General features: G+C 39.5%; 1 protein-coding gene across 1 annotated transcript; it reads right to left on the bottom strand.

Moving 5' to 3' along the window:
- Positions 1-9,466: 9,466 nt before the first annotated feature.
- Positions 9,467-118,403, bottom strand: KPNA3 (karyopherin subunit alpha 3). Its single transcript, XM_039473250.2, has 17 exons — positions 118,078-118,403; positions 67,453-67,497; positions 43,002-43,091; positions 42,475-42,504; positions 42,335-42,387; positions 42,101-42,196; positions 35,625-35,710; positions 32,665-32,751; positions 32,135-32,304; positions 30,099-30,143; positions 19,537-19,668; positions 18,195-18,323; positions 15,704-15,808; positions 15,535-15,606; positions 15,025-15,187; positions 11,232-11,326; positions 9,467-10,474 (listed from the first exon to the last, which is right to left on the bottom strand). Exons 1-17 carry the CDS (start codon positions 118,144-118,146, stop codon positions 10,376-10,378), a joined length of 1,566 nt encoding a protein of 521 aa, XP_039329184.1. The 5' UTR covers positions 118,147-118,403; the 3' UTR covers positions 9,467-10,375.
- Positions 118,404-124,928: the final 6,525 nt, after the last annotated feature.

Raw genomic sequence — 124,928 nt, 5'->3', positions numbered from 1 at the left:
CAGTGGCGCGATCTCGGCTCACCGCAACCTCCGCCTCCTGGGTTCAGGCAATTCTCCTGCCTCAGCCTCCAGAGTAGCTGGGATTACAGGCACGCGCCACCATGCCCAGCTGATTCTTTGTATTTTTAGTAGAGATGGGGTTTCACCATGTTGACCAGGATGGTCTCGATCTCTTGACCTCATGATCCACCCGCCTCAGCCTCCCAAAGTGCTGGGATTACAGGCTTGAGCCACTGCGCCCGGCCTCCATTTCTTAAAAATCCAGAAAAGTAGCAAAAGTGTGGGTGAGAGGAAGGGTAAATCCTATTGGCTTGGCGCTAGATGCTTTTAATCTGTGGCAGGCCAGGTCTCACTAACGCAGGCCTCCATCACAACTGTTTCAGTTAACTGATTTGTTAACTTAATTTTCAGTTACTGATTGGTTAACTTAAATATTAAAAGCTAAAAGAGCCAGTGCCCATATACAAAGGCTGGATTGTAATAAAAGCCCACTGAGAGTTTTGCCTAGGCCTTCCTGGGCCTTGAAGCATGAGAAGATAATGAAGGAATTCTTAATAGGACCTGTTTAGGATTAAACGAGTTTTACTGGGGGTCTGAAGAAACTCCTCAAACCTCCATGATTTAGCAGGAGACAAGATAAGGATCATAATCCCAACACCTGGACCCATTTAGATTAAGTAAGTTTACTGAGGCTCCAGAGGAAGGTCTTAAGGACTCAGATCTTACAGATTAGAAATTGTTAATCAGTTATGGCTTCAGATGAATGCACACTTATATGTAGACATATAGTTTAGAATATGCTCTGGAAAAACCTGGTAATTTTGAGTTGGTCTGGCGATAATTTCCAGGCCTTCTCTCTGTAATCAGTTTTAGAAATAAAAACTTCTAGCCGGGCGCGGTGGCTCAAGCCTGTAATCCCAGCACTTTGGGAGGCTGAGGCGGGTGGATCATGAGGTCAAGAGATTGAGACCATCCTGGTCAACATGGTGAAACCCCGTCTCTACTAAAAATACAAAAAATTAGCTGGGCATGGTGGCGTGTGCCTGTAATCCCAGCTACTCAGGAGGCTGAGGCAGGAGAATTGCCTGAACCCAGGAGGCGGAGGTTGTGGTGAGCCGAGATTGCGCCATTGCACTCCAGCCTGGGTAACAAGAGCGAAACTCCGTCTCAAAAAAAAAAAAAAAAAAAAAAAAGATTCCACTTACAGGAAATGTCTAATCAATTTGCAGAAACAAAATAGAATGGTGGCTATCGGGGCGGGGGCATGGGAGGGGTAAGAGGGGGAAAGTGGAGTGTTATTTATTGAGATAGTTTCAGATTTGCAAGATGAATTTCTGGAGATTGGTTGCACAACAATATGAATATATTTTACTGAGCTGTACATTTAAAAATGGGTAAGATGGCAATTTTTATGTGTATTTTACATTTATAAAAATATTGCTGGCTGGGTGGAGTGGCTCACACCTGTAATCCCAGCACTTTGGGAGGCTGAGGCGGGTGAATCACAAGGTCAGGAGATTGAGACCCTCTTGGCCAACATAGTGAAACCCCGTTTCTACTAAAAATATGAAAATTAGCTGGGTGTGGTGGTGCGTGCCTGTAATCCCAGCTGCTTGGGAGGCTGAGGCAGGAGAATCGCTTGAACCCGGGAGGTGGAGGTTGCAGTGAGCCAAGATGGCACCACTGCACTCCTGCCTGGCAACAGAGTGAGATTCTGTCTCAAAAAAAAGAAAAGAAACAAGAAAAAAAAATTGCTGGCACTGAACACAAGTTTAAGATTTTACCCCCTACTTACTTCCTATACCATTTTTTAAAGCAGTTAAACCAGATAGAGTGGTCTTTATGCACTTATTGCTAGTCTCTTGCTACTAACAAGGCCAGGGGCTGTGACTAGCTTTTTTTACTGCTGTATCCCTGGCATCTATTACAGTTTCTCACATAGTAGCTGCTCAGTTAAATAACTGGTGTCTGAGTATGGCCAATCTAGCCACCTATGCTCTGTATTGTCCTGTAAGTAACTAGCCACCCATTAGGGAATATCCTGCCCACCTCCCCTTGGGAGCGAAATAGAAACTTAATGAAAAAACCGACCAGATCCCTGTCATGTCTTGACCCTGCTCCTAGTTCCTGCCTTATCACACTGATACAGCTCTCACTAAGGTGACTACTGGCTTCCACATCACTGAAGCCAAAGAGCAGTTCCTTTTCTTAAGTTTACTTCTCAGCAGCATCACTGAGCACTGAAATATTTTTCCTTTGGTTTTCTGAGAGCAGTCTCCTCGGCCATTCTGTTTCCTTTGCAAGTGCATCTTCCACTACAAAATGCCAGTGAACAACACAGTCCAGGCCCTGTTCCCATTCCCAGATCCAGGCAATCTCATCCTTACCCTCTGCTTTAATGAGCAGCAAAACTGGTAGAGAACTCAAATCTTTAGCCTGGTCCTCTTCTCTGGACTCCAGTATTTTATTTTTATTTTTTATTATTATTATTATTTTTTAAAGATGGGGTTTCACCATGATGGCCAGGCTGGTCTTGAACTCCTGACCTCAGGTGATCCACCCACCTCAGCCTCCCAAAGTGCTAGGATTACAGGCGTGAGCCACCGCGCCCGGCTGGACTCCAGGATTCTCAACTGCCCTACTGGACAATCATTTGGATGTCTCAACACAACCCAAACTGAGCTCATCACTTTCCACCCCATGTCTGATTTTCTATCTCATATTACTTCCACTCATCAATTACTACAACTCAGAAACCTAGAAATCATCCCCAGTACTTCTCTCTCCCCAAATTTTGTATCTAAGGCATCACCAACTCGTTTCAGCAGCCAAGAATCTCTTGATTCCATGCATTTCGTTGACCAATTTATTCACCGTCTCGTCTCTGTGTTTCATTCACTAACGTGATGTGACCAGCAACTTCTATGTCACTAAATCAGAAAGACATTTCCTGTCCTTAGCTTTACCAACTAGTAATCCTTATTAATCTATCATCCCTTTTGCTTAATGATTTTCCATACAGAATACCAAAATCCTTTTCATGGCTTACTAGACTGTGAGGTCTGGCCCCTCCTTATCTCTTTAGCCCTTTCCCATTCCCCTATTAATCTTCTCCCATTATAATCTTTGATCTAGCTACACTTGCCTTCTTTCACTTCCTCAAATGTCCCATGGTGCTTCCCACAAGGCTTTGTCTAGACTCTTAGCACCGCTGGAAAGCTTTTCCAGTCAATCTGCTCCCATTAACTCCTGCCTTTTCACCACGACCAGTGAAATTTTGGCTGGCACTTTTTTTTTTTTTTTTTTGAGATGGAGTTTCGCTCTTGTTACCCAGGCTGGAGTGCAATGGCACGATCTCGGCTCACCGCAACCTCCGCCTCCTGGGATCAGGCAATTCTCCTGCCTCTGCCTCCTGAGTAGCTGGGATTACAGGCACGAGCCACCATGCCCAGCTAATTTTTTGTATTTTTAGTAGAGACGGGGTTTCACCATGTTGACCAGGATGGTCTCGATCTCTCGACCTCGTGATCCACCCGCCTCGGCCTCCCAAAGTGCTGGGATTACAGGCTTGAGCCACCACGCCCGGCCTTGGCTGGCACTTTTTAAGGGCTCAACATTAGCCTGGCTATCACCTTCCTCAGTAGCCAATTTCCTCTACTATGTATTTTATATCATTTTGTACCTTTTTTTCTAACATTTGTCAAAACTTGTCCTCTTTGATTCCTGTTATTTTTACAAGTATCCTGTGCCATAGCACAGTACCTGGCATGCAATAGAGTACTCAGTATTCAAAATGTTCTGAAGAGTTAGTCAGAATTCTTATGTAAACAAGACTGAAGACATCAAAAGGATACATATGTAGATTGTGATCTCATTATGAGTAAAACTGGGCTGAAGTAATATGAAATTTATTGAGAGTTAAGAAGGGTAGATGCCTAATGATTTGGGTTAAAGAGGGCTGATGATAAAGAGAGCTGAGGCTGTGACTTGATCACAAATCTAATTATGACGAAGCTGGTAAAAAAAAAAAAAAAAAAAAACAATGAAATTATCCCCCCACATTAATAGAATGAAGTGTCCAGATAATGAAATGCTCCCGTTCATTCCAGAGTACCCAGAAATCAGTCGCACCACACTCCTTATTGTTGGAATCCTTGGAGTACATCAAGCTGACAGGAACCAGGTCCAACAATGACTTTATAATGAGAATGGATGAAATGCAAGGGGTGTATGGTAGAAGAGAGCTGATTTAAAAAATGGATGAGTCTCCTCTGCTATCTGGAAATAACAAAGTCTACTCCCAATCAAAAATAGTTAATTTATGATGGACACCTAAGAAAATATCTTTTTCTTTTGAGACAGGGCCTCACTCTGTGGCCCAGGCTGAAGTTCAGTGGCATGGTCTCAGCTCACTGCAGCCTCTTGCCTCCTGGGCTTAAGCAATCCTCCCGACTCAGCCTCCAGAGTACCTGGGATTACAGTCATGTGCCACCAGGCCCTGCTAATTTTTTAAATATTTTGTAGAGATGAGGTCTTACCATACTGCCCAGGCTGGTGTTGAACTCCTGGGCTCAAGCGATCCGCCCACATTGGCTTCCCAAAGTGCTGGGATTACAGGTGCAGGGTACTGCACCTAGGTTAAGAAAAGATCTTGTAGCAAGCAAAGCTAGCCAATAAAGTAATATAAGCGCCCTTGGAATGAGTACGTTGTTTTTCAAGCTCTTCTGACTTACTCCTTGAGGAATGTTTCCATAAAATTCCCTGCCTCAAAAATCTGATTTTATATTGAAAACACTATGTAAAATGTATACTTTATAACACCTGAGCTTGTATTACCAAAAAACTTTTACTTACCACCTAGGAAAGTCACTGTCCCATGAAGATGTTCTTTACCTTATGGCTTCTTATATTATTTGGCACAAGGCCCCACACATCTTTGGGTACCACAGTTTAAGAGAATTCGTCAAGAAGGTGTATGGCAATTTGCTAGGGTAGGGAAGGGGGATGCTGTAGAAGAAATTCCCTGCAGAGAGTACTTTCTTTATGGCATGGCTCAGCCATAGTTTCTCTGTTTTTAATCATTTAATAAATGATTATAAATATTTTGATGGGGCCAATCTCTCAACAATGCTTTAAGAAGTGGTCTTCAAACTATGCCATGATTTTCTAGTCCAACTCGTTTTCCCTAGATAACTTAAAGATTTTCAACTACAAATGTCTGAAAAACACTGTGATTGGGTGTTGAGATTTGGGCAATTAACACATTTGATTTTTTACAACACTGTTTTATAGCCACAGGAGAAATTTAAGAGGCAACTAGTTGCTCCATACTTCTTTCTCTTTCCCAAGTCCTTTGCCAAGTTCAGTACTACTTGGAGTTCCCTACAGATGATTTGGGAAATTAGTTAAGGCCTGCCTCCAATTTTTCCTAAAACTCAGAATGAATACAAGGCATATTTTTGTCTCCTCTGTTCATCTTATGCATCTGAGGAAAGCCTGGGACTGTTCACACAACAAAAAAAGTCATGATTTAGGCTGTCTCATTTGAGTGGAGTTTTCTTTAGGAATCGATTTACGACAGTAGTTTACAATCAAGGATGGCTTTGGGCCCCCAGGATGGCAATTTCTGTAGTTGTCTTGACTTGGGGAGAGGAGAAAGGTGCTACTGCTATCTCTCCTCTCATCCCTTTAGCCCAGGGATGCCACTGAACATCCTACAGTGCACAGGGCAGACAACACATAACATGGAATTACGCAGCCTAAAATGTTAATAGTACAGGGTTAAAAAAAAACAAATTAGGCCTAAGTTAGTTGAGGGATTTTATGGGCAAACAGTGGCATTAAGTTGCATTCCCACATCCCTTTTCCCACACATTATATATCATACTTTTGAAGAATAATTCTATCACTGTTTTTCAGCTATCTAAACAAGTACAACATTTATACTCACAGGTTCATATATAGAAATTATACTTCCATTCCCCCAAAAGATTTAAGTGAACTTCCCCAGTTTAGGGTTTAAAAAATTCAATATCACTGTAAAACAACAGACATTCATGAATGTCAGTTACTCTTGTTTACCTGTTTATCCTCATTAACTAATCCCCTAAAATGGGTGACCCTTCTTTAAGAATGTTTTTCATGTAAAAGTAGAGTTTTTTAAAAAGATGGGGTCTTGCTGTGTTGCCCAGGCTGCTCTCAAACTCCTGGGCTCAAGTTACCCTCCTGCCTCAGCCTCCCAAGTCACAGGCTCTACAGGTTATCTGCCACCACACCCTTCAGGATGACCCTTCTGAAAGAAATGATGGCAAAATTGTATGAGTACTATCACATTTATTTACTTATACACCAACCTCATTAAAAAATAATTTGAAGTGGCATTATACAAAAGTAAGCATTTCTATACTCAGAAGTTTGTCTGCTCCTTTGTTCTTTTAATTAATTCAAGATTTCGTTTAGTGACATAACCTTTACCTAACTGGTTAAAACTTTTAGGCTTGCTCTGATTACTAGTTTCCATAGTTACTTGTTTTCAGGGGTTAGCCAGGTCTTTTTAAGTTTGATTTTCTGTTTCATGAAAGTCATAATCATATCATCTCAAATAAATGGCCTTTTGCTAAGTGATAGTATTTAAACCTGAGACACTAGGGAGAATGCCATGTCATGACAGAGGCAGAGACTGGAGTGATGCAGCTGCAAGCCAAGGATTGCCAGGAACCACCAGAAGCTAGGAAGAGGCAAGGATGGATCGTCACCATGAAAGCCCCCAGAGAGGGCCTGGCTCAGCCATCACCTCTATTTCAGACTTCTGGCCTCCAGAACTGGATGATAATATATTTCTATTGTCTGAAACCACCTGGTTTGTGGTACTTTGTAATGGCAGCTTAGGAAACTAATACAGATTTTGGCAATTCTTATTTGTCACAGAATAGTCCCAAACCCAGCAGTTATTGATCATCCTGGTTTGTTAGAGTTGAGATGGAGCAGGAACCCCTCTTAAGGGCCTGCCAGGTGCCCCCCAAGCATGGAAATAAAGGAAAACCTTGAGTTCATTTAAGGAAAATTCCAGGCACCTAGCTAGCCCTATGACTTCAATGAGCAACTTAATAAGCAAGAGGGTTATAGTAGCCTAAAACAATAGCCGAGGAAGTCACAGGATGTTTGGTTCCTTACAGAAACTAAAGGTAACATCTTAACACATGTCCCTGAGTTGTTCTTCAGAAACCTGGACGCCCCACCAAATGGATCCACTGGCCAGGGAAGGGGGACTGAGGACTGAGCTCTGACTGCCATTCTCTGTTCTAAATGTCTTCCTGAGGGGCCTATAGGAAGTCATGCCCATGGGGCAGGCCTAGCATTCTTTTCTGCTGACCTCGAATTTTTTGACAAAGATTTGATCCCTTAAGCAACTGCAAATAAGAACATCTTTGAATTCACCTATGATGTATAAGTCACCCCCTGCCACCCTCGGCTTCAAGACAGCCTACCTTTTTAGGCCAAATCACTGTGTAACCTCCGTGTATTGATTTACAATTTTTCCTGTAGCCTCTGCTTTCCTGAAATTCACCCCTGCCTTTAAAAACATTTGCTTGCAAAACCATGAGGGAGGTTGGGTCTTAAGTGTGAGCTGCCTCATTTTTCTTGCTTGGTGCCCTGCCTGCAAATAAATGTCCCCCTTTTTCCTGCTGCAAAACCTTGGTGTGAATGTTTGGCCTAACTGTGCCAGGTGAGCAGACTCCAGTTTAGTTCAGTAACAGTGTGAAGTAGATATTAAAATACAATGAAAGAGTAATTCATGATTCATCTCCATTGTGATTTTTGAAAAATAATTCCAAATTTAAATTTAACCATACAGAAAACAAACAAGTTATTTTCAGAAATAAGTGTTCAATGTTTTATCATATTTGATAGCAGCTTTTTTTATTGGTTACAAAACCTAAGCCCATATACAAAATTAGGAACACATTTAGATGCCTCTTTTGAAAGAACGTTTTAGTCTTTTTAAACTGAGTTTAAAAAAAAATAAAAACAACGCAATTTTTAAACACTGTTTTGAAAACTTAAAAGTGCAGCAATATACTTAGTTTCCTTTATCTACGAAATGGTGCAATTCCAATTCAAAACCGGTAAGGTCACAACAAATTGAATCAAGGAAATGCATACAAATGTCTGCACTACTTGATGCTAATGTTCACTTAAATGTTAGTTTGCACTTTAAAACATGAAATAGGAATCATCACAGTAGAGGCCCAATTTTAATCATAATGTGTGCAAAATTTAAAAGGTAACTGTCAGTTAAGTAAGGAAAGTCCAGAAGAAACTAAACTGGAAGGGGTACAATTCACAATATCAAGAAGATTTGGACTTTAAGGGTTTCACCGAAGTCTGTGACCTTAATTAGCTGTTACATTGTTATTCCTACTTTTAGTGAACACCACGCAGTTTCAAAAATTTAGACTATAGTGTCCAAACAGGATGCAGTTACCATATGAAGCTTTAACTCAAAATTTGGATAAAGAAAAAAAGGCACAATGAACTTCAACTCAATTTTATGTGCACAAGAGTTGAAAAATCTGAGCCACCTTAAAGAGAAATTGATTTTAAAATTTATAAAACCTATAAATAATCAGAGGCCAAACCACTATATTAAAACAGATTCTCTAGCAAGTAAAAATCTTGCAGTTTAAACATACGCTTGTATCTACTTTAGATACAAGACAAAACTCACTCTTTAAAGTGGCTCCACCTTGGCAGATACATATATTTGTAATGAATGCACACCTGCTATGTGTTGTTTATCAGTGAAAACACCCCAGCTGATTCACAAAGCTCTGATGGCATCTGTCTCATCTTCATCACAGTAAATACACCCCCCATGGATAACTAAATTAGTTTAGATTTTCTATCCCTTCACATCAATGCATTGGGAAATTATACCCAGTAAACAAGAGCAACAATACCATTTCTGTGACGGCACGAATTATTTAGTTTAAAAATTTTCAAATCCATATTCTTTCATTAATAACAGGGTCAGACAATTTACCAAAAGCAATGACTTGACATAGTAATACCGGATTTTGCAGAATTATTTAAGAGATCACTGCAAATCAGGTTTATGTTAAATAACTGCAAATCACTCCTCTACACAGATCCCTGTCTGAATCTTTTAATATGTGAAGATGATTTTAGAGTAGGATCTGAATTAACTTTCCCAATACTCAAAGAATGAAGTCTTATGACACTTCTAAATAGTAGTTGCTGGTTTGTTGCCAACCACATTATGAAAAGCACTGGTTACTAAGTAAAAAATATTTTAAGACTAAATTACAGTAAACATGAAAGCTCCACAGTTTAAACCCAATATAAATCAACCATATCCAATTATCAAATGAAAACAAAGAATATTAACTCCTGAAAGCTGAAAGCAAGATTTTTTAAAAAACAATACCAATGGGTATTTTAGACTTTTGCAGGTTTTTTTTTTGTTTTTTGTTTTGCTGTTTTTCCTTTATAGTCAGGGACTCTTGCTTTCAACTTAAACAGAAGTTCAAGTCCATAACAGGTTGCAGCTCAGGTAAAATACCATGCACAGCATTTGATTACTTCAAAACAGCAGGAACACACAGGCTGAAGAGAGTGGTCAAATAGGGCTTGCTGTTCTCAAAAATTAGGTATAATGGCAAAAGCATTAACATCCATATCTAAAGTTCTTCCTCCAACCCTGGCTTCTGAGGCAGATAATAAACACATCAATTACTGGTAGGTGAAGTACAGTTTTTTTTTAAAACTTATATCTGTTTATTCAATAACCAAGTTTCTTGTTTTTAAGTTACTTTTTTTGTGTCAGTTCCACCAATGAAAATCATTTGGCTTGTACTTTAAAATCTATTCTTCCACATAAAGAATATGAAAATATGTTTGTGGAGGACAATGATGGAGGCTCAGATCACACTGCACCTCTTTAGTCTTCCAACTTGTATATGCATCATACCAAAGTGTCTTGATCCACAGCGCACCATTTTCCAAAGGAGTAACAGTGGGCAGCTGACATGTCACCACTATGGAATATTTATTCTAAACTGGAGACTGCAGTTGTCAGCCTGTGGCACCAGGGAACAGGGAAAAATAGGGTAGTTGAGATTGTTAAGGAGAGTTCTAAAACAGTTTAGGAAATCATGCATATGCATTTACAGTCCATGTGATAGTGACTTTTGGCAACTGCAAAGTGACTGAGACATGGCTTGCTTTAGAAGCATCAAAACAAAGAGGCATGTGTGTTTCAGAGCCTTTTGTTGCTGTTGTTGTTCTTATCATTTGGTAGCCATCTGGTGGTGCTTCATATTGAATGTGGGAAAGATGCTGCACTCAACTGAACTTAAAAATTAAATTCTTTTGTTTGAAGGTTGGCTGTTGGATCAAAATTGTAAGTACCTCCTTGTGTTGCTTCAGGAATGAGGCAGGGATCTTCATCAATCTATAAAAAACAAACAAACAAAAATCCTTATCAAGTTATGATACTATACATTATGATGTAAGTGGAATTGACTTTTTAGCTCCTAGCAAATAATTCTATGTGAATGCTTTAATCACCTAAAAATATTTGGGTAAATCAATAATAATTTGATTAAGAAATTTAAAAATTTTAAATTAACACATTTAAAAACTGCCCCCTTCAGTTTCTGTATCTGTAGATTTATTTAACCTATCTGAACATATATCATTTATATAACTTCTATTTTTTCCTAGTTAATAGATTACAAACAAGAACTGTTTTTACAACTCTACCTTATAACGAAGTTTCAAAGTATTTAAGAGAAGTGACTGATGGAATGTCTAACAGAAATGTCTTCCTACTGATACAAGGAAAACTCTTAGTAAATTTACATGGTGTAAGAACAGAAAACCAAACACCGCATGTTTTCGCTCATAGGTGGGTGATGAACAATGAGAACACTTGGGCACAGGAAAGAGAACACATGCTGGGCTAGTTGGGCTATGCAGCAGAGGGGAAGGATGGGGGTGGTGGGAGGGATAACACAGGGAGAAAAGCCTGATGCGGTGGGGGATGGAGACAGCAAACCACCATAGCATGTATGTACCTATGCAAAAAGCCTGCAGGATGCAGGATGTACACATGTACCCCAGAGCGCAAAGTACAATTTAAAAAAAATTTACATTGTGTGTAGGTTTTCATTTACATGCAGACACACACTGTTTTAATGTCTACTTACATCATCACCAGAGAAATACTGATCTATGATTTCAAAAGCTAATTTATATATGTCTTCATTTTCATGTTGCTGTAAAACTTCAATTTTCTCCAAACCTGGTAAGAATAAATTAATCAAAATAACTGGTTAATTGATAAGGAGATACTAATCAAAAGCATGCTCATTTTAATCATGGAGAAATCCTAAGGAACCCAAAACACCCTGCTCCCCCATCTAAGATGGTGGTTGGAGCTGCTTCTGGTTGAAAAACCAGCATCCCACTAATTTTTTTCCTTCTTGGAAGCCCTTGAAGTACCCGCTCCCTGAAACAGGCAGTCTAAAGAACACACAAACAATCCATTTGACAGAGGGAAACTGTGGCATTGATACGTAAGGAAATTTATTTCAAGTTACAGGTTAAAGTTGTGACAATACTAGAACTGACTCCCCCAGACTGCTTTAATGTAATCTTACTAATCTTATTGTCTCATAAAGTTATTTTTAACTCTTTGTTTTCCAAATGTTATTTTTATATAAACACAAAATAAATTTTTAGAATGTTATAATTAATATAAATAAAAGGTAATTTAAATTTTGAAAAACTTATTTAAAAAATGAATAGAGGTCTTATGTCCTATAGCCACAAGCAACCTGAGAGAAAATATTTCCAGAACAGATATCAGAGAATGCCTTTATTCATATTTCCAATATATTTACTCCATACACCACATACACAAGTTTATTAATTTCAAACCTTAATATTCTTCCTTGAAATGTCTTTTTGAAAGTTATTTTAGGCCGGAGGCAGTGGCTAACGCCTGTAATCCCAGCACTTTGGGAGGCTGAGGCAGGCGGATCGAACCTGAGGTCAGGAGTTCGAGACCAGCATGGTCAACATGGAGAAACCCCATCTCTACTAAAAATAAAAAAAAAAATCAATTGGGCGTTGTAGTGGTCGCCTGTAATACCAGCTACTCGGGAGGCCGGGCAAGAGAACAGCTTAAACCTGGGAGTTTGAGTTCGCAGTGAGCTGAGATTGCACCAATGCACTCCAACCTGGGTGACAGAGCGGAACTCCGTCTTAAAAAAAAAAGTTATTCTAAGATAGCTGCATTTTTTTCCTTATACACGAATAAACCAGAAGAATGGGGAAACCACTGCCAAAGAGAATGGATGTAAAGTGCTTTACACAATTATAAAATATTAATATGTATCCTAATTATTACTCCTATAGACAGAAGTAACTATACTGATAAAAAGCTGATAATTCTCCAAGTTACTCAAAATTACTGGGTTAAGTTATGAACCTGACTACAATGGTAAATTTTAATTATTTTAAAATATTGTAAAAGCAGAATGAGCAGTGAATTAATAGTAAGGAGATCTGGATTTTAATTTTGCTTCTATCACAACCTACTTCTATGACCTTGGACAAGACTCTTTAAAATCTCTGGAATAATTTCTTCTTAAGAAAACCTCCTGGCTGGGCATGGTGGCTCACACCTGTAATCCCAATACTTTGGGAGGCTGAGGCAGGCAAATCATCTGAGGTCAGGAGTTCAAGACCAGCTGACCAACATGGAGGAACCCTGTCTATACTAAAAATATAAAAAATTAGCCAGACGTGGTGGTGTATGTCTAATCACAGCTACTCAGGAGGCTAAGGTAGGAAAATCGCTTGAACCTGGGAGGTGGAGGTTGCAGTGAGCCAAGATCGAGCCATTGTACTCCAGCCTGGGCAACAAGAGTGAAACTTGTCTCAAAAAAAAAGAAAGAAAAGAAAAAAATCCTCTCAGCCTAAGTATTCTAAGATCTTACTGCATTTGTTTTTAAACAGTAGAATATTCATAGAAAGTAGTCAATGGGCCGGGCGCGGTGGCTCAAGCCTGTAATCCCAGCACTTTGGGAGGCCGAGGCGGGTGGATCACGAGGTCAAGAGATCAAGACCATCCTGGTCAACATGGTGAAACCCCGTCTCTACTAAAAATACAAAACAATAGCTGGGCATGGTGGCGCATGCCTGTAATCCCAGCTACTCAGGAGGCTGAGGCAGGAGAATTGCCTGAACCCAGGAGGTGGAGGTTGCAGTGAGCCGAGATTGCGCCATTGCACTCCAGCCTGGGTAACAAGAGCGAAACTCCGTCTCAAAAAAAAAAAAGTAGTCAATGAAATGTAAAATCTAAAACATGACACTATGATAAACTAATTTAAGGTTTAGACATGTTAGTACATGTTAAACATGTACATTTAGAAAATAGAATTTAAACATATTTCACATGTCATTGCTATAGAAAGTATAATACAGTACTTCAAATCATAATTCTTTCTCATTAAAATTTCAAAGTAACGGCTGGGTGCAGTGGCTCAAGCCTGTAATCCCAGCACTTTGGGAGGCCAAGGTGGGCGGATCAGAAGGTCAGAAGATAGAGACCATCCTGGCCAACATGGTGAAACCCCATCTCTACTTAAAATACAAAAAAATTAGCTGGGTGTGGTGGCCCACACCTGCAGTCCCAGCTACTCACGAGGCTGAGGCAGGAGAATTGCTTGAACCCAGGAGGCGGAAACCGCAGTGAGCTGAGATCACAGCACTGCACTACAGCCTGGGTGACAGTATGAGACTCCATCTCAAAAAGAAAAAGAAGAAAAAAATTTCGAAGTAACTGCCACAGCAGTAACTTCGGCATGTAGTTGTGGCAATGATAAGAACCATTACAAGACTGAAACGACATATCTAGGTGACTCAGAAGTCAGTAACCTTTTCCAACTATATGAAATAGTATTTCCTAAAGTATCGTCCACAAAATAACATGGTAATAACACACAAAAAAAGTGTTTCACTGTTAAGGAGTTTGAGAAATGCTGGATTAAATAAGCCTTTAAAATTTATGTAGTGGTTGTAAGGGTTCTTGATTTGCTCTCATGCACTGTGACTTCAAGAGAAGTATTAGTGTTTCCTAAAAAGCAATGTCAGACTGGGCATGATGGCCTATGCCTGTAATCCCAGCACTTTGGGAGGCCGAGGCAGGCAGATCACTTGAGGTCAGGAGTTCAAGACCAGCCTGGCCAGCATAGTGAAACCCTGTCTCTACTAAAAACACAAAAATTGCTGGGCGCGGTGGCTCAAGCCTGTAATCTCAGCACTTTGGGAGGCCGAGGCAGGTGGACCACGAGGTCAAGAGATCGAGACCATCCTGGTCAACATGGTGAAACCCCGTCTCTACTAAAAAATACAAAAAATTAGCTGGGCATGGTGGCGCGTGCCTGTAATCCCAGCTACTCAGGAGGCTGAGGCAGGAGAATTGCCTAAACCCAGGAGGTGGAGGTTGCAGTGAGCCGAGATCGTGCCATTGCACTACAGCCTGGGTAACAAAAGTGAAACTCAGTCTCAAAAAAAAAAAAAAAATCAGCTGGATGTGGTGGTGTGCACCGGTAATTCCAGCTAACTGGGAGGCTGAAGTGTGAGAATCGCTTGAACTCAGGAGGCGGAGGTTGCAGTGAGCTGAGACTGTGCCACTGCACTCCAGCCTAGGCGACAGAGCAAGATTTTTGTCTCAAAAAAGAAGGTAATGTCAATCTCGAGAAGGTTATACAGTGACCTTCACAACCAGTTTTTGCAAAGTATGGACTACTGTCTTCTGGAAAATCCTCTTGGAATGCTAACATAGGGAATAAAGTAAAGCAACATAGTGTGATCATTTAAAAAAAACATATCCTAGTAATTTTCTAATACACTGACTTTAAAGAAGTCATATTTCAGAGTTCCAGTGCTCAAATACTTTCAAAGACTTTTCTTCAATCAATCCACTCTTACCTCCACATTCCTCTATTATTTCAGCTATTGTGCTTGCTTCATCACCAGCCATTATCAGAATGTTTTTTAGACCATCTAGAACCACCTGAACCACTTGAGAATCTTTCACTGATAGTAAATTACAGAATGGTGGTATTACATTCTGTTGTACAAGGTACTCAACCTAGACAACAAAAGAGAAGACATATTTTTATTTACATAATTATCTATTCCCCAGCAGGGTGTGTGGTAGTGTGCACCTGTAGTTCCAGCTGCATGGAAGACTGAGACAGGAGAATATTTTGAGCCCAGGAGTTGGAGGCTGTAGTGCGTTATGGTCATGCCTGTGAATAGCAACTGCACTCTAGCTAGGCAACATAGCTAGACTTCATCTCTTAAAATAATAGTTATGTTTTCCCCCAAAAGAACATGATACAAAGCTTAAAAACAGTCAGCAACTACTAAATATCAGAGAGTAGAGTGCTTTCCAACATATTAACAATCATGACAGTTACAGGTTTTCAGACTCACCTGATCTTTTCTGCCACTTATTGTTAAGTTGCTGATTGCCCAAGCAGCTTCTTTTTGTGTTCCAAAGTCCCCCTGAAGGTTAAAAATGAGATCATAAAATGGATTCTTTATCCAAAAAGTCTTGGTTATAACAGATTAATAGACATGATGAACTCATAATATGACCAACCTTAGCAAGTTGATGAATAATCATAGGAATTAATCCAGCATCTATTACAGCCTGAACTTGTTGTTGGTTGCCTGCTGTTATGTTGGAAAGGAACCACACTGCTTCCTACAATTGAACAAAATATAGGGCACCTTTATTTGAAAAATGATCCCTTTAATGCCTTTCCATTTTAATATATTTTATGTAGACCATAACAAAATCACCTAAATTATGTTAAAGAAACTGAATCTAAAAAGTTATCACGTATACAAAAACTCCCATTTTAAACAACTTACAAGGAAATTTCCATCAATTATATTTGGAACCCAATAACCTAGCATTTATTCATTCATTAATATATAGGCCTACTATAAGCTAAGCATTATTCTAGGCAATGGTGATACAAAAATGAGTGAAACAGATAGAAATCTTTCCTCTTGGAGCTTATATTTCTGTGCATTAGCTTCCTCTAAAAGACAGAAATAAATATGCAACTGAATTTCTAAAACTACTTAAAAACTACTTCTAATAAAGGTGAATTTTTTTATTTTAAAAACATTTCGACACAAGATACAGTCGTTCAACTATTGCACAGAAATTAACCGTCTAACTAATCTAGAATGGGTCTATATAACATAAATATTCTAAAACTACAGAATTTATGTCATAAACAAAGACGTTTAGAGAGCTGTTTACAGGTTAGTATCACATGTGTATCTTCCCTTCCACAACTGAATTTATTTTGCTACCCAACTACGGTAAGATGTTAATAACTGGTGAATCTGTGTTTAGAGTGCATGGGTGTTCACTATACTATTCTTGCACATTTCTTGTAGATTTTTAAAGAGTTTCTAACAAAAATCCTGAGGGAAGAAAATCAAGTTGGTAACTTGTACTTCCAGGGTCCCACAATGGTCTCAAGATCCAAGAAACAAATTTTCAAGGCAAAAAATTTTTGAAGTAACTAATTGCTTACTGAAGCTAAGAAAGCATTTCTATGAACCTTTCTCTACTCCACGATACCCTCACTTAAAAGCATATTGCATCACAGGCCAGAACCTTTCTCTGCTGACTTCTGCCCAGCTTCCTCACTTCTCAGTTGTTTCCAATTATAAAACACATTCAATTAGCTAAAAAAAAAAAGAAAGAAAAAGAAAAAGAAAAAAAAATCACCTATATTGTTAAAAATTCTATAGTAAAAATAACTGGCCCAGAGTCTGATAGTCTTTGGCTTCTTTCTCTTCACTGGAACAAATGTATCTATAAATTGTGATTTTTGACAACATATTTTTCTATAAGAACCCAACAGTCAAGCAACTATATAAACACAGTTATGACAAAGAAAAAGAAATGATCAGTTCTGCTGTGTTTAGGTGACAGTAGTATTTTAGGCAGATGAAACTTCAGTAAACTAAGGCCGGGCGTGGTGGCTCACGCCTGTAATCCCAGCACTTTGGGAGGCTGAGGCAGGTGGATCACTTGAGGTCAGAAGTTCAAGACCAGCCTGACCAACATGGTGAAACCCTGTCTCAAAAAAAAAAAAACTTCAGTAAACTAAATGTAAATTTAAACCACAACAAGACACCACTTCACATCTACCCGGATGTCACTAATAATTTTTTTAAATAGAAAATAGTAAGTGTTAGCTAGGATGCAGAGAAATTAGAATTCTTATAACATTGCTGTGGGAATGTAAAATAGTGTAGCTACTATGGAAAACGTTTCGGTGGTTTCTCAAAAAGCTAAACACAGAATTACCATATGATCGAGCAATTCTACTCTCAGTTACATATCCAAAGAAATTGAAAGCAGGAACTCAAATAGATATTTGTATGCCATTGTTCATTGCAGCATTATTCATAATAGTGAAAAGGTGGAAACAAGTGTCCATCAACAGTAGAATAGGTAAACAATATGTGATGTATACATACAATGGAATATTTATTCAGCCACAGAAAGAAGTTCTGACACATGCTGCAAAATGGATGAACCTTGAAACATGCTAGATAAGCCATAAAGACTTATTACATACTAATAAGCACATATTACACAATTAATAATAAACTTGTCTATCAAGCTTGAAATCTTAAAGAGTAATTTTTTATGATCCTTGAATTTAGGCACTTTGTCTTTGGGTCCAATCTAATTTTGCTGGGAGATCAAATTATGATCTGTTTAAAAAAAAATACCAGCCCATTCAAATGGCAGATTTTGTCTGCACTTTCACTTAGTGGCTACTAACTTAATGATTGCTGCTATGCTCAGTCTATTTACATAAAAACATAGGCAGTCTAAAAATGTTTTTTACTCTGTGATGATTGGGGCAGCACCCACCAGAAGCCATTAAAAGTTGAAACAAAACAACTGCAGAGGTGATTTAAAATAAATTTCATCTTCACTGCAGTGGTTTTTAAGAAAAACATAAACAAGTAGCAATAGAAACAAGGAGACAGTTAAAAATGAGATACAGAAAAAGAAAGAAATAGCATGATGAGGGCATTATATGCCTTACCTTATTTATCTTCTCTTTTGGGTGCGATAAGAGATTTGGGAAGTGTGACAGGACATCACAATTGAGAACAACCTGGGTCTGCTCGTCAGTGCCAGTCACTATGTTGCCAACTGCTCTGAGGGCTGCTGTCTAGATTGGGGATAAAATGTTTTCTACACATTTATTTGTTTATGATAAGACTGATTCTATATTTTTCATAATCCTGAGAAAGTAAAAATGCAAGGGTGAATGATTAAGTTATTTCATACTTTTACAAAGCACCAAGCAGTCTGACACCAATTCTGAATTTTAAATAGTCTCTTCTGAAAAACTGAAACTTTATGGAAAAACAAAAGTGTGAAAATTGTTTGAAAAAAGATTAAAAAATAAAAGGAAATTAAAATTTTATAAGTCAAATTTCTTAAGGCTGGGCATGGTGGCTCATGCTTGCAATCCCCACACTTTGGGAGGCCAAGGTGGGCAGATCACCTGAGGTCAGGAGTTTAAGACAAGCCTGGGCAACATGGTGAAACTCCATCTCTACTAAAAATACAAAAATTAGCTGGGTGTGACCATGCATGCCTATAATCTTAGCTACTCGAAAGTCTGAGGCAGGAGAATCACTTGAATCTGAGAGGCAGAAGCTGCAGTGAGAAGAGATAATACCACTGTAATCTAGCTTGGGAAACAGAGCAAGACTCCATCTCAAAAAAAAAAAAAAAGGAAAGAAAGAAAAGAAAAAAAGTATTTTAATAAAGGCCTGGAATGGGCACACATTTCCATCCAGAAAGTCACTTTGGTATAAGTAGGATAAACAGATCTATCAAGTGCCTACCCCTAATTAGAGTGGGAGTGAGAAAGAGAAGTGCAATTAAGAGGCTATTCCAATTATTTGGGAGAAAGATAATGAGTCTTGAACTAAATCAGTGGTTCTAGATAGATAGAGAGAGACAGATTTGAAGCTATCTAACAATAATTGAAATGATTTTGTAATGAAATGGGAATTATAAGGAGGAATCAAAATTTCTAGCTTAAGCCATGCTGTTCACTAAAAGCAGACAAGGAAGAAGAGCAGATTGGGGGGAAATGATCATTTCCTTTCTGTCTAGTTTATCATGGAAAGTTTTAAGGAGTTCTTAGATGATATGTATAAAGGGTCAAGAACAATTGGCTATGCAGGTCAGGAACTCAGCAAAGAATCTGGGTGAGATAAAGATTTGGAAATCAACAAAATTAGGCTCAGGGGATTAGCACAAGAAATCGAAGATAAGCACTTGTAACAGAGTTAAAGCCTAGTTGTACAAGTTAACTGGTTCTAACAAACACAATTCTATACAAATAAGAAACATTTAAAAATACTTACTTGAACTTTGACTTCCTGATGACTCAGAAGGGGCACAAGAAATGGCACAACCCCTGAATCGATAACCATCTGTATCTGCTCATTACCTCCATCTGTCAAGTATGACAGAGCCCAAACAGTGTCCACAAGAATCTACAGGAAACACAAAAGAAAAAGTAGTTTACATATTTGTTTGAATGCTTTAAATGTATAAGACACTTCGGTAGCAGTGACAGAAAAAGTAATCAAATTTCACGTTTTAGCTTAGTGGCAAAAATATCTGCTTAACTGATTAATCTATTAAGTAGCAAGTACCTTCTCTTTCTCTCAATGCCTACCTCTGATCATTCTGCACAAAAAATGAGACACAGAAGTCTGGGAAAACTTCCATCCCAGCTTCTGCATTTATGTATCAGATAGATGAATTTAAAAACAGGCATAAAAGTAATCCTCTCTGCCCTCACAAATTAGCTACCTGATAATCACACAGAAAAACACTATATATAAGAATGAGGCCAATACACCATGCTGTTTCAAGTTCAGAAGAGAACAGAAAGGTCATCTATCTACTCTACTGGTTTTCCAACATTAGCAATACAATTTTTCGGACTACTAAAGTAAACTAACAAAAGAAATGGCTTGGCACTTTAACTTCATCTGGGGAAAAAATTGTTTGAAAATATCCTGAAATGTGTCCCCAACTGAAAAGCCTGGAGTATAAGCCATGCCCTATCCCCATCCTAACTTTGCAAATACATAAAAGAAAATAGGCTCAGAGATCTGGTGATTCATTCGAGTCAAAGATCTTGTATGTGGTTTTGCTTGGTGTTGTCACAGAGGAATAGAAGCACTGGTTGTAGCTTATGTGAAATCAAGATGTTTCTCATTGGGCCACATCTTTTTGCCCTAAAAAGAAAGGAGGCACGTGAATTCACATACCCTTTAAAAAAGCATATAAATGAATAAGAATAAAATAAAACAGGGCCAGGTGCAGTGGCTCACGCCTATAATCCTAGCACTTTGGGAGGCCAAGGCAGAAGGATCACCTGAGGTCAGGAGTTCCAGACCAGCCTGACCAACAGGAAAAACCCTGTCTCTACAAAAATACAAAAAAAAAAAACATTAGCTGGGCTTGGTGGCGCATGCCTGTAATCCCAGCTACTCAGGAGGCTGAAGCAAGAAAATCACTTGAACCTGGGAGGCAGAAGTTGCAGTGAGCCGAGATCCACTCCAGCCTAGGCAATAAGAGCGAAACTCTGTCTTAAAAAATAAAATAAAACCACACATATAATCCACACCCCTTTAGCATTACTAAGAGTCAGAGAACACTAAGAATTTCCATTACCTGTAGGAAGAGAAAAAATTAAATTCTAACTTTTGTGTGGACATCTTGAGGCAAGATACTGTATAAACGAGACCAGAGAAGGGGAGAGGGCAGTCCACTTATATGGCCTGCAAAGCCTGAAATAATTCTCTGAACCTTTACGGAAAATTTTGCGGATCCCTTAACTAGAGCATAAGCTTCATTCAACAGATGACTAGGGAAGCTTCAGCAACAGGACTGATAAACGAGCATTTAATATATTTAAGTGTACATCAAGGACAAATACAGCAATAGAAAGAATGAAGTTCTGATGATGCACGCTGCAAAATGGATGTACCCTGGAAACAGGCTAAGCCATACATAAATACATATTATATACTAATAAGTACATATCACATGATTAATAATAAACTTGTCTATCAAGCTTGAAATCCTAAAGAGTAATTTTACATGATCCTTGAATTTAGGTACTTCATCTTTGGGTCCAATCTAACTTTGCTGGGAAACTACCAAATCTTCAAAGATCAGATAGATTTGATGCTATATAAATCATTCCAGAGTATAGAAAATGAAGGAAGCATAACATTAACACCTAAACTTTAATAAAACAATAAAAGTATGAATTAATACCTAACAAATTATGATTATAGTGCCATTATTTATACTATAATTAAAATTAATAAAAGAACAAAAGCTAAACTGCAAAACAGTATCACTTATGTAAATGCGAATGCAAAAACCTGAAATTATTATTAAACAGAATCACATACTATAATGAGAAACTAATATATAATGATCAAGAGAGACTATTCAAAGAATGGAAGGATAGTTCAATTAAAAACATCATTAATACAAGTTTTATTAATAATTTTAAGGAGAAAAATAATAGAATTTTCTCCATATCACCCTGAAAAATTCATCACATCATTTTTTGAGTGTTCTTGATTTTTTAAAAAGAGGAATTTATAGATATTTCTCAAAATATCTATAGATCAGACAAAATGTAGATCCAATTTTAAAAAGATAGATGAATTTGATTATAAACAAAAAGTTCACCTGGCAAAACATCACAGTCAAAGACAAAAGACAAACTAGGGAAGTATTTAAAATATGGAAAAGCTAATATACTTAACATATAAATAACTCTTGCTGGGTGTAGTGGCTTATGTCTGTAATCCCAGCACTTTGGGAGGCCGAGGCAGACAGATCACCTGAGGTCAGGAGTTTGAGACCAACCTGGACAACATGGTGAAACCCCCTCTCTACTAAAAATACAAAAATTAGCCAGGCGTGGTGGCAGGCACCTGTAATCCCAGCTACTCAGGAGGCTAAGACATGAGAATAGCTTGAATCCTGGAGGTGGAGGTTGCAGTAAGCTGATATTGTGTCACTGCACTCAAGCCTGGGGGACAGAGCAAGACTCCATCTCAAAAAAGACAAACAAAACAAAACCAAAAAAACATTAACTCTTAAAACCTAAGAAAAAGACTAAAAATCCTATAGAAAAAGTTAAGTATGACCAGTCTGTTCACAAAGATACAAATTAAAATGGCCCTTAAACAAATGAAATAATGTTAAACTTGATTCATAAAAAGTGAAATGCATATTAAAAGATACTATTTCCCACCTTTCAGATGAGCAAAATTTTAAATGTGGCAACACACTCTATTGGCAAGGATACTGAAAAAGTTACTTTCATTTTTGAATTGCATACAGTAAGCCATGTATGACTGCATATGTAACAGATAAAGGAGTCAAAAAATGCCATTTAAAAGTGTCAAAACAGTAAAAAAGAAAAGATGTAAGAATAAAGGTAACCATTAGAACAAGAATACAAACCTTCCTAAATACCAAGGCAAAATCCTTAAGCAGGGAATTTGGCAGTATGCAACAAAATTACAAATACATTCACTCTTTGACCCAGCAATACTACTTCGAAGAATACACCCTGAAGATATACCTCCAATAATATAACACACAATGGTCATTGGTATAATACTTTCACGTTTGCAAAATTCAGGCAATAGCCTAAGTGCCTAACCTTAATAGTGTGTTTAAATAAACTATGTTCACAAAACAGAATCCTGTGCAAAACGACATGATTCCCTAAGATGTTTCTCCATTACATGGTCCCTACTATTAGCAGGAAGTCATTTTTTTTCTAAGATAATAATGAAATTGTAGACTGAGATTAATTAATGGTTTTCAGTAGGGTCTCCATGACAATAGCTCAAAGGCTGGGAGAAAGTAAGCTACTGCTGGGCCTTAGGCACCCTGAAACTGCAAACATTTGCAGTCTTTAATTTTTTATTTTTAGAGATGGGGTCCCAGTGCGTTGCCTAGGCTGGACATGAACTCCTGGGCTCAAGTGATTTTCTTGCCTCAGCCTTCTGAGCAGCTTGGACTACAGATACTGCCTGGCTTAATTTTGTTTTTAAATATATTGGGCCTTCATAGAAATTTTCACTTAAAAAAGAAAAAAAGCTTTAAAATTTGAAATCCACAGCACAGGATTATTGGGCCATTCCAGCTTCTTCTAAATTTGCTTTCCTTATCTCCATCATCAGGCTAACACTGCTCAGTGTCTTTGATGCTTGTAATTTTACCTGTTGCTATCTTTTCTCACCTGAGCTGCTTCTGCTATTTTATACTTTCTTCTGCTACTATTCATTTTTCTTTGTTTTCCCTATTTCTTGATTTCTATGCTAAAGTTCCTGGCTTTTATGGCCACTAATAGTCAATGAGAATGTTCTTTTCCTTCTAGTTAATAATCTGATTAAAATCATGTGCCAACAAGGTCTTCGGTAATCAGGGTCTACTTTGTGTCTGCTTTTCACTGCTAGAAAGCTTTACGACTTGTAACCTCAGCAATATTTCACACTTGAAGACTGCTAGAAAACTGCTTTCTAGACACATGCACACACGTATGCTCTAGACTGACAACTCTATAGGGTCCTTTTTTGGGGGGGTGGGGAGATAGAGTCTTGCTCTGTCACACAGGCCAGAGTGCAGTGGCACAAACTCGGCTCACTGCAACCTCCGCCTGCCAGGTTCAAGGGATTCTCCTGCCTCAGTCTCTGAGTAGCTGGGAATATAGGTGTACACTGTCACGCCCGCTTAATTTTTTGTATTTTAGTAGAGACGGGGTTTCAGCACATTGCCCAGGCTGGTCTGCAACTCCTGAGTTCAGGCAATCTGCCTACCTTGGCCTCCCAAAGTGCTAGGCTTACAGGCGTGAGCCACCATGCCTGGCCTATAAGGTCAATGTTTTAAACTAACTATCTTGAAAACTTGTATTATGTGAGCCAAAGAAAAATCTTGAGCAAACAAAAGTCTTAAAATAAGTATATGGGCAGCTACACAAGCTTCAGTGATTATTGTCACCTCCAGTAAATATGCTAACAAATTATGTCCTGTTAGGCAACATTACTGGAAACTACTACTAAGTACAGTACTTCCTAGAAGAGGAGATGTCTACAGAAAGTCCATGGAGTGTTAACTTTGCACAGGCTTCAAAGAGATAATTAGAGGTGAACTAAGTTACAATTACATACTTACACTTAGTCCTGTTATTCAGTAAAAGGTAACTTGGTGGGCACAGAGTGCTCAAATCTTGCACATTCCAAGGAACTGCCAGATAATGTGTGAACCCTCAGAATATCCTGACTGATAATAATACCTGTGTATACCTGACACCTTGGCAGCACCCAGTATAATTTAAAATGGCAAACACCTCTTTTTGTTTTCCTGTGCCCTGGGTCATGCTTTATCAATTTTACCCCTGAGAAGACCATCTAAGGCCAGTCACGTGAGCAGTCCATGCCATGTGACTGATCCTCTACAAAACCTGTGCAAAGTTCAGGAGCTCACCTGGTTGACAATACTTTATATATGTTGTTACACATTACTGCTGGGAGAATTAAGTGCTGTCCATACAACTCCACTGGGAGAGGACAACTAGAAGCTTGCACTTGGTTTCTCCTGAACTCCACCCTATCTGCCTCTAGTCTTTGTTGATTTTAACCTGTATCCTTTTGCTGTAATGACATGAATACAACAGCTTTTCTGAATTCTGTGAGACTCAGCAAATAAACCCAAAGGTGGTCTTAGGGACTCTTGTCACCATCTGCTACCAACAATCAAGTGTCAGCACATAATCAATCTGCTACAACAGATTAATTTCATTTGTGCTACCAGTAAAATAAGCTAGATTTATATCAGCTTGATAATCAAAATTGTCTATGCATTGCAAGTAATTGATGAACAACTTCAAAAAGGGCTAGAAAATCAAATCCTACAGAATGACTGCAACTACAAATTATCTTTAAGCAGCCCAACAACTAGAAAACCATGAACACAAACTGACCCAATCAGCCCAGATTTCTCCTCTAGTCCTCTGAGTTAATATTTACTTTTGCTTCTAATGTCACACAGGCATATTAAAGTCCAAAACCCATCTAACTGTCTCCAGAATTATTCTCCAACATGCCAATCCAGCTTTCTCACTAGTCATCAGCTCATACATCTCATATATATATTTTTTTTTTTAGACGGAATCTTGCTCTGTTGCCAGGCTGGAGTGCAGCGGCACAATCTCAGCTCACTGCAACCTCCGCCTCCTGGGTTCAAGCAATTCTTTCGCCTCAGCCTCCCAAGTAGCTGGGACCACAGGCATGTGCCACCATGCCAGGCTAATTTTTGTATTTTTAGTAGAGACGGGGTTTCTTTTTTTTTTTTTTTTTTTTTTTTTTTGAGACGGAGTTTCGCTCTTGTTACCCAGGCTGGAGTGCAATGGTGCGATCTCGGCTCACCGCAACCTCCGCCTCCTGGGTTCAGGCAATTCTCCTGCCTCAGCCTCCTGAATAGCTGAGATCACAAGCACGCGCCACCATGCCCAGCTAATTTTTTGTGTTTTTAGTAGAGACGGGGTTTCACTATGTTGACCAGGATGGTCTCGATCTCTTGACCTAGTGATCCATCCGCCTTGGCCTCCCAAAGTGCTGGGATTACAGGCGTGAGCCACCACGCCCACGATCTCTATCTCTTGACCTCATCATCTACCCACCTCAGCCTCCCAAAGTGCTGGGATTACAGGTGTGAGCCACCGCGCCCAGCCAGCTCATACATTCTTAACTCATTCCTGTTCCTTTATATCTCTCCCTGCTGCTATTCTTATTTTCTGCTGTCTACTACCCTAAAACACCAGTTACAAAGCTAGGTATTATCCTTGACTCTTTTCTATCACCACCCACAGCAAACTCAGCAAATTTATCATCCAAGCATTTCTCAAGTTTCTCCTTGACTTTTCATTCCTTATGCTTCAGCTTTAGTATTGGTCCTAATTTGCTCTCACCACAAAAACACCACCAATCTGCCTTCCCAACTCCAGTCTCCCATAAAATCTACACTTGATCCAATTAGTTTGAGCTATCAATCCAAAATAAAAATTTGACCATTTATTATTTGGCTCCTTATCTGCTACATAAAAAGGATACGTAAGTCTTAATGTTGTATAATCTATTAAATCTCTGCCTTATTTTTACCCTGCTCTTTGTTCTATAGTTTATGCTTCTATTATACTACTTTTCTTTTCTTTTCTTTCCTTTATTTTTTTGACACAGCATTTCGCTCTGTTGCGCAGGCTGGAGTACAATGGCGTGATCTCGGCTCACTGCAACCTCCACCTCCCCAGCTCAAGTGATTCTCTTGCCTCAGCATTCTGAGTATCTGGGATTACAGGCATGCATCATGATGCCCAGCTAATTTTTGTATTTTTAGTAGAGTCGGGGTTTTGCTAAAACCTGTTGGCCAGGCTGGTCTAGAACTCCAGACTTCAAGTGATCAGCCCACCTCAGCCTTCCAAAGTGCAAGGATTACAGGCGTGAGCCACTGTGCCCAGACATCATCACACTACTTTTAAAAACTCCTTTGTTGGTTCTTCTTCCCTTGCTGCCATTGCTCAAATGCTGCGAATTCCTCAGAGTTACATTTTTAGCCCTTATTCTGAAATACGGCCTCCCCTAGGCAATCTCTTTCAATGCCCATGTTTTCATCAATCCCTTAAATACTGACAAATCCAAAATCTGTATTGTCTTTTGCTTTTGGAAAATACTGCCACTGAGGAACAACAAATTCCAAGTTCTACTCACTTTACTTCCTAACACTCTAAGTTTTTTCTCCCTTAACCATTCCTATTATTGCAATTTAATAATAGTTCATGCCTTCATCAACTTCCTTAAACCTATTATGATAGCAAAATACATCTACCTACATTCAAACATTTCCCAATCCAGGCTTTCTATACCTTTTCTGCGTTGTCTGTTACAGGTAATTTTATTTGTATATAACAGAAATACCATTTCTCAATTTAAAAAATCTGCAATGACTTTGCACTCATTACAAGATAAACCTAAACCTCTTTAATACAGAATCAAAAACTCATACAAAAAATTAGCCAGGCGTGGTGGCATGCACTGTAATCCCAGCTACTAGAGAGGCTGAGGCAGGAAAATCCCTTGAACCCAGTAGGTGGAGGTTGCAGTGAGCCTAGATCATGCCACTGCACTCCAGCCAGGGTGACAGAGCAAGACTCCATCTTCAAAACAAAACAAAACAAACAAACAAAGGAAAAAGGGAAAAAGAAAGACTGCAAATTAACTCCTTGGCAAATGTATTAGGTTATTATCTACCTGTATTCTCCTAAACTTCCATGTATTCTTGAGTCCTTAATATCTTCCCCATGTTCTTGAAATGACTTTCTCTCAACCTGTCAAAATCCTACTTATCTTAGTTGTAAGACATCAGAAAAATTACTTAAGTACCTCTGCTTCTTTTACAACATTTATAGATGATAGAGATAATGAAAGTACCAATCTCACAAAACTTTTGTAATAATTAAATGGGTCAATATATTAAAAGTGCTTATAACAATGTGTGGCACATTTTAAACTCAATAAATACTAACTATGAACACCATTATCTCTGACTCCATCCCCACTTCCTTCTCCTTATAATGCTCATCTCAAATGTTACTTCAATGAAGCTTTTTGCTTTGCCATACAAAATTATCTGTGCTTCCATGATACAGCACACTTTGATCAATCTCTATTGTATTTTTGTTTTCTTGTTGGCTTTCATACCATCTTTCATGTTTATGTGCTCATGGTATGATTTTTTTTCTTCACTGTAAGTTTGTGGATCATACTGAATATGTGATCATGATATGAAAAAGTACAGGCCTTGGACCTAGCTTCAATTCTCAGGTATGGCTCCCATTCATTGTATGATCTTAAAAGGTTATTCAACTTTACTGGGTTTCAATCTCTGTATTGCAAAATAGGAGAATAAAACTTATCTTACAAGGGTACTGGGGTAAGATACAAAGAGACTACAGTAAGAGATCCAGCACCGCAATTTCTTGACATAAGTTCATTCATTTTACTCTTTTTACATTTTTAACGTTAAGGTCTTAGAGGGCATTGTCTCTTTATGTGTTATCGTTGAGTGTATAATTCATGGCACATTTCTGGCTTTAAGTGGAACAATTTGTGAGTGTTTGCTAAACTTGGCTAATATACCTGTAACTACAGTACAATGTCACTTTATTAACCTGGCTTTCACATAAACACAACCAATAGATGATGAAAGCTTTTATTTGCCTATAATTAATTCTATAATGTTCTGGGGAAAAGTCCTGAAGCAGACAACAGATATTCTGCTTATTCCCCCTTAATCTTTGCTGTCAGAAACCTTACAACTAAACTTAGCTTTCAACAGCAACAACTAAACTTTTGTATAATTTTACTTTTTCCTTTACAGATATTATGTCTTTTGTTAAGTCACTTTATATCCATGTTGAAAATAAGACAGCATAAAAACATATTTTACTTCATTTTAATGACATTTTAGGCTGTGTCAAACAAAAAGTGACTTTACTTTTAAAAGATTCCATCCTAAGAGCTTAAAATCTGCAAATGAGCTAAAATAATGTGATTTTTTTTTTTTTTTTTTTTTTTAGACAGAGTTTCGCTCTTGCTGCCCAGGCTAGAGTGCAATGGCAAGATTTCAGCTCACCTCCACCTCCACCTCCCAGGTTCAAGCAATTCTCCTGCCTCAGCCTCCTGAATAGCTGAGATTACAGGCATGTACCAACACGCCTGCCTAATTTTGTATTTTTAGTAGAGACAAGGTTTCTCCATGTTGCTCAGGCTGATCTCAAACTCCCAACCTCAGGTGATCTGCCCACCTTGGCCTCCCAAAGTGCTGGGATTATAGGCGTGAGCCACTGCACCAACCATGATTCAATTTTTATATACAAACTACATTGCCTTGTGAAAAATGTAAGCAAAAATGTATTTTCTTCCTCCCAATGATAAATTACACATTCACAATTCTGCCACACATCTACACATATGTATGTACATGTTACATGTATGTAAACAAAGATAAGATTACAAAACCACAAATATACAACAAATCAGAAAGAGATGTTAGAATAACAGACACTGGATCAACACTAGTCACTGAAATTTATCCACTGTTTTTACTCTATGGAAAAGTAACAATTTACCTTATTGCAATAGTTAGGAGAATTTTCAGATTGCCTAGATAGTATCAAACTTGCTAGAATGTAGACAGTAAATGCTTCACTAAATCTGAATAAAATGAAAAAATCATCTAAAAATGCCTTGCATTTAAAACTGTATATTTTTCAACACTATACCCAGAAAGGTTGTAGCATGAAAAGGCAACATAGTTTTGTGACAAGTACCCAAGACCTGTTGTGAGAAGACTTCAGTTTGAATATTGACTCTGACACTTACTAGCTCTTCTACTTAAGATAAGACATTTAACCTCTCTGAGGCTCCGTTTCTTCTTATTCTATAAAAGCGGGTGGTGGGGGTGGGGGACGTAACATCTAGCTTACCTATTGTAAGAATCAATGAAATTAAAAAAAAAAGTAAGGTGCTTCATAAAGTTATAGTGCTTTACAAATATTAATGCTTAAAAAACTACTTAATAATGATACAAATAAACTACTATGTAGTAATTTCTCAAAAGGGAGTATTTTTGGCTGGCTGGCTGTTACAGCTTACAGATTTAACCTATGAACCTAATTTAAACCTAATCTTACTTCTGAAAACTATATACACATTGTAGAAACTTGGTAAGTTGATAAAATGTATGCTAACACTTATACAAAAACCCTTTCAGTCCCAACAAGAGCAAAATCCCACATCTAACCTGCTTCTTTACTTACGTTTATGTCCGTATGGTATATGAGGACACATAAAGCTGGCAAAATCTGGGGAAGTAAGATAAACAATAATTAACATTAGAGTTAATGAATACGTCTGTAAAACTAAAAAACTCTGACATAAAAAGCAGTAAATACGGTTTGCAGGGTGAGAAAGACAATGTTAAATTTATTTGAAGACCTATTAGGAAAATGAAAATCTGATAAATTCAATCTAAAAAACTAAAAACCTATTTCTTTTTTTTTTAAGACGGAGTTTCGCTCTTGTTACCCAGGCTGGAGTGCAATGGCGTGATCTCGGCTCACGGCAACCTCTGCCTCCCGGGTTCGGGCAATTCTCCTGCTTAGGCCTCCTGAGTAGCTGGGATTACAGGCACGCGCCACCATGCCCAGCTTATTTTTTGTATTTTTAGTAGAGGCGGGGTTTCACCATGTTGGCCAGGATGGTCTTGATCTCTTGACCTCGTGATCCACCCACCTCGGCCTCCCAAAGTGCTGAGATTACAGGCTTGAGCCACCGCGCCCAGCCTAAAAACATATTTCAAATGTTAAACTAAAATATGTTCAATTAACAAGTTAAAACATCCAAATAAATCTGGCAGAAGTTAATGTACCTTAAAAGAAAAACATTTGTTTTCAATAACCATCTTTATGACATAAAATGTCAAGTGGAAAAAACGGAGATCAAGTATACAGCCATAGATATTTAAGAAAAAGCAATGCACACTTAAAACTGCCATAACTGTCTCACTTACCTGCTTAAAGTAAAAACATGATTTTACTTTATAAACTACTTAAGTTAAAGTTTTCAACTTAAGCTTTAGTCAAGAAAATTCTAACCATTACAAAGTACAAACTTTGCTTCTTGAATTCAGGCCCCAGATCTGTTTTTAAAATCTCGGAGGAAGGGAGTGGTGGGTGGTAGGAAATCACACTAAATACCTTTGCATAGCAAGGAAAAGTAGCAGGTGCTGAAGATGTCCCTTATAAAGAAAGACAGTTGGTCAAGTGTGGTGGTGTGCTGGCTCACGCTTGTAATCCCACCAATTTGGGAGGCCAAGGTGGGTGGACTGCTTAATGCCAGTAGTTCAAGACCAGCCTGGCCAACATGGTGAAACCCCATCTCTACTAAAAATAGAAAAATTAGCTTGGCATGGTGATGTGCACCTGTAATCCCAGCTAATCGGGAGGATGAGACATGAGAATCGCTTGAACCCGGGAGGCAGAGGTTGCAGTGGGTGAAGACTGTGCCACTGCACTCCAGCCTGGGCAGCAGAGTGAGACTTTGCCTCAAAAAAATAAAAAATAAAAAATTAAAAAAATTTTAAAAATTAAAAAAAGATAGCGATAACACCGTCAACAGTGAATAAAGGTTACTTAGGATCCCAGCACTTTGGGAGGCTGAGGTGAGTGGATCACTTGAGGTCAGGAGTTCAAGACCAGCCTGGCCAACACAGTAAAACTCTGTCTCCACTAAAAGCATAAAAACTAGCTCAGTGTGGCGGCACTGGCCTGTAATTCCAGCCGCTTGGGAAGTTGAGGCATGAGAATCACCTGAACCTGGGAGGTAGAGGTTGCAGCAAGCTGACACCGTGCCACTGCACTGCAGCCTGGGCAACAGAGCAAGACTGCCTCAAAAAAAGGAAAAAAAAGAAATCATCTGGACTTAAAGTAAACTCATTCAAGAACATCTACATATAAGTGTACTAGTTTTAACTGTAGTAACCACCTTTCATAGCTTTAAACCAATAATGCAATACAGTAATAAAATTTTGAGATTGTCTTCCTTTTATATTTTTCTCTTTGAATTTTTTGTTTTCTTTTTATGAAGATAATAAAAAAAAATAAGCATTAGGATGAACTGACATTCTTTCAACTTTTATTTCATACGAGTCAGTAATTAAATATGGTACATTACTTTAAAAATCTCACACCTGCAATGAAATTGGTAAAGGTGTTATTTTGTCCCCTGTACATGATTTCCTGAAGTATAAACATAGGGAAAATATACCATCTGGCCTTTACAATTCTTCATTTACCTCCTGAACTGTCTCCATAGGCGGTGGGGGATCCTTATTCCTGCAGAGATTGACAATGACCCATGTGACGTTCCGAAGGAAGGTGATGGGAATGGAGGGATTGATGAAGGACAGAAGAGGTTTGACAACTCCCAGTGATATAACATAATCTCTACATTGAGGACCATCACCTACAGAAATGAAAATTGTATTTAAAAAAAAATTACATTCAGGATGAGAAAGTCTGAAATGTATGCAATGGCTCATGTGGGAACATTGACGTTCTATGTTTCCTCACCATTAGGCAAAGGCATCAAGTGTTATTTCTCCAGATTTTCATTTGGGGAACATAAATTTAACCTACCAATGATAACAGCAAATTGTATATCCTTTTCAAAGAGTATCATCTTAAGTTAGTATTTATGAGGCAAGAAGATAGTCAACCCACATTAAATTCAGAGGAAACATAGTATGTAATGGCTGTGCCAATGTAGGAAAAAAGTTAATTTAGATTCTTAACTAGAGTCCTTTCAAACCTAATTGCCACTTACCTATAATGTTTCCCAAAGCCCACACTGCTTGTTCACAAACATTCTGATGTGGTGAATGAAGAAGTCTCAGAAAAAGAGGTACTGCATCTGTAACAAAGAAAAACTAATATTTATACTAGTAACATCAAAGAGTTCATAGATTTCAGCTCAAAGAAACTGATAATATACAGAGCCTGGCATATTGGAGCTGCCCAATTATAGCTTGCTAGAACAACAAATGTGGCAAATAGCCTTACCCTAAAAAGAATCAATTTCAGTATTTTCCCCTAGTAATATTTAAGTAAGATACCAACTGGCAGTATCTAAAGGTTGCTATTATGTCATTAACTGAAAGAAAGCAGCAGCATGAAATCCTTCTTATAATCCATTGGAAAAAAAAAAAAAAAGAGTTCCTATCCCAAACATGAAACCTTAAAATGTAATGCTTTAATCTATGTAATCTCAATTCCTGATACGGGATTAACCAAATAACTGATTAATCTCATATCAGGTCTATCTTATATTTTAAAATGATTTATTATAATCTTTACTCTTCACATTTATACATTATACTCATTGCCAGCATAAGCTAGATATCACTTTTAAAAAATTTTAATCAACTGTGTACTACCTCTAGGATTTTTTTTTTTGCTGTATCTGTGTATTACCTGTATTATTTACTTAACATTTATATTAAAATTTATTCACTTTTAACAGCTTTACTGAGATATAATAACGTTTACATTTAAGTGTGTAATTCAATGATCTTTCATATTTATACAGAGTTTCAAGGATATCACCACAATCTAATTTTATAACATTTCCATTACCACAAAAGAAATCCCATACTCGTGGCAGTTATTCCACATTTGTTCCTCTGCCACACATTCCCCAAGTTGCAAGCAATCATTAAATATCTGCTTTCTGTCTTTATAATTTGCCTATTCTGGATATTTCATACAAATGAAATCATACTGTACGTGTTTTATGGGGGAATCTGGCTTCTTTCACTTAACATAATGTTTTCAAGGTTCATCCATGTTATAACAGGTATTGGTACTTCTTTTTTATTGCTGAATTGTATCTCCTTGTATACCACATTCACTTTATCATTCGTTGGTTAATGAACATTTTGGTTACTTACGAATAACACTGTTGTGAATATTTGTATACAAGTCTTTGTGTGGCTATGTTTTCCTATCTATTGGTTTCACCTAGGAGTAGAACTGCTGGGTCATATGATAACTCTTTAACCTTTTGAGAAACTGTTTTCCAAAAAGGCTATAGCATTTTACATTTCCACCAGCAATATATAAGGGTTTCAACTGACTCACCTTTTTAACTAAATTTCTTTGTCACTTCTGGATATCACTTAGAAACAAAAGGTAATCAACAAATAAACAATGAAAATAAAACATTTTTTTTTTTTTTGAGATGGTTTCGCTCTTGTTACCCAGGCTGGAGTGCAATGGCGCGATCTCGGCTCACCGCAACCTCCGCCTCCTGGGTTCAGGCAATTCTCCTGCCTCAGCCTCCAGAGTATCTGGGATTACAGGCACGCGCCACCATGCCTAGCTAATTTTTTTTGTATTTTTAGTAGAGACGGGGTTTCACTATGTTGACCAGGATGGTCTCGATCTCTTGACTTCATGATCCACCCGCCTCGGCCTCCCAAAGTGCTGGGATTACAGGCTTGAGCCACTGCGCCCGGCCAAAACATTCTTATTAAATTATACTTCCTAGTTTCTACTGAAAGCCCCAGTCTAAAACCTGTTCCCCAATTTTTTTTAACAACTAGCACCTAACTGGAAACATTCTCCCTGACATTTCTTATTGAAACGTGAAAAAGAATGGAAGGAGAATAATATTCTTTGTTTTTGTTTGTTTTTTGAGATGGAGTCTCACACTGTCGCCTGGGCTGGAGTGCAGTGGTGTGATCTGGGCTCACTGCAACTTCTGTCTCCCGGGTTCAAGTGATTCTCCTGCCTCAGCCTCCAGAGTAGCTGGGATTACAGGTGTGTGCCACCAAGCCCAGCTAATATTTGTGTGTATTTAGTAGACATGGGGTTTCACCATGTTGGCCAGGCTGGTCTCAAACTCCCGACCCTGTGATTTGCCTGCCTTGGCCTCCCAAAATATGGGGGTTACAGGCGTGAGCCACCGTGTCTGGCCTTTGTTTTTGAGACGCAGTCTCACTCTGTCACCCAGGCTAGAATGCAATGCACAATCTCGGCTCACTGCAACCTTTGCCTCCCAGGCTGAAGTGATCCTCTCGCTTCTGTCTCCTGAGTAGCTGAGACTACAGGCAAGCGCCACTGTGCAAAGCTCATTTTTAAATATTTTGTAGGGACATGGTTTTGCCATGTCACCCAGGCTGGTCTTGAACTCCTGTATTTAAGTGATCTGCTTGCCTTAGCCTTCCAAAATGCTGAGATTACAGGTGTGAGACACCCGTGGCCTGGCAAGAATAGTGTTCTTAATACATAATTCAATGTAACTTATTGCCATATCACATACTACTTAAATCACCTTAGTTCCCACCTAAAGGTAGCTAAGTATCCCACACTATAAGAAACAATGTACATGATAATATCAAGTAGTTTCCTATAAAGCTTGTGTCAGTTTCATTCAACAATAATTATTAGCCTATCTTAAGGAAAGTAAAGTTTAAAATATGTCATAAGCTAAAAGGCAGAAACCATTCAGCATCTTGAAGATACCAGAAACAGAAACTTCAAATCCTGTTATCAGAGCATGATGTCTACTCCAAAAGATACTCTACTCTCCTTTTAGTAATCATAATTAAAAATTTTTAACGACAAATTAATGATGGCTATAAAAAAGGTATCTATCATCAAAAGTAACTTATAAAAGTCACTTTCAAAATGTTACAAGATAAAATTTAGTCTTCATTACAAAACGACTTCGTTGCCATCATTAAAAAATAAAAGTTCAGACAATAAGGAATTTAATTTACTTACTAGACTGCACAACAGCTTGAGTCTGTGCAGAAGTTCCTGATGCTATGTTAGTTAATGCCCAAGCAGCTTCAAACTGTAATGAAGGACTGTTTAAAAAAAAAAAAAAGACATCTTTTTAAACACATAACTACCACTTAAATTTATAAATCTTAAGACTGATATGGTATGTTTACCCTTTCTCTTGTCCTTGAATTTCACCTTTTTATAATCCAACTGCCTGTAGCCATCTCTCTCTATATAATATATATATATATATATATATATATATATATATATATTTTTTTTTTTTTTTTTTTTGGAGATAGAGTCTTCTCTCTGTCACCCAGGCTGGAGTGCAGTGGCGCCATCTCTGCGCCTCTGGGGTTCAAGGGATTCTTGTCTCAGCCTTCCAAGTAACTGGGATTACATGTGCGTACCACCACACCTAGCTAATTTTTGTATTTTTAGTAGAGATGAGGTTTCATCATGTTGTCCAGGCTGGTCCCAAACCCCTGACTTCAGGTGATCTGCCTGCCTTGGCCTCCCAAAGTGCTGGGATTACAGGCATCAGCCACCGCACCCAGCAGCCATCTCTACTTAAAAAATCTCTTTGGCTCCCAAAGCCAGTCACTATGAACCTGCTTCTTTATGTCCCCTGGTATTGCAACATTTAGCCAGTCATTATTTCCCTTGACTTGGACTTGCTCTCCACAGACACATCTAATCAATATATCATGTCGATTTTACATCTTAAACATTTCTTACATTTATAGACTCACCCCTAATATCAAATGCAAGCTGAGGCCTTTATCATCTCACTTGAACCACTATCACATCCTCTAGGCTGGTCTTAAAGCTAGAACCCCTTTTGTCTCCATTATACCATCTGCTTTATATACTGGACATATTATAAGGCTGCGTAATTTTGTTGAAAAACCAAGATCATTATATTTTGGAATAGTGATGGAAGATCTCACAAAGAAAGTGCCAACTGAACTAGCTTTTCAAAGATGGATTTAAAAAGATAGGCATTGAAAGTAGGAAATAAAAAAGGTATCATGCATGGAAGGATAATGATGTGCAGGAACAACAAGAACTAGATCAAGAGAGCTGACGTTAAGAAGCAAACAAATAACAGGGTGTGTGTGTGTTTTAGGATGAGAGTGAAAAGTGTGTTCTACACATATGCTAAGGATATGGGGCACAGAAAAGGGGAGTAAAGAAAATAGTGTTGGAATCAATGGTATGCAGAATGGCTAAAAAAGGTTAAAGGCTGATGTAGGAGAGAACTGTTAAAAGACACACTGGTGCTTATACCTGTAGTCCCAGCACTTTGGGAAGTCTAAGGCGGGTGAATCACTTAAGCCCAGGAGTTCGAAACCAGCCTGGTCAACATGGTGAGACCCCATCTTTGCAAAAAATTAAAAATCAGCCAGACGTGGTGGTGCACACATACAGTCCCAGCTACCTGGGAGGCTAGGCGGGGTGAGGAGGCGGGGATTGCTTAAGCCTAGGAGTTTGTGGCTACAGTGAGCTGTGATTGTGTCACTGCACTCCAGCCTGGGTGACAAAGTAAAACCCTGTCTCCAAAAAAAAAAGACATGAAGGAAATGTTAAGTTAGGATAGCCGAAAGAGTATAAATTCCCTGAAGTGGAATACCAACATCAAGGGGGCGCGGGGGGGTGGGGAGTTTAAACAGCAAAAGTTAAGATTAGACAAAGGTTAGGGAGTTTGAAGAATAGTCTGTAAACAGGGAAGAGAGCAAGCAAGGTTGTTAGTATCAAAAGGTTAAAGAAGGCCAGGCACCATGGCTCACACCTGTAATCTCAGTACATTGGGAGGCAGAGGTGGGCAGATCACCTGAGGTCAGGAGTTCGATACCAGCACGGCCAATATGGCAAAACCCCATCTCTACTAAAAACACAAAAATTAGACAGATGTGAAGGTGCGTGCCTGTAATCCCAGCTGCTCAGGAGGCTGAGGCAGGAGATTGCTTGAATCTGGGAGAAGGTTGCGGTGAGCCAAGATTGCACCACTGTACTCCAGCCTGGGTGACAGAGTGAGACTCCATCTCAAAAAAAAAAGAAAAAAAAAAAGAAAAACCGTTAAAGAGATCCAAGAATGAAAGGTTTTAAGGAGAATAAATGTCAGCGATACAGCAAGCAGTGAGGATGGAATATACATACAGGTTTTAAAAAATTGAACATATGAGAAAATGAAGTAGCAGATAAGAACTATGAGGGGACTTCAAAAAGCTCATGAAAAAATGTGTATTATGAAAAAACTGCATGGATTTCAATTTTTTTGCACCAAAATAAACTCATACTAACTTCCTATACATGTCTGAACATGATCTAGCTTGAGGCATTAAGAGGGGTAAGGGAAGACATCAATTTGAAAAGAGCCCCTAGGAGAGCAACATGAATTCTGTTAAAATTAAAGCAAAAAACATCAAATTTATGGTGAACCTTGGGTGAAATAATGGTGAAATCACTGACGTACTGAAAAGTTTACGGGAACAATGCCCCCAAATAAATCAGCAATTTACAAACAGTTAACTCCTTTAAAGAAGGGACAAGTCGATGTTGAAGATGAAGTTTACAGTGGCAAACAATCCACATCAATTTCTGAGGAAAAAATTAATCTCGTTCTTGCCCTAACAGAAGATGACTGTTGATTAACAGCAGAAACAATAGCCAGTATCAGACATCTCAACTGGTTCAGCTTATACAATTATGGCTGAAAAATTAAAGTTCAGCAAACTTTCCACTCCATAAGTGTCAAAACCATTGTGCCCAGATAAGCTGTAGATCATAGCAGAGCTTTCGGTGAAAATGTTAAAACAAAGTGGGATCAAGATGCTAAAGCATTTCTTCAAAGAATTTTAAGAGGAGATGGAACATGGCTTTCCCAGTATGATCTGATGAAAAAGCACAATCAAAGCATAAGTGAACTTGTTAGGAGCAAAGGTAATGACTAACAAGTTTTTGAGAATGTTAAAGCCATTATTCCTGTTGACTTTCTAGAGGGGCAAAGAATGATAACATCTCCTTATTATGAGACTGTTTTGAGAAAGTCAGGCAAAGCTTTAGCAGAAAAAAGGCTGAGAGAGCTTTACCAGAGATTCTTTCTCCATCACAACATTCCTGATCATTCCTTTCATCAAACAAGGGCAATTTTGCAGAGCATCAATAGGAAATCGTTAGGTATCCACCTTACAGTCCTGATTTGGCTCCTTCTGACTTCTTTTTGTCTCCTAATCTTAAAAAAAAAAATCTGTAAAAGACATCTAGTTTTCTTCAGTTAATACATGAAAAAGATTGCACTGATATGGTTTATTTTTATTTTTATTTTTTATTTTTTGAGACGGAGTTTCACTCTTGTTACCCAGGCTGGAGTGCAATGGCGTGATCTCGGCTCACCACAACCTCCGCCTCCTGGGTTCAGGCAATTCTCCTGCCTCAGCCTCCTGAGTAGTTGGGATTACAGGCACGCGCCACCATGCCCAGCTAATTTTTTGTATTTTTAGTAGAGACAGGGTTTCACCATGTTGACCAGGATGGTCTCGATCTCTTGACCTCGTGATCCACCTGCCTCGGCCTCCCAAAGTGCTGGGATTACAGGCTTGAGCCACCGCGCTCGGAGCACTGATATGGTTAAATTCCTAGGACCTTCAGTTCTTTAGGGATAGACAATGGCTGGTAGTATCACTTATAAAAGTGTCTTGACCTTGATGATGCTTATGTTGAGAAATAAAGTTTATGTATTTTATTATTACCTTTTGATTCCACTTTTCCGCAAACTTTAAAAATTTCCCCTGTATGTGATGAATTCTAGCAGAAGGCAGGTAATAACAAGTTTTATCAGAGGCAGAGAAGTAGTTAAAAAAAAAACGGTAAGATCAAAAATAGTAATGTAGTATATGTTGCCTCAGACTGGAAGGAGAAAGTCATTAAGGTGGTGATTAGGTGGTTTGGCAAAATACTGGGAATGGGGGCCTTAAATAAGGAAATGGTTAAGTGTAAAAAATAAAATTACAAAGCCAGAGAAAGTCTTCAAAGATGTCATGTGAAAAAAAGAAAATAAGAAAAGATATAGAAAAAATAAATGAGTGCAATAATAATAAATGGACATTTACTATAAGCTTGATATTGTGTAGAGTGCTTTGTATGTATTGTTTCCATTCCTTACCATCACCTAATTTTTATAGATGAGGTATCTGAGGTTCAAAAGCCACTTGGATTTTCATCAACAGCAAACCCTGGATTTGAACCACAATCAATCTGGCTCCAAAGTATATGGTCTTTTACATTATAACACAACTTTCCGTGACAAATGCATAAAGTCAGATCCAAATCACAAAAAAGTTTTTTTTTTTTTTTTTTTTTTTTAGACAGAGTTTTCCTTAGTGACCCAGGCTGCGTATAATGGCACCTCGGCTCCCTGCAATCTCTGCCTCCCAGGTTCAAGCGATTCCCCTGCCTTAGCCTCCCGATCAGCTGAGATTACAGGCACCTGCCAACATACCTGGCTAATTTTTGTACTTTTGGTAGAGATGGGGTTTCACCATGTTGGCCAGGCTGGTCTCAAACTCCTGACCTCATGATCTGCCCACCTCAACCTCCCAAAGTGCCGGGATTACAGGCATGAGCCACTGCACCTAGCCAAGAAAAATTTTCTATTTTTGCTTTGGGTGGTGGTTACAGAGGCCTGTGTTTTATAATTATTCATTAAGCTATACGTATTTAAGCATACTTTTCTGTATTATATATGCTATGTTTCACAGACACACCCAAACAAATAAATCTATTTGAAAGGCTGGAAAGAAAAAGAAAAGGGAAAAAAAAAAAAAAAAAAAAAAAGAGAAGTTGGCCACAAACAAGGGGCCCTAGATCAGGCTCAGTGGCTCATGCTTGTAATCTTGGCACTTTGGGAAGCCAAGGGAGGCAGATCACCTGAGGTCAAGAGTTTGAGATCAGCCTGGCCAACGTGGTGAAATCCCGCCTCCACCCAAAATACAAAAATTATCCGGGCATGGTGGTGGGCACCTGTAATCCCACCTACTCAGGAGGTTGAGGCATGGGAATCACTTGAACCCGGGAGGTGGACATTGCAGTGAGCTGAGATTGCACCACTGCACTCTAACCTGGGGGACAGAGCAAGACTCTGTCTCAAAAAAAAAAAAAAGTGGGGGCCTTAAAGGTGGAAGTAGAATCAAATTTATTTATATATTTTTTGAGTCAGGGTCTTGCTCGGTTGCCCAGGTTGGAGAGCAATGGCACAACATCAGCTCATGGCAACCTCCACATCCAGACTCAAACAATCCTCCTACCTCAGCCTCCCACATAGCTGGGACTCAGATACGTGCCACCATGCCTGGCTAATTTTCATATTTTTGTGTGTGTGTAGAGCTGGGATTTTTTCAGGTTGCCCTGGCTGGTCTCGAACTCCTGTACTCAAGCAATCAACCCACCTTGGCCTCCCAAAGTGCTGGGATTATAGGCATGAGCCACCATGCCCAGCCAGAATTTATTTTTCAACAGCTAAAACAAAACTTACCTGTACTTAAACATTGTTATAGAAAACAAACATGATAGTATTTTTAACAGTGTTAAGGGCCTGGGGGTGGAGAGTAGGAGAGGTTGTGGCACACAAGGAAAGCAAATGATATTTTTTAAATATTAAAATATTTTAGTGGCAACCTTTATATGCCACTATTCTTATCTAGCCAACTGAAAATTCTTTGGACGACACTTAGCTTGGGGTATTTTGCTAAATGTCGTCCAGTTTCAGTATAGATGCTTTTAAATGCAAAAAAAAATTGTTCTAATATATTTTGGAGTTCAAACGTATATTCTCCCCAGTTAATTTAAATTAATGAAGTTTAAGGCACAGCACTGAGATACCACTAAAAAAAAAAAAAAGGAAATAGGGTCAGTTCCTCAAAAGATACCAAGTGGAGTTTCACTCCTCCTCTTCTAAGTATAACCTGTCACCTTATTCTTAGTTTGCTACAAACAAAAAGTCTGACATTGGACAACTTATCATGGATGAAGTTCTGTTAAAGACCACACAGAAGATCAGTAATCAGCTGGAATATTCCCAGGGTAAAAAAGAGCCACCTTGTTCTGGAAACCATTCATGTTGACTTAGTCTTAAGATTAATCTATATATAGACTCATAAGCAAAGAGTGACTTGAACAACTTTGTTCTAAAATATTACTAATAAGAAATCCTAACAAAGACTATAAATATTTAAGATAAGTTAAAACAGGTAATAAACAGGAGATAAAAATTTCCTAGAAAACATACACATCCTTCAGAAACAAAAAAGAGAGACACTTTTCTTATCACAGAATAAGAAAATTTGATTAAAATATATGGCAATGAAAAAACATCCTAAGTACAAAACCAAACTGAACTCACTGGTTAAATAATAATCCAAAATTTTAAGTTAACTGAAAAAAGCTGAATAGGGAGTCAAATTCATACTTACTTATCATCCCTTTCTAGACATTTGACTAGAATTGGTAAAATCCCAGATTTTATTAAATCATCAATTGGTGGATTTCTGTCACTGGATAGTAGTTTTCTAGGAAAGTAAATATAAGAAATTAATTGCTATAATTTTCAAACTGTGAAAAGAATTAACAATGTATTAACTTCTCAACTACCAGGTAACACAACTGAGGTATGACATAATTCTCTCTCTGGACAAATTAGTATTTACCTTGCTGCCTGGACTGCACTCAATTGGACCACGGGGTTATCACTTGTGGCATTCTGCAATACCAAATGTAAATTTCAGAAATGAAAAAAAAAATCAATTTCAAAATACTTCAAAATAAGAATATTAAATTAATAACATACCTGCAATATAGCTTCTAGTGTTACATTTTGCTTAAAAAGAAGAAAAAACATAGTTCAGCAAAATTACATTCATTAAATAGTGTATCTGCTAAAGTTAAGAGTTAATACACTTTTTTTTTTTTTTTTTTTTTTAAGACAGAGCCTTGCCCTGTCTCCCAGGAAGGAGTGCAGTGACACAATCTCGGCTCACTGCAACTTCTGCCTCCTAGGTTCAAGCGATTCTCCTGCCTGAGACTCCAAGTAGCTGGGATGACAGGCACCTGCCACTGCATCCAGCTAATTTTTGTATTTTTTAGTAGAGATGAGGTTTCACCATGTTGGCCAGACTGGTCTCAAACTCTTGACCTCAGGTGATCCACCTGGCTCAGCCTCCCAAAGTGCTGGGATTATAAGCATGAGCCACCATGCCCAGCCTAGAGTTAATATACTTTAATTGTCATTATAAAGTTGGTCTTACATTAAAAATGAAGTTCTCCCAGTTACCATAAAAATTATTTTAAAGTCACTATAAAAACATGGTAACTTACTGCTTTAAAATCAGCATCAACATCTGAATCTTCTAAACTTTCTTCTTGGGGAACATTTCTTTTTTTCAATAAGTGTTCATCTCTTTTGTTCTGAAAGGCAACCAATAAATGCTTAAGTAGTCATAAAGACTGCTGTTAACAAAAAATCCATTAAAACTATTTCAACTTTATTAGGCAATTATGAACAAATACTGAACACATAAGAATAACATGAATTAAATGTGCATACTGCAAACCAATGATAAGGGTCACATTCTGGCTTTGGTTACAAAATTACCTGGCTTGCTTTTACACACACACACACACACACACACACACACACACACACGACACATACTTCATTAAGCACCAACTGTGTTTTCTTTTTAGAGACAGAATCTTGCTCTGTCACCCAGTCTGGAGTGCAGTGGCACAATTTCAGCTTACTTCCAAACTCTGCCTCACAGGTTCAGGTGATTATCTGCCTCAACCTCCCAAGTAACTGGGATTACAGTCGTGTACCACCACACCTGGCTAACTTTTGTATTTTTAGTAGAGATGCATTTTTGCCATGTTGGCCAAGCTGGTCTCAAATTCCTGGCCTCAAGTGATCTGCCTGCCTTCCAGTCTCCCAAAATGCTGAGATTACAGGCATGAGAACCAGCCAGCACCAACTGTTTTGACCACGTTGGTATGCCTCCTAATCTCTAGGAAAGATTTAAATTTGGAGATGCAATATTATTATAAAGTCTTGCAAATATATTTCAACTGACATGCTGGTTTTCATCTACTTATGGCTAATGGTTACCTGCAGCAGTTTATTAAGAAACCAGTTTAATGAAAAGAGTTTAATGCTGCCTGTGCTTGCTGGGTGTGAGGAGTGGGAATTCATTAACATAAATGTTGCCTACTTGCCATCATTTTTAAACTCTTGCTATCTGGCTTTTACAAACAAGAATTCTCTAATAGCAAATCAATTTCTACATTTCACTGAACTTCAATTGCATGTAATGATAACCTGTGCCATTTTACACATGTAACTGTGGATAAATCACCAATTTTCTCTAGGTTTTTAGTTTTTCTACAGAATTCTAATGCAAATTAGATCAACAGACTAAATAATGTCTAACATCCTTTTCAATTTAAAATTTCAAAAGGTATATTTCCAGTGTTTCACATATTTACAAAGTATTTAATTATAACAAAAAAGTTACTGAAGAGACATTACTATTGATGTTAAAATTCAGACAAACTAGAAGATACGATTCAGATACATATTTCTGTACATACATGGAAACATGCTTATCTGCATGCCAATATATATGTCAATCATTAGTAGTTTACTAATTTCCACTTGTATTAGCATACTTCTTTCATTAACTACTTAATTCTAAAATATTTTAAAATTAAAGCAGCTCACAAACATTCAAATCCATGCATTGATTTTTATATGGTTTCAAGTGGCTTCCCACTGAATATTCATTAACTTAAAGTGGGAAAACTTGGCAGACAACATTCTTAACAAATCGACAAAAGGTATCACCATCAGTAAAGAACAAATCAACACTGTGTGCCTCCTGGGGTCTGGTGTACTAATAAAACATAACCTCTGTGGTAGTCCTAATCTAAATAAATAACCTGAGAAAAGCCAGAATAGACAAAGTCTGCCATTCTACAACACATACACACACACACACACAAAAAGCCTGTATTCTTCAAAAATGTAGTCATGAAAGTTAAAGACTGAGGAAGAGTTCCAGATTGAAGGAGACTAAAGAAACATGACAACTAAATGTCATGTCTGATGTTGGCTCTGGATCTTGGATTTATAAAGGACATTATTGGGAACCAATCTAAATCGGTTCTATGGATTGAATGGTAGATTTTTACCTAAGTTAGACAAGTGTGCTGTGTACTTATATTGGAAAAGTGTCTGTTTTTATGAAATATAAACTGTTGTATTGAGGGAAATGAGGCATCATGCTTACAATTTAACTGGTTCAAGGAAAAAATGTATATAAAGAGAACAATGCAAATATGAAAAATACTAGGGAACCTGGGTTCTGACTGAAGGATATATGATGTTTCTATACTATTCTCACAACTGTAAACCTCAAACTACAAATGTGAAATTGTGTAAAAATTTTTAAAAATTAGTTATAGCCAGGCGCGGTGGCTCAGTCCTGTAACTCCAGCACTTTGGGAGTCTGAGGCGGGTGGATCACGAGGTCAAGAGATCGAGACCATCCTGGTCAACGTGGTGAAACCCCGTCTCTACGAAAAATACAAAAAATTAGCTGGGCATGGTGGCGCGTGCCTGTAATCCCAGCTACTCAGAAGCCTGAGGCAGGAGAATTGCCTGAACCCAGGAGGCCGAGGTTGAGCCGAGATCGCGCCATTGCACTCCAGCCTGGGTAACAAGAGCGAAATTCTGTCTCAAAAAAAAAAAAAAAAATTAGTTATATTCTATGGTTTGTAACATATAAAGAATTCTTTAACATCTCTTGGATTTAATCCATTTTTAAAGTTTTAACAAAGTTTATTGACAAGTTAAACCCACCACCCCTAAAAGATTTTAACACTTATTTCATTCTTTGACTCTATTTTCCTCTAACTTTTCCAGAGCCTGAACAATCAAGCTTCCAGAGATCTTTAAGGAATCTGACTCCCTCTATTCCTCCTTCCCACATATTTCTAGAATATAAGCAATATAAAGGATAAATACAACTAAAGCTTCCTACATATACAGAGCTCCAATCTGAGGACAGCATTTTATCATTATATAGGATGTGTGCTGTCTTTTTTGGTAGATACCCATTGTCTGGCAAGGCAACTCCTTTCTATTCCTAACTTGCTAAGAACTTTTTTCTTTAAAGGCCATGAATGAGTGCTTAATGTTATCAAATTGTGCTTCTTTCCATCTATTGAAATGGATATATGTTTCCACTTTCATCTGTAAGTATGGTAAATTAATAGATTTTCTAATATTTAACTATCCATGTAAGTCCTGGAATAAAACTTTATGTAATTTTTTTAAAGTAGTAATTGCTGAAATCAATTTGTTAATATTTTATTTAGGATTTCTTTTCCTCAATGTTCCTAAGTGAAACTGGCTGATGAGCATCTTTTCTCAGACTATCTTGGTCTGTTGCTTGGGGTCATGGTTTTGGCTAGCTGCACAAAATGAGCTGGGAAGTGTTCCCTCTTTACCTTCTCTGAAATCATTTAATAAGGCTGGAATTACCTGTTCCTTCAATATCTGCCAAAGTTCCACCTGTAAGACTACCTTTTCTTTTACAGGAGTGGTGAGAGAGGTTAAATTTTTAGCTTTGGATATTAATTTCTTTGATTTTTTTTTTTAAAGATCTATTCAGGTTATTATCTTCTTGAGTCAGTTGGGTAAATTCATTTCTTCTGCTAAGAAACTGCCTACTTCCTCTAAGTCTTCAAATTTATTTGCCTAAGTTTTTATTTGTTTTTTGTTTTTGAGGCAGAGTCTCATTCTATTGTCCAGGCTGGAGTGCAGTGGCATGATCTTGGCTCACTGCAACCTCCCTCCCAGGTTTAAGCGTTTCTCCTGCCTCACAGCCTCACAAGTAGCTGGGATTAAAGGCAGGTGCCATCATGCCCAGCTAATTTTTGTATTTTTAGTAGAGATGGGATTTCACCGTGTTGTCCAGGCTGGTCTCAAACTCATGGCCTCAAGTGATTTCACTGCCTCTGCCTCCCCAAAGTGCCGGGATTATAGGCGTGAGTCACTGCGCCTTGCCCATGTGCATAAGTTTACTCATAGTTAAATTATAGATTGTTTGCAAAAACAGCAATAATTTCCCTTCCCATATCCAGTTCTGCACTGACTATAGGAATGGCTGTGTGACTAGCTTTGGCAATGGAACATTAAGCAAACAGACTTAAAAAGTGCTTAAACATCAGGGACAGGTTCTCTTTTGCTGCTTTTTTCCTGAACCCATCTTGTGAACACTGAGCCAGTGGAGGATGAGACTGCGTGGACAACAACCAAGTCCCAGTCAAGCTACATGAGATCATGCTAGATCATCTAGTCACCAACCAAGCCCACCAGCTGACCAGAAACAGTAAGGGAAGCCAGCAGAAAACAGGTGAACTGCCCTATGACAGAAAACCCACTCTGCTAACACACAAAATTGTTAGCAGAATAAAATGACTATTGTTTCAAATTACTTAGCTTGGAGTGGTGTGTCATGCAGCAAAAACTAGCTGATGCACTCATGTTTTTAAATTTATGCTACGTTTAAATTAACATAACTTTTAAAATTCCTAGTATTTTGTTGTTCCTTCTCTCGACTTGCTATAAATTTGTCTCCTGAATTACCACTTTAATTCTGTTCTACAGGTTCTGACATGTAATAGGTTTTCCTACCGTTCATTTTTAGGTATTCCTAGATTCCATTAAGATTTCTTTGATGCTCAGTATATTCAGAAGTGCTTTAAAACATTCACAACTATGAGGTTCTTGTTACTGTTTTATTCAGTGATTTCTAATTTAATTATACTGTGGTCAGAGAACACGTATGTACAATACATTGAAATTAGCTGACACCTGCTTTATACCAAAGGTTCCCAAACATTCTCAGTCCACAGTGTAGACCAAAGTAGTCATTTGGGAAAAAGAAAAGAAAAACAAATAAATTAAAAGAAAAAATTATTTCACTCTTAGATGAAGTAATTGTAGAAACGAATGTAGTGTTATTTAAGTGTTTAAACCAGGCATCCCCAAACTTTTTACACAGGGGGCCAGTTCACTGTCCCTCAGACCGTTGGAGGGCCACCACATACTGTGCTCCTCTCACTGACCATTAATGAAAGATATGCCCCTTCCTGAAGTGCGGCGGGGGGCCGGATAAATGGCCTCAGGGGGCCGCATGCGGCCCGCGGGCTGTAATTTGGGGATACCTGGTTTAAACTGTGGGCTATCTTGAGATCTAATACTTCTGTGGTGTCTGAAAGATGTCACCTCTATCTCTCTCAAAATTAAAATATCCCAAAGTCCCTTTCAGGTCACTGTGGAGCCCCATGTTACCTCAGTGCAGAGTTTAGAAACCATTAGCTTATTCTATCATAAACCCAGTTTCCAAATATATATGTGGATTTACATGTGTTTGTAGTTAAAATTTGTGAATTATTTAAAATTGCTATCTCTTTTTTTTCTAAATCCCTCTCAAACACTGTTCAAATCTCTCTCTTCTTAATTGGTGTTTATTCATTATTAAGAAGAAAATCTCCCTCAATGATTATGTCTTTTATGAATTTCCCCTAATATTGCAAATTTTCACTTTATATACATATATATTTAGACATTCTATGAGGCATATACTAGTTTAGAGTATTATAGCTTCTTTTTTTTTTTTTTTTGAGACGGGGTTTCGCTCTTGTTACCCAGGCTGGAGTGCAATGGCACGATCTCGGCTCACCGCAACCTCCGCCTCCTGGGTTCAAGCAATTCTCCTGCCTCAGCCTCCCTAGTAGCTGGGACTACAGGCGTGTGCCACCATGCCCAGCTAATTTTTGTATTTTTAGTAGAGACGGGGTTTCACCATGTTGACCAGGATGGTCTCGATCTCTTGACCTCGTGATCCACCCGCCTCGGCCTCCCAAAGTGCTGGGATTACAGGCTTGAGCCACCGCGCCCGGCTATTATAGCTTCTTAGTAAATTTTTTCTTTTATCAAACATTAGGTAACAACCCCTGCATTTAAATTGAAAATATCCTAACATAGACCAAAATATCTAGGGCACAAGAAACATACTTTATTCTTATCAAAAATATGTACAAGCCAAGGAAAAATAATCACTGGGGAGGTTTCTAACAGTCAGATTAATCATTAAAGGAGCTTCGTCAAAACCAGTAAATTAAACTGTACCTTGACTTGATACCTAGAGATTTTTACCCTCCTGAAAACTACACTACAATATATTCAGCATCCATAAAGGATATACTTTTGTCAAGTGAGAAGGAAGTTAATGGTTTATGGGAACTTGTCTAATTTCGATACAAGTGTGTTTGTGTCAATCAAACACACCTATGAATTAGAAGTATTTCTTAAATTCCTTTAAAAATCCATTATTAATCTATTACCCATGTATGCATGTATTCACCTACCCCTTTTGGATCTTCTGTTTTCTACTAGGTTGAACCACATGAAACTGTCACTTTGTAGGTAAAAACGGTTAACTACGGGCAATTTCTTAAAACCCAACTTAATATACTGTTTGAGTTAGGAAGTTCTATATGTTATTAATCTCTATATAAAATACTTCCTTTTCATTCTCAAATTCCTCTTTCCATCTTGAAAAACTGGCTTGGGCTGGGCGCAGTGGCTCACACCTGTAATCCCAGCACTTTGGGAGGCCGAGGCGGGCAGATCACCAGGTAGGAGTTTGAGATCAGCCCAGCTAATACAGTGAAACCTGGACTCTACTAGAAATACAAAAATTAGCTGGGTGTGGTGGTACACGCCTGTAGTCCCAGCTACTCAGGAGGCTGAGGCAGAAGAATTGCTTGAACCCGGGAGGTAGAGGTTGCAGCAAGCAGAGATCGTATCACTGTACTCCAGTCTGGGCAACAGAGTGAGACTCTGTCTCAAAAAAAAAAAAAGAAAAGAAAAAAAGAAAAACTGGCTTGCAATTCTACACTTAAACTTGTGTAACAAGTTTAATGTCACTTCTTTTAAATCTTATGAAAAGGATAATTACATTATTTATCAGCCCCTTTCAAGCTTGAAATAAGTAAATCTCTTTTTATCCAATAATATCTTAACTTTAAATCCTCATCTAAATCTAATTTAGTTTTAGTTCCTTGGTTTTTTTTTTTTTTTTTTTTTTTTTTCTTTTTAAGAAATAGTCCAACTCTGGTTGCATCTAAATGCTTTTAATGCTCAATGAAAATTGAGGAAAAAATGCTCAATGAAAATTCCCCTCAATATTAACATTTATTAAATGATATTACTACTGGGTGATTACATGGATATTCACCCACAAGTTTTTTACGTTATATTTATGTTTTTGGCATTCTGTTCAGTGTGTTATACTTTGATTAAAACAAATTTTTTAAAGTAACACTACTGGTTCATCAATCACATAAGCATTGACAATCTGAAGAAGGCCAATTAGGAGCTCAGGATTGCAACTCCCAGTCAAAGTGCGGAGGATGAGTGGACGCTGCATTTCCAGATGGATTTTTATTGCCCACAGACCAGGAGATTCCCAGGCAGAGGAGCCCCATGGGTCACCAGCAAGGCTGGTTTGGCTGGCCCAGCTGTTTTGCTGGCACCCCAGTGCGGCAGTTCTCAGTACAAAATACACAGGTCTGGGCGCCATTTTAGCTGGCGATTGGAGCTCTGGAAAGGCAGAGTTGCCCATTCATCTGATTAAAAAGGGGACTGAAACGGAGCCAGGCCAAGAGTAAAAAAAGCGCCAAGAATCTCAGCTCCGCTGTTTCAGCTGGTGCAGTGGGTCACTGCAAGGGAAATCACACAGATCCCAGCGCCTTTTCAACAGGTGACTGGAACACCTGGGAGACAGTTGACCTTGCAACAACAACAACAAAAAGGCTCTGAGGCAGGGAGGAGGTGACTAGGCTTGGCTGGTCCCACCCCTACAAAAAAACAGCAAACAGAAACGCTCTGGATTGAGAGTTTTACAGCAAGCACAGCTGAACCTGGGACGGTCCAGCTCTGTGAGGGAGGGGTGTGCCACTACCAAGGCAGTCTACCACTACAGAGGTAGTTTGTCGTTGCTGAGGCAGCCCGCCATTACAGAGAGAGTCCGCCATTATAGAGGTGGGCCGCCATTGCTGAGGCAGTTCTAAACAGCACTGCAGGGAAGTTCACATGGCAGCTGGGCGGAGCCCACAGCAGCTCAGCAAAACCTCTGCAGGCAGGTAGTGACTAGGCTGCCTCCTTGCTGGGCAGGGCAGCCCTGAAAAAAGGCAACAGCGCAAGGGGAACTCATAAAGCAAGCCCTAACTCCCCGGTACAGAGCACCTGGGAGAAAAAAAGGGGGTGGGGGTGGTTATGAGTTCTGCTGCAGCAGACTTAAACATACCTGCCCAGCAGCTCTGAAGGAACAAGGGAGCTCACAGCTCAGCACTTGAGCTCCTATAAAGGAAAGACTGTCTCCTCAAGCAGATCCCTGACCCCCGTATATCCAAAGAGTCACCTCATAAAGGAGAGCTCAGACTGACATCTGGTGGGTATCCTTCTGGGACAAAGACAGCAGAAGAAACTGGCAGCAACCCTTACTGTTCTGCAGCTGCTGCAGGTGATCCCCAGGCAAGCAGGGCCTGGAGTGGACCTCAGCAGTCCTACAGCAGAGGGGCCAGACTGTTAGAAGGAAAACTAAGAAACAGAAATAACTGCATCATCAACAAACTGGTCGTCCATTCAGCAACCCAACCTGAAAGTCAACAACTACAAAGACGACAGGTGGATAAATCCACAAAGATGGGAAGAAACCAGCGCAAAAAGGATGAAAACACCAAAAACCAGAACGCCTCTCCTCCTATAAGAGATCACAACTCCTCAACAGCAAGGGAACAAGGCTGGATGGAGAATGAGTATGATGAATTGACAGAATCAGGCTTCAGAAGGTGGGTAATAAGAAACTTCTGTGAGCTAAAAGAACATGTTCTAACCCAATGCAAAGAAACTAAGAACCTTGAAAAAAGATTTGATGAAATGCTAACAAGAATAGACAACTTAGGAATGTGGGGAACATTCCCGTGTGAGACCCCTAAAAGGCGTGAGTCTCACTATACGGTGAGTTTGATCCCAAACACAGTTTCCTACTGGAGGCAGTCGAGCTATCCGGAAATATAGGAACTTAAAGATGAATGATCAGTTTCTAATATCAACCACAATATCGTTTTGGGCCTAAAATTATGTGTTGCTGCTAGACCGAGTGACCCCCTAGCGGCAACCAGTTCCTGCTTTTAACCTTTTAATGACTTTAAGAATAAGCCTTAAACCTTACCTAACTGCCTTGTACCCTAGATAATGGTTTAACTGTCGATATTTGCAAAGCAAAATGCCACCATAAGGGATGGCTTTGATTCCGGACTCAGAGATTCCTGAATGGGGAAGTTGAGTTAAGTTGAGTGAGGAGTAGACAAAGGAGAATCCGATTAAAAGATATTCTGATAAGCAAAACCAAAAAACCTTTTCACATCTCAGTTCTAAAACAAGGTCAAACCAGAGATACCTGCAGCCAGGAGGAATAATGTTTGGATGTAAACAAGCTTTGTGAATAATGTTTGGACGCAAACAAACTTTGTGATTACAGGAAATTCTGTTACTTTTTACAACCACTGATTGCATATCTGACTTCTCTATTGCATAGGCCATGTGAGGCATACATTTGCATTAATCTTGCTATGAGGTAAACCAGAGCCAAGAAAGTGTATTTATTCCTGGCCTTTGAAAAATAAAATTTGCTGTTTAGGCACAGCCTATCAGCCCTCCAGACGCCTCGCTTTCTCTCTCTCTGTCTTTATTAATTTTCCAGGCGCACTCCCTCTTCCAGGTATTGGGACCCTCTTGCAGGTTGAGAGACCCCCGGGCAGACGTGCCTACCCGTCCCGGACGGTCCACAACATAGGAATATAAGTGAATTGATGGAGTTGAAAAACACGAGAACTTTGTGAAGCATACACAAGTTTCAACAGCCGAACTGACCAAGCAGAAGAAGGGATATCAGAGGTCGAAGACCAACTCAATGAAATAAAACAAGAAGGCAAGATTAGAGAAAAAAGGGTAAAAAGGAATGAACAAAGTCTCCAAGAAATATGGGACTATGTGAAAAGACCTAATCTACGTTTGATAGGTGCACCTGAATGTGACAAAGGGAATGAATCCAAGCAGGAAAATACTCTTCAGGATATTATCCAGGAAAACTTCCCCAACCTAGCAAGGCAGGCCAATATTCAAGACCATGAAATACAGAGCAACCCTCAAGAAGAGCAACCCCAAGGCACATTAATTGTCAGATTCACCAGGGTTGAAATGAAGGAGAAAATGCTAAGGGCAGCCAGAGAGAAAGGTCAGGTTACCCACAAAGGGAAGCCCATCAGACTCACAGCAGATCTCTCAGCAGAACAAGCCAGAAGAGAGTGGGGGCCAACACTCAACATCCCTAAAAAAAGTAACTTTCAACCCAGAATTTCATATCCAGCCAAACTAAGCTTCATAAGTGAAGGAAAAACAAAATCCTTTGCGAACAAGCAAGTACTCAGAGATTTCATTACCACCAGGCCTGCTTTATAAGAGCTCCTGAAAGAGGCACTAAACATAGAAAGAACAACCAGTACCAGCCACTCCAAAAACATACCAAGTGGTAAACAGCATCAACACAATGAAGAAACTGCATCAACTAAGGGCAAAACAGCCAGCTAGCATCAAAATGGCAGGATCAAATTCACACATAACAATATTAACCCTAAATATAAATGGACTAAATGCCCCAATAAAAAGACACAGACTGGCAAATTTGATAAAAAGCCAAAACCCATCAGTGTGCTTTTTATCAAATTTTTATCAGTATCCAGAAAACCCATCTCACATGCAAGGATACACAAAGGCTCAAAATAAAGGGATGGAAGATTTACCAAGCAAATGGAGAGCAAAAAAAAAGAAGGAGTTGCAATTCTCATCTCTGATAAAATAGACTTTAAACCAACAAAGATCAAAAGAGACAAAGAAGGACATTACATAACGGTAAAAGGATCAATGCAACAAGAAAAGCTAACGATCCTAAATACATATGCACCCAATACAGGAGCACCAAGATACATAAGCCAAGTTTTTAATGACTTACAAAGAGACTTAGACTCCCACACAATAATAGTGGGAGACTTTAACACCCCATTGTCAATATTAGACAGATCAACCAGACAGAAAATTAACAAGGATATCCAGGACTTCAAGTCAGACCTGGACCAAGCAAACCTAATAGACATTTACAGAACTCTCCACCCCAAATCCACAGAATATACATTCTTCTCAGCACCACATCACACCTACTCTAAAACTGACCACATAATTGGAAGGAAATCACTCCTCAGCAAATGCAAAAGAACAGAAATCATAACAAACAGTCTCTCAGACCACAAGTGTAATCAAGTTAGAACTCAGAATTCAGAAACTAACTCAGAACCACACAGCTTCATGAAACTGAACAACTGGCTCCTGAATGCTGACTGGATAAACAATGAAATGAAGGCAGAAATAAAGATGTTCTTCGAAACCAACGAGAATGAAGACACAACATACCAGAATCTCTAGGACACATTTAAAGCAGTCTCTAGAGGAAAATGTATAGCAATAAATGCCCACATGAGAAGCAAGGAGAGATCTAAAATCGACACCCTATCGTCAGAATTGAAAGCGCTAGAGGAGCAAGATCAAAAGAACTCAAAACCTAGCAGAAGACAAGAAATAACCAAGATCAGAGCAGAACTGAAGAAGACAGAGACACAAAAAACCCTTCAAAAAATCAATAAATCCAGGAGCTGGTTTTTCGAAAAGATCAACAAAACAGACAGACCACTAGCCAGATTAATAAAAAAGAAAACAGAGAATAATCAAATAGATGCAATAAAAAATAATAAGGGGGATATCACCACAGATTCCACAGAAATTCAAACCATCATCAGAGATTATTACAAACAACTCTATGCACATAAACCAGTAAACCTGGAAGAATTGGATAAATTCCTGGAAACTTGCATCCTCCCAAGCCTGAACCAGGAAGAAGTCGAAACCCTGAATAGACCAATAACAAGGTCTGAAGTTGAGGCAGCAATTAAGAGCCTACCACTGAAAAAAAGCCCAGGTCCAGATGGGTTCACAGCCGAATTCTAGCAGACATACAAAGAGGAGCTGGTACCATTCCTTCTGAAACTATTCCACATAATCCAAAAAGAGGGAATCCTTCCCAAATCATTTTATGAGACCAACATCATCCCGATACCAAAACCCGGCAGAGACTCAACAAGAAAAGAAAACTTCAGGCCAATCTCCATTATGAACATAGATGCAAAAATCTTCAATGAAATACTGGCAAACCGACTGCAACAGCACATCAAAAAGCTTATCCACCATGATAAAGTAGGATTCATCCTGGGGATGCAAGGCTGGTTCAACATATGCAAGTCAATAAACATAATTCACCACATAAACAGAACCAAAGACAAAAACCACATGATTATCTCAATTGATGCAGAGAAGGCCTTTGACAAAATTCAACAGCCCTTAATGCTAAAAACCCTCAATAAACTAGGTATTGACAGAACGTATCTCAAAATAATAAACACTATTTACGACAAACCAACAGCCAATATCATACTGAATGGGCAAAAACTGGAAGCATTCCCTCTGAAATCTGGCACTAGACAAGGCTGCCCTCTCTCACCACTCCTATTCAATATGGTACTGGATTCTAGTCAGAGTGATCAGGCAAGAAAGAGAAATAAAAGATATTCAATGAGGAAAGGAGGAAGCCAAATTGTCTCTATTTGCAGACGACATGATTGTATATCTAGAAGACCCCATCATCTCAGCGCAAAATCTCCTGAAACTGATAAGCAACTTCAGCAAAGTCTCCGGATACAAAATCAACGTGCAAAAATCACAAGCATTACTATACACCAATAACAGACTTAAAGAGAGCCAAATCAAGAAATAACTGCCATTCACAATTGCTACAAAGAGAATAAAATATTTAGGAATGCAACTAACAAAGAACGTAAAGGACCTCTTCAAGGAGAACTACAAACCACTGCTCAACGAAATAAGAGAGGACACAAACAGATGGAGAAACATTCCACGTTCACGGTTGGGAAGAATCAATATTGTGAAAATGGCCATACTGCCCAAAGTAATTTACAGATTCAACGCTATCCCCATCAAGCTACCAATGACATTCTTCACAGAACTGGAAAAAAACACCTTAAACTTCACACGGAACCAAAAGAGAGCCTGCATAGCCAAGTCAATTCTAAGCAAAAAGAACAGAGCGGGAGGCATCACACTACCTGACTTCCAACTATACTACAAGGCTACAGTAATCAAAACAGCATGGTACTGGTACCAAAACAGAGATACAGACCAATGGAACAGAACAGAGGCCTCAAAGGCAACACAACACATCTACAACCATCTGATCTTTGACAAACCTGACAAAAACAAGCAATAGGGAAAGGATTCCCTGCTTCATAAATTGTGTTGGGAAAACTGACTAGCCATGTGCAGAAAGCACAAACTGGACCCCTTCCTGACACCTTACACTAAAATTAACTCCAGATGGATTAAAGACTTAAACATAAGACCTAACACCATAAACACCCTAGAGGAAAATCTAAGCAAAACCATTCAGGACATAGGCGTAGGCAAGGATTTCATGACCAAAACACCAAAAGCATTGGCAACAAAAGCCAAAATAGTCAAATGGGACCTAATCAAACTCCGCAGCTTCTGCATGGCAAAAGAAACAGTCATTAGAGTGAATCAGTAACCAACAGAATGGGAAAAAATTTTTGCAGTCTACCCATCTGACAAAGGGCTGATATCCAGAACCTACAAAGAACTAAAACAGATTTACAAGAAAAAAACAAACAAGCCCATTCAAAAGTGGGCAAAGGATATGAACAGACATTTTACAAAAGAAGACATACATGAGGCCAACAAACATGAAAAAATGCTCATCATCACTGGTCATTAGAGAAACGCAAATCAAAACTACATTGAGATACCATCTCATGCCAGTTAGAATGGCGAGTATTCAAAAATCTGGAGACAACAGATGCTGGAGAGGATGTGGAGAAATAGGAACACTTTTACACTGTTGGTGGGAATGTTAATTAGTTCAACTATTGTGGAAGACAGTGTGGTGATTCCTCAAGGGCCTAGAAATTCCATTTGACCCAGCAATCCCATTACTGGGTATATATCCAAAGGATTATAAATCGTTCTACTATAAGGACACATGCACATGAATGTTCATTGCAGCACAGTTTACAATAGCAAAGACCTGGAACCAACCCAAATGCCCATTGATGATAGACTGGACAGGGAAAATGTGGCACATATACACCATGGAATACTATGCAACCATCAAAAACAATGAGTTTGTGTCCTTTGCAGGGACATGGATGAACCTGGAAACTATCATTCTCAGCAAACTGACACAAGAACATAAAATCAAACACCGCATGTTCTCACTCAAAGGCGGGTGTTGAACAATGAGAACAAATGGACACAGGGAGGGGAGCATCACACACTGGGGTCTGTCGGGGGGAAATAGGGGAGAGAGTGGGAGGTAGGGAGCTGGGGAGAGATAGCATGGGGAGAAATGACAGATATAGGTGATGAGGGGGAAGGCAGCAAATCACAGTGCCATGTGTGTACCTATGCAACAATCTTGGATGTTCTTCACATGTACCCCCAAACCTAAAATGCAATAATAAAATAAAATAAAATAAAATAAAAAAGAATTGACAATCTAATTCATGTTTCTTTTTTCCTTGTAGAATCATTTAATTCATCTCATCAAATGGCTGCTTTTTTGGCTACTAATTTAAGCTTTTATGGTAACTAAAATTTTTGAGATAATTATATATTAACATGCAGTAATAAGAAATAATATGAAGAGATTCCTTGTAGGCTCTGCCCAGGTTACCCCAACGGTAACATTTTGCAAAACTATTAATATTATAACTGGGATACGGACATTGATATAATCCACTCTTCATTCAGACTTCTCATGTTATACATATTTGTGTGTATATTACATTCCATACAATTTTATTGCCTGTATAGATTCATGTTATCTACCACCACAGATAAGATGGTAAACAATTTCAAAAACAAGGTCCATTCCTGCTGACCTTTTATAAGCAAAACCACCTCCTTCTCGTCTCTCTGACCCTGTATCTAACCCTTGGCAAGCACTAAACTGTCTTCCATTTCTAAAATTTTATCATCTCAAAAATATTATATAAATGGGATCATATGATATATAACCAAAGACTATCTGTGTTGTTTCTAAGTTTTGGCCATTACAAATAAAGTTGCTATACAGACATGCATATACAGATTTCAAATGAATACAAATTTTCCTTTTTCTGGCATAAATGTCTAGGATTGTGAACACTGGATTACACAAGTTGCATGTTTAGACAAAAAACTGACAAACTCTTTTCCAGAGTGATTGTATCATTTTACATTTCCACCACTAACATCAGTGATCAGTTTTTCCACATCATCCCCAGCATATGGTGTTGTCACTATTGTTTACTTTAGCTGTTCTGACAGATGTGTAGTTGTGGCTTTAATCTCTATTTCCCTAATAGCTAATGATGCTGAACATCTTTTCATGTGCTTATTTAATGCCTGTATGTCCTCCTTTCAATGAAATGACTCTTAACATATCTTATATTGTTTCAGTTTTTTCTTATTATTAGAGAGAGAGAGAGAGAGAGAGAGAGAGAGAGTGTGTGTGTGTGTGTGTGTGTGTGTGCCTGTGTGTTTAAGAGCCAGGGGTCTCACTATGTTGCCCAGGCTGGAGTGCAGTGCATAGGCAAGATCATAGCATACTGCAGCCTCCAACTCCAGGGCTCAAATAATGTTTCTGCCTCAGCCTCCTGAGTACCTGGGAATACAGGTATATGCCACTGCACCTGGCTCTTCCTGCTGAGTTTTGAGAGTTCATTATATATGCTGGATACTAGTCTTTTAGTAGATATGTGGTTTAACAGATATTTTCTTCCAGTATCTAGTTTGTCTTTCGTGTCTTTCCATATGAGCTCTCACACAGCACAATTTTTAATTTAATCGAGTCCAATTTATTAATTGTTCTTTTATGGATTAGGCTTTTGTGGTCAAATACAGTAGCTTGTCTCCAGATCTGGAAAACTTTCTCCTCCGCATTTTCCTAAAAGTTTTATAGCTTTGTGCTTTACGTTTAAGTCTGTAATCCATTTTGTATTTTTGCATAAGGTGTGAATGAGGTTTAGGCTTATTATTTTTGAAAAGGCTCATCATTTTTGAAAAAGCTATCCTTCCTTCCATTGAACTGGTTTTGTAATTTTGCTAAAAATCAGTTGGATGTATTTGTGCAGGTATATTTCTGGGTTCTATTTTCTGTTCCGTTGTCTATGTGTCTTTCCTTCTACTAATAACACACAGTATTGATTACTATAGCTATATACTATAAGCTTTTATATTAGGTAAGGTAATTTCTCCTTTTTTTCTTCTTTGTCAAGTCTCTAGAATAGAGACTGTGTCTTTCCATATACATTTTTAAATGTTTATGTATGTCTACAAAATATCTTGGTTGAATTTCAATAGAAAGCGCATTAAACCCACAGATCAATTAAGGCAGAATCAATGTCATTATTATGTTGAGGCTTCCAATCCATAAACACAGTATATGCCTCTCCATTTACTTAAGTCTTGTTTCATTTCTTTCATCAGTATTTTGTAATATTCACTATATAAATACTGTACATTATTTGTTAATGTATACTGAGGTAGTTTATTTTCTTTGAATTGACTAAAAATAATATTCTTTTAAATTTTGGTTTCTGCATGTTCAGCATATACAAATCCGACTGATTTCTTTATTCTGTGACCTTACTAAATTCACCTGGTAGTTCTACGAGCTTTCTGACAGATTGCTTGGGATGTTCTACATAGATAATCACATTATCTGCAAATAGGGACAATTTTAGTTCTTCCTTTACAAACCACATACTTTCCATTTCTTTTTCTTGCCTTACATGGCATTGGCTAGAACTTCCAGCACTATACTGATAAGAGCAGTGATGATGGACATCATCACCTTGCTTCTGAATCTCAGGGGAAAGCATTTTTTCTTTCCCCATTAAGTATGTTGTTACCTGGGAGGTTTTTTCAGTGCTCTTTATTAAGATGAGGCAATTCCTTTCTATTCCTCTTATCAGAAATGAGTGTTGAATTTCATCAAGTGCTTTTCTTGTATCAACTGATATGATCATTTTTTTCTTTTTTAGCTTTTAATATGAGGAAATTTAGAGTATTTTTTAAAAGATATTTCAAACAATTAACTAAAACAAGTACTGGATCATCAACCAAGTGGGGCACTTGCGTGGATTTTTTTCTTTATGTAGGATCTTAAACCTGCCTCACCTTCAAATCTAATGAAAATAAGGGACTTATGGCCTATCTGGCTGATCAATCATCAAGAAAAGATAATGTCAAGTTTAATATAATGTGCCAAAAGTTCAAAATACATGTAACAGTTTTTGAGCTCATACTCAACCCACAAAGCATTATTCAACCAACATACATGTATTTTGAGAGGCATTATAGCATAATGGTTAGGCGCTCTGCCATTTATTAGCTTGCGATTATGCAAGTTACTTAATCCCTATGTAACTGTCTACAATGTAATTTAAAAAAAAAAAAAGAGGTACATATGTGTGTTTAAGTGTTGATGCATAAAAGCCTCACTAAATTGGGAAGAAAGACAGCAAGGAGGTAAAAGAAAAAACAATTCACACAAAAGGAGTTAGAGGCCAGGTAAACAGTATATAGTAATGAACAGATCTCATCCTCAATTTTGACGGATCAGTATCTGCTATTTGAAGGATGATCCTTAAACTGGTTAATAGTTCTCAAACTATTTATTACAGGTCTGCTATAAGATAAGGAGCTTTTATCTTTAGGGTGATAAGCGTCTAAAGTTTAAAAAAAAAAAAAAAGGTGGGGAAGGGAGCTTGTGCCAGAATGTAAATCAACAGTGAAACTAAGCACAGTTTAGTTCAGTTATTTAGACAGAAAAACCTGCTTTAAACATACTATTTTTAAAAAGCTGACACAAATTCTATATATTTATTGTGTAAAACATGATACTTTAAAATATGTATATGCTGTGGAATGGCTATGAGGTAATAAACACATTCGGCTGGGTGCGGTGGTTCATGCCTGTAATCCTAGAACGTTGGGAGGCCAAGGCAGGCAGATTGCTTGAGCTCAGGAATTCAAGACCAGCCTGGACAACATGGCAAAACCCCATCCTTATCGAAAATACAAAAAATTATCTCAGCATGGTGGTGCGCACTTTTGGTCCCAGCTACCCAGAGGGGTAGGAAAACTGCTTAAGCCAGAGAGACAGAAGTTGCAGTAAGCCAGGATTGCACCACTGCATTCCAACCTGGGTGACAGAATGAGCCTGTCTCAGAAAAAAAAAAAAAAAAATTAACACATTCATTACCTTACATGTCTTTTTTTTTGTGGTGAAAACAAATTCTACCGTCAGTGATTTTTCAAGAATATAATACATTGTCATTAACTACAGTTCATAACCATGTGATATGGTTTGGCTGAGTTCCCAAGCAAAACTCATCTTGAATCGTAACTCCCACAATTCCCATGTGTTGTGGGAGGTGACTGAATTATGGGGGTGGGTCTTTCCTGCACTGTTCTTGTGACAGTGAACAAGTCTCAAGAGATGTGATGGCTTTAAAAACAAGAGTTTGCCTGCACAAACTCTCTTTTCTGCTGTCATACGGGACAGGCTTTTCGCTTTCTGCCATGATTGTGAGACATCTTGAGTCACATGGAACTGAGTCCAATAAACCTCTTTCTTTTGTAAATTGCCCAGTCTTGGGTATCTCTTTATCAGCAGTGTGAAAACTGACTAATATACCATGTTCTACAATAGAGATCTTGAACTTATCCCTCCTAACTAAAATTGTTTATATTTTTTTTTAGACTCCATGTATAAGTGAGAGCATGTGATCTTTGTCTTGTGTGCCTGGCTTATTTCTGGTAACATAATGTCCTCCAAGTTCATCCATGTTGTTGGATTCCCTTCTTTTAAGACTGAAAAGTATTCCACTGTGTATACATAGCACATTTTCTTTTTCTACTTGTCTACTGGTGGACAGTTGACAAAAATAGATTAATTAAAAATTAATCTATTTTTAATTTTTTGAGGAAACTCCCCATACTGCTTACCATAATGGCTATACTAATTTACATTCCAACCAAGAGTGTACAACAGTTTCCTTTTCTCCACATCCTCACCAACATGCATTATCTTTCACCTTTTTGATAATGGTTATTCTAACAGGTATAAGATGATACCTGACAGTAGTTTTAATTTTATTTATCTGGTGATTAGTAATGAACAATTTTTAGTATACCTATTAGCCATTTCTGTTTTGGGAATGTTTATTCTGGTCTTTTGCCGATTTTTTAATTGGTTTTTCTTGCTATTGAGTTGAGTTCTTTATATAATATTAAGCCCTTATCAGATACATGGTTTGCAAATATTTCCTACAGGCTGTCTCTTTAATAGTCTCTTTTGCTGTGCAGAAGCCTTTGCCCAGAACAATATCATGAATATTTTCACCTGTGTTTTCTTCTAGTAGTTTTACAGTTTCATGTCTTATGTTTAAATTTTTCATCTATTTTGAGTTAGTTTTTGTATATGGAACGCATTAAGGGCCTGGTCTCATTCTTCCGCATGTAAATAGCCAGTTTTTCCAAGACCATGTATTTCATGTCCTTGGCACCTATGTCAAAAATCAACTGACCACAAATGTGTGGATTTATTTCTGGGCTCTCTGTTCTGTTCCACTGTTTATGTCACTATAATGCTGTTTTGATTACTACAGTTTTGCAGCAGATTTTCATATCAGGTAGTGTGATGCTTCTGGGTTCATTTTTTAAAGACTGCTTTGGCTATTTGAGGTCTTTTGTGGTTTAATACAAATTTTAGGTTTTTTATTTTTTATTTTTCTATTTCTGTGAAAAAATGCCATTGGGGTTTGATAGGGATTGCACTGAATCTGCACATCACTTTGGGTTGTACCGATATTTTAACCATACCATTCTTCCAAATCCATGAACATGGGATATCTTTCCATTTGCTTCTGTCAGAAAGACTCTTGAAGGAAGCAGTGCCTTCTTTTACGTTTTGGCACAAGCTCCCTAACTTGTCAAAGATCAGGACTTTAGAGTAGCGCTGCCTATATCTAAAGTATTTGTCTTAAAACTTCAATGCATGACTTAAACATACGTTCATATTTTTACAGATCATAATTAAATTTAATTCTTGAATATCAGCACTTAATGAGTATTGACTACATAGCCACAATTTGATTAGGCATTTTGAGATGGGCTCAGTAAGAGATTTAGGGGTTATTTAGGAGGCTGGGGTGGAGGGATGCAGATGGATGGTGAATGTGGTTATTACTTGCATTTTAGAAGCTTACAATCTAAGGGAAAATGAAATATTCAAAGTAAAATCCCATGGAGTAAAGTGAGTTACCAATCAACGGACAATATTCACTAGTTCAATTTCTCAATGAAACTGAAGACTAGCTCTCTTCAATTTTCAAGAATCTCAGTGTCACTAAGTAAAAACACTGTGATTCTCTCCTCAATGGAGCAACAGAGACAGCAAGGCCTGGAATTAGGGACAGATATGTGACCATAAAGAGTGGAGAAATCTTCTCTTGAAGAGCTCTCCCTATCTCTGTGAAATCACATCAAAATCAATTAAGTTTTGTCTGAATAAACTGTAGGTGTTGTTTCTAGAAAAGTTTGCTTTCCACTGCTTACTTGGGGAATTCTTAAATTTGAAATAAGAAATTGCTTGAGATTTCTTTAGTTAATTTCATTTTTGGTCCTACTCTAAGTATTTTCAGAAACTGAACCATAGTAACTGGAAAGGAAATAATGTTATCCAGAAAAAAAGAAAGGGGTCTCAAAGGCAACCAAGGTGAATATTTAAAAGATATGCTCTGACAAGCAAGAATTTTTAGTTCTATAAATTAGAGAAGGTAGCACACCAACAGAAGGAGGATCAAGTAACAAAATATAAATAAGCTTAGATTTCTAAGTATATTAGAAGGGCTAAAATGATTAAAGCAAGAGGAGTCTTCCGAATACTAGAATTAATATAAAAGTTTTAAAGTTAAATTGCAGGCATGAAAAGTTAAGGAAAAGTAAAGGCCCATATCTAGGGGCAGATGGTGTAATGTTAACAGATGGCAATAAATCTATGATTACTTAATTCAAATTTTACTTGTATTGTATCTATTAAAGAAAGTAATCTTCATTTGGTGAATGCAAATCCAGATAAAAAAGGACACACACTATTCTACCTATACAGAGTTCTAAATACGCAAAATAATCTGTGTTAGAAATCAGAATAATGGTTACCTTTGGGGATAACTAATATCTAGAACGGGTCTCTGGGGTACAGGTATTCTCTTTCTTGATCCAGGAGCTGGTGGTTACACAAATGTGTTCACATTACAAATACTCATCAAGCTGGATACTTACGATGTGTGGACTTTTCGTATGCATGTTGTATGTCAACAAAATGTTAAAAAGAAAAAGGAAGTTTAAAGTTTAAGACTGGAAAAAACTCACCTTACTTTATTAAGCTAAGGCTTAGTTCATTTCTCTTGTCTAAATGACCCAAAGATCTAAAAGAACTTGCAAATAAAATTACCAAAATATTGCGTCCATAAAGGAGTTGACAGGGAACTGGAATTAGCCAAGTATTTTTTAAGCTTATATTAATGTTTATTAATATGCAAAATGACTGATTACATTAACAGATAAGAGGCATAAAATAATTCTGTCTCTATCATATTAGTTTTTTGTTTTATTTTGTTTTGTTTTTTCAGATAGAGTCTCACTCCGTGGCCCAGGCTGGAGTCCAGTGGTGTGATCTCGGCTCACTGCAATCTCTGTTTCCTGGGTTCAAGAGATTCTCCTGCCTCAGCCTCCTGAATAGGTGGGACTATAGGTGCCTGCCACTATGCCCAGCTAATTTTTGTATTTTTAGTAAAGATGAGGTTTCACCATATTGGTCAGGCTGGTCTCGAACTCCTGGTGATCCACCAGCCTCGGCCTCCCAAAGTGCTGGGTTATAGGCATGAGCCACCACGCCCAGCCTCATATTAGTTTTGATTCCATCGATGCTTTAGACAAATAAAATGATCTTCCTTGCTAATATTCTAATTTTGGAACTACTGAGCTAATTACTTAGAAAATATTCTCTAAATTATTTTAAATTTAGTAAACATATAATATAGCTCTTAGCAAGTATTTTCAAAATTTAATTTTAAAAAGGGTGGGGAAGGGATACAGGAGAATAGATTTCAGGAACTATATACTATACAAATAAGCATGATACTGATTGGCAAAAATTCAAAATATGGTTATTTAAACATTTAGAAAATAAGCGAATTCCAATTCACCCTTCAGGTTTCGGCTTAAATATTATTTCTCCAGACCAGGTATCCCCAGACTTTTTACACAGGGGGCCAGTTCACTGTCCCTCAGACCGTTGGAGGGCCGCCACATACTGTGCTCCTCTCACTGACCACCAATGAAAGAGGTGCCCCTTCCTGAAATGTGGCGAGGGGCCGGATAAATGGCCTCAGGGGGCCGCATGCGGCCCGAGAGCCGTAGTTTGGGGACGCCTGCTCCAGACATATCACCTTTGAATGCTCAGTTTTTTAAAACTTCACCCTGTTAACTTTCATGGCTATTTTTTCCATTGCATCATTCACAATTTGTAAGAATATATTTGGTTATGTGATTATTTATATAATGTTCATCTCCATGAGACAGTTGCTCAAATAGTAATGCCTCCTGGGTTCAAGCGATTCTCCAGCCTCAGCCTCCTCAGTAATTGGAACTACAGGTGCGTGCCACCACACCTGGCTAATTTTTGTATTTTTAGTAGAGATGGGGATTCATTATGTTGGCCAGGTTGGTCTTGAACTTTTGAGCTAAGGTGTTCTGCCTGTATCAGCCTCCCGAAGTGCTGGGATTACAGGCATCAGCTATTGCACCTGGCCCAAGATGGTAATTTAATATAGGAAGGAGTTTTAGGAGTGAATTAGATGAGGAAAAGAATCTAACCTAAGACAAACACCAAAGATCTGAAATAAGTTTTAAATTTATTGTTTAAAAGATACATATGGCCAGGTACGGAAGCTCACGCCGGTAATCCCAACACTTTGGGAGGCCGAGGTGGGTGGATCATGAGGTCAGGTGATCGCGACCATCCTGGCTAACACAGTGAAACCCCCTCTCTACTAAAAATGCAAAAAATTAGCCGGGCATGGCGGCACACAACTGTAGTCCCAGCTACTCAGGGGGCTGAGGCAAGAGAATTGCTTGAAACCAGGAGACAGAGGTTGCAGTGAGCCGAGATCATACCACTGCACTCCAGCCTGGGTGACAGAGCGAGATGCCGCCTCAGAAAAATGAATGAATGAATGAATGCACAAGTATAGATACATGTATATAGAGAGAATTCACTATTATTTTCTAGATTAGCAATTTAAAGATTTGTTTCAAATATGAAAACACAATCTGGGGCCAGACATGGTAGTTTATGCCTGTAATCTCAGCAGAAACAGGAGGATTGTTTCGAGTCCAGGAATTCAAGGCCAGCCTGGGCAACATAGTGTGACACTGTCTCAACAACAACAAAAAATTAGCTGGGTGTGGTGGTGTGCCTGTACTGGTAGTTACTTAGCTGGCTGAGGCAGGAGGATCCCTTGAACCTGGAAGGTCAAGGCTGAAGTAAGCCAAGACTGCACCACTGCACTCCAACCTGGACAGAGTGGGACACTGTCCCAACAGAAAGAAAAAAAGAAAACACAATCTGATGAAGGTAACTCTAAAATCTTCCAAAAATAATGGAAAAAAATACAGTAAATTTTAATATCAGTTGCATCCAGTTGGGAAAATACAAGGTTTTTCTACTTTTATTTATTTTTCTAAGTATCTTTAACAAGTGTGTGTAACTTTTTTTTTTTTTGAGACAGAGTCTCGCTCTATTGCTAGGCTGGAGTGCAGTGGCACCATCTCAGCTCACTGCAACCTCTACCTCCAGGTTCAAGTGTTTCTCCTGACTCAGCCTCCCAAGCAGCTGGAACTATCGGTGTGCATGGCATGCAGCATGCACCACCTCACCCAGCTAATTTTTGTATTTTAGTAGAGATGGGATTTCACCATGCTGGTCAGGATGGTCTCAATCTCTTGACCTCGTGATCTGCCTGCCCCGGCCTCCCAAAGGGCTAGGATTACAAGCATGAACCGCCATGCCAGGCCTTTAATGAGTATGTATAACTTCTACATGGGAAAAAGAGAGGAAGCCCACAGAAAGAGGATGTCAAGGCAAAAGTATCTAACTTCACCAGATGTTATAAGAATTTCAGTGACAGTAAAGTGCTTCACACAGGGCCCAGTACCCTGAGTAAATGAAAGCTATTATGAATAAGTACCATGATAAAGTATCCAATGATGTGTGGTTTTAGGGATGACCACTAACTTGCCACAGTATTTTCATTATTCAAGATATACAGAATTTTAATATCAAAAAAATCTAATTACATTTCTTTAAACATAAATCAACCTTACCTTTCGCAGTTCCACTGTCACTTCATTTCTGTGTCTTCGCATTGTCTAGAAAAGAAAATTAAAGATTACATATGTAACAAAATACTGATACTGCTAGTATATAAATATCTCGGCCGGGTGCATGGTGGCTCATGCCTGTAATCCTAGCACTTTAGGAGGCTGAAGCAGGCAAGTCATTTGAGGTCGGGAGTTCAAAACCAGCCTGGTCAACATGGTGAAACCCCAGCTCTACTAAAAATGCATAACAATTAAGCAGGCATGGTGGCAGGCACCTGTAATCCCAGCTACTCAGGAGGCTGAGGCAGAAGAATTGCTTGAAATTGGGAGGCAGAGGCTGCAGCAAGCCAAGGCCGCACCACTGCACTCCAGGCCTAGGCTACAGATTGAGACTGTCTCAAAAATAAATAAATAAATAAAAATATCTGAGGTATTTGAGTTAGAAGTAATTTAATCTTCGCTGGGTGCAGTGGCTCACGCCTGTAATCCTAGCACTTATAGGAGGCTGGAGGATCACTTGGGGCCAGGAGTTCGAGGCCAGCCTGGCCAACATAACAAAACCCCATCTCTACTAAAAATACCAAAATTAGCTGGGTGTGGCATGCCTTGGCACAAGAATTGCTTGAACCTGGGAGGCGGAGGTTGAAGTGAGCTGACATCATGCCACTGCACTTTAGCCTGGGTGACAGAGTGAGACTCTTGTCTCAATACGTAAGTAATTTGAAATCTTAAGGACTGATATATCTTATATTTTAAATAATGAGCTACAATTAGTTTAAATAAAGGCTATATGGTCATGGTATATTACTCTTTGAATATACTGCCATTTTAATATGACAACGAATGTTGAACAATCTTCAAATACCTATGTTAATGAAGTGTTATTTGATAACTCTGTAAGCTATCTTTATTCACTGGAAGATCAGAACTGTACCACTGTTAAAAATTTTACCAAAATGAGTATTTATACTCCAACTTTTCCTATAACCGAAAAGAAAAATACTTTCATTGCAATATTTGCAACACTTAACTATTATGAATTACAAGGTGACATATAACAAAAAGATCCAAGCAACATATCTGCTCCAAAATATAATTAATTTTCTGCTCTAACATCTTAATTCACACTAAGATATTTCTGTATAGACAGGAGTGGTGAGTTAACCTCCTTTTTTAATTTTTTTTAATTTTTTTTTGGTGAGTTAACTTCTGAAGAACCACACTAAATTAGGAAACCACACCTAAGAGGTGATTAGTGTAACATTTTAAACACCCCTAAACGGGAGTTAGCTCCCAAGTAATAAGCACTTCAAATATAAATATCTCAATTTACAGACACTGGTTTGATAACCAGCATAAGGAAAGTTTGAAATAGATTTTTACTGCTAAGGAAGAATTGTTATTCAAGATATATGAATTGACTAGAAACAGGCATCTTAATTCCTACCTGTTTGAAGTCTAAGAATTTGGCAGGTCCTGCAGCTCAATGTTAGAGAAGTTTCTCTGTCTAGAAACCCCCTTGATCGTTTGTTCCACCCCTTCTTGAAGAACTGCATCACCTAATCCTAGTCAGAACATTGTGGTATCTGCTTAGAGCTGAAGTTTTCTTACAACGTGGTAATCTCCAGTATAAAAGTACTATGCCCATGAAACAAGCTGTATGACTTTTGTGACTGCTTACTAGTACATGTTTATATATGTAGCAGAATTTTAATACTGCGTCTATAAATCACTAGTAGCAAAACTTATAAGGCAAAAGTATCTATTACGTAACCTCACCTATCTCTAATAATTAAAGATGACTTATTCATCCAAAAGAATCATATAAGTGTAAATGGCGAAAACTGGCTTAGGTCAGTTAAAAAGAGGTACTAACTCAGTACCACTGAGCTAGTCATGACTTCTGCTCTTTGTTTAAATTACAGAAAAAGATGGACTCTTCTCCCTTATATTCTTCCCAAGTGATCTCACCTACCCTCATGTCTGCAATTTTATGACCACTCCCAAGTATCTATAGTCCACTCTCTCTCTCTTAAACTTTTATATAAGTCCTTCACACATTCAACAAAAATTTTACTCAATACATTTAAAATACATTGGGCAATACATTTGCCAATAGGAGGCAAGTACAGAATTCACAGTCTAGCACAGAAATCAGCAAACTATAGCCTGTGTATCAAATCTGGCAGGCTATCTGTTTTTGTAGGTCCCAACAGGAACAGTTTTTACATTTTTTAAGTGGTTACATTATAAATGACATTAATTACTTACATCATGCTCTTATTTTTGCTTCTTTGCCCTCAAATGCTAAAATATTTACTATTTATCCTCTTAAGAAAAAGTTAGCAGACTAGGTGCAGTGGCTCACACCTGTAATCCCAACACTTTGGGAGGCCGAAGGAGGATCATTTGAGCCTAGGAGACCAGCCTTGGGCACAATGAGATACTGCCTCTACAAAAAAACGAAAAATCAGCTGAGAATGGCTGTGTGCACCTACAGTTCCAGTTACTCGGGGGACATGAGATGGAGGACTGCTGAAACCCAGGAAGTCAGGGGTGCAGGGAGCCATGATCATGCCACTGCATTTCAGCCGAGGCAATAGAGTGAGATACTGTCTTGAGGGAAAAAAAAAAAAAAAAGGTTTGCCAACACCTGGTCTAGTGGAAATAAGAGTAATAACGAGTGATAAAAATGCGTTAAGCTGGCTGGGTGCGGTAGCTCACACCTGTAATCCCACCACTTTGGGAGGCTGACACAGGCAGATGACCAGAGGTCAGGAGTTCAAGACCACTCAACATGGTAAAAACCTGTCTGTACTAAAAATTTAAAAAATTAGCCTGGCATGGTGGCACGCACCTGTAATCCCAGCTACTCGATAGGCTGAGGCATGAGAACTGCTTGAACCCAAGAGGTGGAGAACTGCTTGAACCCGGGAGGCAGGGGTTGCAGTGAGCCAAGATTGCACCACTGCACACTCCAGCGAGAGTCAGACTCCATCTCAAAAAAAAAAAAAAGCCTTCCTAAAGAATTTAAATATGTGCATATATGTGTTAAGGGTTGGAGGAGAGACTGTTGTAAGGCTGCAAACTTAGCATGCATAAAACTAATATACTTGTTCCCTTTCTAACATTCTCACCAAGAAAATCCCCACATCTCCTCTCCTGTCAATATTCCTAATGTTAGGAAACTGTACAACCATCCAGATAGTTGCGAGAGACTAATCTTGGAAGACTATCCCTGTCTACTCACTCTTTCAATCCTTTAAAAATCAAACAAGTCGCCAACATAGGATTCAAACCCCCCAGCTCCACCGCCACTATCCAAGAGTAAGCCACCATTACCTAATCTGGACTACTAAAAATAGCCTAATCAGTCTCCTTCCATGCACTGAATCAATTTCCCACAATGCAGCTGGGGGGGTTCTTTTTAAAATGCAAAACCTGTGTCATCTTTCTCTTGCATAAAACATGTCAATGAATTTTTTCATCTCTTGGCATCCCCTGCCCCACACAAAAAATGTCATCAGAATAGCCAAACACAAACTCCACAGACAAAAATCCACAAGAGGACTTGGCACAGTGGCTCACGTCTGTAAACCCAGAAATTTGGGAGGCTGAGGCAGGAGGAATGCTTGAGCCCAGAAGTTTGAGACTAGCCTGGACAACACAGTGACACCCTGTCTCTACAAAAAAAATTAAAAACTTGGCCAGGTGTAGTAGTGCGCACCTACAGTCTCAGCTACTCAGGAGGCTGAGGCAAGAAGATGGCTTGAGCCCAGGAGGTCAAGGAGGTAATGAGCTATGATCACACTACTACACTCCAGCCTGAGTGACAGAGACTCTGTCCCTAAAACAAGCAAACAAACAATACAAGGTTGGGAGACAAAGTATTCCAACAAATTCTCAAATATAAGCAGGGTCTGATTAAATCACCAGCTACAGGATTCCTATAGTACCAGCATATATGCAGAAGAAAATGGAAGGGCAGAAGTAATGGGGTGAATCATTCTCAGCAAACTGACACAAGAGCAGAAAATCAAACACCGTATATTCTCACTCATAGGCGGATGTTGAACAATGAGAACACATGGACACAGGGAGGGGAGCACTACACACTGGGGTCCGTTGGGGGGAAATGGGGGAGGGGCGGGGGGGGAGGTGGGAAGAGATAGCATGGGGAGAAATGACAGATACACGTGAGGGGACGGAAGGCAGCAAACCACACAGCCATGTGTGTACCTATGCAACAATCTTGCATGTTCATCACATGTACCCCAAAACCTAAAATGCAATAAAAAAAAAAGAATCACCCATAAAAAAAAAAAAAAAGAAGTAATGGGGTGAGAGAAGAACCTGAGAACAAGAGAACTCCCAAATCATGAATGATTAGAGACTCTGGAAAGGCAACTGAGAACAACTGCAAACGGACAGGATCTATTGTACACAGCAACACTGTAAAGTATGATGGCGCTAGATTCAAAACCAAAGAACTAAAGTCCTCTTCCTGGGCAACTCCTTACAAAGAACATAGTCAGATCTTAGAAAATAGGATGCCAATGACACCCCCTTAAAAGAAAAAATCATCGTGTAACAAACAACAGAAGAAAAATATCTGGAGTGGTGAAGCTAGAATGGCTATCCTGAGCCACTTCTCATTCTTAAAAGTTCAGGAAAATCTATCAAAAAATGGACAGGAAAGGACTGATGTTGAATCCCATGCTATAAGAAACGAGAATAGGAAACAGTGCTGCTATTGAAAGCCTGTTGAAAAGACATACAAACAAAACTGATCAAAACTATCCTAGAAAATGATAGAAAATGTGAAAGAATATTACCAATCAGAATTAGAAAAACTAAGAAATGAGGTCCTAGAAATCAAAAAATAATTAGAAATAAAGGAAAAAAAATATTTCAGAAAGGAACCTAGCCAGAGAAATTTTAAGAGTCAATACACAACAGATAATGCTTAAGAGAAGTAGACTATGTAACGAAAAAAAAAATGTATTCAGAAATGAAGGTAAAAATTAACAGAAGGAAAATGACAACAAAGGCACTTAGATTTTAAATTCATATAATAAAGAGTTCTCAAATAAGAAAACTGAACCAATGAAATAGAGCAAATACCTAAAACTATAAATCAAGAAAAACTTCCTGAAATCAGAAGAGTTGAAATGAGATTCTGAAAGTGCACCCAAGTACCTGGAGAGTCTATCCAGAAAAACCAACACTGAGAAATATACAAGTAAAACTAATGGATTTCCAAAAAGAAAAGAAAAATGCATCCGGACACCAGGCAAAAAATACTTAGTGATTTATAAGGTAAAATCAAAGTCATCAACAACTCTGACAGCAACACTTTATGCCAGAGGACAATGGAGTAACAGATGTAAAGTAATCAAGGAAAGAAAATATGAATGAAGGACTTTATATCCAAGCAAAACCACTAAATTTAAAGTATACAAGTGGCAGACCAACTGCTACAAACACACCTCAAGAACTACTGCTTATATGAGCACATCTTGAAGAATTTAATAGAAAATGGTCACCACACAACCAAACTAACTGGAGAGACAATGATATAAGGTGACCGTGAGAACTGAATTTATTTACCTGTAGAACTAAGATTAAATAATCCTTACAAGGTAGGGATCCCCAATCCTTGGGCCATGAACCAGTAGCAGTTCCTGTTAGGAACCAGGCTGCACAGCAGGAGGTGAGGATTATGGCCTCAGCTCCATCTCCTGTCAGATCAGGGTTGGCATTAGATTCTCAAAGGAACACAAACCTTGTTGTGAACTGAGCATATGAAGGATCTAGGGTGTGTGCTCCTTATGAGAATCTAACAAATGCCTGATGATCCGAGATGCAACAGTTTCATCCAAAAACCATCTTTCCCCACTAGCCATTCATGGAAAAATTGTCTTCCATGAAACTGGTCCTGGTGCCAAAAAGGTTGGGGACTGCTGTTACAAGGGATAAAATATGGTATATAACTGCTACATGCCCTGACAATGTAGACACAAAATTGAAGAGGAAGACAAGACATACATATGAAATAGAGTAAGTTGGCCAGGTGCGGTGGCTCATGTCTGTAATCCTAGCACTCTGGGAGGCCAAGGTGGGTGGATCACTTGAGGCCAGGAGATCAAGAACAGCCTAGCCAACATGGTGAAGCCTCATCTCTACTAAAAATACAAAAAATAGCTAGGTATGGTGGTACAAACCTGTAATCCCACCTACTCGGGAGGCTGAGGCAGAAAATCATTTGAACCTGGGAGGCAGAGGCTGCAGTGAACCAGGATCACACACTGCACTCCAGCCTGGAGGACAGAACAAGACTCCATCAAAAACAAACAAACAAACAAACAAACAAAAAAACACACACAACCAAAGCAAGTACACTGACTGCCTTATTAATTATTAACTGGTGAGAAAAGGAAATTACACCACATCAGGGGCTGAGGGAAAGGAAAGCAGAAAAGACGTTAAAGCAGTGCTGAGAGAGAAATTTAAAGCATCTAATGCAAACGTTAGGAAAGAGAGAAAGTCTCAAACCAATTATCAAAACTCCCAGCTTCGACACGCTACAAAATATAAAGCAAAACAAACCCAAAACAAGCAGAAGGAATTAATAAACAGAAATCAATGAAATTGAAAACAAAAATGTCGAGAAAATTAATGAAACAAAAAGTGAATTCTTTAAAAAAAAAAAAAAAAATCAGTTAAATTAACATGAGTGGCCAAAAAAAAAAAAAAGAGAGAGAGAAGATGCAGAAATTGTAATATTAGAAATGAGCTCTCGGCCTTAGCACCATTTTCTTGGAAACCTCTGAGCCATGAGAGCCAAGTGGGGGAAGAAATGAATGAGCAGGTTAAAGCACAAAAGAAGAAGAAGAGGCAGAAGCCCAAGTAATCTGCTAGCTTCTTGCACCATGGAGGCCACAGGAGCAGAAACATGGAATACCAGATGCTGGGGATGCTGGTAGCAGTTGTGGGACTGCATGCTACTAACTAGAGCTTGTCTCAATGGACAGACAACCTCATCGCCATCTGATTGCCAATCACCTCTGAGACCTACCTTGCTCATAACTAAAACTGCCCATGTTGGTCCTTTGCCCTGGTCCTGTGACATTCTGGACCATTTCTGTGTTTACTTGTGGCCGAGTGTCACAACCAAACAATAAATCACCTCTTCCGCTGTCTTAGTTGAAGAATTAAAATGTATATTAGAAATGAAAAATGTACGATAACTACAAATTTTGCAGATATCAAAAGAACAACAAAGAATACTACAAACAACTCCACACACATAAATTTGACAATTTAGATAAAACAGACCAATGACTCAAAAGCAAGAACTACCACACCTCACTCAATATGAAATACCTAACATGAATAACTTCAAGTATTAAGATGATTATATTTGTAATTTTAAAACTTCCCTTCAAGGACTGGATGGTTTAACTAGGGAATTCTTCCAAATGTCTAACGAACTAACACCAATTCTATACAATCTCTCCAAAAAACAGATGGGATGTACTTCTCAATTCACTTTATGAAGCTAATTACAAAATTACCTGATAAGAAAACCAGACAAGACAGTACTAAAAAAAAAAAAAAAGAAGAAGAAGAAGAAGAAAACTGCAGGCCAGTATTCCTAATGACTACAGATGCAAAAATCCTTATCAAAATGTTACCAACTAAAATTCAATACACTAGCAAGCTTCATTCTAGGGATGTAAGGCTGGTTCTGTATTTGAAAATCAATATAAACCAGACTAACAGGCTAACAAAGACAAATCAATAATTATATTACTCAATGCAGAGAAAGATTTGACAAAATTCAACATCCATTTACAATAAAAATACTCAGAAAAATAGAAAAGTAGAGTTAACATTCCAGTGGTGAAAGTCTGAATACTACATGTTTCCAGATTGAGAAAAAGAAAATGGTGTCCGTTCTCATCACTATTATTCAACATAGTGCTGGAAGTTCTAGCCAGTAAAATAAGGCGAGAAAATAAAGTAAAAGGCATATAAACACAAAAGAAAGAAATAAAACAATCTCTTATTTGCAGAAAACATGATTTTAAAATTCCAAGGAATACACCAAAAATGTTCCAGATCTATTGAGTTCAACAAGGTCACAGAATACAACATAAAAATGAATTGTATTTCTATATACTAGCGATGAGCACACAGACACTGAAATTAAAAATACAAACAATGGCTGCGTGTGATGGCTCACACCTGTAATCCCAGCACTTTGGGAGACCAAGGCAGGTGGATCGCTTGAGCCCAGGAGTTTGAGACTAGCTTGGGCAAAATGGCAAAACCTCATCTTTACAAAAAGTGCAAAAAAAAATTTAGCTGGGCATGGTGGTGTGCACCTGTAGTCCCAGCTATTGGGGAGGGTGAGGTGAGAGGATCTCTTGAGCTCAGGAGATGGAGGCTGAAATAAGTTGAGATTGTGCCACTGCACTTCAGCCAGGGCAACAGAGATAGATCCTGCCTCAAAACAAACAAACAACACTGGGTGTTGACTCAAGTAATCCCAACACTTTGGAAGGCTGAGGAGGGAGGACTGCTTGAGCCCTCCAGGCTGCCTGGAGGTCAAGGCCAGCCTGGACAACATAGCAAGACTCCGCTTCTACAAACAATTTAAAAAGTAGTCAGGTATGGCAGCAAGTGTATATAGCCCTAGTTACTTGGGAGGCTGAGGCAGGAGGACTGCTTGTGCCTAGGAGTTCAAGGCTGCAGTGAACTATGATTACACCAGGGCACTACGGCCTCAGTGACAGAGCAAGACTCTGTTTCTAGTTTCAAAAAGAGAAAAATAGAGGGGCATATTGTGTCCATAGGCTGGTAGACTCAACTTGGTAAAGATGTTCATTCTCCTCACACTGATATACAGGTTTAATGAAATTTCTATCAAAATCCCGGCAATATATTTTGCAGATATGGAAAGGATTATTCTAAAATTTATATGGAAAGGCAAAGTAAGTAGAATAGTTAAAACAATTCTGAAACTGAAAAACAAAATAGAAGGAATCAATCTAGCAAATTTCAAGATATATTACATAGCTACAGTAATAAACATTGTGTGATATTGGTGGAAGGATATACACACTGATCAATGAAACAGAATAGAGAACCCAAAATAGACCTACACAAATATATCCAAAGGTGCAAACACAATTAAATGGAGGACGTCGATGGACTTCTCAGCAAACAGTGCTGGACCAGATAGATATTAACAAACAAAAATATTAACCCTGACTTAAGCCTCACACCTTAAAAAGAATTTTAATTCAAAATAAGTGTGAAACTATAAACTTTTAGGAAAAACCATAGGAGATAATTCTTTGGGATCTGGGGCTAGGCAAAGTGTTCTTAAACTTGACCCTAAAAGCATGATCCATAACAGAAATAGTTGGAAACTAGACCTCATCAAAATAAAAAACTATTTTGCTCAGTGAACACCCACGTAAAAAAGTTAAAAAGAGAAGTTAGAGACTAAAAAAAAAAATTGTAAACCACATATCCAAGAAAGGACTAGCATCTAGAATAAAACAAAAACAAACAAACATAAAAACCAAAAAAACTCTCAAAGCTCAACAGTTAAACAACCAACCAATGGAACTAGAAAATGGGCAAAAGAAATGTGAAAATATTTCTTGAAAGAGGATACACGGATGGCAAATAAGCATATGAAAAGATGTTCAATGCTATTAGCCATTAGGGAAATACAAATTAAAACAACCATGAGATCTTACTACACATCTAAAATTAAAAATTGTGATAATATCAAATGCTCGTAGTATGGAGAGTTTTCATATATTGCTTGTGCAAATGTATAATGATACAGCCTTTGGCCATTTCTTTTTTTTTTTCCTTTCTTTTTTGAGACGGAGTTTTGCTCTTGTTGCCCAGGCTGGAGTGCAATGACGCTATCTCGGCTCACCGCAACCTCTGCCTCCTGGGTTCAGGCAATTCTCCTGCCTCAGCCTCCTGAGTAGCTGGGATTACAGGCACGCGCCACCATGCCCAGCTAATTTTTTTGTATTTTTAGTAGAGACGGGGTTTCACCATGTTGACCAGGCTGGTCTCGATCTCTTGACCTTGTGATCCACCTGCCTCGGCCTCCCAAAGTGCTGGGATTACAGGCTTGAGCCACCGTGCCCCGGGCCATTTCTTAAAGTACACATGTAACCACCATAGGATCCAGCAACTGCATTGCTGGATATTTATATCAGATAAATGAAAACTTACGTACACACACACATACACAAACATACTTGTACACAAATGTTTACAATAGCTTTATCCTTAATAGCTACCACCTGGAAACAATCTTCACAGCTTAAACTGTGGTACATCCATACCATGGAACACCAAACAGCAGTTTAAAGGAACAAACTACTGATACAAGCAACAACTTGGATGAACATCCAGGGAATTACGCTGAGAGAAAGCCAGTCCCAAAAGGTTACATACTACATGATTCTATATTTATACAAGATTCTTGAAGTAAGATTATAGAAATGGAAAACAGATCAGTGGTTGCCAGGGGTTGAGGAAGGGTAGGGGTGGAAAGGAGTGTGTGTGGCTACAAAAGGGCAACATGAGAAATCCTTGTGGTGATAGAAATGTTCTGTATCTTAACTGCATAAATACTGTACTATCATCTTGCAAGATGTTGCCATTAGGGAAACCGGAGAAAGGGTAAACAGGGTATCTCTGTGTTATATTTTACAACTGCATGTGAATCTACGATTACCTCAAAATAAAGGTCAATTTTTAATAAAAAGTTTAAAGGATATACATCAGACGCGGAAAAGGGAGGGAAAAGAGAAGGTCACAACTAATTTCAGTAATGTACATAATGGGGAATCAATAGAAAATAACTAAGAGAGGACTAAACAAAACAAAACAAAACAAAACAAAAACAAAACGACAAACATTCCTAAAGTCCAAAAGTATACTGAAACAGAAAAAAATAGAACAGATCACATACAATAACTATTTTACACATAAATATAGAGGTGATGACAGGGAAACTAGGACTTGACTTTAAAACCATGAAAATAAACTGCATTATGTATATGACAAAATGAAACTTAACAAGAAAAGCAATCTCTAAAAATAAAAAATGAACCTAAACGTGTATCCAGTTGGTAGCATAATCACGCTATCCCATGTAACTTTTCAACACAGCAATTTAACCCTGCATCCCCAATCAACCCTAAAGAGAACTACCAGGAAAACTCCAAACTGTTCTCAGTAACCCTATTACTGAGTGCAGTGCTGCTGGTATTGTTATTCTAAGACTGTTATGTGCCTATGTGGAATAAAGCAAATGAGTAAAACTGTCATATTCTAATTCTATCATTCCAAGTGTCAGAAAAAAACAGAAAGCTCAGCCTGGGAAAAAGAGAGATGTATGACAGAAGTTGTTTAGTCATTTAATAAAACCCCCATAGTCCTGAATTTGAATTGGAATAACAATGTATCATATATGTGTACGCATGTATATAAGTATGCATATAAATACATATATACACACACACAATTTTGTTTTAATCCTAGATCTATCTACTCCAAGAGGTCTACTTGGAGATGTGTATCTCCAAGGCCTAGAAACAATGACCAAATCAGTGCACAGACAATACTCTCAAAAATACCACCAAGAGCAAACAGAGAGAACTGGTTGATTCGGATAGAATGGGCAGAAAAGGTACACAATAAGCCTGCAATATCTTAATAATTGTCAAAGATTACTAGAATCTTGTAAAAACTACTCAGGAGCTAACATGAAGAGGCTCCAAATGTTCAAAGATGGCACAATTATTGTCAATTATCAATAAGATAATGAATTCAAACACACATAGATTTCAATCTATAAATCCAGGAAATGGAAATAACCCAAACAACTAAATGGTCATCACTGAAGGATGATAATGAACTACCTCATTATTTTGAAAACTGATAAGGTAAAAGAATCAAGCATTCATTTTACTGTTTCTAAACAAATTTTATCATGGGGTAATCTAACCAATTAATAAATGAGGGGAAGGTTTCTCTTAACAGATGTAGTCTAGCTCAGTGGTTCCCAAACTTTTTGGCACCAGGTATTGGTTTCATAGAAGACAAGTCTTCCATGGACCAGGAAGTAGAAGAGGTGGTTTCAGAATGATTCAAGTACATGACATTTATTGTGCATTTTATTTCCATTATTATATTGTAATATATTATACAACTCACCATAATGCAGAATCAGTGGGAGCCCTGAGCTTGTTTTCCTATAACTAGACGGTCCCATCTGGGGATGATGGGAGATGGTGACAGACCATCAGGCATTAGAGTCTCATAAGGAACACACAACCTAGACCACTTGCATGCACAGTTCACAGCAGTGTTTGCACTCCTTTGAGAATCAAATGCAGCTGCTGATGTGAAGGAGGTGGGAGCTCAGGTGGTAATGCAAGCAATGAGGAGCAGCTGTAAATACGGATGAAGCTTCACTTGCTTGCCTGCTGCCTACCTCCTACTGTGCATCGTAGGTTCCTGATAGACCACAGACTGGTAGTGGGTTGGGGAACCCTGGTCTAGTTAAACAAGGAATGATAGATTATTACCACTTTACAAATCCTAGTAAATAACAGACTTAGACAATGTTCCTCAGTGGTTGCCAACATAACAGAAAGAGACAACCAGACACTATGCGCCTTCCTGATGAAAGACAAAACCATCACATACAATGCAGTCTTGTTCCCCTCTTACCCCAAATAATCTGAATCTGATAAAGCCTCCAGATTCAACTTTGAATTTACAGGAAATAGAGAGGGCCAATACACTTGTCAAGTGACACGATAAAATGTAAAATCCAGTCAGGCACAGTGGCTCATGCCTGCAATCCCAGCACTCTTCCCATATCTGTAATCCCAGCAATTCAATCAGACTGCCTGAGCTCAGAAGTTCAAGACCAGCCTGGGCAATATGGTGACATCCCATCTCTACCAAAAGTATAAGAAACAAAAACAAAACAAAAAACAACTCAGCCAGGAATGGTGGTACAAGCCTGTGATTCCAGCTACCCAGGAGGCTGAGGTAGGAGAACTGCTTGAGTCCAAGAGGCAAAGGTTGCAATGAGCCAAGATCGTGCCACTGCACTCCAGCCTGGGTGATGGAGTGACATCCCATCTCAAAAAGAAAAGTAAAATTCAGATTATAAGAACCTCTATGAACCTAGTTTCTCCAACAATAAAATGCATAGAAAAAGACAAAATGAGATTAAAAGACAATAGATTAAAAAGGAGACTTTGAACTCCTATCAATCAATCAATCGCAATGAATGGACCTTGTGATGGTTGATCCCAGGTGTCAGCCTGACTGGATTAAGGGATATCCAGACAGCTGGTAAAAGCATTAATTATCTTCAGTGGTTCAGAAGGCACTGAGCTCGTTCCTCTTCTGCTGAAAGGAAAACCCAGGTTGTTAGGCATTTATCAGAATGACTGGGGTGCTGCAGGTGCCTGTGAAGGTGTTTCCTGAAGAGATTGGCATTTGAGTTAGTAAACTGATTGGGGAAGATTCACTCTCAATGTGAGTGGGCAGCATCCAATAAGCTGGGGGCCCAGATGGAACAAAAAGAGGAAGAAAGAGTAATTCTTGCTGTCAGGACTCAAGGTTTTATGGTCTTTGGATTCTGGGACTAGCACCAGTGCTGCTGCCCTTTCTCCCCACGATCACATTAGCAAGTGTGATAATGGTATTGTGTTTTTAAAAAGAATTCCTATATTTTAAATAACATACATATTCTTAATAACAAAAAAGTAGGACAAAAACAGTCTTCTGAAAGACCTCATACTTTGGGAGGTCACCTGTTTTATACAACTGGATCCTGACTATTAACAGAAAAAATACTTTTTAATGCATTGCTGATGTCATGTAAGTAGTAGAGAGGAGGAGAGGTCAGTCAAGTTGAACCCCGAGGGGGAAGTCATAAAAGGTAAATAAGTGAAATGGAAACTATAAGGATAGCTGCCTATTTCATACAAGGAACAGAAATTAAGTCCTGAGTCCTGATGCAAGGCTGGAGAGTTAAACCTAAATGAACACTTAGGTTACACAACATAAAACAACTACAGCAAGTATTTCAAGAACAAAAAAAAATGGAACTAAAATATATCAGCAAGCCAGAAGAAATTATCGAAAATGACCAGATCTGAAAAATAAAAAGAACCAAACAGAATTTTGAGAGATGAAAAAATAATTATTAAGTATAGACATACAACCAAGATTAAGAACTTAACAGATGGGTTTTACAGCAAATTTAAAGCAGTTTAAGAGATACTGTAAACTTTAAGACAGGTCAGAACAAACTGTCAATTATAAAATACAAGAGGGACAAAGATGATAAACATAGAATAGAGGGTAAGAAACATAGAGGATACAATAAAAAATACAAAACAGTGTTTCTTTGGGTTCCTCTGGGCACAAGCAAACTGTTGAAGAGATAACAGCTAAGAATTTTCCAGAACTGATAAAAAACAATAAACCACAGATTCAAGACACCCAGCAAATTCCAAGTGGGGAAATAAAAAGATTTCTTTTCCCAGGGAGAAAATATCTTAGAAGGAGCCAGAGAAAAACAGATTATCTTCAAAAAGCAACAGACTAAAAACGGGCCAGACACGGTGGCTCACACCTGTAATCCCAGCACTTTGGAAGGCTGAGGCAGGCAGACCACCTGAGGTCAAGAGTTCGAGACCAGTCTGGCCAACTTGGCAAAACCCCATTTCTACTAAAAATACAAAAATTAGCTGGGTGTGGTGGTAGGCACCAGCAATCCCAGCACTTTGGGAGGCTGAGGTGGGAGGACTGCTTGAGCCCAGAAGTTCAAGAACAGGCTGGGCAACATAATGAGACATTTCTACAAAAAGATTTAAAAAATAGCTGGTGAGGTGGTGGCATGCACCTGGAGTCTCAGCTACTCAGGAGGCTGAGATGGAAGGATTGCTTGAGCCCAGGAGGTTGAGGCTATGGTAAGCTGTGATCGTACCACTGCACTCTAGCCTGGATGACAGAACGAGACCCTATCTCAAAAAAAGAAAAAAAAAAAAAAGAACTTAAGTTTTTTAGTCTATTTTTTGGGGGGGGAGCAGGGGAAGGGAAGGACAGAATCTCACTGTCGCCCAGGCTAGAGTTCAGCAGCAAGATCTCAGCTCACTGCAACCTCCACCTCCTGAGATCAAGCGATTCTCCTACCTTAGCTTCCTGAGTAGTTGTGACTACAGGCACACACCACCATCCCTGGCTAGTTTTTGTAATTTTGTAGAGACAGGGTTTCACCATGTTGGCCAGGCTGGTCCTGAACTCCTGATCTCAGGTGATCTGCCTCCTAAAGTGCTGTAATTTCACTGCGCCTGGCTTGATCCCAGGAGTTTGAATCCAGCCTGGGCAACATAACAAGGCCTCATCTCTTTAAAAAAAAAAAAAAAAAAAAGAGCATATTGTTGGCATACAATTTTAGGTGGTCAGGTGGTTCTTGGGCCATAAGGAACTTCTTAGTTTAAAAAGCTCCAGATTAAGAATCTCTGTAACAGATTAAGGATCTCTATAACAATAATAAATCAGTAATTTCAGAAAAGGATAGGAGAGAACTTTGTGGGGTGATGGAAATGCTCTAACACTGGACTGCAGAGATAGTTACACAACTGTATAAATTTGTAATACTAAAAATCAGACTGTATGTTAACAATGAGTGAATTGTATGGTATATAAACTGTAATGGAAAAAAACCTGTAAAAGAGGGAAAAAAAAAAACAAAACACTCTGCAATACAGTTATTTATATACTTGTTCTCTGGGCTACTATTTTCCTGAGCATACCAACTGAAGTCAGTATATGAATTTTATTTGGGAAAAGGAAGGTAGGAGACAACAATTTCTGGGATTCATTTGGCTTCTAAGTCTGCACAGGAATATAAAATTGCCCTCTTAACTAGTGATACAGCTAGAAAACTGTAGCTCTAGGTCAAAAAGGACATTGTGCTGATACCCTAAAGATTGCCACTCACTGGGTATCCTTATTTCAAAGCTAACTGCTGAAAAGAAATGAAAGCCACAAGGCAGTGAAATGATACATGCAATGTACTAAAATAACCATTAGCTTCAGACTCGGAATTCTGACAGAGAAGGAATGACAGAATTTGAGTATCACAACTTCACAACTATAAATAAATTAATGGATCTACACAATGATAATCAACAGTGCTAACATCACAAAAAGAGATAACCTGACCTTAAGTTCTCATGATAGAAGTACATATATAATACCCACAAAAGCAAAAATGAAAATCCACAGAATGGGAGAAAATATTTGCATATCATATGTCTGGTAAGTTGTAGCCAGAATATATGATGAACCGTTACAACTCAATAAAAAGATAACACTTGTAACCAGAATATATGATGGACCATTACAACTCAATAAAAAGACAACACAATTTAAAAAATGGACAAAGAATCTAAATAGACAGTTCTCCCAAGAAGACAGACAAATGATCAATAAACACATGAAAACATGCTCAATATCATAAAATGCAAATCAAAACCACAATGAGACACCTACTAAGATGGCTAAAATAAAAAAGGTAAGTATTAGGAGGATATGAAGAAATCAGAGCCCTCACACTGCTGGTGGGATTGTCAAATGGTGTAGTAACTTTGGAAAAATCTAGTAATTCTGCAAAAGTTAAACACCAAGTTACTATATGATCTAGCAATTCTACTTCTAGGTATAATTCAAGAGATATGAAAATATATGTTGTACAAAACTTATACAGGAATATTCACAGCAACACTATTCACAATAGCCAAAAGGTGAAAACTACCCAAATGTAACTGATAAATGACTAAGCACTATGTGGTATAACCATACAGTGAAGTATCATTCAGCAACAAAAGGAATGAGGTACTGATACATACTAATAACATGCAAGAACCATGAAAACATGCTAAGTTAAAAAAAAAAAAAAAGCCAGTCACAAAAGGCCACATATTATATGACTGCTTCTCCATAATGTCCCAGAACAGGCAATTCTAGAGACAGAACTTTGCTTCGGTCTAGGGGGAGGGAGCAGGCATGGAGAGAATAGGAAAATAGAGGGTGACTGCTAAAGGGTATAAAGTTTGTTTCTGTAGCGATAAAAATATTCTAAAATTGATTGTAGTGATAATTGCACTAGTGGATGAAATTTATACTATGTGAATTACACCTCAATGAAACTTTAAGTATATGCTACCACCTACAAATCAGTCTTGGCAAACGAATAAATAGATCAAGTTTTCTAACAACCAATTTACAGGAAATATAGGAATCTGAGGGACATACTCAACACCATGGCATCACAATAAGCAAAATCCAGGTTAAACAACCCCATTTTTCTAACAACAAACAGCAACAAGGCAAAAAGAAGAGAAGGGAAGGCAGTTTGGGAAACTAAGAGTGACTCTACAGATTTCAAAGAGATTTAAGAGACATATCAATGAATCACAATAAATGGACTTTATTTGGTTACTGATACACACAAACACACACACACGCGCGTGCGCGCGCCAGCAAGCACCCATGTTGTTGGGTATTAGATCCATGAATATCTGTTTCATTGTTTCAAAACATGTGCATGCATGTGTTACGTACAGAAGACAACTAGAGGAATGTAAACACTGACTGGATATTTAATGGCAAAGTACTACTGTTAATTACATTTAGCTGTAATTTTTAAATACCTAACTTTTAAGAATACATAAGAAATACAAACAAAGTAGAAAATAAATTCATGAATAGAAGAGAACCCCCAAATAAACCCAAACATATGTGAAAACTTGGTATGACAGAAATGGCACTGCTAATCACTGGGGAAAAGACCACTCAGTAAACAGTGCGGGGCCAACTAATCATACATGAGAGAGGAAAAAAAAATGAAACTTGATGTCTATAGCATCACTAAAAAAACAACTCCAGATGGACTGAAGACTTGTGACATCACTTTCTTTTAAGTTTTTAAAGGAAAATATGTTTACAGTCCCTGCATGGAGAAAGATTTCTTAAGCAAGACACAAAAAATGCTAAAAAAACAAAATCCATTAACATTAAGAAGCTGCGTTTTTTTAAGATTCCACACAGCAAGTGGAAAGACAAGCCAAAATGGAAGGGTATTTGAAGCATAAATAGTAAATAATGACTATCTGAAATATATAAACTATTTTTGTGTACTGAAAAAGTCACTGAATCAGCCAGGCAGGGTGGATCATGCCTGTAACCCCAGCAGTTTGGGAGGCCGAGGCAGGCAGATTACTTGAGGTCAAGAGTTCGAGAACAGCCTGGCTAACATGGTGAAACCCCATTTCTAAACATCAAATAAGAAAAAGGCAATAGAATAATACGCAGAAAGACAAGAACAGGCATTTCTTAGAACATAAAACAATAATGGCCGGCATGAAAATGCGGTCAACCTCATTCATCAGAAAAATGAAAATCAAGACCACAATAAGTTTACCTACCATCTTACACTTACTAGATTGCCAAAAATTAGTAAGTATAAGGTAAGGAAGTGTTCATGAAGATGTAGAACAACTGGTGAACTGCCAGCTGGTACAACCATCTTTGGGAAACAATTTGAAGTCTCACTAACACTGAAAAATACCTGAAGAAATCACAATTCTACTTCAATGTATAAGCCCTATGAAACTCTTGCATGTATGTGCCATGAGACATAATACAGGTGGCTTCTTGGCATCATTGGTTTGTAACAGCAAAAAATAAAAATAGAAATACTGACAGTAACCCAAATGTTCAGAAAAATGGAAATAAACAATTTGTGAAATAAAACAATTATTTCTCAGCAATGAGGATGAACTACAGCTAAATGAATGAATCCAGAAATAAAATGTTGGATGAACAAAGTTAAAAAAAAATCTTTCATTTCTTTTTTAAAAACAAACAGGCAAAATTACCAATACATATAATATTTCTAGATACAAACAAGTATGGCAAATCTAGAAAAGCAAGGTAATGATTTGTACAAATTTGTGGCAGTAGATTGCTACTTCTGGGATAAAGGTGGGGATGGGATCCAAGAGAAAACACAGGCAGCTTTTCAAGGTACTGGGTATATTCTAGTTCAACTGGGTATCAGATTCATGAGTATTTGTTTCATCATCACTTTAAAACTTATCTATATTTCTGATTTTTACATATCAAATATTACATATGTTTAAATGTTTCAAAGAGAAAACAACACTACTGCTATACCACCGTGCAGCCTGTGTTGTCAACAGTGTGATCCACTGACATTTTGGCTCCCATCTCACTTGTGCTGAGTAACATCATACCAAACTACAGCCATGCAAAGCATAAACTAATGCCAATATCCTCATCAGATTTTAAATGTACAGATCAAATCCAAAAAACACTGACAATCACAACACCATTCCAGTGTCTAATTCAAACTCTCATTCATCTTTCCGTATGACACTCTGCTCTGGATTAGTTCTCAAACTTTAGCCTATATCAGAATAACTTGGCTTAAAATTTCTCAAGCAACAAGTCTTACGCAAGACAAAATTTGTTTCTAACAAGATCACAGATAATAACGATGTTGATTATGCTGGTCCAGGAACCACATTCTTAAAAAGCACTGCTCCACATTAACACTTACGTAAAATATATAATAATGCCACTGCCATCAAATTAGAAAGCATCAAAATCTTACTGAACAGTGTTCCTCTAAAGGTGCTTACAAACAATGCCAATTATTCAACACTCACTGAATACATATATACTGGACAAATTATGTAAGTATACACTACCCCATGGTGACACAACAAAGTGGTTAGAAACACCTGCTTTGGAGGGAGTTAGTCTGGGTTTTAATCCTGGCTCCCCCACAAGCAAACTTTATGATATTTTGGGACTGTTAGTGGCCTCTCTACTTCAGTTTCTCTATCCATAAAATAAAAATAATATGTCATAGGGTTACGGAGACAAATGAATCAGTCATGTTAACTGTTCATAACTAGGCAGCACCTGCCACACAGAAAGCCCCCAATCAGTATTAGTGATCTTGATCATAAATGGACACTATTTATATTCCCATATTCCACATGTCAGGGTCAGTATCTCATCTCTCTACACCACTCCTACCCAGTTGTGGAAGGAGCTTACACCATCTAACCATATAACACCTTGTGTTCACTCTCATTTCTGTCACCATCACTCTTAACATTCACTGAAGACTCTGTGAGTGGCATAGCTCAGTTTTCCTTTCCAAACCAAGTCCTGACGCTATTTCTGGCATCTTCAACAATCCTTCAAACAGACCAGTTTAAGAGGCTGGCCAGGTGCAAACTGATGCTCTTCTTTTTTTCTAACTTTTAGTTTCACCATTACTGAAGTCTTTGTGGCAACCCTTTCCACTGCTGTACACTGTTCTCTATTTGGGGATCCCCTGTCTCTAGCAGCAAAACTCTTAATAACTCTCCCTAGATTCAATTTAAGGCACTGAACAATTTCCCATTAATCAGCCATTCAACAGACTGACCTAGATCCATAAAGATTACTTGAATCTCTTTAACTCCTTGATTTACTACCAATCTACTTCTTCCTGTTTTTGTTTCCTTCTTATATAGTCCTCATACTTCATCAACTCTAACTCTTGTACCCCTATCCTGTTGCCCTAGTGAAAAGTTAACCCTGCGTTGCTTCAATTCTCACTCCAAAAGCCAACTTGCTAAGTGTTGCAAAAGAAAAAATAAATCACTCAACCTCCATTACAGGTATTACAAATTCTACGTCTCTAACCTCAGTTAAGCTCTCGATGCTTACTGTCTTGAAATCTTTCCAGGCTTTGCTAGTTAGATTTTGCACAAAAAGCTGCTGCTCAAGCCCCCTTCCAAATCTTCCTTCCTCTCAGCAGAAGACCAGGCCTCATATTTATCGGGAAAAGAGAAACTATCAGATAGTAGCAACTCCCTCAACTTCCTAACATGCACATCCAAATCCCCTCCCCAATCCTAACATCCCTGTCTCCTTTCATCTTATCACAACAGTGCAAGAGGTGGCTGGCTATGCAATGAATCTAATATCCTCTAATCAACTGTCCCCTTGCTTCATCAATTATCAATCTCCTCGGTCCCATCTTTCAGTATTCTATTTCCCATATCACAAGCATGCCCATGTCTTTCATTAAAAAAAAAAAAAAAAAAAAAAAAGGCCGGGCGCGGTGGCTCAAGCCTGTAATCCCAGCACTTTGGGAGGCTGAGGCGGGTGGATCACGAGGTCAAGAGATCGAGACCATCCTGGTCAACATGGTGAAACCCCGTCTCTACTAAAAATACAAAAAATTAGCTGGGCATGGTGGTGGGTGCCTGTAATCTCAGCTACTCAGGAGGCTGAGGTAGGAGAATTGCCTGAACCCAGGAGGCGGAGGTTGCGGTGAGCCGAGATCGCGCCACTGCACTCCAGCCTGGGTAACAAGAGCGAAACTCTGTCTCAAAAAAAAAAAAAAAAAAAAAAAAGCCCTTTCTCAACCTAATTTTCTTCTAACTAGTTACTATCCTCTTTTGCCAACATTTTTTAAAAAGTGGTCTACACTGTCTTCACTTCCACCTATTTAGTCCACTCTATGCAAAATTCCATTGACATTGCTCTTGCCAACATTATCAGCAACCTTCTATTCATGGAACACAATCCTTAATATATGGTATCTCTGCAGAAGAACACTTCATTCTCATCTCCTTGACTTCCATAATACCATATTCCTGGTTTTCCTCCTCTTTGGTCTTCCTCCTTCATCCATCCATGTGGCTCTTCCCTGGGTTTTGTCTACAACCCATAGGCCTATTCATCTACAAACCCTTTCTAGGTTATACATATCTCCATGGCTCCAATTATCAATTACATATTAATAACTCTGGATAATCCAGATTTGTTTCCTGATGAATTCTGAATTGTGCAGTAATATGTAACTTTTCAATGTTATAAATAGAATATATATATAAGAAAAAATCTAGTTAATTTTTAAATATAGAAAAATATTTGTATCTTGCATTTAAAGCAGTACTATATATTATTTTGCTCACTTGTATATATTCTAGGTTATGATTGCAAGCGTTATTGCCGAGTTTAAAATGAGGAAACTGAGGCCAGTATAAGAAAATTAAATGCCAATTTATTAAGCTCCAGGGAAAGGTTCTATGGTCTGGAGAAAGGGGCCAGAGAAGTCGTCCTGCTGACTTCCTGGGGCATCGGGTTTTTGTGGCTATGTGTAAAGAGCAACAGCTGGGTGCTCTGACTGGCTCCAGCGGAGTGGGATTCGGACAGGGCGGGCCGCTATTGGTTGGCGGGTTGTTGGGCAGGTTTTCCGGTGCAAGAGCTGGCCAGGGTTGCATCAGCCAGAGCCCTCCAGGGGCGCCATGTGGCAGAGCTAGGTGCCGGGTGCAGTCAGGTGCTGAGTGCAGAGGTGAGTGTGTCCCACCTCCCAGCGAGGCAACCGGCCTTACAATGATTAATCAGTACAAAGTGGAACCATTCCTTTTTCTGTCAAAACAGCTCTGAGACATAATTCACTTAACAAACAGTTCACCTATTTAAAGTATGCAATTCAATGGTTTATAGCAGGTGTCCCCAAACTACGGCCTGTGTAAAAAGTTTGGGGACGCCTGGTTTATAGTACATTTCATTGAGTTATATAACTATTAACACAAGTCAATTTTATCATATTTTCTTTTTTGAGACAGAGTCTCACTATATTACCCAGGCTGGTCTCGAACTCCTGGATTCAAGTGATCCTCCCACCTATGCCTCCAAAAGTGCTGAGTTACCAGGCGTGAGCCACTGTGCCTGGCCTATATTTTCATCTCTACATAAAGAAACCTTTTATCCTTTAGCAGTCACTTCCCATTCTACCCATCTCCCCATCTCAGTCTTACACAACCATTAATCTACTTTTTGTCTCTATAGATTTGCAAATGCTGACAGAAAATGTCAGAAGTCTGACTTGAATCACCCCTTCAACTATAGCTCCCTTTAGTCAGCATCTTTTAAGTAAACTGCTGTATTTGTAAGTAAACAGATTTTGGTGTGTTCTCCAAGTCCAATAACCTTGGGAATTTAAGCACCTTAAAATTTTAAGCCCGGATCTCCCTCCTGAACTAAAGTAGCTCCTAGATCACTCCGCAGATAACCCCACAAGGTCCTGAAGATAGTCAAAACAGAGTTCATCATCTTCCTCACTGGTCTTACTTCATCTACCGTTCTTACCTTATCTGTAGATAACAGCACTCTCTTAAACTGGGCTATTCAACTACCTTAAAAAGTAGTTCCAATAATTAAATAAATATTAATAAAAGCATCTTGTGTCACCAAGCAGGCAGTCATCAATGGTTGTTTCCTTTTTCTAACTACAGGCTATAATTTCCATTTCCAACTTTAAATGCCATTACTTCTCCTGTGGTTTTGGTACCAATACCATGCTGTTTTGATTACTGTAGCCTTGTAGTATAGTTGGAAGTCAGGTACTGTGATGCCTCCCACTTTGTTCTTTTTTGCTTAGAATTGACTTGGCTATGCAGGCTCTCTTTTGGTTCCATATGAAGTTTAAGGTGGTTTTTTCCAGTTCTGTGAAGAAGGTCATTGGTAGCTTGATGGGGATAGCATTGAACCTGTAAATTACTTTGGGCCATATGGCCATTTTCACGACATTGATTCCTCCTAACCATGAGCATGGAATGTTTCACCATCTGTTTGTGACCGCTCTTATTTTGTTGAGCAGTGTTTTGTAGTTTTCCTTCAAGAGGTCCTTTACATTCTTTGTTAGTTGTATTTCTAGGTATTTTATTCTCTTTGTAGCAATTGTGAATGGCAGTTCGTTCTTGATTTGGCTCTCTTTAAGTCTGTTATTGGTGTATAGGGATGCCTGTGATTTTTGCACATTGACTTTGTATCCTGAGACTTTGCTGAAATTGCTTATCAGTTTAAGGAGATTTTGGGCTGAAATGATGGGGTCTTCTAAATATACAATCATGTCATCTGCAAATAGAGACAATTTGACTTCCTCCTTTCCTAATTGAATATCCTTTATTTCTTTTTCTTGCCTGATTGCTCTGGTGTAAGTAATATCTTTACCAGATGTACGATCTGCAAGTTTTTCCCCCATTTTTGGGCTGCTTTTCTCGTTTTTTTTTTGTTTGTTTGTTTGTTTTTTAGAGACTGGGTCTTGCTCTGACATCCAGGTTGGAGTACAGGGGAGTGATTACCACTCACTGCAGCCTCAACCTCCTGGGTATCAGTGATCCTCCCACCTCAGCCTCTCAAGTAGCTGGGACTACAGATGTACACAACCACACCAGGAACATTTTTTTTTTTTTTTGAGACGGAGTTTCCCTCTTGTTACCCAGGCTGGAGTGCAATGGCTCAATCTCGGCTCACCACAACCTCCACCTCCTGGGTTCAGGCAATTCTCCTGCCTCAGCCTCCTGAGTAGCTGGGATTACAGGCACGCACCACCATGCCCAGCTAATTTTTTGTATTTTTAGTAGAGACAAGGTTTCACCATGTTGACCAGGATGGTCTCGATCTCTTGACCTCATGATCCACCCGCCTCGGCCTCCCAAAGTGCTGGGATTACAGGCTTGAGCCACCAAGCCTGGCCTGGAAAATTTTTTTAATTTTTTGTAAAGACAAGGTCTCACTACGTTGCCTAGGCTGGTCTTGAACTCCTAGGCTCAGGCATTTCTCCCACCTTGGCCTCCCAAAGAGCTGGCATTACAGGTGTGAGCAAGCCACCACACCTGGCCCCTTTTCTACTTTCTTGACAATGTATTTTGAAGCACAAAATATTTTAATTTTGATAAAGTTCAATTTATTTCCGCTTGTCACTTGTGTTTTAAGGTCGTACTATGAAACCAATGCCAAAGTTACAAAGATCTATACTGATGTTTTCTTCTGAGAAGTTTATACATTTCAGTTTTTACATGTATATCTTTGATCAACTTTGAGTTAGTTTTTGCATACTGTGTGAGGTAAGGGTCCAATATTCTCTTGTATGTAGATAGTCAGTTGTTCCATTTGTAGAAAAAAATATATGTATTATTTCCTTGTTGTACTGTTTTGCCACCCTTGTTGAAAACCAATTCACCTACATCTCCCACCAAAAAAAAACAAAAAAATCACTAGTAAATGTGAAAGTTTATTTCTGGACTCTCAATTCTATTCCATTGTCCATATGTCTGTCCTTATGCCAGTACCACATGGTCCTAAATACTGTAGGTCTGCTTGTAGTAAGTTCTGAAATTGCTAAATATGAGTCCTTCAACTTAGTTCTTCTCTTTCGAGTTTTGTTTTGGTTATTCAGGGTCCTTTGCAATTCCATACAAATTTCAGAATCAACTAGTCAATATTTAAAAAAAAAAAAAAAAGAAGAAGAAGAAGAAGAAAAGAAGAGATAAAGAAGAAAAAAGAAAGAATAGAAAAAAAAGAAAAAAGCTAAGTTGGCTTGGATTTTACGCAAAATTGCATTGACTCTCTTAGGTCATTTGGGGAATATTGCAGCTTAACAATAATAACTCTTCCAATCCGTGAACATGAAATATATTTCTATTTACTTAGATCTTTCTTTCAATGAAGTTGTAGTTTTCAGCATACAAGTCTTACATTTTTAGTAAGCAATGAATTTCTAGTAAAGAAAAAAGTCTTACACTTTTGCTGAATTTATTCCTGAGTATTTTATTCTTTGTAATGCTACTGTAACAAAATTGTTATTTTGTCTTTTAAGACAGGGTCTCACTCTGTCACCATGCTGGAGTGCAGTGGCACAATCACAATTCAATGCAGCCTCAACCTCTCCAGCTCAAGTGATCCTCCCTCTCAGCCCCTGAGTAGCTGGGACTACAGGCATGTGCTACCACATCGAGCTATTTTTTTAAAAAATTTATTTAGTTTTGAGACAGGGTCTCACTCTGTCACACATCTGGTCTCACCCAGGCTGGAGGCTCTATTGTTCATCATAGTAAAGCAATTACAGCTCACTGCAGTCTTGACTTTCCAAGCTCAAGCGATCCTCCCACCTCAGCCTCTAGAGTAGCTGGGACTACAGGAACACAACACCACACCTGGCTAATTTTTATATATTTTTTTTGTAGTGATGGGATCTAGAGATGTTGGCCAGGCCCTGAGCTCAGGCAATTCACCTGTCTCATGCTTATAATCCCCTATAATTTTGGGGATTATAGGCATCAGCCAACATACCTGGCCTGTTTGAATTTTTAGATTGCCGATTGCTGGTATACTAAAATACAATTGATTTTATATACTGATCTTGTATCCTGCAACCTTGCTGAAATCATTTATTAGCTCTAATAGTTTTTAAGTGAGTTCCTTAGGATTTTCTATACAGAAGATCATATCATTTTCAAATAGTGTGAATTCTTATTTTCCATCCTGGTTATCTTTTACTTTGTTTTCTTGCCTAATTAATTGTGTTGGCTAGAAAATCCAATACAATACTGAATAGAAAGAACAACAATGAATACCGTTGTATTATTCCTGATCGTAGGGGGAAAGCTTTCCACTGATACCATTAATATGATGTAAGCTGTGGATTTTTCAGATGCTCTTCAATTTCATTAAACAAACGTGAAAAATGCAAAATAAAACAGTAATAAGACACCTCTACAGACTTTGTACAATGATGAAAATTTAAAAGACTGGCAACACAAAGTATTGGTGAGGATGTGAAACAAGTAGAATTTGTACACTGTTGGTGAATATAAAATAGTAAAACTACCTTGGAAAAGAATTTTTCTTATTTATTTATTTATTTATTTATTTTTAAAGACGAGGTTTCACTATGTTGGTCAGGCTGGTCTTGAACTCCCGACCTCAGGTGATCCGCCCGCCTTGGCCTCCAAAATGCTTGGATTACAGGCTTGAGCCCCAATTTCAAAGTTTTTAAATACTGTTAGGCTGGGCGTGGTGGGTCACGCCTGTAATCCCAGCACTTTGGCAGGCCGAGGCAGGTTGGATCACCTGAGGTCAGGAGTTTGAGACTAGCCTGGCTAACATGGTGAAACCCTGCCTCTACTAAAAATACAAAAATTAGCTGGGCGTGGTGGTGCATGCTTGTAATCCCAGCGACTCAGGAGGCTGAAGCAGGAGAGGAGTTTGCAGTGAGCCAAGATCATGCCACTGCACTCCAGCCTGGGCAACAAAAGTGAAACTCTGTCTCAAAAGAAATAAAGAAAGAAATACTATTAAATACACATTTATCTTACCCAGCCATTCTATTCCTAGGTAGTGATCCAACAGAAAAACACAAAGACTTGTATTGATCCAATACAATATAATATAAACAATACAATAAACAAATATTCATAGCAGTCTTAATCATAACTGCCAAAAACTAGAAACAACTCAAATGGCCAACAGTAGGTAATGGCCTACTGCTGTGGTATATTCATATAATGAATATGAGTCAGCAATTAAGAAGAATAAACTTTAGGTACACAAAATATTAATGTTAATATTAAGTAAAAAAAAAAAAGACACAAAAGGAATATTATTGTAATCACATTACACAAAATTCTGGAAAAGGCAAACTGATCAATGAATTAGAGCAGATTAATATTTGCCTAAGGGTGAGGGATAGAAAGGGGTTACTGCAAAGGGGGAACTTCTGGGAAGACAAATATTTACATTTTTATTGCAATGGTGGTTACAAGGGGGTAATCATTTGTCAAAACTCATCCAGCTAAATACTGATGTGTATTACTGTGAGAAGTACTTAAATGATTTAAAACCCTTTCTAAATTAATCTGCCTCAAAGATTCGAAGACTATTTTTTTCTACAATATAATTACCATATCCTAATTTTTTATCCTATTATTACAGTATTAACACTGGGGAAGTTGATAAATATTCCCTGTAATTAAAAAAATTTGTAAGCATTAAAAATCTAATAAATCTTCAAGAGTGTTATAAATAAATAAAATTTACAATAACATTTATATGACACTTATTTTAACATTTTATTTGTTCATTTTATGTTCCAATAATAATTAGGACTACGTGGTGAGCAGATCATGTAAAAATGACTTTATTTACAGTAATTATAAAACCAAACTCACACTGATGAAGTCTACTTATCAGAGAAACTGAACAGGAAGAGCAGGAAAGTGCTGTAAATTTTCTGAAGGTCCCTAAAATACCTCTAGGGACCAGCTAACTCATACCTCACCAAAAGAAAAAAGAAAGGAAGAAGTAACCATATTCTCAAAGTCTATAGCACCAATATTATCCCATTCACTGTCATCTTTTTTTTTTTTCTTTTGGGGAGACAGGGTCTCGCTCTGTCACCCAGGCTGGAGTGCAGTGGTGTCATCGTGGCTCACTGTAGCCTCGACCTCCCAGGCTCAGGTGAACCTCCCACCTCAGCCTCCCAAGTAGCTGGCACCACAGGTGCATGCCACTAAACCCAGGCTAATTTTTTTTTAAGGGATGTTTTGCCATGTTGCCCAGGCTAGTCTCAAACTCCTGGTCTCAAGTGATCCACCTGTCTCGGCCTCCCAAAGTGCTAGGATTACAGGTGTCAGCCACCAAACCAGGTCTTAGTCCTTTTCCTTGATACAAGTCAGCTGAGACTCCAATTTCTCCACTTAAATACAATTAATGGATTCTTAATGAGAGCAAGAGATTAATTTAAGGCCATAAGAGCCACAGCCCCAAGAATCTAGTTATACCCTGAATTCAACACCTGGCAGCAGTCATAACTAGGAGTGTTGCATAACATCAAGGCCTGAGTGTCCAGCTGCCTAGTTTCCTCTGGATTGTAAATTCAGAACTTTCAGGTTTCTCTTTTGCTCATTCTCCCTTTTCTATCTCTTCGACAAGAGAGCTCTGGAGCTCCTGTCAAGGCTATCTTTACCCTAAGCAGATCTGCCCAACATTCCTTCCTCCCTAATACCTGCACTGCTGTAAACAGTGGACGGTTATCTTAGAAATAGGTCCAGTACTTACTACGTTTACCAAAAGAAAAGCATAGGGAGGGATATTTCGGTTACATAATATTTAAAGTTTTAGCCATGACTACAAACATATCATGTCCTCATATAATGCCATCATGCTCACAAATAAAAAAAAACTTAGAACGAAAGTGCTAACCATGGCTGTGCTCCCTAATCACTGCATGGAGCTATGTCTAATGTATTAGAAGACTCCTGCCCTGGTAACTAATACAACTAATTAGGAATGTGTTCTTATTATGACAATATTTGGCTGGGCACGGTGGCTCACGCCTGTAATCCCAGCACTTTGGAAGGCCAAGTCAAGCCAATTACCTGAGGTCAGGAGTTTGAGACCAGCCTGACCAACATGGTGAAACCCTACCTCCACTAAAAATACAAAAATTAGCCAGATATGGTGCAAGACTGTAATCCCAGCTACTTGGGAAGTTGAGGCAGGAGAATCGCTTGAATCAGGAAGTGAGGGTTTCAGTGAGCAGACATGGTGCATTGCACTGCAGCTTGGGCAACAGAGTCAGACTCTATCTCAAAAAAAAAAGGAAAGAAAAGAAAAAATTTTCTAGCTATTTTTGACAAATACTATACAATATACTAAATAATTTATTACCAGGAAAGAAATATTTAGTAAGTTAAAACAGTGCTTCCCAATTACTTTCACATCATGGTACACACAGAAAATACTTAAGATAAAAGGACAAGGGTACCCAGGCTCCACCACCCAAGTCCCCGGGTGGCCATCCCTAGAGCCGCGCACCACATGGGAAACACTTAACTAACAGGCTCTTATGCTGATGTCCTGGGTCACTGAGATAAAACTAGGGAGAAGTTCATCCATATAGCTGTACACTGCCACAAACAAACCAGCTTTAAAAAATACTTGTTTCAGGCCGGGCGCAGTGGCTCAAGCTTGTAATCCCAGCACTTTGGGAGGCCGAGGCGGGTGGATCACGAGGTCGAGAGATCAAGACCATCCTGGTCAACATGGTGAAACCCCGTCTCTACTAAAAATACAAAAAATTAGCTGGGCATGGTGGCACGTGCCTGTAATCCCAGCTACTCAGGAGGCTGAGGCAGGAGAATTGCCTGAACCCAGGAGGCGGAGGTTGCGGTGAGCCGAGATCGCGCCATTGCACTCCAGCCTGGGTAACAAGAGCGAAACTCCGTCTCAAAAAAAAAAAAAACTTGTTTCTGCTGTTTTAACTTACACATCTTCATCAAACGATGAAACACATTCAAGGCCCAGTTCATCACCACTGTGAAGCCTTCCCTAATCTCTAAGGCTGTAATTCACATGGGTCCTTTCTCAATGTTCCAAACCATCTTTACTCTTTTTTTTTTTTTAATTTATTTATTTATTATTATTTTTTTTAATTGTATTTTAGGTTTTGGGGTACATGTGACGAACATGCAAGATTGTTGCATAGGTACACACATAGCAGTGTGCTTTGCTGCCTTCCGTCCCCTCACCTGTATCTGTCATTTCTCCCTATGCTATCTCTTCCCACCTCCCCACCCCCGCCCCTCCCCCATTTCCCCCCAACGGACCCCAGTGTATAGTGCTCCCCTCCCTGTGTCCATGTGTTCTCATTGTTTAACACCCGCCTATGAGCGAGAATATACGGTGTTTGATTTCCTGCTCTTGTGTCAGTTTGCTGAGAATGATGCAAACCATCTTTACTCTTACTGAACTATTGTATTCTGTTTTCTAGTTGCCTGTAGCTATTATTTACCTTAAATTACATATGTCCCTTGAATGCAAGGATCTTGTTTCATTCACTTTTATTTCCTTCTTGCTCTACAATATTGAAAAAAAGAGTTTGTACAACCAATGTTTGTACAATCTGAACTTGGGGTAGGTCATACTCAGTGACAATGCTTTTTGTACTACACCATAATCACAGACTATAGCCCATGTACTTTCTCCCTCTGTATTCCAAAATTGGATTGATTTAGTCCCAAGCCTCTCAAATATCCCAATTTTCCAAAGTTTCAAGTGTTCCACAATATACACAAAAATGTTTGTTTGACTAGCCCCACATCCACAAAATTTAGAAAACAAAAGCAAATATCCAGCCCCTATACAATTTTTTTTTTTTTTTTAATCTTTAGTAGAGACGGGGTTTTGCCATGTTGACCAGGCTGGTCTCAAACTCCTGTCCTCAAGTGATCTGCCCACCTCAGCCTTGCAAAGTGCTGGGATTATAGGCATGAGCCACCACGCCCAGCTGTGACCCTGTACAACTTTAACATCCAAGTATCAATTCTTTCTTCCAAGCAAAAACAAGGTTTCCGGAACTCAACAGAAAAATTAAAACCACACTGTTACCAGCCATAGTCCATGACATAACTTTAAATTGCCCAAGAGCAGTGAGGAAGCCTTTTAAATCAGTTTCATGTCTATTGAAGGATTCCAGCCAACAGAATTTATTCTTATTATACAGGAATAAATGTATATTTTATCATTAAATAGTATGATAATCTTAACCAGGAATTACCAGTTTATAAATTTTCTCTGTAAAATCTGTGAATCTATCTGAATGCTAAGATTTTATTTGGAATCACTATTTTTATTTTTATCTTCCCCTTCTATTTAAAAAAATAACTTTTAACTACTAATAGAATAGAAATGTAACTATAAGTTAGTAATTAATATGAATTATTACACAAATTAAGTTATACAAGGACCATTTCCAAAATATTTATTGAAAAATGCTTTTATTTCCTATGTTTTTCTGATCCCTGTTTAAAATACCAGGTGCTACAGTAAACTAAAATTTATTTCTGCATAATCTAAAAACACCAAAAAAGCACCTCAATAAGCATTCCCAAGTATATATTATTTCAAAACAAAGATACACATAATCATGGAAGTAGGTTCAAATTTACAGTCAGTTCAAATTTATAAAAAGATACTAAGGCCGGGCGCGGTGGCTCAAGCCTGTAATCCCAGCACTTTGGGAGGCCGAGGCGGGTGGATCACGAGGTCAAGAGATCAAGACCATCCTGGTCAACATGGTGAAACCCCATCTCTACTAAAAATACCAAAAAAAAAATTAGCTGGGCATGGTGGCACGTGCCTGTAATCCCAGCTACTCAGGAGGCTGAGGCAGGAGAATTGCCTGAACCCAGGAGGCGGAGGTTGCGGTGAGCCGAGATCGCGCCATTGCACTCCAGCCTGGGTAACAAGAGTGAAACTCCATCTCAAAAAAAAAAAAAAAAAAAAAAAAGATACTAACTGTATAGGCCATTGCTCTCTGCTAGCTGAGGTTAACACTGTACAAAAGCTGGTTTCTACTTTCTCTGTACCACCTATATATGCATCTCTAATAATCTGTAGCTCAATACTTAGCCAACACAATCATCCTTCTCAGTCTACCTAATTCCTTTTTTCTTACGGATTCAAACGTTGAGGAAAGTGCATGGAATATCCAATCCCTCTAATTATTTCTGCTACCTTCCTCCAACGCTCTATTCAGCTTTCTACCTTTCAGAGTCCCTATTATCACCATCTTGAATAAAGAAAATTAACAACAATGTCTGCATGAACACCCTCTGTAAACACCACAAAGATATGCTGAAGAGTTGGATCTGTACCCCTTTTGTGATTCTGAAGCAGGAAATGCAAAGAAAGCATACAGGTTCCAGGACCTCCTAACACCAAAATCCAAGGATCCACAAGTCCCTTTATATAAAATGGCATAATATTTGCATATAACTTATGCACTCCTCCCACATACTTTAACATCATCTCTAGATTATTTATGATACCTAATATTATATAAATGCCACATAAATTGTTGTTACACTGTTTCTTTATTTGTGAGAAAGGGTTTCACTCTGTTACATGAGCTGGAGTACAGTGGTGCAGTGGTCAGCACAGCCTTGACTTCCTCAGGTCAAACAATCCTTGCGCCTCAGCCTCCCAAGGAGCTTGGATTACAGGCACATGCCAATGCACCCAGCTGATTTTTCTGCATTTTTTGTAGAGGTAGGGTCTCACCTTGTTGCCCAGGCTCATCTAGCACTCCTGGCTTCAAGCAGTCCTCCCACCTTGGCATTTCAAGGTGCTGAGATTACAGGCATGAGCCACAGACCTAGCCTTTATTTATTTTTATTTTTTTTGAGACGGAGTTTCGCTCTTATTGCCCAGGCTGGAGTGCAATGGTGCGATCTCAGCTCACCGCAACCTCCACCTCCTGGGTTCAAGCAATTCTCCTGCCTCAGCCTCCCGAGTAGCTGGGACTACAGGCATGTGCCACCATGCCCAGCTAATTTTTTTGTATTTTTAGTAGAGATGGGGTTTCGCCATGTTGACCAGGATGGTCTCAATCTCTTGACCTCGTGATCCACCCACATTGGCCTCCCAAATTGCTGGGATTACAGGCATGAGCCACTGTGCCCGTCCTGTATAATTTTTTAGTAAAATCACTTTCCTCATACTGCAGTATGAGGAAAACTTCATTGATAATAACATAAACATATTTGGAAGTTAAAAATTAACCACATGTTGGTTGGGTGTGGTGGCTCACGCCTGTAATCCCAGAACTTTGGGAGGCTGAGACAGGCAAATCATCTGAGGTCGGGAGTTCGAGACCAGCCTGACCAACATGGAGAAACCCCGTCTCTACTAAAAATACAAAAAATCAGCTGGGCATGGTGGCCTGTGCCTGTAATCCCAGCTACTTAGGAGGCTGAGGCAGAACTGCCTGCACCCAGGAGGCGGAGGTTGTGGTGAGCTGAGATCGCACCATTGCACTCCAGCCTGGGTAACAAGAGCAAAACTCCATTGCAAAGAAAAAAAAAAACAAAATTAGCCAGGTGTGGTGGCACATGCCTGTAATCTCAGCTACTCAGGAGGCTGAGGCAGGAGAATTGCTGGAACCTGGAAGGCAGAAGTTGTAGTAAGCTGAGACTGTGCCATTGCACTCCAGCCTGGGCAACAAGAACAAAACTTCGTCTCAAAAAAAAAAAAAAAAAAAAAAACACCCCACAAAAATTAACCACATGTTATCATCAACCTGTTCAGGGGGAGATAAGGTTATTCCTTTCTCTTCTTGGTTGAAAAATTAAGAGAAAAAATATTATTTATCAATTTCCTTTGCCATGTACCAACCAAAAACAAATGACCAATAAGATCTAAAAGTATATGGTGAGATAGCAGGAATTTTTACTTTGAAATTTCATATCACAAGTGTCCTTTGGAGGCTGGGCATGGTGGCTCACACCGTTAATCCCAAGTGTGCTTTGGAGGCTGGGCATGGTGGCTCACACCATAATCCCAGCACTTTGGGAGGCAGAGGTGGGCAGGAGATCACTTGAGGTCAGGAGTTCAAGACCAGCCTGACTAACATGGTGAAACCGTGTCTGTATTGAAAATACAAAAAATTAGCTGGGCATGGTGGAGGGAGCCTGTAGTCCCAGCTACTAGGGAGGCTGAAGTGGGAGGATCACTTGAACCTGAGGTTGCCAAGTGGAGGTTGCAGTGAGCCAAGATGGCACCTCTGCACTCCAGCTTGGGCAACAGAGTAAGACCCTCATCTCATAAAAAAAAAAAAAAAAAAGAGTATGCTTTGGATATTTGATAATACAACAATTATTCTTTGGACTGACCCTTGTTCTAAAGTTAATTACAATTTATTTTTGCATAATCTAAAAAGACAAAAAAACTTCAATAAACATTACAATTACATATTATTTCAAAACCAAGATACACATAGTCATGGGAAGTAATGTCAGGTTTACAATGTCAGTTCAAATTTATAAGCTGAAAGAAATAAAAAAGAAAAAAACATAACCCATGTTGTGGGTTATGTTTTAAGAAGAAAAAACACTGAAAATATCATGTCTTACCTTTTAGGCATACATGTTAAAATACTGGCAGATGAAACATAATACTGATAGATTATGCTTCAAAATAATGCAGGGAAGAGTAGAAGTGGGTAGAGATTGTTAAATCAAGTTTAACCTAAAGCTGTCTCCTTACATATTTGAAGTTCAGTCTAAAGGTTTCTCTGTACATAGTGAACTACAAATATAACTAAACGGAGGTGTAAACAGACTGTAACCTAATCTTGTGTCAATCACCAAGTTTTGGCCAATCAAAAGGGGCCCACTGTTCAAGCCATGTTCAAATAAGGCAACTGCCGAGCTATAACCAATCTTGCTGTTTCTGTACCTCTGTCTATACATCTTCTTCTACAAACTGGCTGTGCTGGAGTCTCTCTGAACCTACTGTGGTTCAGGATGCTGCCCTATTCACAAATCATTCTTTCGCTCAATCAAACTCTTTAATTTGGATTTTTTTTTTAACAAGATACGTATTAAACAAGACAACCATAAATTATAATTGTTTTAAAATGTCACATGGAAGTTCAAAATATTATTCTCTCTACTTTTACATATGTTTGAAAGTTTTATAAAATAGAGCTTTTGTTTTTTGTTATTGTTTTCTTCTGAGATAGTGTACAATCTCAGCTCACCATGGCCTCTACCTCCTGGACTCTACCTCCCACCTCAGCCTCCCAAGTAGTTGGGACTACAGTTGTAAACTACTATGCTTGCCTAATTTTTAAATTTTGTGTAGAGATGAGGTCTCACTATATTGCCTAGGCTGGTCTTGAATTTCTAGCCTCAAAAAGTCCTCCCTCCTCCACCTTCCAAAGTACTGGGATTACAGATGTGAGCCACTGTGCCCAGCCAGAATTTTTGTTTTTAAGTGTGTTACGCTTAAACACACACTTAAGTGATTTTTTATTTTCTGCAATCAGAAAACCTGGTTACCAACTACAGATGAATGTACAACATTCATTATTTTATGTCTTAAGTTTTCACATCTGTGAAAAAGGGAGTTGGACTCATTAAATTCCAACGTTCCTGCTAGTTCAATTTGTTTGTTTTTTTTAAATTATTCAATTGAATATGAATTCTACACTTTGAATTTTGAATGTGGTTTAACAATTCTTTTTTTCTTTTTTTTTTTTTTTTGAAACAGAGTTTCACTCTTGTCACCCAGGCTCCCAGGCTGGCTGGAGTACAATGACACAATTCTCCTGCCTCAGCCTCCCGAGCAGCTGGGACTACAGGCATACACCACCATGCTCAGCTAATTTCGTATTTTTAGAAGAGATGGGGTTTCACCATGTTGGCCAGGCTGGTCTCAAACTCCTGACCTCAGTTGATCTGCCCGCCTCAGCCTCCCAAAGTGCTGGGATTACAGGCATAAGCCACTGCACCCAGCCTTGGTTTAATAATTCTAATTAAAATCTAGAATGCATTCATAGCTAAATCTGATATAATGAATCGAAAATTGTTCATTACTGTTATCACGATAACAATACAGTACAGTACTTACCTCAGCTGGGCCTTCATTCCTATGTAAATCCTATTTTGCTTTCCCTGAAACATCTTTCCTTCAAGCATTATCTCTTCTAAGAGATAGATAACTTTGTCAAAGAAAATAGAGGCCACTACACGTAATTTGTTTCAGTTTCCCTATCCCTACTGCAGCCCATCCTCATTTCTGTCCGTACTTCAAGTCCTTTTCACCTGAGGCTCCTTCAAGACCTAACCACATCGCACACACCTCCTACATCTCTTAATTCCCTTCCCTAACAACTCCCTATTTACTTTATCCTTTGCTAACCAGGTCCTCGGGTCTCTTTTGCTCTGGCTTCTCCAGTTTGGCCTACAGTCAACCCCACCCTTCTAAACGACACAAAACAAGAAACAGCCTTCTTTGAAACCTATTTCTTCCTCAAGTTAACCTGTGATTCCTCCTTCCCATAACTACCAAATATTTAAATCAAAGTTCTAACTAGTCTAACTATCCCAACTCCAACTCACCCCTTAGCTTATCATGATCTAGCTTCCAGCCTCCACCACTCTCCCAGTTTTCCATTTCTCACTGGCCTCCAATGGGCAAATACAATGAATGGCTTATTTTAAGGTCTCATCATGCCTCTACTCTCTGTAACATTTGATACTGCAATTACTGCCCCTCCTTCAGGAAACCCTCCTCCCCTTAAAGTTCTGATACACCATTTGCTGCTAAGGTTCCTACAGACTCCCTCAGTAGCATTTTCACCTTGTCTCCTGAAATGATGTGGTTCCTCAGAGTTCTTTCCTCCCCTGCTCCTCCTTCCTTCTTACTTCTATAATCTCTCATCTATATTATTATCTTATTCTAGTCATTGCTTGAACTATTAATCTTCACCACTAGCCACCCTAGCCTAGAAGGGCCTGTGAGCCTAATCTGGACCCCCAACTGATTTCATAAAGCTTTATTAGAATACAACCACACTCATTTGTTTGCCTACAATCTACGGCTGCTTTTATGCTCAAGGCAGAGGTGAATAGTTGCAATACAGACACTATGGCACTTAAAGCCATAATATTTAGGCTTTTAAAAAATATTATGACCCTTTACAAAAAATTTGCCAACCTCTATTCTATCAGGTAAAATATACCAAAAGATTAGTCCTAGTGACTTTTTCTGCTTTTCAGTCTCAGTGCCAACATTATAATCAGGCCACCCATCTGAGACTCTGAGCTATTTGAGTTTTCTGTTACTCCCAAACTCTCTTCTCATCTTCACTAATCCATTCCTATAGTATAACCAAAGCAACAGTTCTAATTGCCCAAATCTATTTCACTATTTAAAATGTTCCCCAGAGAAAAGGTTTTTCACAATCTGGCTCTTGTTTGTCCTACCCAAATTTCCAATTACTCCACCCGAATTATTGAAGAAATATTACTTTTTTTTGAGACGGAGTCTCACTCTGTTGTCCAGGCTGGAATGCAGTGGTGTAATCTCTGTTCACTGCAACCTCTGCCTCCCAGGTTCAAGAGATTCTCTGGCCTCATTCTCCTGAGTAGCTGGGACTACAGATGCACACCACCATGCTCAGCTGATTTTTATATTTTTAGTAGAGACGGGGTTTCATCATGTTGGCCAGGCTGGTCTTGAACTTGTGACCTCAGGTGATACGCCTGCCTCAACCTCCCAAAGTGCTGGGATTACAGGTGTTAGCCACTATGCTCAGCCAGAAATACTGAACTACATTAATTCCCCAGAACATATTACACTGTCTCTTCCAGGATTGCCCAAGATGTACCAAAAAATAAATACCTACACATTTTCCTACTTTCAGCTAAGGCACAATCACCTCCATGAAATCTTCCGTGACTCACCCAGGCCAACTCAGGTGATTCTTTCCCCATGTGCCCACTGCATTAGGTACATACTTCCATTACAGGAAATATTTATGTGCTTCACAGAACCTGCCTACTAGTCTACACATTCCTTGAGCGGGAACCCTGAGGTAGAGTAGGAAAACGGCTCCTAAGGGCATGGAGTTTTAAAGTTGGGAATCTGGGACTGAATGCCAATTTGGCTCCTTCCTAACTGGTATGTTCTTAATAAATTACTTAAGAAGAAAATGAAGAAATGAAGAACTAATTTTCTTCCTTCATATAATGAAAACTTTGTGAGGATTATGTAAGGTTATTCATTGAACACAGTGCCTTGCACATAGTTAAGTGCTCAACAATTACTGGTTATCATTATTTTCATTGTTTTATCCCTCACACTTAGAACAGAATTCGAATAGCTACTGAGTGACATAACGGAAGCAAGCTAGTTCTGCACTGTTTCCAGCTGCATACTAAATATTTTCACCTGAATATTTGGATCCCAGAACTCACTATCTTTATGCCCAAACTTTTAATTAGAACAACCAACTTGTTAAGGTTTGTCTAGGACTCTCCCTTTTTGAACACTGAAAGTCCTGTGTAGTGGGAAGTCCTTCAGCTCCAGACACACCAAAACAGTTGATCACCTTAGAGTTAGTTATGTTGTAAACAACAGAAACTGAATTGGGTGAATTTAAGAAGAAAAAAGGGAAGGGCAAATTTATTGATAGAATATAGAGTAATTCACAAAACCAAGGCAAAGCTGAAGAATCAAGCTTACAAAAGCAACTCCCACATATCTAGCTGGCAGGAATTAATGGATGGTTACCTTCACAGTACTTCTGTCAGGATGAATCAATTAGGTCTCAGTATCAGCTCACTCAAGATTTAAATGCCAGGGACAGAATTAGCCTAATTTGTGTTAGCCAGAAAAATGTGAGGCACATTAATGAACCAGAGGCAGAAGTACCTACATTAAAAATCCCACCATGAGGCTAGATGTGGTGGCTCACATGTGTAATCCCAGCACTTTGGGAGGCTGAGGCAAGTGGATCACCTGAGGTCAGGAGTTCGCGACTAGCCTAACGTAGTAAAACTCTTGTCTCTACCAAATACAAAAAAAATGAGCTGGGCATGGTGGTGCATGCCTGTAATCCGAGTTACCTGGGAGGCTGAGGCAAGAGAATCGCGTGTACCTGGGAGGTAGAGGTTGCAGTCAGCCAAGATCACACCATTCATGCCATTGCACTCCAGCCTGACCAACAAGAGCAAAACTCCATCTCAAATAAATAAATAAATAAATAAATCCCACCATGAGATATCCGATGGCAGAAAAGTAGCTTTGAAAGGCCAAATCAAAAGGCTGTTTCCAAAAGAAGCGGGAATGGATACAATGCCCCTCATATATCAGTAGTGACTTGAACATGCCTAGCCTTTAGACTCCGTGACACAGTCACTGTTATTCACGCTATTTTTCTTTCTGACTCGGCAAACTCATCTTTCAAGACTTAGCTCAAGTATGACCTTCTGTGTAACCTTACTAATTTCCCCAGGTACAGTCACGCTTTCTCTATACTCTTACTGTACTTTACAAATTATGTACCTGTATCATAGAACTTACCACGCTGTATACTAGTCATATGCTTCTCTCCCATTAAACTGAACTTCCTTAGATCAGGGAATATTTTCATATTTGTAATCTTTGGCACCTAATAATGTCTACCTAGCATGTAGAAAATACTAAATAGGCCGGGCACGGTCGCTCACACCTGTAATGCCAGCACTTTGGGAGGCTGAGGTAGTGAATTGCTCGAGCCCAAGAGTTTGAGACCAGCTTGGGCACAATGGCGAAACCGTGTCTCTACAAAAAATAAAAAATTAGCTGGGTGTGGTGGTGTGCACCTGTAGTTCCAGCTACTTGAAAGGATCACTCGAGCCTGGGAAGTTGAGGATGCAGTGAGCTGTGATTGTGCCACTGTACTCCAGCCTGGGTGACAGAGCAGGACCCTGTCTCAAAAAAAAAAAAAAAAGCTAAATAAATGTTTAATAAATCTGTTTGCCAAGTCACGAAACATAGTGGCTATCACAGGTAAACATGCTGACAGTACCAAAGAGAAAGCTGATACACTAAAAGCAAGGGAAGGACATGCCCACCGACAAAAAAAAAAAAAAAAAAATTAGGAAGAGCAAAAACTCCACAAGCATAAAAATCAAGGACAAAATTCTGGTAATCTAACAATCTGAAGGCATCACTTACACAAAAGCAAAACCCAATATCCATATGCATAATGGTGACTCAAGAACTAAGAAAACAACTAAATTATATTCTATTTAAGGCAGATGGCAAAATAAAGTAAGATCTGGTATGTATACAACTTCCCTAACCCAAAAAACCCAGAATCATTAATTCCAAGTAAATGTAGTCATGATTTATTTTACATTTTAACTACCGAAGTTGGCCAGGCAGTGACGAAATTTTTCTTAATAGCAAAACTGCAAGAAAGGATAGCTACATCCTTCTTATACTTTTAATATTCCTTCACCTCCAAGATAACAAATAGAGACTTGAAAATAAGATTACAGTCCTTCCTCGGTATCTTGGAGGTGGGGGGAGGTTGGCTCCAGATACTCCTTCCCCTAAACATAACAAAATCTGCAGATGCTCAAATCTCTTCAGTAAAATGGCACGCACAGTACAGTCAGCCCCACAAATCCACAGGCTATGAAGGGCCAACTGTATGCCAAAATGTGTGCTAACTAAACAAAAAGTCAATTGAGGCGTGGCATCAGTCATAGAAAGAAAATCCCACTGACTCTGAAGTTAGAAGTTCTGAAAATGCATTTTGTAACTCCTCTACTGGCTACCAATAAGCTACTTTTTTTTCCACTTGGAATGTCATCCAGTTCATGTCACAGTTCACCCAAAGAACTAAAATTCACTTCACGCAATGTAGTAACTTTCACATTCACGGCATTACATTATTTCTTCTTTATCACATGAACTCTATGACTAATCTTATTATCATTACTGAGATACATTCTGAAGTACACACTATCACCAATTAAATCATAAATAAATAAAAGCTTAACTTGAAACTAATGAAGACTTTACATCAAACTCCCAGTTTAGGCTGGGCTCAGTGGCTCATGCATATAATCTAGCATTTTGAGAGGTTGAGGAAGAAGGACTGCTTGAGACTAGGAGTTCAAGACCAGCCTGGGCAATATAGCAAGACCCTATACCCTATCTCTACAAAAAATAAATTAGCTGGACATGGTGGTGTGCACCTGTAGTCCTAGCTACTCAAGAGGCCAAGGCAGGAGGATTGCTTGAACCATGATCATGTCACTGCACTCCAGCCCAGGTAACATCAAGATTCTGTCTCAAAAATAATGTTTTAAATTTAAACAACAACAACAACAAAAACCTCACATATTACAAAAAATCTGAAGGGTGGTAAAAAATAGGAGGAACCAATTAAGTACCACCACAAGGAAACAAACTCAGTACTTAGGACAGTCTGTTACAGGCGTCCCCAAACTTTTTACACCGGGGGCCAGTTCACTGTCCCTCAGACCATTGGAGGGCTGCCACATACTGTGCTCCTCTCACTGACCACCAATGAAAGAGGTGCCCCTTCCTGAAGTGCGGTGGGGGGCCGGATAAATGGCCTCAGGGGGCCGTAGTTTGGGGACGCCTGGTTTATTAGGCTGAACCATATGAAAATTGCCAATACTTGGCTGTTGTTACAAACCTGAGGCAGGTAAGGTGGCTCACACTTGTAATCCCAGCACTTTGTGAGGCCAAGGAGGGTGGATCACGGGATTAAGATATCAAGACCATACTAGCCAACATGGTGAAACCCCGTCTCTACTAAAAATACAAAAATTAGCCAGGTGTGTTGGTCCGCACCTCTCAGCTACTCAGGAGGCTGAGGCAGAATAATTGCTTGAACCTGGGAGGCTAAGATTGCAGTGTACTGAGATTGCGCCATTGCGCTCCATCCTGGGTGACAGAGCAAGATTCCGTCTCAAGAAAATAAAAATAAAAATAAAGAAAGAAAACTGACCTGAACAAATTAATGGCTTTTTTTTTTTTTTAAACTCAGTCTCGCTCTTGTTCGCCAGGCTGGAGTGCATTCTTAGCTCACTGCAACCTCCACCTCCTGGGTTCAAAGCGATTCTCCTGCCTTAACCTCCTGTAGCTGGGATACAAGCGCCTGTCAACACGCCCAGCTAATTTTTGCATTTTTAGTAGAGATGGGGTTTCACCATGTTGGCCAGGCTGGTACTGAACTCCTGGCCTCAGGTGATCCGCCCACCTCGGCTTCCCAACATGCTAGGCAGGAGCCACCAACCCTAGCCAATTAATGGCATTTGTAAATGGTTGGGAGACAATAGACAAAAGTTGGAAATAACCCAAGTATTCATCTGTGGATGAACAGGTAAACAAAATATGGTATATACATATAATGGACTGTTACTTAGCCATACAAATTAGCTTTAATCACTAATTAATTCACAATGCATGTGCCTTAATCTCCCAGTACTTCACCTGTCATAATAAAAAGCTTGGAGGTGATTTGGGAAGCAGTAGGAAAAAGCACTAAAACAGTAAAAGTTTCAGTTCAAAAATACACATGAGGAAAATTACTGGGTCTGTGGTGCCCAGGATGTATTTATTCAAGGAATATTTTAGTGCTTGCTTGGTTCCAGCCACTGTACTAAGTGGTAAGCAATGAAGATACATAGTCTGTGCCCTCAAAAAGCTCACAATCTAGTAGGAAAAATAAACAAAATCGAATTAAAATACATCATAATTGCAATAAGAAAGATAGATGCAGAGTTTTGCCAGGAGGAAAGAATGGTACCTACCCAGAGTTGACTATTTAAAAGTGGTAGGAATTAGCCAGGCAACAGGAGGCAGAGAAGGATATTCCAGTCAGCAAGATGGCCCTGAGAATAGAAATAGCACTGGCGAGGAGGGGCAGGCGGGATTCCAGATTATGTATAAGCGTATAAGTTCAGTGTTGCTAGGGCTTAAGGGGGTGGGGGAGGAAGGTTGAATCTGGAGAAATAATCAGGCATCAGGCTCACTGAAAAATCTCATAAACTCGAGGAAGAATACCCCTTTCAAGATAGTTTTTAAACTGGAAGGTGATAGGTAATAAGGCCTAAAGTAGGCTGGAGGCAGCAGAATAGAGAGGCAGTGCCAAAATCCAGAGAGAGCAGAGATTCAAGCTACATGACTGGCATCTGACTGAATGTGGAAGAGGAGAAAGAAGTCCAAGAAGCCTCTCAAGTTTCAAATTCAGGTCACAGTGAGGGTGATGATGCCATAAACAGAAAAAAGAAAAAACAAAGGCAGAACATGGCTTTAAACACTTTGAGTTTGAGGAGCTAAAAAGATGCTCATGTGAATAATTTCCAGCAGATGATTTTATGAAAGTTAAGTTCCCTCACACTAAAATGATGATTAAAACCAAGACAGCTGCTGATGTGAACAAGAAAAATATTCTATAGTTCAAAGAATCATAGACAGACTCCCAAGCCATGCCTACTACATTCAAAGGGTAGGAACACTTAGCAAAGCTGACTAAAAAAAAGAGTACTCCAAGAGAATCAGAGGCTGTATATGCCCCATTAGTGAATTCAAGAAAAATTGTAGGTTGTCTGCTCCATGACATATAGATTCCTGAAAGAGTTTATACTCTTCAAACTTAAGAAGAGGGAAATGCACAGGATGGATGGTCATAAGCACCTCTAGATGGAGCACATGGTTAAATAGAGCTGAGAGGCAGAACATGGGTACCTGGCCAATATGCATATTCCTGGTCTTGATCCGTTCAACTGTGTTTCTGTACTTTATGTTCAATTGCTGTTATTTGAGACTGCCAAACATTAATGTGCTACTAAAAATCACACATGAACCAATATGAATTTTGCCTTAACATTCCTGTATCTACCATTCAAGTATGACTGAGTTCATGTTACAGAAACACATTACAGGAGAACAGGCTGTTCAAGGAGGGCTAGGCAACAGTATCAACGCCATGGAGTCAACACCAAAAGAAAATTAATGTCTTAGAATAATAGTGAATCTTTCATTCCCAAATGTAGACTTTTTTTCAAGTACATCATCCGGTCTCTCTTCTCTATTAAGTTTCTCATGCTGTTCACTAAACGACAGTAGCATCCAAGGTCTCTAGACTCACTGAGCTTCTCGACAGAGCCAAATACTTTAACAGCTATTCACACAGAATCTGCTGTACATCACAGCAATTTATCCCAAACAGGTGGAGGAAAATTCACCTAAGAAAACTACTAGAGAGGAGGAAAAGAATAGGGACTGATGGTACCAAGCATACTATTAGTCAGGAAAGACTTCATGGAGAACTTTTGAAGGATTTTTTTGTTTTCAACTAGAATGGCACTGTGTGGCAGATTTGTGATCTTGGTGTTCCAGAGTATATGAAGGAGTCTGAATGAAGAGACAGTTTGCCAGAGTGAGCCCCACTCAACAGACAGCCAAAAGAAGGCACACAGTAGAACAGCATGTACAAAGACATGAAGAAGAAACTACTGATTACTCAAGCATCTCCAGTACTTTATCACAGCTGGCACAAAGGAGATATAAGGGAAAGTGCAAGGTGAAGTAAAAAAGGTAGGGCCTTTTGTGGAACTATGCATGGCATGCTAAGGACTTTTATCCTGAAGTTAATGGGAAGGATCATAAACAGGAAAGTAACAGAACGATTTGAGAAAAAAAATTAATCCACAAGATAACTGGGGAGAGAAGATACTGAACACAGGAGAGCTAGGTACACGATTATACTTGTTCAGGCAAGAATGGTAAGGGTCTAAAGTAGGGGCAGTGGAAGTAAGGTTGGTAACAAGTACAAACATGAGGGTTCTTCAGATGACTAAACTCAGAGAAGGGTGAAGGAGGAGAAGAGAAAGGAGTCAAGGATAAAGTTTTAAACTTCAGCAATCAAATAGTACCACTTACCACTGGAGGTTCCAGAGAGACAGAAGCAAGTTTAGTAGAGCTAACTGAATTTTGCAGGTGAAAAAATATGTATTAGTCCTGGTATCAGAAACTACAGCACAAAGCTTACGTGTTAAGCCCAAAGATATGGACTTTCGTTTTTTGGTAAAACCAACTAACTGGCTCCTTGCTGATAAGAAGGAACCTTCGCAAGAGCAAAAAGATAAAAAGGTAAATAAACTTAATAATAAAGTTCATCAAAAATTTTTATTAGCAAGGTTTTAAAATATAGAAATAGGGGCCAGTCATGGTGGCTCACGCCTGGAATCCCAGCACTTTGGGAGGCCAAGGTAGATGGATCGCCTGAGGTCAGGAGCTCGAGATCAGCCCGGGCAACATGGAGAAACCCTGTCTCTTAAAAGAGTAAATAAATAAAATAAAATACAGAAATAGGAATTTCTGTAATATAGTCAATATTTCTTTGATATTTCCCCCATTCACCAACTTTTAGACATGGTTTGTACATATCAAGTCTTAGATTCCCTTACTGGAATACAGCACAATAAGCAAGAGTTCTGGCTTTAGCATCAAGCTTTGTTTTTTGGTTTTTTTTTGCTTTTTTTTTTTTGAGACGGAGTTTCGCTCTTGTTGAGATGGAGTTTCACTCTGTCACCCAGGCTGGAGAGCAACAGCATGATCTTGGCTCACTGCTACCTCCACCTCCCAGGTTCAAGTGATTCTCCCACCTCAGCCTTGCTTGTAGCCAGAATTACAGGCACATGCCACCACGCCTGGTTAATTTTTGTATTTTTAGTAGAGACAGAGGTTTCACCACGTTGGCCAGGCTGGTCTTGAACTCCTGACCTCAGGTGATCCACCTGCCTCCGCCTCCCAAAGTGCTAGGATTACAGACGTGAGCTACTGCACTTGGTCGCTTAGCATCAAGCTTTGATATAAGTCCAGGCTTTGCCACTTAACACCCGATGGAGGACTTAGGGCCACTTACTTGAGTTGTAGGCCTCAAGTTTCCTCAGCAGTAAATGTGGATAATAATAGTACCTACTTGATAGGACTGTTGTGAAGACTAAACAGATAATCTATATAAAGCACTTAGCACCGGTATAAACAATAAATGTTAAGGTTTTTAAAATACTAATTATTAACTACTCTTACTAATGAAAATGTCACATTCCCGAGGTACAGAGGAGCAAGAAAACGAGAAGCTGACCTGGATAGCAGTTACCTGAGCATTTGTTTTATAAGTACTCATTAAACAAAATATTTCTGTTTTGCACACTTTTCTGTAAGTTATCTTTGAAAACAGAAAAAAAGTTTAAGAATCAGTGCCTTACATGAAAAGGTCTAGTATTAAAATGCACATTCCAGGGCCGGGCATAATGGCTCATGCCCCTAATCCCAACACTTTGAAAGGCCAAGGCAGGAGAATAACTTGAGTTAGGAGTATGAAAGCAGCCTGGGCAACATGGTGAAACCCCGTCTCTACAAAAAAGACAAAAATTAGCCAGGTATGGTGGCATGCGCCTGTAGTCCCAGCTACTCAAGAGGCTGATATGGAAGAATGGCTTGAGCCTGGGAGGAGGCGGAGGTTGTAGTGAGCCGAGATTGGGCCACTGCACTCTAGCCAGGGTGACAGAACCAGACCCTGTTTTGTTTTGTTTTGAAAAAAGCACATTCCAGAACAAATAAAAGGAAATGTTTCCCTTTCAATATGTACTTCCTAGTTTTAGCTACAAAATCCATTCCCCTACCCAAGCTGCAAATTTCCATCAATGATAATAATTACTCCCTCCCTGCCTCCATCTATAAACCTCAGAATAACCTTTACCCCTTCTCTTCAGTGATCTTTACAAAGAAAATATGAAAGAGGAGGAGGAGGAGGAGAAGGGAGGAGGAACAGCATCATTCAATCCTCATTCCAGGTTGTAGCCATTCCCAGGCTCAATTTTTTGGAAAATTCCGCCTTGCAGACCAAATAGCACTATTTCTCCAAAATGAATTCTAGGTATTACTGCCCTGTCACCCTTTCCATTGCTCTAATCATGTTACACCTCCTCTCTGTTCTGGAATAAATTCCTTCAGATCTCCCTATCAAGAGAAAAGCTTCCAAGCAACTCTTTGCCACAAGATATTCTTGGACCAACACAGGCCATCTGGAAGTCTCCTCTCTTCACTCTAATATAATTACTCTTCTTTTTTACCTGGATATTTATTCACCAGTTAACACCGGGACATACTTTGTATAAGATTCACTAACCTCATTTTTTTTTCTCTCCAAAGATCTCCTGAAGTCTCTCCTGATTGAATGACAAAAAAATTTTCTTCCTCAACCCTCTCTCTACTCACAATCCCCTGGCATTAACTCTACTCATTCATTTTTTTTTTAACAAGTGTGTATCTTATTCTTGCATTCTTGCACCTAACATTTTGTGTATCAGCTGGTTCTGTAATTTATAACATGTTTTAGCTTTTGTGTATCCTATACGTGAAAAAATAGGCATCATAGCTCATCAAAGTGCATTTCACTGTTTTGGAACAGCCTGATAACCACAACTACCCAGTTACAGAGCTAAGTTGTACTACGTTTCCAATGCATAAGAGGAAACATGGTATCTATGCTTAGATATGCCTAAATCCCCAATAAAGACCCTTAATCAGATTTGGCCCCAGTTTACCCTTTAGTCTCTCTCTCGCCTACATTTCTCTCAGTACTTTTCAATTACTGTTCCATCTAGTCTGGAATGCCCTTTTCTTCCACCCCACTTCTCCTGCCCTTTGCCAGGCCACCTTTCTTTCATCCTTCAGAATCACCTCACTCCCATCCATTAAAAGTCCACCAGAGTATCTTCCCTGTCTGCTCAGCTCTAAGTAGTTTTCTCTCACGCATTTTCGGAATACTACACTGTAACAATTGCACTGCATTGTAATTATCACCACCACTGAATGAAAATTCCTTGAGGTACAGACTGCATCTTATCCCTTATCCCAAAGACCTAACATTGATAGATACCGAATAGACAATTAGTGAATAAATAATGCCATATCCACTGAGTGACTTGCACAGGCTACATAAGCACACTGAGGTTTCGCATCTAAAGTTCCAGCTGGGTGTGACAGCTCGGCATCTGTAGTCCCAACAATTTGGGAGGCTGGGGTGAGGGAATCACTGGAGCCCAGGGGTTCAAGACAAGCTTGGGCAACAAAGCAAGACCCCATCTCTACAAAAGATTAAAAATTAGCCAGGTGTGGTGCTGTCCACCTGCAGTCCCAGCTACTTGGGAGACCACAGTGGGAAGATTCCTTGAGCCTAGAAGTTTAAGCTTGCAGCTGAGCTATGAGTGCCTGAGTACTCCAACCTAAGTAACAGAGCAAGACTCTGTCTCAAAAAATACTTTCCTCATGTAAAGTAGGGATAACGCCACACCTAACTCATACACTTGTTACACGGATTAAATAAGGTATCATGAAACTCTTAACACAGTGTCTGCCACAATAGAACTATCATTTGAATGTCTATTTCATGTCTTAAGTTACCCTATAGAATCCCAAGAAATGTAGTGTTGTGACCAATACCAGGCTGAATGGCTTAGCAACCATGCTCTTTTTCATGCATCTAAAAGTCACTGGTTACTTGTTATCATCAGCAAATATTTATTGTGTACCTATTATATGCAGGAGTCCTTACTAAGTATCACCGAGTTACCAGAACACAGTAACAGAGATAAACAATGAAACAAAAACCTGTACCAATATCCAAGAGAAGAAAAAATGTTATTCGTTTTAATGTACAAACAATATGAGTATTTTTCAATAAACTTTTATTTGAAACGAGGTACACCTCAAGAATGGGAAAAGTTCAAAATTAACACTGATCATCAAGTGGACAGGAGGCAGTTCCAAAATTTCTTGTTCCTATTTCTAAGTTTCGCTTTTGCTTAGATGTGTCTCTCACAAAGAGTATTTAACCATGATCAGGAAAGAATACATGATCTTTATTTGACTCATTCAAATGGGAATTCCACGGATATCTCCCTAGGTTTTTTTCTACCAGTATGTAATTTTGTAGCTCTGAAAAACAGCCTGAGTTCGTTTCTCTACAAAATAGAACGCTGAATGGTATATATAACCCACCACCTTCCTTAATACAGGATAAAATACTCACCTCTTAATCACACTAGCCTCTCAGCAAAAATTACAAAACTGCATATCATGTCACCCAGTATTAGAAAAGAAGGCTGTAGCCTTCTTTTTCTTTCATTTTCCCCCTAACAAATCCAAAGGTCACAGGCCCAGTGAAGTTTGTGCATGTACTCACTGCTTTCAGCAGCTGCAGAGAGACCTCTAGCGCTGCCTCAATAAGCCGTTTGCAAATAGTACCTGCTAATGTCACCTTAATGAGACAATGGCAACATGCTGAGTAGCAACGAACTGAGTGACCACGATGAACGCTTAGTTTTGCAACCACTTGGAAATTCTACTAGCTTGTAGCAAGAGATATGTGAGAGGACGTATGAACCTATGTATCCAATTTGTTTCAGTAAAACCTGCAAAAGAAATTATCACCCTATGCACACACCACGCCAAGAAAGGCTAAGAAAATAAGTCCTATGAGCGGAGGTCGGAACAACCTCTCCTCCAAAGCCCGAACACAATAGATGGCAAACTATTGTCCACCTTCAGCTCGCTCCAAATACCAGCAGTTGCAGGAGTATGAGCTGGAACAGCTCAGCACGACTAGTCCAAAGAAGAGCACTGGAATATAAGAAAATGGTCCTGGCGCATCCTACCCTCCCCCATCCATCACCCTCAAACAAGTCAGTTACCCGGCTGGTCCCCACCCCCCTCTGCGGGCCGCCACCGCCCGCCAAGGCCCGGCTCGCAGAAGGTAGGAGCCGGGACCGGCAGAGCCGAGGTTCCATGCGCGGGAGGCACCGAGGGGGCTGCGCCGGGCGAAGGTTGCACTGGCGGGCGCCAGCAGCAACCGCCCCCTCGGCTGTGCGGTCGGCGGGCAGGGGCGGCAGCATCCCCGTTCGTCCGCGCGGCCACCGCCCGCGGACCCCGCCTCAGCTCCACATCCCCTCCTCGCCGACATGAGGCCGCGCCCGCGTGACGGGGCCGAAAACCCCGGCATTTCCCGGTCGCCGCGCCGGCAGCTCCGGAGGGTGGCTGCAGCCCGGCCCGCGTCCCGCCGCCCGCTCCGCCCAGCCCGGGGCCGCGGTGACGGGAGGCGGCGGCCAACTCCGGCCGACCACAAGCTGCCAAGAACCAGCCCGGCGCCAGCCCCCCGCCCCTCCCCGCGTCGCCCGGCCGGCGCGACCAGGCGGGCCCAGACCGCGGAAGCACACTCACTTCCACATCGCGGCCCTTGTTCTTGAAGCTCTTGATGCGGTGGTTCTCCAAGCTAGGGTTCTCGGCCATGGCTGCGCGCGGCTCCGGCGGCGGCTACTCCTGCGGCTGCGGCGGCGGCGGCGAGTCTCGGCGCGGGAGGGGGAAGACGGGGAGAGCTGGAGGGAAAGGAGGAGGGGGGAGAGGAGAGCACGTTCCGTGACGCCTCCGAGCGCGAGGTGGCAGTAGCGCCGGGGGAGGCGCGGGCCGATGGCCGGGCCGGGTGGGGCGGGAACGGTTCTGAGAGGCGCGCGCCTGCGGAGGCTGGCGACACGTGACTGGGGGCGGCGACCGAGTTGGGCGTTCTCGGGATGACCCTGCCCTCCTTCCCTTCAAGAGCTCTCCACAACCTCTCGCTGCCGCAAGTGCTGTGCCAGAAATGGAGCGGGACTTCGCGGCTTTCACCGCCTCTCAGGGGCGGGTCGGTGGTTGCCAACTACAGTTCCCAGCATGCCACGATCCGCCCCGAGCAATTCTACTCGCCTGGGGAGGACGAGGAGCATGCCGGGATCGCTACGCGCGGCTGTTTGCGCGGCGCGCTCATAATGCTGGGCGCGAAGTCCCCCCCCGCCCCTCACCCCGACCCAAGTCCGCCTCTGGGCGGGGAAGAGGTAGGCGGTTCCCTGGCACTTTGCGCCCTATCAGGAGGAAGAGGGCGGGGTTTCCAGGGAGCGCACCTCGCTGCCTGTAGCTAGAAAATCAGAGAACTGCTGGTGCTTCGCTCTCTCGGTTTTTTTTGGGGTCTCCTCAAATAGCAGCCACTTTCATTCGCTGTTCCCATGCTCTGCTTCAGTTTCATAAATAGCATTTATTTCTACCTGACATGTACATATGTATCTATGTGATACAAGTGTAAGTGTTTATGTGCGTTACCTGGCTGCCCGCACGGGGAATTCAGCTCAATGAGAGCAGGTACTTTCGTTGAATTGCTGCAGAATCTCTAGTGTCAAAACAATTCCTCGCGCGTCGTAGATACTCAATAAATACTTTTTGAACGCCAGTTCAACAACGACACTTTAGTGTCGCCCAGTTTCTTCATCATCCTCCCAAGCTCGGTTCTCCAACCTTCACTCTGGCAGTTCCTGTGTTTCAATGCCCCCAACTCTTCTTTTCCTACCACCACACGTAATCTCAGCCCTCAGGCAGCAGTCAAGCCCTGGGCCGCAGACTCTCCGGTGTAGCACTCCCACTCCCTACCAGGTCATCGAAGGAATGATGGAGGGAAATTTGGATAAATTACACTAATAAAGAGCTGCTTTGGCCGGGCGCGGTGGCTCACGCCTGGAATCCCAGCACTTTGGGAGTTTGAAGCAGGCGGTTCGTGAGGTCAAGAGTTCGAGACCAGCCTTGCCAACATGGTGAAACCACGTCTCTATAGAAAATACAAAAATTCGCCGGGCGTGGTGGCACACGCCTGTAGTCCCGGCTACTCGAGAGGCGGAAGCAGGAGAATCGCTTGAACCCGGGAGGCGGAGGTTGCGGTGAGCCACGACCACGCCATTGCACTCCAGCCTGGGCAACATAGAGAGACTCTGTCTCAAAAAAAAAAAAAAAAAAAAAAAAAAAAAAAAAAAGAGCTGCTTTGTGGAGCAGGTGGGCCTCATTTGCTTGTATGTTAATTCATTTTCAGAATCTATGGCAGACATGAACAGGTATGTAATCTAGTACTTAAGAATTTAATTGATGAAGTCAAAAGTTGGTAGGAATATACCATGAAGAGATCAAAAAAAGCCGGGCACGATGGCTCCGCAGCACTTTGGGAAGCCGAGGAGGGCAGATCACCAGACGTCGGGAGTTCAAGACCAGCCTGACCAACATGGAGAACCCCATCTCTACTAAAAATACAAAATTAGCCCGGTGTGGTGGCACATGCCTGTAATCCCAGCTACGCAGGAGGCTGAGGCAGGGGAATCGCTTGAACCTGGGCGGCAGAGGTTATGGTGAGCGGAGATTGTGCCATTGCACTCCAGTCTGGGTAACAAGAGTGAAACTCTGCCTAAAAAAAAAAGAAGAGAGAGAGAGAGAGAGAGCAAAAAAGAAGGACAATCTTTAAAGCAAAAGAAGCTTAAAGAGCCTGAGGCCCAGAAGTCAGGAATTCAGAAGCCTTTGATGGCCACGCTATGTCCAGGGGCATTCCTCTTGTGAGTGGTGGGGTGTGGCTTGTTGATAAATACAGGCTTCAGATACTCTATTCATATTGGACTGTGGCCCAGTGTTGCCAGAACATTCCACTTTTCAAAGAAGACCAAAAAGGTAGATTCTTTTCCTCTTTGTTTTTAAATGTTGTCACTTTTTTTTTTTTTTTTTTTTTTTTTTGAGGCGGAGTTTCGCTCTCGTTACGCGGGCTGGAGTGCAATAGCGCGATCTCGGCTCACCGCAACCTCCACCTCCTGGGTTCAGGCAATTCTCCTGCCTCAGCCTCCTCAGTAGCTAGGATTACAGGCACGCGCCACCACGCCCAGCTAATTTTTTGTGTTTTTAGTAGAGACGGGGTTTCACCATGTTGACCAAGATGGTCTCGATCTCTTGACCTCGTGATCCACCCGCCTCGGCCTCCCAAAGTGCTGGGATTACAGGCTTGAGCCACCGCACCCGGCTAAGTCACATTTTTTAATGGACTTAAAAGTGTTTCAGTCACTTCAGAATATCAGGTCCTCGGTTTGTAAAACCTACTCTTAGTCTAACCACTCATTTGAAGGCGAACACACACACGCACACGCACACGCACACGCACACGCACACACACATACCCCAGCTATGACTTTAGAAGGAATACATTAGCCAGATCAGGCACGGTGGCTCACACCTGTAACCCCTGTAATCCCAATGCTCTGGGAGGCCAAGGCTAGCAGATCACCTGAGGTCAGAAGTTTGACACCAGCCTGGCCAACCATGCCCCACATGATGATACCCCTTTTCCTACAAAAATAGTAAAATTAGCCAGGCACGGTGATTCATGCCTGTAATCCCAGCTGCTTGGGAAGTTGAGGCAGAAAAATTGCTTGAACCCAGGAGGTGGAGATTGCAGTGACCCAAAATTACACGATTGCACTCTAGCCTGGGCGAAAGTGGGAGACTGGGTCTCAAAAAAAAAAAAAAAAGAATACATTAGCTCAACTCTGGGTTTTAAGGAAAGAGAACTTGTGTGTTTGCCATTCTCCTTGACTAAATGGAAGAGAAATTTTCAGACTGCTGTTCAGTCTATATTACAATTTAGTAGGTATTCCCTTTTCAGGTTGCCTTCTGCCATCTCTCTTTATGCCCAGTCCAGAGCAGGCCCCCCCTTTGGCCCAGGTCTAGTTTAGGCATTTTTTTCCCCTTGGCCAGTATCCCTGGTAACTTAAGCACCCACACATTTGGCACCCTGACTCCACAGAACTTCACCAAGTTTCTTACCACGCATATCCTGCACCAGACCTTGGAGACCTTAATCTCTGGGAAATGACCACCTCCGGGGACTCAAATTTGGTACTTCTTATTGTTAGCAACTATCTCCTTCTCTTTTGCCTCACTCTAATCATTACCCTTGACCTGAAACTTCTTTGGACAGCTCTTCTTTTAAATTGATTTATTTTCCACATATAGTGTGAATGTCTACCATATACCAAGCATTGTATTCATCAGGCAGATGTATGAAGAACTAGGGGGTCTGTGGGCAGACAGGAAGGAAGGACCCTCAGCCCAGGGGTCAGTCAAACCCTCTGAGTCACTCTCCGCCTTCCCAAAGCATCGGGACTCATGCCCGCAGTCAGTCAACGCAAGCATAATAGATCAGAAAAGAAGTTAATGATTTGCCTCCTAAGTCAGCTTCTTTCTGCAAACTCGCCACTCTGTTATTGGCATAACCATTCTTGAAGGGTTAAGCTTCAAGAATGGTTATGTCAATACCTCTCCAAGCTAAGAGCCATCTTTACTTCTTGCCTTTCCCTCAACTCCCTCACCTAGTCACCATGTCAACTCACCACTCAGTGTTTCTGGCATCTCTCTCTTCTTTCCATGCCACCCACAAGACTACCTTAATGCCTCCTAAGCAGCCCCTTTGCCTCCCCAGTTCCTCCACAGCAATTTCACTTCAGCTCTTCCCGACTTCATCTCTGCTCCCAGTCAGCAAACCCTTACTGTCTGCCATTGTCTGTCAAATCATTTCCAAACTCAGTCTAGGGCCAGGCGTGGTAGCTCATGCCTATAATCTCAGCACTTTGGGAGGCCAAGGCAGGTGGATCACCTGAGGTCAGGAGTTCAAGACAAGCCTGACTAATATGGTGCACCGTCTCTACTAAAAAAAAAAAATAAATAAATACAAAAAGCTGGGCCTGGTGGCACATGCCTGTAATCCCAGCTACTTGGGAGGCTGAGGTTGGAAAATCTCTTGAACCTGGAAGGCAGAAGTTGCAGTGAGCCGAGACCGTGCTACTGCACTCTAGCCTGGGCAACAAGAGTGAAACTCCATCTCAAAAAGAAAAAAAAAATTAAATACTAAAATAAATAAACTGTCTAGTGGTTAAGATCACATGTGATACAGCCACAGTGCAAGACACGTTTCTTATTTCTGGTCCCCTGCATATTGCTCATGCTTCAGCTAACACGTTCTGCTCACCTTTTCCCAAGTATATCATCTTAACCATTCCAGTTTTTACATCTTTGCTGTTTGACTTGCTCTGATGGCTGTGCCCCTATCTCTGCCTGTCAACATCACTACCTCTTTTAATACTCATCCCACATGGTCACCTTCTCGAGGAAGCTTTCCCAGCATGGTATTATGGAAGGATCTTCAGAATCTGAAAACTCAGGTCCCAGGGCTGAATCCTATCAGATCAAGCCCAGGCAAGTCACTTATCTGCCCTGTATCCTCCTTTCATCTACAAGTGAGGATCCTGAATCACTGGGGTTTTGTGAGAATCAGATTCTAAAATGCACGTGGAAGTGCTCTGAAATTGCTATATTAATATTAGTTGTTACCATCTTTCTAGCCAGGAGTAATATCTTTCCCTCTGAACCTCAGAAGAACTTTATTTACAGTTTTGTATTGCTGCAATTTGTGTCGTCCTGTCTCTCTCACCTATTGCTATGGTGTGAACGTCTGTGTCCCTCCAAAATTCATACGTTGGAAGCCTATACCCAGTGTGCTAGTATTAAGACGTGAGGTCTTTTGGGAAGTAATGAAGTCATCACAGCCCTGCCCTCATAAATGGATTAGTGCTCTTATAAAAGAGGTTGGAGCCAGTGTGTACCCATGGTTCCAGCTACTTGGGAGGCTGAAGTGGGAGGATCGCTTGGGGCTGAGAGTTCGAGGCTATAGTGGGCTATGATCACACTTGTGACCAGTCACTACACTCTGGCCAGGGCAACATAGCAGGATCCCATCTCAAAAAAAAGAAAAAAAGTTGAAGGGAGCGTCACAATGCCTGTTGCCCTTCTGTCTCTTCTACCATTTGAGGACACAGTGTTCATCCCTCCTGCCATGCGAGGCACAGCAACAAGGCGCCATCTTAAACACACCAAACACAGAATTTGCTGGTACCTTGGTCTTGGACTTCTCAGATTCCAGAACTGTAAGAAATAAGTTTCTTTTGTTTATAAATTATCCAGTCACAGGTGTTTGTTCTAGGAGCATGTTCTAGCCTGCATGTTTGCTGAATGAACAAATGAATTAATGAGTGAATGAATAAACTCCTTCCTTCCCTCATGATCACCTTTTGGCTAATTCACCACACGCCAAGCACACCTGAAGCAAAAAGCAAACACTGAAAATTGAAGACAATGACATCCAAATGCATCAACCCAGCTACCTAGCAGTGCTCTTACCTCAGTGGTAAAGAAACCTAAAATAAAAAGAGTTTTCATTTACTGCATACCTGCCAGGCATTTATATACATCATCTCTAATCCCCATAAGAGTTCCGCATGGTTGAAATTGTCTCCATCTCTCTCTGGGGCAGAGAGAGCTTGGGGCTCTGGTTCCAACGCATGGCCAGGGTTCGTGGTGTCAGTAGGAACAATGGAAGCAAAAAGAGCACAGAAAGACAAGTGGTTTCTGTTGTAGCCAATATCTAGAACAAGGATAATGAAGACCTCCACTCTCCCCAAAAAACGAATACAGTCCTTAGCCTCTAGGAAAGCAAGGTCTCCTCTCCAAGGGGTGTCCCCTCTCCAGAGAGCATCAGTCATGGAAATGGGTGTGCCTAGCAGAGCAACCATCTCATGATCCATGATAGTCAGTAGCAGCAGATACAGCATTGTAGCAGTAAGGTGAGAAGTCAGAGAGGAAGAACCAGAGAAATCCTCAGAAATAACTGGGGACAGCTCAAGGAAGGCTAGTGACCACTGTTACATAATTACGTGGATAACACAAATAAGGTAACCTCAATGCATAATAATGGGCTAATGGGCCTGGGACACACACGTTGTACCTCCAATATCATTTTCAAATAATTAGACTACAATAAAATACATTTAATGTTAAAACTGTAGTGGGCATAATTTAGAATATACTTAAAGTCTCAAGGTCATGATTCTGCATGATTTTGCATATAGGTAAAAATTTAATTTTACAATACTATTGTACATATATGTAAAAATATAATTTTACAATACTAGACAGTGTAGTACATATGTATAAAAATATAATCTTATAAACTAGATATAGAACCAAATGGTACCTTAGAGATAAACACAATCTTGGAAGTGTAGTAACTTGCTGGTTCTTTAAATAGCAAGCAGTATGTCCTTGAACAGGTTATTTCATATAAGTAGCAAGTTGCTCGCTTATGAAATGAGCACGTTGGATTGGATGATCCAGAAGCCTCCTCTCACAGG

The sequence above is a fragment of the Saimiri boliviensis genome, chromosome 16, assembly GCF_048565385.1.
Source record: "Saimiri boliviensis isolate mSaiBol1 chromosome 16, mSaiBol1.pri, whole genome shotgun sequence".
NCBI lineage: Eukaryota > Metazoa > Chordata > Mammalia > Primates > Cebidae > Saimiri > Saimiri boliviensis.
This window is presented reverse-complemented; position numbering and strand designations above follow the sequence as displayed.

Coding starts and splice junctions, on each gene's coding strand:
- KPNA3 (XM_039473250.2), bottom strand. CDS start 118,146: ATGGCCGAGAACCCTAGCTTGGAGAACCACCGCATCAAGAGCTTCAAG. Junction 67,498..118,077: donor ACAAGGGCCGCGATGTGGAA/GTGAGTGTGCTT, acceptor TTTCTTTTCTAG/ACAATGCGAAGACACAGAAA. Junction 11,327..15,024: donor AATAATAGAGGAATGTGGAG/GTAAGAGTGGAT, acceptor TATTCTTACCAG/GTTTGGAGAAAATTGAAGTT.